We start from the raw sequence: 144,179 nt of genomic DNA, 5'->3' as shown, positions 1-144,179 counted from the left end.
GTCCAGGGCCAGGGCAAAGCTGCAATCTGCAGCCTGCACACTCTGGGCAGAGGTGCGCAGGAAGCGGATCATAGATTTCATAGATTTCATAGACATTAGGGCTGGAAGGGACCTCGGGAGATCATCGAGTCCAGCCCCCTGCCCAAAGGGCAGGAAGTCAGCTGGGGTCATAGGATCCCAGCAAGATAAGTATCCAATTTACTCTTGAAGGTGTTCAATGTAGGTGCTTGAACCACCTCCGCTGGCAGACTGTTCCAGACCTTGGGGGCTCGGACAGTAAAGAAATTCTTCCTTATGTCCAGCCTGAAACGGTCTTGCAGGAGTTTGTGACCGTTCGACCTCGTCATCCCTTGGGGCGCTCTGGTGAACAGACGTTCCCCCAGATCCTGGTGGTCACCCCTGATAAACTTATAGGTGGCCATCAGATCACCCCTGAGCCTGCGCTTTTCCAGGCTAAAGAGTCCCGTGGCTCTCAGCCTGTCATCGTAAGATCTGTTTTCCTGACCTCTGATCATGCGCGTGGCTCTCCTCTGGACTCTCTCAAGCTTCTCCACATCCTTTTTGAATTGTGGAGACCAAAACTGGACACAGTACTCCAGCTGCGGCCTCACCAAGGCCGAGTACAAGGGGAGAATGACGTCCTGGGATTTGCTCGAGAAGCATCTATGGATGCACGCCAGCATTTTGGTCACTTTACTAGCCGCAGCATCGCATTGGAGGCTCATGTTCATCTTGTGGTCAATGATGACCCCCAAGTCTTTTTCTTCTGTAGTGCTAACCAACGTAGCACTGCTGAGCCTATAAGGGTGCTGCAGGTTTTTCCTCCCAAGGTGGAGAACCTTGCATTTTTCGGTGTTAAACCCCATCAGGTTCTCATCTGCCCATTTGCTGAGCTTGTCCAGGTCAGCCTGGATCACCCGCCTATCTTCTGGCGTGGATGCTTTGCCCCAAAGTTTGGTGTCATCGGCGAACTTGGCCAGTCCACTCCTAACTCCAATGTCCACATCATTAATGAAGATGTTGAACAGTATGGGTCCCAGGACAGAGCCTTGAGGGACACCACTGGTTACAGGGCACCATGATGATTGACTGCCATCAATCACAACCCTCTGGGTCCGACCACGAAGCCAATTTCCCAGCCAGCGGATCGTGGTGGAGCCAAGGCCACAACCAGCCAGTTTGGCCAAGAGGTGATCATGGGATACCAGATCAAAAGCTTTTTTGAAGTCAAGATATATGACATCAATCTCTTCTCCCTTGTCCAGGTGATAGGTCACCTGGTCATAGAAGGAAATGAGATTGGTCAAACAAGACCTACCCGCAACAAACCCGTGCTGGCTGTCCCTTAGAATGTTAGCCTGGGCCAGTCCCTCAAGGATGGCCTCCTTAATAAACTTTTCTAAGATCTTCCCCAGGATAGAAGTCAGGCTAATGGGCCTGTAGTTAGCCGGATCCACTCTCCTCCCTTTCTTGAAGATCGGCACCACACTGGCCTTCTTCCAGTCTTTGGGCACTACACCAGAGTGCCAGGAGTTTTCAAAGACCCATGCCAGGGGCTGGGCTATGACGCTCGCCAGCTCCTTGAGTACCCTGGGGTGCAGGTTGTCAGGGCCAGCTGACTTGAAGGTATCCAGCTTCTCGAGGTGTTCCTTCACGAGGTCAGCATTTATGGTGGGTAGGGGATCCCCCTCACCCAGATTTCCCTGTCCCATAGCAGGCATGGGCATCCCGTGTGACTGATGAAAGACTGACGCAATGTACCTATTTAACAGGTTGGCTTTTTCCTGGGCGTCAGTTGTCAGTTGCCCCATCTGGTTTAGCAGGGGTCCAACATTGCCCTTGCTTTTCCTCTGGCTCCCCACATACCTGAAAAAGGACTTTTTGTTGTCCTTGATGCCTGAAGCTAGTTGGAGTTCAGTTGCAGCCTTGGCTTTCCTGGTTTGGTCCCTGCAGGACCGGACCAGCACGGAGTAATCCTCCTTGGAGGTGAATCCCGTCCTCCATCCTTTGTAGGCTTTCCTTTTTAGCCACAGTAGGTCCGCTAGGTCTCTGGAGAGCCAGGGGGGCTGCTGTGCCTTCTTGCTGCCTTTCCTCCGTGTTGGAATAGATTTAGCTTGTGCACTGAGGATCGCTTCCTTGAGAAGCAACCACTCTTCTTGAACTCCCATCTCCCTGGGGTCATGGTCCCTGAGGGCCTGACCGACTAGCCTCTTGAGCTTGTCAAAGTCGGCTTTTCTGAAGTCAAGGATCACAGTTCTTCCTCTGCTCCGGACCAGGCTGTCACCACTGCAAGGAGCCAGGGCAGAGCCACGATCTGCTGCCTGCACACCCCTGCCTGGAGCGCAAGGCTGGGGTTGCTAAGGCTACAGATTGTGGCTCTGCACTGGTGCCGGAGCAAGCTGCCACCACCACAAGATCGCAGAGGCTCCAGAGCAGCCCCCTGCCCTGCCCTGCTGCATGCCCTACCAGCGCAGCTGGAGCCAGTCTCCATGGCAATACCAGCCTTGCACTATCACAGTGAATCTATGGCTGGGGTCTCCATGGAGACCGGCCCTAGCCAGATGGGCATGGGCTGCTGGGAAATGGAGTCTGGCTGCTGGCCGGATCTGCCATTTTGCTCACCCCTGTGCTAGGGGGTGCTTCTCTGGCTATAGCTAGGGTGTAGTGCTGGGAAGCACTGGTCTAGCCACCATCTTCAGGGGTCTCCCCCACTCCTCTACACCACTGGAGGTCTCTGCTACTCCTCCTCCAGTCTTTTTTTTAGTGCCCAGCTCTTTTATACCCTACCCTCTATCAGACTCCACTTGGCACTGAAACTGAGGGCCACCCCACTGCAGACCCCTGTACAGCTTTTGCTGAGGGCTGAGCTTTTAGTGACCTTTGTACAGTTTGGAATTTACAACATTTTTGTGTCTACAGACTTCATAAACTGGGAGGGGGGGGCTGAGGGGACATAAAATCTGATCCACTCGCCCAGGGGGTATCCAGAGGGGGTGCAGTGGCACGGCCAGACTCCCTTTTCTGACCATGCCACAGGTACAGCGGCTGGGGACTTGAGTCCCAAAGAAGGTAAGAATTGTTTCCCTTCCTCCTCCTCCATGCTTGAAGATGCATCCTCTCCCCTTCCATTCCCTACTCCCCTGTCTACTTCTCATACAGTTCCCACTGTCCTGGGGGTGAGGGGAGCCTACTCCAGGTGGACTGCAAGGGGGTTGGGCTCAGGCCAGGAGCACAGGAGCAGTGGACAGATATATTCCCCCTCGTCCTCTCCCCTGGGTGTTCCCCATCAGCCCGGGAGCAGGCATGGGGAGGGGAATATGCCCACCCGCCACTGCCATGATCCTGGGTGAGCGCAGCCCCTGCATGGCCTGGCTGGAGCGGACAGGATCTCCCTTTACCCCTGGGGCAGCATGTACACTGGCAGCAGCAGGCAGGGGAGGGGAAGGAGTAGGAAGGAGAGGGAACATGCCTTTGAACATGGACAGAAAGATGCGGGGATTCTTACCTTCTTCAGGATTTACGTCACTGGCTGCTGTTTTTGGGGCACAATCTACCTGCCCTGGTGCAGCAGAGAGTGGGAGGAAGCTGGAAGAAGGGGTGCAGCCACCCTTGAAGCACGGACTCTGCAACTGAACCGTGTTTTGTAAAATCCTGGAGCCATTTTGGCACCTGCCCTTTACAACTGCATACTTTTACCACAAACGCTGTAACCCAGCCCCATTAATAGGGAAAGCAGGCATAAGTAGCCCCTCAAATATGCATAATAACGAAGGTATACACATGAAGAATGCATCATAGGCCATAACATTCTGGTAAAAGAACATAATCAGAGTTACACAAGGAAGCTGTCTCTTTGCTAATGTGCCAAATATGTATTTTTGCACATTGTGCTCACCACAACATTTTTTGTGACTTGTGTCATAGAGGAGATGAAAAATACTATGTGAGCTCCAATGAGTGAAATACTGTTTATGTTTAAATATGTGAAATAAAGTAATGGCTTTTTGAACTACATGAAAAACCTAGAAAGGTTTTGAATGATTTTATGAAGATCTCCAAAGTACCCCACAGCTTTGAGGCAGAAAGATCAGATTTACGGTAATTAATATTTAGGCACATAAGTAGTGATCCAGCAAGACATTCGTGCAACTGCTTAATTTCTACTACTTATCTTTAAGGAGGCATTTAAGTGCTGGATAAGGCAAGAATTCTTGTGGGTCAAATCTTTTATTGGACCAACTGCATAATTGGGATCAGGCCATTAAGCTGTATTGTAGTAGCTACGCATTGCTGAAGATTAAAGTAGTTACTTAGGGGCTTTAGTGAGGATCTAAGTTCCTAAATTTAGAAAAGCAACCTTGAGCATTTTGGCTCTGTGTGTTTCTTTCTTACTGTAGACAGTAACAGTCCAATAGCACTTGTCATAGGAGTCAGGTCGTAGCCCAGTGTTTTGGTTGGTGATGGAACTGCATTGGTTTATATCAGCAGAGGATGATGGAGCCAAAGACACCTGCATGAGTTAAAAATGTGGACAAGGAATAACAAAATGAGGGTCAATTTTGGAAAAAATGCAGCCCAAAATGCTTGTGAAATAAAATCTCACATATGAGGAATGTGGACCTTCTGCACTGCACCACAGCCAAGGCCCATCTCATACAACATCCTTTCTCTTACGGAGACTGATAGCAGGGCCTGCAGTGAGAGGTGCAAGACCAAACCAGACAGGAGATGTGAGATATGCTATCCCCCTTTATAGATCACATTCTGGTCTTTTATACTTAGAGACTGGCTTCGGCCATGAAACATAACTTATTCCAGCATTTGCAGTCATATTCAAGTGGCTGGTGTTATATTCAAGGGGTAATTAATCTGGATAGTAGTAAAGAAGGTAGAAACCCACCAGTGATAATGGATGCAAAAATAGGCTCGATCGTGAAATGTGAAGCAGCTGAGGAAACAAACTCTCTCATTTTCCACAGTATTTTTACAACAACACATCATACAACAAAGGATATGATATGTTTATCTCTAGATGCTTTCCTGAATCTAGAATGCTGCGTGGAGCTGTAGACAACTCACTAATACCAGACAGCTGCCAGAAGGGAAGGAATTCAATGAGGAGAAGCAAAGGTAAAATTTTAGCAGGCTTATAAAAAGCAGGCTTGCAATTAAAAGAACTAAATGCACATATTGCTTGGCTAAATGATACCCTGGGGGAAGATTGTCTTCAAATATTTGGAGGGTTTGAACACCCAAGGGTAAGAGGAATCATTCAGGTTGGTGGAAGGGGACCTAAGTAGAAGAAAGAAGATGTGACTGAGCAAATTAAAATTTAGGCTGAGAAACAGGAAAGCCTTCCTTATATATTGAGATCTATCAGACTGTGATATACCCGTCCCAAGGAAGCAGTGAAATCTTGAATTATTTAAGACTAGGCCAAACAAAGCACTCAATAATATACTGTCGGATGTGAATCTGCATTGGTAGCAGATGGGCAAGATGACCTATAGGTCTTTCCCATGTCTGAATTGCTATGACTTTATGAAGTGATCTTTTTTATGAAGTTGGACTATTTGCCTTTCACATATACCACTGCATTTACCGCAATCCATTGATCCCCTGCATTCAGTAGCATTTATGCTTCAGCACTGCCAAACGCAATGCTCTGATGCAGCACATTTTCAGAGCTGAGTCACACCTCACAATGAGCTGACTCCGTGCAGTGATGAGGTGACTTGTCTGCTTTTACTCTGCAATAGGATGTGTCACTTGCTAATTGTATCATATCCTTTCATTTCACACATTCCTGCTGGCATCAATAGCAAGTTGCAATGATCTGCTGGCACATACATACACAGACACCACTGGTTGAAATTGGCCAACTGTATGCATGCAGCATTAGGAGCAGAACTTGTAACCTTCAGCTCTAAAAACGTAGGTCACTACTTGGTGTAAGTATCTACAAGCAAATTTTACATCTGCCATTCAGGGAAGAGCAGCAAGATAAATAATACAGATATTGGCCCACAGCATAATCAGACCTGTTAAGCAAAAGCAATTGTTTTAAGATTTCAGGCAGGGTAGCCAGAAGATAACAAAATAGCTGGTCACTATTCTGTAACAACTCAGGGCCATTACAGGGAAAGTGCTTCTCAACCCATTACATACTGTAATATTCATGGTGTGGTAAATAATGATACTGTACATACATGCTGAGCCAGAAACTGCCAAAGCCTATGCAGACAGCATTTTAAGAGTCTTTCCTAAGCAAATTCAAAAGAATAAATATGTCTGTGACTGCATGCTTCTTGCTATGGAGGCAAACATACTGACCCTGACTCTCTCCTACTCTTCACTTTGTTTTTTAACTGCTCAGGTGGCACAAAATGGCTGAATCTGACCCTAGCTGACTAGCTGAGCTGCACTTCCCTCTCCCACATTATGTCAGCTGGCTATTGAGCACACTGTACAGCCCTCAGTTTGGGACAGGAAAGAGAAAATAGCTTGTCAGAAGCAGAGCAGAGTGTACCTATGGTGAGCCCAGTCACAACTGATATAGGGTCCCACAGAGACCCCAGCCAGTCAACACAAGACAAAACAGCCACTAGGATGCTGTAACTCAAACTAATGGGACGGAGCCAACACAGATCTCTGTGCTCACCATCCCTATGTAAAATGGATCTCGGTGCAGAAGAGAAGCCAGGCTGCTGGCTTTACTTCTTTTTGATCTTTAAATCATTTGCCTACTTATAAATGAAACCTTTTTATGAGACAGGAAGAGACAGGGTGAAAAAGGAAGGAAGGATAGGAAAGACAGTTTGCCTCTGAAAGATGATAATCCCTGTCTGTGTGAGATTTGTTGACGATGTCTACTTTCTCCAGTCTTACAAGAAGATGGTTTTATCATCTGTGTCCACAATGCCCAAGAGCACTCTTTACCAGTAAACTGGATCGTCTTGACTGGCTGAAAAAAAGCGAGCAGCATAAACGTATCAATACAATTCTAGTGATTTGTCAAGCACCTGTAATGCAATAGTCAAGAGGTTAGGGGAGGGGAGGGAGACAACCCTGCCAAGAGTCAGTCAGCTGGAAGGGAACTGCTGCCGGTGCATAATGTTGCATCCTCTTCCATCAGCAGACAGAAGCAATACCTTTTCAAGAGTCATTCAGTAGTGTAGGAGTGCTGGCTCCACATACAGAGAGCTTTGGCTGTGCTCTGCAAAAGGATCCAACCAGTGTTTAAATAGATACAGGATTAAATCTTGGGCTGACAGGTCTTGTTATTGCCTTTCTTCCTCTCCTTGAAGCTCAGTGCTTGGCTGATGGTCTTGAAGATGGCCAGATTGACCTGGTAAGGGTGTAGAGTGGCTTCTCAGCTGCTCCAATGCCTGGAACTAGTATTGGCCCCAAATAGGGCAGATGAGCTTCTTGTCTCTTTCACACACATTAGACAGGTCCTGGCCTCTCTGTCTCCATCATAGGAACTATCAGGGCTGTGGGAGGAGAGAGAGGGCTCTTCTGGGTATCAGTCAGTGCCCTGATAAAATAATTAGGTGAAGAGGGCTGGTGCAGGGGAACACGGGGACAGAGAACACTGAACAACAGCAAAGGGCACTAATTACTGTGATAATGCAATTCTGTGGAGGGGTCCAAGCTCACTTCAAATAATTTAGGATTTCATTTTCCAAAAAACTTCAAATTGCATAGTTAGAACAGTGGGTGCATTTTGTAGCACTTAGACCTCCAAGAAATTTATTTATAGGCTTGCTTGGTTGTGGGGGCAGGGAAAGTTGAACTTTTTTGTTGTTTTCATACATTCTGTTCCTTTCCTTCCCAGTATCGCTCTCTCTCCTATGACAAGTTTACTTTTTGGACTGCCCCCACAGGACTCTGGTAGGTGCAAATGAAAACGCATGTGAATAAATATATTACTTGCCAGTAGAAAAGTGCAAAATGGAAAGACAACATTTCTGAAAACCAGATCCCAAGTTTCTTAAAATGTACAGGGAAATAAACCTAGGATTAGTGCTGGGGAAAGTGTACTTCAGACAAGCTTAGCTTCCTGTTACTGTTAACTCTCTGTGTAACTTATTCAGCAGCCAGATTGGATAAGTGTAGTATTGATTCATTACCTTGGAGTCTTTTTTTTTTTTTTTTGTATTACATAGTCACCATACGAGGTTATCATTAATGCATAAAGGAGCTGAACAAGCAATAGGGCCAAATGGACTTCAAAACACAGTGAACTGTCTCCATACAGCTTAGACTGATTTACGGCAATTACATTTTGGCAGTATCATCAAGACCCATTAAGTCCTGTGCCTGGCTGTAACTTGCCCATTCCTTTGTGCCAGAGCCACAATGACTAATATTAAGCTACTCTTTGAAATGAACTCTTCATGATAGAAGACAAGATGTAAAATAATGTAGGGTGTATTAAGGAAAAATTAATAGACTGTACAACACAAACAGACCCAAACTTTAAGGCAGGACATTGTTTCAAGTGCAGCATTTCTTTGACCAGACCTCTTCCTGGCTATTGGAAAAGAATCACTGACAAAGATCAGAAACATTAAAGTCTACAGTGCATTTTATTACATAGCTACCTTCTGCTCTGTTGCTGGAAGTTGGTTAGTTGTTCAATTGTTAATTTTATTTCCTTTTTTTATTTTTACTACTGAATATGGAGATTTACTTGTTTGATCTTTGTGTCAGCAAGGTGGATATATGCAAGTCAGAAAGAAAGCAAGAGAGAAAAGGCAAGATAGTAAGTCTCATGAAATATTATAATTTGGATAAAGCAACAAGGTTTCAGACAGAAATGAGGCCAAACTTGAAGCTGAGGTCTGATATCTGAAAAAGTTCACTTTCCCCCTACATATGTATCATGAGTCTCACATATTTAGCTATCTGTAATTGGGACCAAAAGTGAAAGTACTGCAATACAAATACTACAGTAACTTGTTTTTTTGTAATGGCTTGCAGAAGGAAATCCTGAAGTTCTCAGGAGAGATCCTTATTTTGTGAGATTTCCAGACTAAAGTGGTTTTGCATATATATTCAGCTATATCTCAGGATGCATGCTCACCAATGGTATCTTTAACCTTAAAGATCATCGAGCTGTTAAAATTTACTCAGTGTTCCAAAACTTTTTTTTATGGGCTGCATAAAATTTACCAGAAAAATGTCAGACATCAGAGATTGTATTAAATGTAAATATTATCAAACTCGCACTCTGCAGTTTTTATCGTAGCTCAATATGTTGCACTGGTTGTACTGTATGTTTGAATGGGATTCTCCAGAGGACCCTCTACTCTTTAAGCAGCTGCTTTTATAGCAGGAGAGACCTTCCTTTCTGGAGATATCATCCTTTCCAGAGTATCAGCTTGTTCACAGTGACACAGGATCTTGCCTTAAAGACAGATGGAGTTGATCGGGGGGGGGGGGGGGGGGAGGGGGGGGGGGGGGGGGGGTGGGGTGGGTGGGGGGAGGGGGGGGGGGGGGGGGGGGGGGGGGGGGGGGGGGGGGGGGGGGGGGGGGGGGGGGGGGGGGGGGGGGGGGGGGGGGGGGGTGGGGGGGGGGGGATGGGGGGGGGGGGGGGGGGGGGGGGGGGGGGGGGGGGGGGTGGGGGGGGGGGGGGGGGGGGGGGGGGGGGGGGGGGGGGGGGGTGGGGGGGGGGGTGGGGGGGGGGGGGGGGGGGGGGGGGGGGGGGGGGGGGGGGGGGGGGGGGGGGGGGGGGGGGGGGGGGGGGGGGGGGGGGGGGGGGGGGGGGGGGGGGGGGGGGGGGGGGGGGGGGGGGGGGGGGGGGGGGGGGGGGGGGGGGGGGGGGGGGGGGGGGGGGGGGGGGGGGGGGGGGGGGGGGGGGGGGGGGGGGGGGGGGGGGGGGGGGGGGGGGGGGGGGGGGGGGGGGGGGGGGGGGGGGGGGGGGGGGGGGGGGGGGGGGGGGGGGGGGGGGGGGGGGGGGGGGGGGGGGGGGGGGGGGGGGGGGGGGGGGGGGGGGAGGCACCACCTTGGTACTGTCCGATCAAGGGGATGTATACCTGGTGGTCATAAGGGAGTGCCTCTGGAGTGTGAGAAAGGAATAGGCTTGGAGGGACATACTGGATGGTAAGAAAGAGGTTTGGGTCAAATGTCACTAACATGTACCAACCCTGCAGCCTCAGAAACTGGCACAAGCAACAAGGGGGAGTTCCCACTTTTATATAGAAAATCATAGGGGATAGGGTCACAAACCAATGGGTCAAATGGAGGGAACAGGTAAAAGGTAAAGAAACATCAACACTATGGTAACATACACTCAGCACCTTAAACTCTACCTCCCCACAGACACCTATGGAGATACCCCCAAGCAAGCTTTTAGTCCCTAGAGCACTCAAACAGCAGCCTGAAGCTGCTCCCAAGTCTCAGTCCAGCTCCTCCAGTCCAGTCCTGGCTGACCGAACCAGGGAGATCTCCAGCTCTGCTGTGCACTCCTCTGTGTAGGGCTGACCAGATTCCAGGTGTGCGCTGCTCTTCCCCTTACTCCAGCCTCAAGCTTTCTCTTCCTTTTTCCCTTGCTTCCCCCAGCCCCTGGAGGTTTCTGGGAGGTATAGTCCAAATTAACAGTCAGCACTGCTCTGCAGACTGCCCCCAGTTGCACACACTGCATTTACATTACACATGTAACTGATGGGTTACATGTCCCTGAGGCTGGGAGAGAGGCTGAACTCATGCCATATGGTGCACATCACTGACTCCGTGAGTCCCCTTTATCTCCATCCCACCTTACAACTGTTGTTTCCTTGCCACCTTCTATACTTCTTCTCTACGTTCTCTGACTCCCCATTGTTACTCAGTGGACTCTCAAGGCATTTTCTTGGCGACTTCTGTTTATAACTAAAAGCAATGAGAATGCTGAAGACCTTGGAGAGCTCCCAGTGGTATGAAACGGAGAGAGAGCACTGACGGCTGCACAGCTACCCACTGTAACTCATGGTGCGTCACAGGAAACCATGAATTATGGCCATCCCCCAGACTCAACAGACATTCGCTGTTGGGTCTGGAGGGTTGGGGAGTGAGCTCCAGTTTGTAGTGGCTGCGTGTCTGCAGCTTCTTTCCCCTACCACTGCCCTACCGCCTCAGCCCTGGTGCTGTCTTCAGGATGGGATGTTACTCAAGCGGACTCTAGACCTCAGTTGCAGTCAGATCTCCATGAGTAACTGAACCCCTCCCTTGGCATTTAGTCAATAAAGTGTTTGCACAAGCACACAAACAAACCTATCAAGCTATTTCTCCTCCTGACTAGTGAGGAGAAAAAGAGACATACAATAAATTGTTATTGCTACTTCTATTTTAAAATACTTGGAGGGAGCTCAAATGTCTGACAGTGATGGAGACCATATAAGTACCTACAGAGACAGAACCATTATATGAGCTTCCTGGGAGAAATCATTTATTTCAAAGCTTTCTTTCTGATTGCTTAGTAAAAGCCAATGAGATTCAGCCCAGACTCTTTGTGATTCTTTGTGACTTTCCACAATAACTTACCACAGGCAAGGTTTAAAAATACATGGCACACTGATGTTCTTAATAGTTCTATTGGACACTTCACCAGCTTAACATTTATTGCTTGTTTTGTCTGGTCAGTGAAACATTTTTTTTTGGTGAGATGTGCAGGATACCATGCTGAATAATACAAATTTATTTCTTTAGCTAGGCCAGTTCAAAGTAAATGAATCAATTTTAGTATACTGCTGGTAGTAGCAGAATCTGAACCAGCATGTTATATTACAAGATCACCTCAGTGTAAATGGCATTTTTACTGTCTTTTTTCCCTGTGCATTACTTTAATGTTTTTAGACAACTGTTGCAGTATAGATGGACCTTGCTTTAAATATTGTTTTACCATCCTTTGAAATATTTCAAATATTTGAAAATATTTTCTTTCAAAGGACATAACTTCTGCCTATGAATGCTATTGAGAAATATGATGAAGTCCAATGCAATGGAACTCTTTCCCTAAAGTATTAACTTCAATAAGTGTGTCATGATGACTGCATCCTTTTCCTTGTACCAGTGAGCTTCCCAAAACAGATGCATGCAAAGATGCAAAATTCCATCTTGCGATATGAGTCAGTCAGACTATGCCTCACTTCTGTGAGCTAGAACAGACTTTACTGTCATCCAAGTGATGCTCAGAAAAGCGTGAAATGCTTTCCTGCTTTTGAAAATATCCAAGAGATTACTTCGAATTCTGATCTTTGAAATTGAATGCCTCATTCTTAAGTAAGAGGAAAGTACACTGTCACCAACAGGAAATGGTTTTGGGAAGGCAATGAACCCTAAATCTAAATTTCAGCATGCTTAGCCTAGCTTAAAAGATCAACCCTATGATTTTTCATGTCTTTTGCAAGCTCAGTAGTATGTTATATTTGGGATTTAGGGATGGGGAAGAGGGTGGTTAGGAGAGGTGAAAGTAGGGTACACTATCCAGAGAGAGTTAAACTGGCCAGTATTCTTCATGGACCTTTGTTGCATACTATGCCCTGAGAACAGAATATCTATGATGCAGTTCAGAGAAACATTTCCCTAAAATCTGCAGTTGAATGAAAACATGCTGTTCTTACAGAAGTCCATGAGGAGTTGTAGCATGCATTTACCTAAGATAATTTATATGTACTCTGAATTTACAAAATATTAAACCACCACCTTACCAACAACTTCCAAAACATGAAACCACTTCTCAGCATCAAACAAGTGATGATGATGGTACCTGTCAAATTCAGCAAGGCTACTAACATGCTTAAAGTTCAGCATGTGCTGGAGTACTTGGCTGAACTGGGACCTTGCAATTTCTAACAGTTAGTTTTGAAAAAATAAAGTGGTGTTTTTCTCTGGAATCTGAGCTGCCCACCTCAAACTTCTTAGAAGTCATTAAAAATTGTTAAAATGAATATACCCCTCCCATGCCTATATATCTATCTGTCTATATATATATGTGTGTGTGTGCGTGTGTGTGTGTGTGTGTGTGTGCGCGCACGTGTATACTGTATAGGTATGTGTGTATGCATGTATACACATATATGTACATACATGCATGTGCACACACACACACACCATGCATTTGTTCCCCCCCCCGCAAAAAAAAAAATTTGCTTCTATCTGAGACTTTTACACAGAAAATTTGAATTCTGGGCTCACTTTTCCATTCAGCATTGTCAATCCTTTCAAACCAGAGATTTACGAAGGGCATACTGAGAGGCCCTTGCTGTGCCAAAGTCCACCTCTCTCCTCTTTATTGAGCAGGAGCGTAGTTTTCCCTGTCTTGTTTGACACTGTAATAAGCACATTCTGCTTCCAATCTGTAAAAGAAAGCTGCTACAGCAATAGTGAGAAGATCTCTTTGGACAGACACAGTTGAAAGGTTAGAAGTGTTTATTGATTTAATAATTCTCACATTCTCTCTCAACAGATTATCTTCCCAGAGGAAGAGCCTACAAGTGCAGAAGAGAATCTCCAGTAAACTGAGAAGACGTTGGGGTGTGGGGAAATAAGATAAGTTGCTCTGGTCCTAGCCTCTTAAGCCAGTGCAAACTAAACGAGGAAGTGGGAAATATACATACCCATTTTCTACAGAGAATGCTTGTAAGAAGTTGATGTACACTGACCTTTCACAGCACCTCATATTGCACATTTGCTAGGCAGTCACCTATACATGCAGTTTGAGCATACAGATTAACAGTTCACCTCCTTCCATGTTTCAGAGCCACAAGTACATTAATAAAGGAGTTCTGTATTCTTTATCAAGTCACAGTCATGTGTATTTTTATAGAGTGCGGAGAAGGCGCTATCAGGGGTGTACTTGGTAGCCGTGTTGGTCTGAGACAAAAAGACATACAAAAAACTAGAACTCTTGGTTCCAAGATGATACCTTTTTTTAGACCAACTGGAAAATGGCAAGACAATTGTCCTTTTCTGCAAGCTTTCAGGACCAAAGTCCCTTCATCAGGCTCTGGGAAAAGTGTAGATGGTACAAGATGGTAAAAAGTCCCTATAAGTAGGAAATAAACTTCATTTTTGCACAGAGGGAGCTGAAGATGGAAGGCTGTCCCTCTGGGTCCATGAGAGTGTCTTTGTGAGCTGTGCTGATCAGGTAGAATTCCTTCCCTGGAGGTGTCAGAGAGGCAGGTGGCAGGGAGCAACTTTCTGTGAAATGGTCCCCTTCACCTACTTTGGTTCTGCCCGTGACTGAATTTCAGATTCAGGGGCTGGGCCGGTCCTCCCTTGCCTCGTTCCACGCTCAGTTCTGTCTATGACTGGCATGTTGAGGTCTTTAATGGACTGCTAATTGCTCTGATTACAACTCAAGACCAGAAAGGAACTGTTGGAATTTCAAACTCTCTGGCAGATAAGAAAATACTAGTGGAACAGTTTCAATGAATAATTCAATGGGCAGAAATGGAAAGTGAGTAAGTCTTCTTTCTACTAAAGTGAAGTTGAAGGCAGACAAGCAACTGAAAATAGCGAAAGGGAAACATGTGTTCTAGGATTTCTGTAAATGCAGTTGTGCTTTGTACAACCAGTGTGGAACGCAGCTCAGAACTGTTGTATATACAGCACACTCAGCTGTGAAACACTTGAAAAAAATCCCTCTGAGTTGGCTACAGCTTCTAGATGAAAGCAGTTATCACCTATGTTACCAGATTCTCACTTGATGTAAATCCATGAAGGCTGCTTAACGTCTGTTCAGTTATGCCAGTAAACACTGCCTTTTCCTACTCTATTTGTAACTGTAGACTTGTCTGCAGAGGGAGATTTTTTGCTCCAAGGGAGTTATAAGTCCTAATGATGATGCACTTTCCCACTATAAAAAAGGGACTTTTGCTCATGTGACTTTCCCCGCTTCCAAACCAAAGTCGCATACACTGCCTTCAAGTCACTTTTCAAGTTGCAAGCAGCCAATGCTGAGCTGAATGCACCTGAGCTTGGAAACTAGCCTATTCTGAGTGTTTCTAGCTTTGGATGGGAGACCACCTTGCAATAGCAGATATCATAGATACAATCCAAGAAGTCATGACTAGGCACTGACCAAATAATAGACTTTAAAAAAATTGAATGAGTGGCAAGATTTCATTCAGACTCATCACTGATGCTAAGCTGACAAGTGGGAATAAAAGAAAGAAGGTGGTGCTGGGTGGAGGTAGGAGTTATACTGCTGCATCTATATAAACGTGCTGCAAAAACTCTCTACAAGATGCAATGATCCCTTTTTTCCCTTTACATTTTAGTATTATTGGCCGCTCTGTAGAAACAGGAGACATTGCAATCTGGTTTCAGCTGATTCTGGATAATGAATTTCAGGCATATTAATCTCTGGTAACATGGGTGCAAAATATTTCATTTGCAGAAGAGAAAGAATCTAAATGTTCACTTTAATGCCCCCCTTTCTCTCCAAGAGGAGGAATAATTGAGGGCAGCCTTAGAAGCTGTCTACACTCACGAGTCTATTGTTAGGAACATGACTGTTAATAGGAAAAGGCTGTCTGAGGCATGAGAATGATGGTTGGTGTAGAAGGTAGTGAATGGGAAGTAATCAACAATATTTGAATTCTTTATCAAAATTAATTAATGTATGGCAGAGATGTTTTCTAAACTCCCTGTCTTCTTGTGAGCTTTCCATGGTCCAGGACTGGTCAAATAAGCAACACAACTACTATTTGTGGGTAACAGATGTGTACTTCTTACTGACCTATCACTGACCATGATAAAAGTCAGGAGTCAGACTAGCAACAACTGCAGCTCAGATATAGATGGTTGGCAGAGCCAGCTTTGAATCTCTTGCTTGATGACCCATTATCTTCTCTCCCAAATGAGACTGATTGCTCATCCATATAGTCCCTTTTGCATTTTGCTTCCTAATTTGTAGCCAAATGCTGACATCAATTTACTTAGGAGATACTGATGCAGTTTCATTCCACCTGCAAGACCTTAATCTGGAATGTAGGTCTTCAATCAAATGTTTAGTATTTTGTTTTCCTAGCAATGAGTGGCTCTTACAAGATTATTATCTGCATTTCAGTGTAGTTCTACTTACAATTGTTCAATAGGCATTTCCTGCCGCTTTAAAGCCCAGCTTTAGAAAAGCAGAGGAACAAAGATGGCTAACGTTAATATGGAGACTGGACAGCTCTCCCTAGTCAGGGTAAGATTATCTTTAGCTGGGAGCTTATGTTGGTGAAATTACATTGTGAAATTCTTGCTCTTACTGTTTCCAAACTTACACATAAGAAAGCAGCCATGCTTGCCACTGAGTCCTTCTTTAACAGAAATAAATGGACGACTCTGATAAGGTGCATTGCAGTAATTATTTCTGTTTTGTGGGGAAAGCTACACTAATCTGCAACCAGGAATTTTGCTGTAGTAGTTGTTAAATGGCCTCATCTAGAGAAGGACCTGCCAGGCACACACACTGTCTCAGGATTTTCTCCATTTTCCCTCCCTAGTATGAGACTGATTAAGTATGTGTAATTTTGTGGGCCCAATTTTGAAAAATTATGGTCCAATTTATGCTCCACTCATAAAGAGTTTTAAGCAAAACTGATGCGCTAGGAAATGTATTTAATTGCTCAGAGGACCCATCTGCCTGACATTTTACATGATTTCGAAACTCATACTAATGAAAAGTTTGTCACAAAGAGGAGCTGACCTCATTGTTGAAGATGACACAAGATTTCCACATCTGTTCCTATTTCTAGTACACAAGCCAGAGCGTCTTGGGTTGGGCAGATATATTATCTATCAGGAAGTCCCCATCATGCCCCTCCTCAGTTTTATAGATTTATCATTGAAGGAATAGGGATTCTTTGAGCTTTCATTCCACAGTCTGATTAGGCACCTGTACTCACATGGCATCACCCCATGGACAAAAGCTATTTCTGAAAGTGCTAACAGTACTGGGGCTCAATTGGATTGCATGCCTCCCTCATTTCATAGCTTGTACTATCCTAATTTGGTTGTTTTGATAGTATTCAAAAGCTTCACTCTGATATGCTAGAGGAACACAAGAAGGACTCACAAAATGCTGTAAACAGAATCCAATTCATGTTAGACACTTGTTGAAATTGTTTTTACTGCAGTGTTCCAGAAGATCTCTCATTGTGCCGAGTCTTTACTTAATGCTTGTAACAGGAACAGGGTTTCTGAGCTTATGGGATTGTCAAGCCACCTAGTCAAGCCTCTTACTAAAAATGAGTATGAACCAAACCCTCAGACCATTGCTTTGGTGGAGGTGGAAGTAAACTTTGGGCAAGAATGACACCAAGTTCACCCTGAAGTCAAACAGTCCACAGGGAAGGGGTGAAGATATAGAGCTATATGGCCAGGGACAGAAATTACACACAAACTGGTGTACGTGATCAGAAACCAGTTCAAATCTGTAATGCAGCAGAAGTTCAGTGTACATGAACCTTTCACAATGGCTGAACCCAGTTTAAGATAAACCTGGATGGAGGTAGTATCAGACTTAACTGATTTAGATTAAATTGGTTTATTGAATTTCTGTCCTAGATTCCCCTCTAGATTCAGGTTAACTCTTAGTCCCTCAGCATCCCAGGATGCTTTGCACCTCCTCTGCAAGCCCTGCCCCCCTTACAGGGTATGCAGGCTAACCTTGGCCCAAGCGTTCTGTTCCAGCTGAGCAGGGAGGCATGCTCTAATGCTCCTCCTGCTTCTGGCTTGGGCCACTGCAGGCATGTGGCTGCATTTCTGGAATAAAAAATGAATGTCTGTTCACTAACTTATTTGTTCAATCTATGCAGTTTAGACTAACCTGCAAAGATTGAATCAATTCAGCCTTGAGCTTTTTGACTATCTGTACTTAGCTTGTGGGACAGAAGTTTTAATACCCCCGGCCTAATTCAGACCTAGTGTAAATTGGTATTTATTAAAGTTGCAGATCTGAATTTAGTCTGAACAAAGAAAAGGATTGATGGAGAAAAGGCAATAGTACAACAAAAATAAATATTAAAGGAAAGGCTTGTGTAAAGGCCAGGGAATGCCAAAGTGTTTGTTGATGCAAATGAACTTGCAAACACAATCTATCTGCTCTGCTTCAATACTTTTCTGACAGTTCAGTGCATTATTTCTTTGGTTAAATATTTTCTGACCTTCCAACAACCTTCCTACCCTTGTTTCTGTGCAAAGAAAAACTTGAGTGATTTCCAAAAGAAATGTAAAAAAATGCATTAAAAAAAAACATGGGCAACAACGTGTTAATAGCTGAAAAGTTCTCTTGAGCATCCCAAGGTGCTGCTCTTCCAGGAATGCAGAAGACGGAAGGAAAGACTCAATAACAGCAGTAAATAATTAATCATTTCAGGGGACTTCCCCCTGGCTCTCCAAGGGATTTTATGTACTAAACCTACCCAGCCACTGTGGACTTGCTTCCTGTCTAATGTTGCACTAAGTAGCAGGATATCCGTTACCTGCCCTACCTTAAAGGAAACATCAGAGCATCACATTTGTTCTTCTTGTCACCACCACAGCTGACTGGCAGTGATAAACACATGCTAAATGCCGGGCATAACTGAATGATGCATGCGATTGTGGGGAAGGCATGGCACTATAGCTGCACTTCACTTTTCAAAGCCAATAGGAAGGGAGAGTCGCTGTTTGAGCAAGAATGTTTGCAGTTTTCGGTTTCAAGAATGTAAAAAGTTTTAAAAAAATCTCACAGCTGTTCCTACTGCTCTTGTATGTGACTCAGAAGGGAGCCTATACGCTATAAATGGAAATGGGTTACTTACAATTTGACTGATAATATGTCTTAGTTTTTGCAAGAAAAATGTCTTTTGAAGAAATATTATAGTTGGGTGGCAAGCTGTACCATATGTTCTTTTCTGCAGCTGACTTTATAATACATTTCAGTTACACTTTAAACTATATAGCACTGATTGCATTGTAGCTGCTGTGTCCTTTGCAGATAAAGTTATGTTAATATACTCCATAATAATTGTACTTCAGAGATCTCCCCCAGCTCAGTCTCTACCATTCCAATCAGCAGGCAACAGAAGAGCACCTGCATCCACAAACTTGCTCCCCTTGCTTGCTACCTCTCAATTTGGAGCAGCAGATTTTCACTTCCTCTATTGACAGGGAGCATCAATGCTGTTTATGCCAGCAGCCAGAGTTTACGGCAGACAGATTTAGGCCTGAGGATGTTGTGATTTTGTTTATATTTACTTAATATAAATGGGCTGAGAGCTTTTGCCCTGACATTGGACAGTGAGGATTCTGTGCATGGAAGCAATGGCAAGCATACGAATGCGTGGCAGTTCAATTCATTCTCACAGATGTTCCTTAGAGATGAAGTCGACTAGAAACTCAGTATGAAGCAGTCATCACAACCCACGCCAGCTGCAGCTCTCACCCATAAGAAAAAGGAGATGCTTTTTGCTTTGTCTTATATTCCCATAGACGAACGTACATCCCTCATAGCAACCTAATACATATCAACCCCTCACCATGGAAATATTGACAGCTCTGTGAAATCTTGACACTGCTAACAAGCCCATTAAAAATAGAAGTCTTGGGATTTTTGTGTGCTGATACATGGAGGGGCCAAGTTAGAGCCTGAACTTCATTACTTGATTCCCTTGGCAAGGAGAGCCTGAAAATTCTGCACAAGGTGGGCTGTGTTCATTGTTGCCCTAGGCAGACCCAAAGGTGGACTCTGTGGCTGGCAGTACAGGTGCAAAGAGGATGTAGGTAGCATAAAATTCCTCTCCAACTTTCTCAGGGAACTGAAGGGAGTCTTTCTACATGGCACAGCCACCACTGCCCAGCCTGTCCCCACAGGAGCCCCTCCTCCAGCCCAGGAGAAGTGGTTCTATGCTAGCTCAGGGAATGGAAGTAGGTGGTGTAACAGGGGCCTTCTCGGGGCCAATTTAACCATGGCCCTCCCACCTGTTTCTGGGCTAACCCCCCACATCCTTTCCTGCCATGCCTTGTTAGTTAGTTAGTTAAAATGATGTAATTAAGTGGGAGGCTGCCTGTTTCCTGCCCCAATACCAGGGAGCGCTATCTGCGGCTCCATTCCTCCCCTACACCACAGCCCAAGCCTCACTGATGGCATCTAGATGTTATCATCATCACTGGCCCCCACACTGGGCCCCAGAATCCTCCTAATTGAACCCCGCCTGGATTCCTCTGCTCAGGCAGTCTCATCTGCCTTCATACTAGGCAGCATAGCTCCCTGAACCATCTCCCCTTCGGGTGTGTCCCCCTGGGACCTTTGGCTCACTAGCCCTGGCCCATGTCCAGGCCAGCTGGAACCCCAGGCCCTCAGCTCTTGGGTGTCCCTCACAGTAGGCCCCCGGCCCTTCGACCCTTCCAGTCCTGGCCCCAGCATTGACCAGTCAGGGGAAGTTCAGACAGGCCTGAGTCTATGGCCTTTTCTCTCTCTCTCTGGGGGTCCACCCTCCAGGCCCTCCAAACAAGGGGTAACCCACCTGGTTGTGGGGGCTAGGGGTTAAGGTGCCCCGATGCACCTTTCACCGGGGTGGTAACTGGCCTGGTATTTCCTGGGGGCTCCTGTGCCACTGAGAGCCCCACCAGGCCACCCACTCTTGGCAGGTGCAGTTTTAGGTCATGCCCAGGACCAGGAGCCTCCTTACTGTCCCCTACAGCTGCTCCCTTATCTCCAGATGACACCAGCAGCCCTCCAGCCAGGCAATGTTGTTGCCTGCCCTCCAGCAGCAGAACTGCCTTGTTCATATGGGCAGCCCTAGGTTCAAACTGGCTGCCCTCATCAGGCACCTGGCAGCTGCCAGCTCTAGGCCCTTAAAGTGACTGGTGCAAACAGCCCTGCCACACTGGTCAGGACAGCTCAGGGAATAGGCTAGCTCAGGGAATGGTGGTAGTCATGACCAGGACAAACCTATGCTGCAGCCATTCTGTTGTCCCATCTCTCCACCAGGGGACAGGACACTAGGGGACATGTGTTAGGGCAGCCTCTGGGGGGCCTTGTTACACGTGGCACTTTGAGCTGCACAAATGTTGATGGGCATTAGTGCAAGCTTGAGTTTGGAGCAGTTGCACGTGTAAGCTAGCAGGGGCCTTGAGGACTGAAAGGTAAGAATCCATGCTCCCTTCTATTCTGGGCTTCCCCCTACCCCAGGGGTCACCCCTCCTGCCCCTCAGTATTCTCCCCAGCTCTTTCCTGTGTCCCCCCAGTCCTTACAGCTCACCCCCCTATGTACCCTGGCTTATTTGTAGTCACCTGCCCAGCCTGGAGTGGCAGTGGTGACAGTGGCTGGGCAAGCAGGTTCCCCTTCCCTGCCTGTTCCCCTGGGACTGCCAGAAGCCAGGGGTAAGCCAGGGTGGGAAGAAGGTTGGGGGAATGGTAAGCAGAGGGGAGTGGGGTACAGTGAGCCCGGTGAGTGGTGGAGGGGCAGCAGGTTGATGAGGGCTGGTGGGAAATGGAGACATATTAAGGAAGGCAGCCCAATGGGGGTGGGGGGAGTAGGCCTGATCTGGACTAGCATGGGATGGGGGCAGCTGGGTTAATTACACTAACATGTAACCCAGAGTGGCTACATGTTAGTGGGACATGAGCTGGGTAATACAGATCAGAGAGAACCTAGCCCAGTTTCATGTGCCCATGTGTAGACAATCCAGGGGTTAAGAGGTCCAGTGCCTAAAATTTGTGTCTTACAAGGGCCTGAGACTATCCTAGTCTGCTCCAGGAGCTAAGCCAGTCCCTAGAAGCCCTACACAGAGGCAAGGCACCCTCTCTCTCCTGTGCCCTGTCTGTGCCATGACCTTAGTGTCTAACTAGGGAGGAAGCCCAGCTCCTGCCCTGACTTTTAAGGAGTGGGATACCTTTGGATCTCAGTCCCTCATATGGCCCTTCAGCAAGCCCTCACAGGTTCCTTCAGGCTTCCCCAGTTAGAAGCCACCAACCCAACTGTATGACTGTGCTTGGTAAAGCACCTTGTATTCATAATGGGAGCTCTCCATGAACTAAAACAAAGTATTAGAACTGTTCAGGGTCTTTGGGTGACGAAACAGAGGGCTGGAGGAGACACAAGCTGAAAAGACACCCTCAAATCCCAAACTCATATTAGAACAATGTTAGGCCAATTGTTAAATCCCTGAATTCTGCTCTACTGTATTTACTGGAACTGCCGGCACAATCTGTAACAGCTGCAGCCTGGCCAACGCCCCCACAATCACTGCTGTATTAAAATTTGATATTGAAAAAGGTTGAAATCATCTGAAGTGCCGCAGCGCTTTCTCCAGTCAATAGCTTGCTGTGGTTTTAGCTAACAGACTTTTGCATCACTCTGTCTGTTGAAAGACAAACTGGCACAATGTCTATCTGCACTTGAAAGGCTCACTATTTATTGAAGGTGGGAATTGGGGGGGAACCTTTCATGTTAAGGCTGGCAGCAGGGATGAGCCTTTATAAGAAACCTTGAGTGTTTTAGTTTCTTTTCTCATGCCTGAGTTTACACTGAGGAGCCAGATTCTGCACTGCTGTGCGTGCTGCATTCTAATTTACAGCTGTGCAGAATGGTTGTCTAATCAGACTGCTAGCCATGGGATTTAGCACCACCCCAATATCAGACTATCCAGTGCTTTCAAGGCATTTATCTCATGGGGTAGAAAATGCCATGGTTTAATTTTACAGGTACGGAACGGTGACCATGTCTACATGGTCCAGCAGTGCCACCTTCAACCATAACATACTGTTGAACTTGGACTGCCACCTAAAGCAGAAACAGTGTTGTCGATCTACAGAGTGTCGCGTGTGAGCTAATTACCAGCAGGTTACTGACAGGCTGGCTAACTGGCCCCTGGCTCTTGGTGATGCTAATTAGTCCACCCAATGTGCAGTGCAGAAGTGGCTGCATAGTTTCCAGCTGAGGAGGTGATCTGCCCAGAGCAGTACAGCATAAACAAGTGCACTACTGCTATCGTGATCAATTTGCTATCTAGACCTAGCTCAAGGCACAGAGAAGGAAAGGGTGCCCGTGAGTCGGCAGGGTACCAGACACCAGGCTCTCACATTAGAAGCTAGAACGCTCTCTGCTAGACTTCTCCATTCATTTACACTTGGCCCATATATGGCTCCCTGAGAGGCAAGGCAGTAGGGAAGCAGGCTCACGGTGAGCAAGGAAAACCCAGTGAAACATTAGAGTATCAGCTCTTTTTCCTTATCCACAGTAAAAATGACACCATCAAAAGGTCTATAAGGAAGCTTCCTATGCTCTGAAGAAAGACCAGTCCACGATGTAGATGGTCCAAGAGGCCAAGGCAGCAAGGAGGATCCAAGGTTCTCCACTATGACCAGCTCAGGGTCATGTTCTGGGTTGTAGGTGAACTTCAGCAGCAGAGCTCAGGCATGTATGCACAAAAAGATGGCTCTTCTGGTCCTGGTGCAGCCTCCCTGCAGGGCCAGTGTCTGTGCTGAGTTAGCACAGCCTGAAGATTGTGCTAGTCAACACCAGCAGAAATCACGAGAAAGGGCTGGACCCATAGCTGCAATGTGTGTCTAAGCTACGCCCCTTTCATTCCTACATTTCCTTTCCACACTGGCAACAGGGGCTGTCAAAGGAGCCCATAGGCTGGCTTAATGTCACCAGAGATTGTCACAATGATCCACTCAGGGCTGGTTATAGTGGCCATAGGGCCAGATGCTGCTGGTCACTGGTGACTGCACCACATCTCTTCCTGCTGTATTGTCCTTCAGGAAATCACTCTGATAAGTTATCATTTCATAGACGCATTGATTATAAATTGTGTTCCAGGATACACAGCTAAGCACTGACAACCAGGAAACAGCTGTGAAATGTGGCAATGTTTATTGCATAAACAATACAGTGTTATACCTCTCATTCATATGTAGCATCCTCAGTGTTCTGTATTATCAAATGCTTTATAGTGAGAGGGGTCCACAGGCTAGGTAGAAGGGAAAATTTAATATGAGATTTAAAGAGTGACTCAGTGACTTTCAGAGATAATTCCAGATATGCTAGATGGATCAGCACAAGACAGAAAGAGAAAAAGAGAGAGAGTGACTCACAGTGGTGGAAAATTGCAGGAAGGAGACTGAGAACGGACCAGGACTGGAAGAGCTAATAGGGTTGAAGGTGGCTTTAAGATCAGGCAGGATGGAGCAAGCCTACTTTAAAAGACAGGAGGACAATTAGGAAATGAATTTGGGGTAGTGAGGATGCCACAGGAGTAGGGGAAGGAGACGAAGGACACAGTCATACCTTCTAGAGTTAGCTGGTTGCAGCATTCAAGACCTCCTGCACATTAGAGAACAAAAATTTAGGGGAAAGACCATGGAAAAAAAAATTGCTGTTGTATAAATTAGCCGATGTCCAGCTCTCTTTGTTAAAAGCTCCCCCTTGTGGTTGAAGGGAAGAAAAAGTGAGATGTCTAGTGAAGCATGATCCTGCAATGGTCTGAACACCATGAGTGAATTGCTGAAGCTTTAAAGGAAGGTTCTTACAAAATCAGATCCCTTCCCCCATCTTGAAACATCAGATGTGTATGGATTATGCAGCAACACACTGTTCAATATGGTGATAATGATATGCTTGTCTCAGTGTTGCATTTAAATCCAGCAACTTGAAGATTAATATACAACCAAGTCTATTGCATAAGGTTGAATTTGAACATGGGGTGACATTTGGGTCCCATCTTGGTTAATTAATCCTTGGCACCTACTCTATTTCTGTTTGCTAGGAGTGCATGATGCAGCCCAAAGAGGGAACACTAGAGCCGTAACTGCACCAGTTATAATCATGAGCTGCTTGAGAAAAATTGTCCAGGAACTGGTAATGGAAAATTCTTTCCTGTCTTTAAGAAGGATGTTTCATGATGCTTCACTACCCAGCAGTTCAGAATTCACTCACTGCTCCTTACATAACTGCCTTGTAAACTCCCACTTTCCTGCCTGTCACTGGAAATGATTTTATGAGAAAAGAGACATAAAAAAGGAAATGCTGGTTAAAGAGACCAATAACATAGACTCTGTAGAGGTTATTCAGTGGGGGGAAAGAGGGGAGGGAAGCAGGTTGATTATACCACAGTAATGGAGCAACTGAGGTGCCACCTACTGGGGAAAGTGAAAATTGATTGATGTGGGCTAATATAAATATGCAAATATCTTTTTAGCTTGGAAGCTCTTTGGGGCCCTTGTCTTGTTGTACACATCTGTGGACAGCACCCAACACATTGTACATGCTACCATGACACACATAATTACTGAGAGCTACAATCAAGAATATATTTATTGTTGGCAAAGCACCAATAATAACCAAGTGCTGCACAGGACATGGATATGAAGGCAATTGCTATTCCATTGCTTAATTCCATTGGTAAGTATAGCAAATTGTCTTATTTTTAAAGTAGCTTTAATGTGCCAGGGCTAAACTGTCTCTGTGTGTCCTGGGGTTAGTAACCAGAACAAAGATGACAGGACAGCTTGGGGAGATGGAAAGAGATGAAGATCCCGAGCCTTAAATACTTTGTTAGATCATGGCCTAAGGCAAGAACAGGATTTTGGACAAGAGCAGAATAAAGATGAGTTCCAGCAATAGCCCAGAGACAGCAATAGGCTGATTTACAGAGAAAAGAGATAAGGGAGGATACATGAAGTTCACATTCAAAGATCCCTGCGAAGATGACTTCTTACCTCTACCACTTCAGTCTTCAAAGCCCTCAGTAGTTGACACAAAAAGAGAACCAGATCAATGTTAGAGATTAAGGCCCTGTGAGTTACATAGTTTGGTGTTGACCACATGGAAGCAATAGGCAAGGTTGAAAGTATTAAGGAGATATCTTAAAAGGAAAACTGTGCTGGAGGTGGTGTAGAAGGCTGGGGATGCAGACTTGTGGCAATCCCATGGCATCAGGCTTCAAACACAGAAGATGGAAAGAGTAATGGGAACTGACCCAAACAGGAGCCAAGTGCCTGTCTCTCTCAATCCTACTGTTTGATGAGAAAGCAAAGAAGCCTTGGTTACAGATAAAAAGGTGTCACTACCAACTGATTGGGGTTTGCAGAAATGGAACCATTAGAAATGTATTGTGAAAGGAAAATACATTAGAATACAAATGTAAATATTTATTGCAAAATGTTTAAATGCTATGGAAAGTCTCTCCTAATACTGAGTGTGAGAGGTTTTAAGAAACTGCTTTCTAGAAGTAGGTAATTCCTGTCATATCCTAGTGTGATTATTATCTGTGATTCACTCTTAATGTAATTTTATTGCAATTTGCCAGTAATTAAGTTCCATTCCTCTCTCTTTTTTGTGGCCAAGTACACACACATCTGTATTAAAATAAGGCTAATGAGCTACAGTAGTAAAATAATATTTATATAGCTCCATTCATCCAAAGTAGTTTCTACAAATGGGTCTTTACACCCCAACTTCATTGGGGACATGGAGATGCAAGGAGATTAAAGATGTCCACACTGGTGGCAGCATGTCTAGCATGCTTCCTGCTCACCAAGCCCAACCAAATGCCAAAGTATGCCAGTGAAAACACACCAGGGTATCCTTCTTCTGCTGCTCTTGAGATACGATTTATAAGGAAAAGCTGAAAGAAATAGGACTGCTTAGTCTGGAGAAGAGAAGTCTGATAAGTGATATGATGACAGTCTCTAATGTTGAAGAGGCAATTATGAAGAGGATGGAGATGGAACGTTTTTCCTGTGGCTCTAGAGGACAGAACCTGGAGCTATGGCCTCGAATTGCAGAAGAAATTTAGGGTCGAGATTAAGGAGAACTTTGTGACTATAAGGCTTGTTCAACACTGGAACAGACTACCCAGACAAGGTGCGCAATCTCCATCCCTGGAAATTTTCAAGAGCAGGTAAGACAGACAGGTGACTGGAATGATTTAATCTGGGGTGCTCCTGCCTTGAGCAGGGGGTGACCTAGATAGCCTCCTGAGGTCCCTTCCAGCCTTACTTTACTATGATCCTATATATCTTGAGTGATCTAAGTGGCCAACAAGTTAAAAGAGCCAAGCTTTCTTCTCTCATATTTTCAGCCCCTAACATACAAAGTCAGTGTTACCAGCTCCTTTGGGGTGAACACATTAATAAATTTGCATTATTTATGAAATGAAAACATTTTCTTTAAACATTTGCACCATAATACATTGCTCATCTGAAAAACAAAAAAGCCAATAGGAAATGGTAGAGATACTGTTGGGTCTCAGCAAGACTAATTTTTCAAATGCAGATTTGGCAAATGCATTTTTCCCCACATTTCTCACTACTCTGCATCTAGGGCCCCATTAGCAATTGTGTCTATGCAGCTAAATATATATTTTTGTCGTTGCCTATGAAACTACAGTGTCAGAAGAAAAAGTAACCCCAGTTAGAGAACTTTGTTATATCTTGTCAATATTAAATTAATCCATCACAAACCTCCATTTGTTTTTTTTTGGTGTGAACAATTTCTTTAGAAAAAGTGTGTTTGTCCCTCTGCACCACCATCATTAAGATATGATTTAATATCAAGACACAAAGGAGTAAAGGCCTCAAAGACAGCAAAAAAAGATTTACAGTACTGCTGCTGTCAGTAGTTTCAGTCTAATTAAACAGCTCCAGCCTCCTTGATACAGTTCCAGTGCAATGGAGCTTGACTTGTTAAACATTAGGGAAGTACTCTGGTCAGTCACTGTCACTAATACCCATGCCCCAACGTGCAGATTATTTGACCAAAATAAGTTATAAAAACACGTTGTTGCTTTTTAACAGCCCTTTTGAAAACACTGTATCGGGAAAGCAATGAATAAAATGAATTTCTGCACTAGGATCAGTCAGGAAAAAGAAAGGATCAATAGGTTTCCTCTGGAACTGGACTGCAATTTCATTTGCCCTGGAGTTGCACCTCATTTAGATCTGCATAAATGACATAAGAAGCAGACACTAAATGGGAGGTGGAAGTATTTGATATTATTATTACCCCAATGGCTAAATTAAAGGAGGAGCTGACTTCTATCTTTCCCAACCTCTACCCTCACCAGGAACCTGAAGTTCAGTTCCTTCCTTTCATTCAAACAAGCCTTCCCCATTATAACTATATAACCTAGTCCTCCAAGAAGAAGATGGAAGGTCTCTTCACCAGAGCAGTCATATTTTAAAACTGCCTCCCATTAGCTCTTAGCCCATTTCCCAGCATGAATCCACTCAAGGTCCTGTGCTGTTTTTCTCAGACTACATCTTGATTGCTCAATAAGTCCCTACCTTCTTTCCATTGACTTCCTGTATTAAAGGAGCAAACAACTGTCAGTGGGAAAGCACTTTGGAAGCAATGGCTAAGACCAAGGTGGGTCTCATCAGGAAATCTAGGTAGGAGACCCAGTCCAACCCCGGGGCTCATCAGCTAGAAATCTCCTCCTCTCTTTGCACAAAGCTGCAGCTTCTAGATGTTCCTCCTATAACATCTCATAATTCACCCTCTGTTCCCAAATAGCTTCCCCATAATCCTTGGGCAAATCCACTTTGCTCTTTCCCCAGTCATTTAAATACTAAGTCATCCATTGTGAATATAATGGCTAATACATTCAGCCCCCTTTTTTCTACTTAGAATCATAGGGAAGTAGGACTGGAAGGGACTTCCACAAGTCACCTAATCCAACTCCCTGCCTGAGACAGGATCACCCCTATCCAAAACATCCTTTACAAGTCTATTGTCTAACCTCTTAGCATAATCACACAGTCAACCCTGACACAACACAAAACAGAACACCCTAACCTCCCACAGGTAAAGCAGGGGAACCACAGCAGCCAACATCCTGCTTCTGTAAAGTTGTTAAGGTGCACTCAAGAGATCCCAGGAAGAGAGCCACACTCCCCCTGCTACAGAGAAAGGCGAACCCCCACCCCGCCAGTCCATACCAATCTCACTATGGAGTAAAATTCCTTCCTGACCCCAAATATCGATTTGAACCTCAGTGGAGGAGCAAGACTCTCCAGCCAGGAACCTCCAAGTTTAAGTCCCAGCAGGAGCACTGGCATACCCCAGTCAAAATCCCTGGCCTTGACTGCAGCCAACATTCAATGCCTCTGAGGAAGACTTTAAAAAAAACCTGACACAAGCAGCAACAGTGGGAGGGGATGGAAACTAGTCCCTCCTAGTTGTGTGTGGCAGCCAGCAAAACCCAGAAGCATGGAAAATACCCATAGTAAAACACAGGCATAGTTATGCCCAGATCATCCCCAATCAGTGGCTGTCCAACCTCTTCTTGGACAGAGATCATCACCTCTTGTGATGAAGAGCCCTCAACTTCCCTTGACAAATCTATTCACCTGCCTCTCTCTTCTAACAGTGAAGCATTTCCTAACAGCCAGTCTAAACCTATTTTGCTGCAAGTTCAAGCCAGTAGTTCATGTCCTACTCTTTACAGCAAGAGAAGAAAGGTATTTTCACTCTTTACGGCAGCCTTTCAAGTATTTCAAGACTGACAACATGTCCCTTCTTATATGCCTTTTCTACAAGCTGAACATGCCTAGCTCCTTTAGCCTCTCCTCATATGAGTTACCTTCCAAGGCTTTTATCTACAAACAGGTGAGAATTTAAATTAATTTGCTAATTACCTCAATTGAGTGGTCCGTGAGAACAACACTTTTCTATGGCTTAACAGACTGATTGCTATTAGTGGTCAGTATTCATGTGATATGATTGGTTATTAAGTCACATGCTATTGTTTCTAGTCCCTGGTTGGATATCTTAAATTCTACAAACAAGTCCCTACCTATTTCCTCCCCCTGTTTAGAAATGATACATGAATCTTTGTAACTGCTTGACAGTACTATTGTGAAGGAGCTTTTCAAAATGCCAGTAGAGGAAATCTAGGGTGAATACTACCACAAATATTTACCTGTGGAAGTATTTTGCAACATTTTATTGTGTACCAGATGTAATTACGGCATTTATCCAATAGCTATGATTACTTTTGTTAATGAATTCAAATTTAAATAAATCATTTCCAAAAACACCTATCAAAATTTAAAAAACCCCAAATTCCAGCAAAATAAATACCTACAGTTCTGGAAATCGTTGCAACTAATTATAGCTCCATGACACTTAGACACAGCAAAAATGGGTGGTTCAGAACTACCCTAGAAGAGAATAAACCACTACAAAATGGTCTTTAATAGAATAATTAATAATTTAATAGAAATTTGCTGCTTCAGTAATTTGATGGCACAAAGGAGGACAGAGAGAATGACTTTATGGCTTGGAACCTGAATGTTTCAAAAAGCAGAATAGGAAGCAATGATGAAATATCTTTAAAATGTGCTGTTTTCAAGACTGGTGTTTGATCTGGATATTTTTGTCTGAAGTCACTTCTTTTTGCCATGTAATCAAATGCTCCAGAGCTACAACCAAACCGTCACAAAACAGTTTAAAACTTTCAGCCAAAGAGGTGATCTGAAATATGCTGCTTCAAAACCCCTGCCCAAGGAATGGTGCTTTTTGGAAAGCCTAGATCTCTGAGGTGCTGAGCAGGCTCCAATAATCAGCAAACTCGATGTTGCAGATACTCAGAACCTTTTTGGATCAGACCCTGAAACACAGAAGAAGAGAATGTAAATACTGGACTGGAATGGATAGTTTCATAGTTTCATAGTAGCTAGAGTCGGAAGGGACCTAGGTAGATCATCTAGTCCGACCCCCTGCCTTAGCAGGAAAGAGCACCGGGGTCAGATGACCCCGGCAAGGTGCTCATCTAACTTCCTTTTAAAAATCCCCAGGCTCGGAGCCTGCACCACTTCCCCTGGAAGCTGGTTCCAGGCCCTAGCCACCCTGACTGTGAAGTAGCGCCTCCTAATATCTAATCTAAACTTACCCTCCGCCAGTTTGTGACCGTTATTCCTGGTCACTCCTGGCAGCGCACGGGGGAACAGGGACTCCCCCAATACCTGCTGATCCCCCCTGACCAGTTTGTAGCAGGCCACAAGGTCCCCCCTTAGCCTTCTCTTGTGGAGGCTAAACAGGTTCAGGTCCCGTAGCCTATCCTCATAAGGCCTGCCCTGCTGACCCCTGATCATACGAGTGGCCCTCCTCTGAACTCTTTCCATATTGTCCACGTCCCTCTTGAAGTGTGGCGCCCAGAACTGGACGCAGTACTCCAGCTGCGGCCTGACCAGTGCCGCATAGAGGGGGAGGATCACCTCCCTGGACCTGCTCGAGATGCATCTGTGGATGCATGATAGGGTACGATTGGCCTTCTTGACTGCCTCCCCACACTGCCGGCCCATGTTCATCGTGGAGTCAATGACGACTCCAAGATCCTTTTCCGTCTCCGTGCTGGCAAGAGGAGAGTTCCCCAACCTGTAAGTGTGGTGCCGGTTCTTCCTCCCCATGTGCAACACCTTGCACTTATCAGTGTTAAACCCCATCCTATTCTCATCCGCCCACCGTTGCAACCTGTCAAGGTCAGCTTGTAGCCTATTGCACCCTTCTAGTGCACCCACATCCCCCCACATCTTAGTGTCATCAGCAAACTTGAACAGGGTGCTTTCTACCCCCTCATCCAAGTCACTGATGAAGATGTTGAACAGTGCAGGCCCGAGGACCGAGCCCTGCGGAACCCCACTGCCCACATCCTTCCAGGTCGAGAAGAACCCATCCACTACCACCCTCTGGGTACGGCCCTCCAACCAGTTGGCGACCCATTTGACCGTGTGGGCATCGACACCACAGTCTCTCAGCTTTTTGATGAGGACAGGGTGAGAGACAGTGTCGAAAGCCTTCCGGAAGTCCAAAAAGACTACATCCACAGCAACCCCTGCGTCTAATGATTTGGTGACCTGATCGTAAAAGGCCACCAGGTTGGTCTGACAAGACCTGCCACTGATAAACCCATGTTGGTTGCCCCTGAGCATGCATTCCCCCGCAAGGCCCTCCTGGATGTGTGCCAGGATAATTTTTTCAAAGAGCTTACCCGGGATTGAGGTCAGACTAACTGGCCTGTAATTTCCCGGGTCCTCTTTTTTTCCCTTTTTGAAGATAGGGACCACATTGGCCCTCTTCCAGTCCTCCGGCACCTCGCCAGAGCACCACGAGTGCTCATAGAGCCGTGCCAGGGGTCCCGCAATGATCCCAGGACTTCAAATCTAATCCTCCAGCATCACAGACAGCTCTATTATTTCATCTCATATGCAAACCCATCTAGTGCCATTTAAAGCCTATCAGATTTGTTCGCTAAAAATCTATTCCTGACCTTTACTACTGAGAAGGTGGCAATGCAATCTTGCAAGCACATGTCCCCTCCTCCTTCCCTCTCTCCGCAAAATGTTGTTGTGTGATTAGTCCCACCGAAGTCAATGACTTAAGCCAAGGAGGGCCAGCCTGCAGCACAAATGGCACATGGCAGATTGGAAAAGGGACAGGCAGCACAACGGCAGATCAGGCAGGAAGCAGAAAGACCATCAGATCAGGTAAGGAGCACAGGGCAGGAACCAGAAAGAGGAGCAGCAAAGTGGGCAGGGAGCAGATAGCAGAGCAGCAGATTAGACAGGGGAAAGGAATCAGAGTGGCACTTGAAGGTGCAGGGCTAATTTGTGGCGCTTGTGCCAAAAAGGTGGTCCCCACTGACTTATGTGATCAAAGATAAGTGCATAAGTATGAGTTGGTAGGACTAGGCCTTAAGGGACCACTGAAATCATTTTTATGACTGACATCAGTCTGACCAGGACTGGGCACTAACTACCTTCCGAGTACCTCCTCTGAGACTGAAACCAATGTTCAGAACTGCACAACACAGGGCCTGAGAAGCACTGTTAGGCTCTGCATGGAGAAATCAGACCAGTGAGAGAACAGCACCTGTGTGGTTTGGAAGGTCACTGTGTGATCGCTTCTTCTCAAATGTGTGTGCTGCTCTTCCCTTGGAAGTATACAATGGCTTCATCAGTAATGAAAAAGGCCTTTTCTTTCAGCTCTGTAGTCTTTTTTGCACCAAATTAACTCTTTTCTTTTCATGCATTTAGGGATTTTTTGTTGTTTAAAGTTGCCTTGAGCATTTGGAAGAAGACAGACCTTTTGATCTTCTAGATAATGTAAAATGAACGTGATTAATTGCTTTATGTTTAAAAATGGATGCACCTGGAAAAGTGAAGGAAAAATAAAATGTTACAACATCTCACATTTGCCATCCACAGCATGAGAACTGCTATGCTTCCCTCAAACCAAACTAGGATTACTCCAGTCTATAATACCCAGAGGTTGGCATAGGCACTTATTGATTTTTCATGACTGAAATAAATTAGGTCCTCTCCCAGTGCAACCACTTCTACACTAATCCTATTCTAAGGCCAGAATCTTAATGTAATCTGGTCCCTTTGCACCATTCAGTGAGGCAAATACAGCAGGATCCAGCAGTAACTAGCCATCTATGGATTTGCCATACTTATGAGAGGTCTTGGAGGGAAGTCCAGGACTCTGTCAATCATCTTTACATTTAGGCTTCTCTAGCTTGTATTAGACTTAGTTCAGGACTACAGCAACACTCAGAACTGGGGAGTTGTACATGCTCTATTGTGCTATACCAAGTAGGACCATAAGAGAAAGTGTGGCCCTATGTATTTTCTGTTCCTATCTCGAGCAGAATTAGAGGAGGAGGAAGTTTTCCTTCTCTGGCTACTTTCCTTGAGATGGGAGCTACAAGAAAACGCTTGGTTTCTAGATAATTGGAGAAAGACACTGAGTTCTAATACACTCAGGGGAGTGTATATACTGCAGCAGCCACATTTTCTTTTGTTAGAAGGTTCCTAAAAAAGAAGCTCCCAAAAGCCCAATAGACTAAGTCCACCTCCTCTCTCTTGTCCTGCTTCCTGGAAGTTAAAGGTTTGATCCAGCTCCCATTTAAATAATTTGAAAGACTCCCATTGGTTGCCTCTAGGGAACCAGGCTGGAAACCACTAAGCTATAAGCTATGTGCTGCGGAAATCCCTCAAGAGCTATGAGAACTGTGATAGCCTAATGAAGAAATAAGCAACTCCAGGGACATCAGTACAGCCTAGTTTAGATGGGTGGATAGGGAAGTAGAATCAGAGGAAGGGGACATCTCCAAAATTGCCTTCAGAATGGTTGAATAGAACTAAAATCAGAAATGCTTCTGTGCTGTAGAATTACTCGTATGCATACCCATCTAGCACCATCTTAAAGCCTGTCAGATTTATTTGCTAAAAAGCTATTCCTGACCTTTACTACTGAGGTGGGAATGCAATGCAATCTCGCAAGCACATGTGCCTTCCTTCCCTCTCTGAGCAAGTCTGAATATTCTTTGCTCATCTGCTAAACATGCATGCACATTTTTCAGAGTCGTGTTTTGATGCATGGATTTGCCTGGAATGTTTTAGTCAGGGATGATCCTGCCTTGAGCAGGTGGCTGGACTAGGTGACCTTGTGAGGTCTCTTCCAGCCCTACTTTCCTGTGATGCTGTGATTTTCTGAATATGCAATGCCTATATGCATTCCTGGGTGAAAGTTAACTAAAGATTCTTGGACTGACTGATCCTCCTTAACTGGTTTTGAAATGCCAGAATTCTCAAAGCAAAAATTTTCCTCTGGCTGTCTGTGCATGAAGTTGATTTATGACTAGTTTTCTGTTCGAACCACTGTAATTTTGTGAAATGATAGCAGTATTGATTCTAGAAAGAGTTTCACTTTACTGAAACTACCAGGGCAGAGGGACTAAATGGAAGCTTGGAGTGAATAATACAACTTTCTACTTTATCAATTTCATATGTTTTGCTCCCCATCTTTGCTTAACAACCAATGTTTCTTCTTTTCCTTCTCCTTCCTTCTCTCAGACTCTGGTTTTTGCTATGGTTCACAGATATAAATTACAGGGCAGATTTCTTACCTGTGAACTTTGAGCAGCAATTCTATTCATATACATTATTTTAAAATAGAATCAGAGCAGGAAACAGGCTGCCCAAGATCTCAGAACTGTTCATGCTTTAGTACCCTCTAAAGGAGTTGGTTATGCTTAATCCTGACTCTGAGACACTGATTTGTGAAACTGATAGTCTATTTCCTACAGAATTATTAGAAAGTGTGTGTGTCTGCGTGCGCGCACACACACATACACAGAGATGTTTGATTTAGTTCACATAAAATGCATATGAATGCTCATGGTTACATAGGGAGAGTACAAGATTCTTTTCCGTTATGGGTTATATTATGCTGTTAGTTATGTTAGTATGAATTAAGATTAATTTAAAGGCAATGAATTTAAATTATAGGGTAAAACTGCTTTGAAGTTTTTAAACAGATGGGCAAAGCTAGGAAGAATCAAATACAGCTTTGTTCATGTGAAAAAAACCCTAAATAGGTTGGTTATATTTCTGGCCTACTAGTCTTGACAGTGTCCTTTTAAGGAGTTAGAAAAATCAAATATTGAATAGGAAACCTACAGTAACATAATGTGATGTTTTCAAATTAGGATAAAAGAAATCAGGGCCTGCAAATTTGATACTAAAGCTGTGTGTGCATAAACTATATTACCTTGTCCTTTTATAGACTTAACCAGGACTGAAAGTGCTGTTTGGGCATTTGACTGCCTAACATGGGTGTATTTTTAAAGACAAAAATTAGACGACAAATGGAATGATATACTATCAGGTTGCACCATTGTGATTTGTGCTGTGTCATAGATCTCAAACATGTACCAAAACCTAACAAGAAGTCAAGCAGTTACACAAGGGTTTCACCAAGTGTATGCAAAGTGAACATTTCAATTATGTTGCTTTTTAAAAAAAGTCTCTTACCAACCTTCCAAGTGGCTCTTCCATCTTGAGGACTACGTAGCCACATTAGACGTTTGAAGATTTGGCCTCAGATTTTCAAAAGGCAACTTCTCCTTCTCTTGACAAAATTTGTGTCTGTCTTGTTCCATATGTACAACAAAATTATTAGTCAAACCAATTGATTCAGAAAGCAGATCCTACCATGCAGAGAGCTAAGTAAGAGATCTGCATGTGCTCTAGGGATTTTTGCTTATAATTAAGGATGGCTCATAAAATATGGTCAAAATTATAGTAGGCAGAAATTGCACTTCCCTTAAGACAAGGAAGGATAGAAATCCCATAAAAATCCAATTTGATAGATTCACTAGCTCTTTAGATAGACATCTGTTTGTTAAAAAGTCTTATGATTTTTTACTATCATGTAACATTTTATTTGATTTATTTTTCCTCTCTGCATACTTAGCACAAATGACAGGATACATTTTATTTCAAACTTTCCTTTCCAAACAAATCCTCTTATAGCTGACACCAAGCATGGAAAGTTTAAAGCCAAAGGAGACTTTTCAAGAAAGTTAGGGAAATGATAAAATAAAAGGCAATCATAACATTTGAGTTACAAACATTAGCTCCATATTTGCTGTCTGGAGGACGTAATGGAGCATTTTGAATGTATGAATGGTAGGATGTGAACTCTTCTTAGATGACTGGGAGGTGAATGTCACACCATTTATCATTGCAAAGATAATTTTCCCCTTCATCTGCTGGAAGGCCTGAGATTTGGCCTATAACTTCTGTATCAAGAAGAGTTAACAATATTCATACAGGTAGTGTGCAGAGAAACCATTGTCCCAAAATGATGAGTTCTCTTTAATATGCTTGACTTTCATGGTCTCTGAGGTCACTTGGCACCTCACAGGATGAGGCCCAAACACCTTTATTTTAGTTGTGCTAGGTCTGTATTAATTTACCATATTAAGCTCAGCAGTACCACACATTTTAAACTCCTTGTATACACTGAATATATCTGTTCCATGGATGAGTGGCTCTATTAGTGACAAGCAGTGTATTAAAATGCTGACAGGGAGCTGTACTGGCCAGTGCTCAGCATTTACAAACAGTGATTCTGGAGGGTGGAAAGAAACATTAATGGCTTGCAGTTTGTTTTTTTTCCAAGTGTATACCAACATCTGGCAAATGTAGGGAATTCTACCTATGAGAAAGCTACTACCTCCTTCCTCAAAAACCAGTTCCACTCTTAAAAGGATCTGCAAGTACATAGCGTGAGATTTCATGTTTATAATCTTGCTAATTTTTCCATAACAGGGAAAGGCCTGTTTATAAGTAAGGAGGGTTTTTTTTCCTATCACCTGCCAGTTCTGCAAACTCAGCTGGGATCTGTAGGCCCTGCTGGGTTCTCTCTTTTCTGAACACCTTCACCAGTTACAGAAGTTCTCAAGTCAAATGGTCCAAATGTTTTTGTGCTATCCCACTATCTCCAAACCATGCCCTCAGTTACAGCTCTGCAACCTTGTGACTTCAGCTTCTGCCACCGGTGGATCCAGGGGCTATGACAGTATGTCCCTCCTATGGTTGTGCTGAGCATGCACAGTGAAGTCTAAGCTCACCAGTTGATCAATGTGAACACTAGCTGGAGCCAGTGGTTTTGTGCACCTCCAAAGCCTGGGGAGGAAGGGGGGAGTGCTGCCACTGTTTGTTCTCTCTCCTTGCCTTCCCCTGAGCTGCTAAATTCAGTAGCAGGGGAGACAGCAGTGGTGCTCACCACCTGGGCTCTAGAGCCTCATCAAAAGGGTGCCTCCAGCAAGAGTTTGTGTCAATCATTGAGCTAATGGAGGGGATATGGCTGCACCTGCACCACCCCTCTTCACCCCACTTGTGGATCCCCTGTTGCTGGCATCTCCAACTGAAGGAACCTCATCTTGATTCAGGACACAGAAGGGTTTGTCTAGAAACCAAGCCAGGCATGAAATGAAGTGTTTTCTTTCTTTCAAATAAAAATCTGTATCAGGAAGAAAATGTAAATTCATAACTTGGAAACAGGCTCTGAATCTCCTTGCAGGGACTGGAACACCCCACCTGCTTAGCACCAAATAAGCTAACACAGTGGCCTGGTTTACCCCATTAAAATGTTGTCCTGGCTGTAGAATTTTTGCTACCGTTTTGTAAAACTGAGTGAAATGACATTTTGCCAAATGTAGTGACCTGCGCAGGGAATCACAGCATGCACACATGATCAAACCATGTTGCCACTTGTCCAAACATAGTAATATTCTCCTGGGTCTTGTGCTCCCAGTTCACTTAGGAAAATTCCACTCCATAGCACAGACTAGGCCTACAGAGCTCTTCAGCAGTTGCATAATTAGAGCAGGGTATCAGCCCCAGGAACTAGCTTTCAAGGGGGCACTGGATTCACTCCCTGCCCCTGGGAATCCTTGCCACAGCACACGCAGCCCCACAGTGCCCCTGCCCAGCTGTAGGAGCCAGGCACAACTTATCTGAAGGGCAGGGGGCAAGTTGAATGGTGCTTCCCCCACCCCCAGAGAGTCTTTGCCACAGCAGACACAATGCCGTGCCCAGGAACCTTTGCTCTCCTGAGGGCAGTGGCAGATAAGACTTCACTCCACCTCCCTTCCTCCTTGCTCTCCAGTGGTTGGCATGCCCTGTGCCTCCCCCCCGCCCCAGGTGCTGAAAAAGCTTGTTACACCTCTGCTCTTAAAAGCCAAAGAAAGGAGCTACACTCCTGAATTGCAGCAATCTGAACATTGTTTGAGAGTCAATCGGATGCTGAGACACAATGCTTCCACGGGTGGTTTCACTTTACAAGTACTTTTTCCCCAGACAAAGCACAGTAATAATATACAAGTGTGTAACAACTCATCCATAAATTTCCATGACTCTACCCCACACACATTTTTAATTCATTTTTTTTCTTTAAACATGCAATTCCTCTAAGTTTGAGTTGCATCTTTTATACTTAATTGATGAGTTTAGGGTGGATAGAACATGGGCTGCATAATCGCACTATGATTGAAGCCTCCTGTATTCACTGCTCCAGGGAGGGTGCCAAGAAAGGCTGACAAGGAAGGGTGCTGATCCTCTACCTTGTCAAGTCATTGCCAAGTAAGTGTACAATGCTGCCATTCCCGTTACATTTTTCAGCCTGTAAATGACCACCCCCAAAAAAGTCGGAAGGCAGTGGAGAATCAAGCCCATGATACCTAGTTGTAAAACTGGTACAAGGTAGGCAGAAGATCTGCAGGCTATATTTCTCTGTCTTCCATAACTGGCCTGTGGAGATCATACCTAGTTTTAAAAATGCCCTTGCCTGTTGCTTCCTTCTGGAAAATATCCCCAGTGTAGGGGAGATTTCTCAGGATCTGTGCAATCTGTGCAATGACCTTCACCATCAAATCCAGCAGAGGAATTGGCTGGGATTGCAGTCAGGGTATGCTGTACTCCAACTTTTCTGGGGACTGCTTTAGTCAGGAAACCCTAGAACACCACAATCTTAGAGAAATGAGCATGAATGCTATAAATTCAACTTGCCTGCTTATGTTGATCTATAATGACCTCAGATTAGCTGCAACACAGAATTGTTAAGACCTAGATACTGTTCAGACTCAGAAACCAAAATCTCTCCTTGGTGTAACTCCACAGATTTCAGAGGTGTAACAGTAGGTTAAATTTGGCCTATTTTGATTGTGTCTGTCATGAGATTGCAAAATCTCACATTGCAAAATGTGAGCAATGCACCATTACTGGCACCTAGGGAGTTTCCATCATTATGAGCCTGGGCTGGACATGAACCAGGGAGCTAGATGCAAAAGGCTGCATCCCATTATCAATACCACAGAGCCATTCAGTCTCCCACCTTACTCTGACCAGCACATTATGTACCCATAATGTCAGAGCAGCAGAGTCATTGCTTTACAAATGACTCTCCTTCATGGACAAATTGTGAACAGCTCGCCTGAAAAATGATTGTATCTGAAGAGACCTTACAAAACAGTGGAGAGAGAGAGAAAAAAAAGAAACGAATGATGATAATTTCAGGAACCACAAAGCCTATGGTTGGAAGCCATCAACATCTTGCCTGATTGAAGAGAAAGTTAAAAAAAAACACAAAACCCCCCCACACCTCAGCTGGCACCATAGTGTCAGTGCTGGTCAGTGATACTCAGTCGAAACTTTACTTTAATAAAATTGCCCATTTTTTCTCCCAGATTAAAATCTTCATGGAAAGGTTCTACAAATATGAAATGTCTCTTTTTTGAAAAACAAATTTAAGTCCAATTTTCCCCCTCTTTTTGTATTTTTCCTGGTAAGTACTTGCCTTCTTCCCTTGAGCACTGTGTGTTATGTACTGCATATTTTAACTCCATGCTTCACAGCAAGACATAGTAATCCAGCATCTAACCTCCAGCACATTATTGATGCTCTTTACGGGATGCTCTTGACTATTTTTGTCATGGATAACAGGAAGTTGAAACAAAGTAAAAAAAGCAGAGCTCTGACAAACAGCTATGCTGTATTCCACTCTTTTAATGATGAGTGAACAGGAATCCCCTTCTATCTGAAATGGGTCTATGTATGTTATTGCTGTAGTCATCAAGAAGCAGCTTGTCTTTTCGTACATTAGTGTTCAGGTACTGGTCTTCTAGTTTATTCTTTTTTATCCAGGTCAGATAAATGCCACGAGTGTTTATGTCCCAACTTTGTTCACTATAAAGATTATACAAAAGGAAGCAACAATGACTGCTCTTAGGAACAAACAATCCTGTCTTCCCAGTTTTGAAAAATTACAATATGCTTATTGTTACACTGCAGAAGACATAAAAGTAATATTAGGAAAGCATGCAAAACTTTCATGCACAAATGAAAAACCTAGGTAAAACTTGAATACATTCTCCCTTTCTAAATGCTTGTTCTCTGGAAACACACTTAAGGCTTGTCTTTACATACTCATATTCTTCCTAGCTGCATTGTTTTCATCTGAAACTATGCCCACTGGGGCTGGTACTCAGATGCAGCTGCCACACATTTACTGTAGCTTCTTTGTGATCTAATTAAGTTTCTGAGGTTTGGTATATTAAATCCATATTAAAGCACCACTGGATTTGGAAAAGTGATCAAGTACATATGATAGCATTTTACTCAGCAAGGCTGCTCCTTCTATCAACCCTGAATCTAATTTGCTTATTTAAAATGACAAGATTTTATTTTTCCACTCCTGTCAGAGGCAATACAGCTAAAAGAGCAAGAGCTTGGTTTTAGTTTGCCTTGAGCACAAACAAGACAATTGTCTGCTAAGCTCCAATCACCTATATCTGTGCCCAACCCATAGGATAGGGATAGACATTACACATAAACTGGTTTAAGTGATCAGAAACTGGTTTCAACCCGTAACAGAACAGATGTTCAGTGCACATAAACCAGTCTGAGAATGGCTGAAACTGGTTGAATGTAGTATCAGACTTAACTGATCTGGCTCAAAGCTGTTTATTCAATGTCTGTCCCAGACCCCTTGCTGGTTTAAGATAAATCAGATTCCCCCAGCATCCCAACACGCTCTTGGGTTGCGGGCTCTCTGCTCCACAGCAGGGCTGGCCCCTTCCCTGTGCTCTCTAGCCAGAGCAGGGGAAGGGTGTGGCCAGACACTGGCCTGCCATGGCCCCTGTGGCAAATTTCTCCCTCCATCCCCTCTCCTGCTCCCTGCGCCCCTGCTTTGCTGGCAAACCCTGGGGACTGCAGCTGCTGCTTGCCAGACCCTGCCGTACCTCCATGGTTTCCCTGCAAACAGGCAGGGACAGAGTTAATCACTCCCTCTGTCACCTCTCCTCCAGAACAGGGCTTTGGCTGCTGTCTGTGTGGCTTGCACAGGAGTCCCGGAGCAGGGGAGAGAAGCGACCAGATCTGTGTGCAGATCCGAGCCCTGCTGCAACTCTGATCCCAGAGCTAAGACTTGCAGGACCAGACTGAGAGGTACAAAATGTTGGCAAAGACCTGACAATCATTCATCAGTGATCACACATGTTGGAGATTTAATTAAGACAAGTTGCACCAAAGAATGCAGAGAGCTACATTTACATTATAAAGCCGAACATGTAAACAAAGCCTTGCTGAATGCCTGGCTGTAAGGAGGCACTCTGCCCTCAGGATTAGTAAAATTAACTCTTGTCTTTCTGGTTACATATTAAGTTAGACTAAGTTGTGTATGCTGTGTTTTACTGTGCTGTATGCTGGCTTAGGCAAAGATTTTTGGTAGTTCCCTCTTGTATGCTTTGCAAGTTGCTGTGTTCAATACCTTGCTTCAGAGAAAGGACTTTTTCCCCATCCCCTGTGTTATAGCCCCGGCTAGTGCTTGGCCACACTCCCTCCATTCCGGCAGGGAGGGGTCTCGCTTCCCTCCCCTTTGGCAGTGGCTGGCGGGCATGCTCTAGTGCCCCCTGGGCTTCTGACTTGAGTCACTGCAGGCATGTGCCTGCATTTCCTGGTTTGACAGAGCATGTCTATCCAGCTATTAATTAGTTTAAGCTGCCCAGCTTAGACTAACCTGCAAAGAGTGAATCAATTCAGGCTTGGGCTCTTTGAACATCTGTCCTTAGCTGTAAAGGCGATGGTATTGCAGAGGTAGCATAGTATACACTTGAAGGTGTGAAGGTTCCTGCTCCTGATTTTCAAAACCAACCAATGATTTTGGGCTGAGACACCTTAAAAGTTCCCGTCTTCTGGAAAACCTGGCCTCTTTGAAATATCTTAGCTGGGACACTCAGTGCCCTTTTGAAAACCTAAGCCAACTCTGCTTGCGCTCAGTCTCTTTACATTTAAGTCCTTCTAACAGCCCTTGGGTTTTGATGCTGCCTCCCTCACTACCTCACCCCATCCTGTTCAATGAATTCAACATTTCATGGATGCTCTTTGTTTTCTGAAAAAACAGACAGACAAATTCCTCTTGATTGTTGAGGTGCTGATGACAGCAAAGCTCATCAGTGATGGGCTTCCCCACTGAAGCACTTAATCAACAAACCACTTCTGCTTCTAGCAGTCTGACTCCCACCTCAAAGGAGCAAATGCCAACTGAGACCACATCATGACATAGGCTAATTACTGACAAATGAGACTGATGATAGCACAGTAGGTGCTGAACAGAGGCCTTATATGAATAAAAGTGCTTGAGTTTCTTAAGCTTCTGCAACTGCAATAGCTTCCTTTCCAGTGTTAACCCATGGGCTGCTTTTAACACAGTCATAAGGCCCCACACCATAAAACCCAAGGCTAGAATCACTGCTGTGAACAAACATAACTTCGCTGGCTTGTGACTCATTTATTTATTTACAACAGCACTCGGTTCGTGCCACGTACTTTCCAGACATTCAGTAGAGAGGTTTCTGCTCTAGGAACTCCACAGTCCAAGGACAGACAGACAGACAGAGGTTGGGGAAGAGGAATGAAAGTAAGCAATTTATAATACAAGTCAACTTTATTCTGAACATCAGCAGTTTCACCTGTGAGATGTGAATGTATTGAATAAGCACGTAGGAATCTAAACTTATTTTCTGTTGAATTTGCTGATGGCAGCTTTTGCATAGCTCACAATGTATTGCATGCTGGCAAGCCTGGTAGCAATCGTACCCACACTTGTGACTGGAGTCATCTATATTTCTGAATGACCTCGAAAAAAACACAACAGCACCCACTTTTGCCTGTGGTGAAAATAACCTTAGAACCATTATGCCAATTTGCTCTTCTGGCAATTCAGTTGTTTTACCAATTCATTTACGTACTGCCCCATCTTCCCAGAAAAATGTAGACTTTTTTCAAATGCATTTATTTGAATCATGATTCTAATATTTTCCCCTTGACTTCACCAACCTGACTACACTGTCTTTCTCACCACTAACAGTTTACTACGCTGAACACTACTACAGTGATGATGTGGCTATCCTCCCAACATTACTCCAGGTTGGATGATTACAATCCCTGTCTCCTCTGGATAAATTGTCTTTAGTTGCTCAGCAACCTACATGCCAGGATTAAATTAACTTTGATTACAATTACAGATGGCATAAATCTTAGGCCTGCACCTTCAGAAGAAAGCAGAGAGCATGCTGTTTTCCTGCTGGATTTTTTTTCCAACATGCTGCTGAGGAAGAGGATTCTCTGAGGAAATGGCATCTTTTCCCTAGGTGCAAATGCACTCTTGTACATTCCCTTAGGCTATGTACAGACATTCAAAAACCCTGAGGTGGAACTGATCTACGTTGTATGGTTTTCTGTAAGCAGCATAGTTTAGATTCCTAGCAAACAGAACGCAGATTTGCCTGGGGGGTACAAATCTTAGACCAGGTTCCACCATTTTTAAACCAATCTCTGTGTGCTGAACTTCTGTTCTGTTACAGGTATAGACCAGCTTCCAATCACTTATACCTGTAAAAAAGTGTAATGTCTGTATCTAGCCTTTGTGTGCTGTAGTGAGCACAGATGCATGGTGGTCACACAGCCATTAAAGGGCAAGTAATTAACCAAAACCAAAAAAGGAAATCTACAACCTTTCAGGCCTTCTTCATATATTAAAAGAAACAAATAGAAAAAAGACCAATAGTCTGATTTCTTTTCCTCTTTAGGTCACCTTTAAAACCAGCATATCCAACCTTTCCTCATCTCAACAGTCCTAGAATTGCTCTTATCGGCTACAGGGTTAGAATCTGTTCTTGTATTTTACAGCCTTTTTTTTCTAAGGAATCATCTTATTTTTCCTTTTTTTTCAGAAGTGTGTGTCCATGTCATGCATTTTTTTTCAGGCAGATAAATCCGACTTTCAGAATATGAAGGACTTTAGTTCCATTTAAATGTTTATTCGCTAACACAAAGGCAAGTGCCCCCATAATTTAATATTCCTCTGGAAGTAATTGGATAGAAGTCCTTTGTTTCTTTTCTTCCTGTCAGATTCCATTTGTTTAATTTGACTGTCATGACCCAAAGTGACAGGTTCCATGTTCCTTTTTTTTACAGATAGCAAAATTCTAGGATTCTATTTTATACATTGTTATAAATTTATGTATTCTCCCCATTCACTCATACATCACTATTGTGTCAGATGACTGACCCCCTTAAGAATAAATGCATTTTAATACAGCTGACCCAGAAACCTCCCAGAAGAGAGATAAAGTGTAGTTCAGAGAGCCAGCTGAATTTGCTGTAGCTTAAAAAGGAATAGGAGAAGGGTCCAAAGTTTCCAGTGACTCAAAGCCATAGCTATTTCCTGCTAACAGGAGCCTCCCTGAATGTCAGTACTTCCTGTTCCTTAAAACATCCAAATATTAGGGATCTATCAACTCTTCCCAGGAGAATAAGAAATAGGAAAATGTTAGGAGGGTCCTTATACAGCTTTCCTTAAGTCAAGGCTGTCCAGTTTCTAAGCAGGTCGAAGTCAAATGCCCAATGAGAGCCACATGTATGTGGGCACACCAGAGGAAGCCATGGGTCACATGCTATGTGGGCTCTCCCTCACCACTGCACGGTGCGGAGGTTGGGGCTAGACAGCAAAAGCCATAGGATGGAAAGGGAGCCTAGAGACTCTGGGTGTCGTAGCAACAGAGCTGTACAAGGAGATCTAAGTCAGATCAAGGAGTACATCCACTAAATGCCAGGTAGGTCTAATGCAAGGCACTGCTTTCTTGCTGATTCTGGGCCTCGTTACCTCAAAGATAGACTCTCTGGTAGAGCCACAGCATTAGAGCACCATTGCCAAGAATTACTTTGAGTGTCAATGCCCTAGCACACCTCTTGAGAGAGACATAGGGAAGCAGCACAACAGTTAAATCCCTTGGGAAAAGCACTGTGGAATCAAATAGAAATTATAGCCTTTCTTCAGGTTTTTGGGCCTTGCTGGAAAAAAAAAGATAATTTGCCTATTTAGCCAACTAGATGACTCAGGTGAATAGTAATGAACTACACTACAGAATGTCATCTCCAGTCACCACTTTGATTCAAACATGGGTCAAGTTGGTGCAAGTGATCAAAAGTCATTCTTTTTTGGTGGCTGGTAAGTAGTCTTTGGTGATCCAATGAATGGGTGGTCAGTTTGGTTTCTAAGAAGTGGATGCCCATCTCACAAAATACACTAACATACACTTTTGATGTTTTGTCTGCTGTTGACAAGGACAAAGGCTGAATGGGCTTGGAAACTATAGGCCAGATCCTCTTCTACCTATTAGATGTCCAGGTTTAATTAGGCATCCAGGGGTCTATCGTTAGTCCTGGGTCCAAGCGCCTAAGTGCAAACCACTAACATAAAAGGTGGAATAAAAACTAAGGGTTTGTCTGTACCTTGTCAGCGGTTGGTCCTGAGGAAGACAGGACTGAAGCATGGGCTATCCACAGACACACTCCAGAAATGGAAGTACATATAAGGCCTTTTCTGATTGTCTCAAGTGCCTGCTCTCAGGCCTGCTTGAGACCAAGGGCTCAAGAGTGGGCACTATGGAGCAGCCTTGTTGGTGAACTTCTAACTCTGGACTTAGATGGTTGGGGGCATACTCAGTCCCTTGTTACTGGGACATACTCCTGGTATAGAAAAGGCCTTAGACATTTAAATACCACTTAGATGCCTAATAAGGTGGAATAGGATCTAGCCCCATGCCACCATCTTGCCCAGAGAAGTAGTGCATCTTGGTTAGGACTGGGGGAAACTGGTGAGGAACTGTGGGAAAATTTGTGCTGTGGTAACTATGACAAGTAGATGAATTTAATGAAGGAACTTATAGTGATAAAGTTTAACCTAACCTGCAACCTGTGTGTTGAGGTTTATCCTCATGCAAATTATAATGGACTTCAGTGGGCTTTAATGACTCTTGTAATGGCCCTTGTCCCATAAGTACAGTGTATATTCATGGTCACCACTATTTTAACAATGTGTCTTCCTTTTGGTTACCATTGCTTCAGGCCATTTCAGGCCCTTCTATGTGGCTTGTATGGCTGCATGCACCTCAAGGACAGTGCTTCTTACTGTTGAGTTTTCTATGCAGCATCACTGAACTCCTTTAGGAAAAGGCTTCCCTTGATAACATCAGATATAACGATGCTGCTGTGCCACAGCATTTATGACTCCAGTGAGTGCAGGCAGCCAGATGCCATTTAGTCTAAATCACACAGAGCTCATCTAACAGCAGTGGTAACCTACATGAATGCTCTCTAACTCTCTCTATCAACTACTTTTAGCACATTGACTCATCAATATTGAGTCCAGCCATTCAGTACATAAAGGCACTTCCAGCAAATAATTAGAGTATGAGAGTAGGAGAGAGAGGAAAAGGAACAATTTATCAGATTAACTGAACAATTTTAACCATGACTGTGACTGTGTTTGGGGGCATGGGTAAGAGCTGAGACCTAGCAAACTTTGGCCTTTGGATTTTCAAATATCTTGTAGATAGTAAGTTGTTAGTGAATGGTCAGAACTGATGTCATGAAGATGTTGGGGGAGAGAAAGGACAGAGGTGCTTGAAGCTTTCATATGAAGTTTTATACAGATCTAAAATGCAATTTTATGCCTAAGCCAAATACATCTAACATGGAAGAAGCGTTTATCCATTTTCTAATGCTCACATAGGTCATTCTTAAAAGAAGGAAGACTGATTCTAAACCTTCCAGCACCGGGAGTTCAGTCTGATTGGTCTCGATTGTCTGGCATTTGAGAACATTAGAATTGTCTGTCTATAAATGGGATGAATAAAGAGGAGCCCTGAATGTGAGCCCCAGTGCAGCTCTCAGGCTCTCCTGAGACAGACAGACAGAGCAGGACCCTTGGGCTATCTGCTCAAATCTGCATAAGCCCTATATGCTGCTGACTTTGTGGGCTAGGTCCACACAGGTGAGGACATGCTTCTTGGTATCACCAGGGAGACAGCACAGACTCATCATAAGAGCACACAGTGTTTACATAAAAAGTGAAGAGTAGCTGTTTGCTGTAAATTCATCTTCAACCTGTGTAGTTAATCGCTGACTTGTTAGTCAAGTGTCCATGGCAGGGGCTAAATCTCCTCTCTGCTACACTGCTATCCCTTATTTCAAGACAATGGGATTGAATTGATGCAAAGTTGGTGTGGGGTTTGCCCTGCAGCATCTCTAGTATTAGTGATGAATATAAACACAGGTGAAAAATTTACATTGTCTGAATTCTGGATCCCAGCTTAAATTTGTAGGACTGGTAACAAGAAAGAAGTATCATCCTTTAATTTGGAGACTAAGACCATCGGCTCTGGAAGTCATTGCAAGAAAACAAAGAAGGAACCATATGAGGTCATTTTCAAGGTCAGTTTTCTGAGCAGAACTGCACTTTACACAGTTACTGATATCTGGATAATGTTGGTCCTGCATGTGAATAATACAAAAGTATGCACTGCATAGAAGATTATGAAATGATCATGGTAATATTATGGAATAATTAAGGATTTGTAGAAAAAAATGGTTATTAAGAAAGACTTATTTCTGAGGTTTCTCTCTCTCACACACACAGACCCTGGCAGTATTTAGATCTAGGCTCCATTAAACAATCTGGCTTTAAGACTCACAAAGATATTAATCTGGCTCTGTAACTATATGTGCTCGAGGACACCTTGGGAATTATATTTGAAGTTACCAAGTGTTTCCAAGATGAGTTACCACATAACTTCCAGTTTTAACTGGGAAGGAGGTAGAGGAAAGGTTAACGGGTCCCGTTAGTAGACCAGAAGCATAGGATTATTACCTTGTGATTATACATTAGGTGTGATATACTTAAAATATTGACAGTTGCCACAAATTTACAGACTTTTTGCAAGATGGATATGTGCTCTTTGAAATACTGTTGTACCTGACTAATTCCTCCTGATGACTTGGAATTTCCTGCTCAGATGGATGAGCCATAGTCCATATTTGTTTTCAGTGGATTTGTCTAAAAAGTAGCCAGTGTTATCAGAGATTCTGAACTTGGACACCTGCCACCGAAGTCAACTGATGCTCATCCCCCATCTGTTGCAGTGCCTATATATGGATTGAAATGCCTAACTGCAGGGTGCCAAATTTGAAAACGTTGATTTTAGGTTTGAATAGCTCTCCCAGGTCATTTTAAAATAAAAGCCTATTTTCACAAGTGAAAACATTTAATGTCTTCCAAGTACAAGTAAAGTGTAAAGTACAAGGCCACTGTTTGTTAACCCATTACAGCTGAGTTTAATTAGAAACAGTGGGAAGTATCTCTTTACATGTGAAAAAAAATTCTTAGCATGTTTTAAAAACAAAATTACTAAAATCCTTGCACCTCAGCTTTGTCTATACTCCACCCCTTGTTGCCAGAATGAAACTGAATTTCAGGCCCTGAGATTTTTTGTAGCCTCTTGCATCATTAGATAAAGATCAGATAAATATTTGATATATTCTCTTTTGGGAAATTCTATCTTTCCCCTGGGTGGTTGACTCAATGATTTACTTGGTCTTTAACATCTTTATCTTCTCTATGCACCCATACCCAAGTCAGCACCAAGTTTAAATAAATAAAAACCATACATATATACAGGTAGGCTGGGATTTTCAGAGAGGACTGATGGAGATAAGCACCCAATTGGCATTAGGCACCTTTGAAAACACCAGGCAGATGCCTTGTGCCTAAAAAATCTTAGGAGAAAAAGGGCAAATAAAAATGCACATTAACTGATAAAAAATAGTCATAGTGCACAATAGATCATGACTGCAAAAATAAAGATAGAGCTTTGTATCACTGTCAGGAATTGCTAAAATCTCTGAAATAAGCTAACCTCTCTTGTAGAATCCACTTATGTTATCCATTTTGCATGAATAAAACAGCTTGGGGCTAAGGGCTAATCCAATACCCACTGTAGCCATTGAATTTCAGTGGATTTTGGATCAGGTCCTCAATGATGGTACTTACACCATTTACATCAGTGGGGGCTCACCATTGACTTTAGGATTAGGCTAGAACTTACACATTTCATCTGGCCCGGGTCAGATGTTGGCTTGGTGAGGCCACATGCCATACGAGAACTCTGAATGTGACTCTTGCTCTCTGGACCTTGTGCTGGCAGAAGCAATGCACACTCACCCCTGTTGTGGGGATGAAGGGAGGACTGTGCAGCTTTGGGGGGAGGAAGGGCGTACAGGTAATACTGAGGTCAGAACATGGACAACTACCTCCTCAGATAGAAACAATACCCTCATTCACAGAAAACATCCTTGATGTAACTCCTCTGAATTTATCAGTGTTACACCAGGGATGAATCTATTTATCATTGTTACACCAGGGATGAATCAATGTTAAATAGTGGAGATTGTAAAGTCTCTGCAGCAGTTAACCTTCCCAGTAAACACCTAATTAGAGAAATAATTGACTGCAGCAATATAAAAAAGGCAAAAGATTAAGAAACCCAATGTAACTGGAGAAATGCACCTACAGCAGAGTCATTATGGGGTGGGGGGAGCATTTTTGGCCTGCCCTCATGTTTAAGACCCCAGTGTAAGTAGAAAAACCTTACATGAAACTGCAAAGGGCAGGGCAACAACTTCCTTGACTGTAGCTCTAGCAGTTGGGAGGCGCCCATCAGCACAGCTACCCTCATCAATTCTGCATCTTCCTGAAAATGTACTTTTAAGCACCTTAATTGCATTTCAGAGATAACCCTGCAGGCAAAGTGACAGGAAGAGAAACCATATAGAGCAGTTTGGCGGTCAGGCTCTTTGTTTTAAATCAATCAAACATCTGCGGCTAATGCAGCTTTGGGCTGCTCCTCAGGAAGCATTAGCCCTATTAGTCTGTGCTGGCAGGAACGCAAAATAATATATTTATGGACAGTGCACATGTTCCTTACTGCTGAAGAGCAAATGAAGAAGGAGAAGAAAAACTGTGGTCAGCACTTTTACCTTATCAGGGGTCAGCTCCAGAATTCAAAGAGCAGGTACAGAATGATCATCTTGATAACGCCCTCCCCTTCTCCCCCCAGCACTGCAGCCAGAGGTATCACCTTCTTAGAAGACACTTCCTTCCCTTGAACCTGTTATCCTTAACCAGGATAACAGGTGCAGGATAACAGGTTTTGCCTCCCTAAAAGGACAAAAGATACCCATAAAGAAACAGTGCTTTTATTTTCTTAAGGCAAATGAAGTTCAACTGGTGACAGCATGACACAATTTGTCACTCATCACTGCCCCCAATGCGAATATAAACTCAGAATAAGCAGAGCAGGAAGTGCATCCTCGAAGGGAAGACAAGGGGCAGGGAGTACCTGTTGCCTCAGTCTGAGACAAGCACAGAGATGTCGATGTAGATCAGTAAATATAGCCCCGTAATTGTTCCAATTTGTTGAAAGATCAAAGCAAGGGACCTCTAATCAGAGAAGGCAGAATGCTACTGTACAGTACTGAAATAAAAGCTTCCTTGCACTTAGCAAAAACAGGGCAAACAGAGCTTCACACACAATTTCATTTTAAATATGGACAGAGGTGGTTAGCCATGTTTATTGGAATCAGGCACAAGGTAGGGTAAGGTGGCACCTTAAAGATTGCCTGGTTGATTAGCTAGATGAAAAATGACAGAATAACTAACTATTGCTATTCTTCTCATCTGTCAGTTTTATACCTCCGCTCAGATGGGGATCACAGGTTCAAAGAAGAAATAAGAAGTGCTACACAAGATAGTTTTACTTATGTGCATGTGCACATTCCTCCCCAAAACACACAAGTGTGCACAGGTGAAGGACACCCCGCCCCTGCTCCCCCCCCCCAAAAAAAACCAAACAAAAAGCCAGGCTGCAGCTTGCCAGCGTATCTTCAATGCATCCAAATATTGGCAGACAGGGTTCTTTGTGTGAATCTGATATCTTTCATCAGACCAACTTAAATAGTTGGAAAATAATTATTAAGGAAGCTTTTGGGTTCAAAAACCCTTCGTCAGGCTAAGGAAGTTTCTGCAGTTGGCGTGTGCTCTTCCTGGATGGAATGAAGAGTAAAGAAGCCAGAGCCTGGGCTGGTATGCGTGCGAGACAGGTAGTCAGTGAAGATGTAGATTGAGGAGTCAATGGGTGAGGAACAGGCCAAGTGGGTGGGGAGAGAAGGGGGATGAATAGTGGAGAGATACCCCGGGGAGTCAGATGTATGTAAGGCAGGTTATAATGTGTCATAAATCCAATGTTTATATTTAGTCCATGATTTTTAGTATCCAGGAGGTTGATGAAGTGGAGTTCATAGGCTCGTCTCTGGGAAGCCTGTAAGTTTCCTTTGAGGATCAGGACTGAGAGATTGGAGACAGAGTGGTTTTCTTGTGAGAAATGTGCCCCCACAGGTAATTGGGTATTCCTGTCTTGGATAGATTTTCGGTGTGCATTCATTCTTGTGCGCAGTTGTTGTTTGGTCTCTCCTACGTATTTTCCATCGGGGCATTTGGTGCATTGGATGAGATATATTACATTTCTGGAGGTGCAGCTATAAGATCTGGGACTGCTGATGGCTCTGTTGTGGGGTGCAGTAATTATGGGGCTGGTGGAGATGTGTTGGCAGGTTTTGCATTTCTTGTCATGGCATGGTCTGGATCCATTTGGTATGTTCTGGGCTTGAGGAAGTTTGCTTCTGGTGATGAGGTTAGCAAGGTTCGGTGCTTGTTTGAAGACTAGGATGGGTGGCTCTGGGAAGATCTTTCTAGTATGGGTTGCAATTGTTTGAGGATTTTCCGTACAGGTTTGAGGGAGGGGTGATACGTCATAGCCAGTAATGTGCAATTTGTGGGGGGTTTTCTTCTGTACTGCAGCAATTCTTCACGTGGTATCCAGGTGGCTCTTTCAAACGTGCAATCTCTCTCTCTGGAGGAGTGTCCTTGTTGGGTGAAAGCCGTTTTCTGATTGGTGAGGTGGCAATCCTGGGTGTTCTCTTCAGTGCAAATTCGGTGGTATCTGAGGGCTTGGTTGTATATCACAGCTTTTTTGGTGTGTTTAGGGTGATTGCTGGTTCTGTGCAGATATGTATGTTGATCTGTGGGTTTCTTGTATAACATGGTCTGTATTTTATCATTCTGGATACTGATCATCATGTCTAAAAAGGAGATGTTGGTGCTGGAATATTTTAGAGAAAGTTGGATGGAGGGAGGGTGGTTGTTGAATTTCTGATGGAACTCAATCAGAGATTGCAGGTTTTCAGTCCCAATGATGAAGATGTCATTGATATATCTTAAGTATAACAAGGGTTTGATGGTGCAGTTCTTGAGGAAGTCTTCTTCCAGGTGGCTCATAAAAAGGTTGGCATACTGTGGGGCCATTTTGGTGCCCATGGCTGTTCCAATCATCTGGAGGAAGTGTTGATTATTAAAAATGAAATTGTTGTGTGTGAGGATGAAGTGTATAAGGTCAGTAATATCTTTGAATATTGGAGAAGATTCTCAGGAACTGGAATGACAAATTGTCACTACCAGCAGCGTAGCAGTGCACTGGGGTGGTGGCAACTTCAGCTGCTGTTACACCACTGACATGACTGTAAGGCTGCTATCTCCCCCTCCAAGCTGATGCTTAAAGTGGTTGGCATAACTGAAGTGGGGTGACCACAGCACCGATACTTATTTAGGAAACTCAGATAACTGTGGAATTATGTGGTACCATGCAGATAACTCATTCCATAATCTCAGTTTCGTGGTTCTTTTTTTCCTAAATCCTGGACAACAGCTCCATGAAGGTGTCAGGGTTGTGACTGCAGATCAGTAATCTGGGATCAAATACATTATAAATATTATGATTATCCTAAAACCAAATGTTATCAGTAGAAATCAATACAGGTTTAAGACTGAATGTCTAGTTAGAACACCCAGCAACCTCTGCTATGTAGCCACATACTGCAATATGGCTACAAGTAAGACATTGTAATTAGGCTTGTAGCTCAGATTAGACTAACTAGATTTCTAAAGATAAATTAGGGGTTTTTTTTCCTCTTTTTTTGCCCTTTGTAGTGTCAGTACTAGGTAGAGTTAAGACTTTTTAAGGTGCCCTGGTTGCACATTTACATAATTTCTAAAAATTAATCTTAACTCTACATCTCCTGGGTTTATAATGCTTAGTTCTGGAGAAGGTGCAACATGCATGTAATTGCTGGTGTGAACTCTCAAACTGAACTCCTTAAAGCTGTTTCTTTGTTTTTTGCTCCCCCATTAGAACTGTCATAACTGAAGAGTGAACAGGAAACCAAAGAGACTATTCCCATACAATGTTCTTACCAATTCAGAGATGGGCAGCATCAACTGTAAATCATTTTTCACTTTTTAACTTTTATGGCCATATTCATTAACATGCTCTGGCTGTTTTATGCCACTTTGGAGCAGCACAAAGCAGTTAAGCTGCATTTAAAGGGGAAAGCAGCTGAAGTGTATGCTATACTTTAGTCCTTACCCAGCACTCCAGATTTCCTCTGCCCCCTATACACTCGCCTCCCTAATCCCCCTTGCCCACTCCACACACCCCGGGGCACATGCACACAGCAACACTCTCACCAGTTTCTCTCTACATTCCTAGCCTTTATATCTGAGCTTTTCTGTTTGAGTTTTCTGTTGCTTTTTTTGCCATTTTGAAAGTTTATGTGTCTATAGAAGCTGATGCATGAAAATATCCTTCAAAAAAAGCCCACGGAAATTGTGCTGCTTTTTCAAAATGTCTGCCATTTGCTACCACTCTCAAAGGTACTTACACCACAGCTGCCCAAATTTTAATGTTCCCTCTTCAAGAAAGCCAGGTGAATGAGATAAATGCCCTTCTCTAAGTGGTCATCTAATTGTAAGGAAATTAAAACCACTGTCCTATTAAGAACAATGGTAGAAGTTAGCTATTTTGAAACAGGGAAGCCCTGTGAAATTCTCTGTATTCTCTTACTGTCGATACCTGGTGAGAAGGCTGGCTATGAAAAATAAAGGAGGGAAATGGCCAACAATCCTAAAAAGATCCATTATTTCAGAGAGATTTCAGAAGTTTGAAGTATCTGCACTAAGAAATTTTAAAAAAGAGGAAGTCTGACAACAGGTATTCAGTTTCTTAAGGGACCCATTTTTAATCAAATTTAAATGCAAATATCTTAACCAATTTATTAATGCATGATTATACAACGCACACATAACAAACTAGTTGAGTGCCTTCTGTAAATGCAAAACTATTTCATTTAGTCAGAGAACTATGACGAGTGCTTGTAAAATGTAAAGAATAACTTGCGTTCAAAAGCTTGTCTAACTTCATCTCAATTACATAGTTGGTTCAATAAAAGATATCACCCTAAGAACTCCTTGCTTCTTGTATAATGGAAGGCACTTCCAACAATAAAATCCAAGGAGTCACCATATTAATTTAGGACAACAGTAAATTTAGGACTAACATGAGGAAGGTTTGCAACGTACAGCCGTGGGACAAGGGAGAGTATCAAACATTGTACTTTCTATTTTTTGTTTGATAGCTACTTGGGATGGCACAAAGGCAAAATAGAGAACCCGCGTGACTGGGAACAAAGATAAACGCAAGTTTATTTAAAAAATCATGCTTATAGTGGACTCTGAATATTTACGGCGTCCTGCAAAGAATGTTAAGAGCAACTTTAACTAGCCTATTCTACGGCAGCCATAATGTATAACAAGGAAAAAAAAAACACTTTTATTTTTGAGCTGTGCTCTGTGGAACGGTTTTATTGCAGTGAAAACAGTTAGAAACAATGACATCCACCCCTCCTTATAAAACTGCTTCTGGATCTCAGTGAGCTTGTGATCCAAGGAGGAACATATTGCTAAAATGGAATCATCAGAGGAGATTGCAAGTTGTAGTTCAACAGCTATGTACTGTAGACATGCCTCTCAAGTAGACCATTTGGGATCAGTGTCCAAAGTGAAACACTAAAGAAAAATAATTTTGCAAGAAACTTTAAAAGATATGAAATCTGTACTTAATTTAAGTAACACCTGTCTTGCTACAGTTTCATGATTGTGGTGCTCGTGACTTGCAATAAAAAGGCAGATGGTGCCAGCAAATATGCATGGGGTGCAGATACATTTGGGTCTGCTGACAAATGTCTTACAAAGGTATGCTAATCCCAATCCAGATTAAATAGGTTTGGATCAGGCCTACAACGAAAGGCAACTAGCAGCACAGTTATTGGCTGCTGGGGAAGCCTAAACTGGATTTTTCAAATTTAGAGCATAGGACAGACCAGTACAAGTGAAATGAGTTGAGAGCCTGATTCCAAGCTTATTGAAGCTCCTGGGAGTTTTCCAGTTGACTTCAATAGTTTTTGGATGCAGCCTATACAATATGTACATGCGTTCCTTCTCCTTACTTCCAATAGTTTATACTTCTCTCCACACTTCTAATAAGATAGGGCCAGCGGAGAGAAACTGAGGTACAAAGTGCAGACTTTCTAAACTGTGTAACAAAGGATAACTGGAGGTCTCAAAGAAATGGGAAGCATATGAAAAGCCACAGTTCAATTATTCTGGCAAGGTGATGAAAGCAAATGACAATTGGACTTTTAAGAGGAAACAAAAGTCCCTTATATATGTGGAGCCCAAACTGAGTCTGCTTAATGAGGTAAGGATCTTTGTTCTTTGGCTACGAGTGCATCTCACGTCAGAGAAGTGCTATGTATGAATCAGAGCCTGGTGCAGAATACAAATGACAGTAAACAGGCTGCATGTCTCACAGCCTTTTACAGTAGCCAGACTGAAAGGAAAACCCCAATGCATGGTTCTGCCACCTGATGATAGGGCACTTTCTGAATGGCCGAGGTTAATCCTACCCAAAAAGTGCGTAGCTTTTATCAGTAAGCGTAACAAGTTCTTAGGGGCAAAGGCATAATGGAGGTTCCCAAGGGGGTTCTATTTGTTCTATACATTCTGTTGTACTGGGATGTACGGGATAATAGATATAGCCAGTAATCCAGCAAGGCTCTCTGCATAACCTCCACCCCCACAGCTACAGGCAGCTCTTGCAAGGGAGACTGATCTTGCTGCAGTACTTACAGCCTTGATTATGTAGCATTTACAGATGACCAGGGCACAGATATATTAATACCTCCTTTCTTTTCAGGAAGTGTTTCTGCGACCATCGGGCTTACATTTTCTGCTTGAGGTTTTATCTTGATCTTTCACTGAACCTGATCAGTCAGCCAGCCAGAGTGCTGAACAGCCCTGTATACTGTAGGAGCTATATTTGTGGAATAGCACGATACATACCGGCTTATTTCTCAGGTATAAGTAGGACTTCCCACTATAATACCTAGGCAATACAGTCTTTTCTATGCTTACACGACTGCCAAAAGCTCTGCCACTACCACCCAAGTGTCTGAGCACTTATGTGCTTATGCCCTTCTGCAGCTCCACATAGCCCTGTTCAGCAGCTGTGGGAGGGCACAGGTGTGGAAGAGACCTTTACGACCACCTTGGGGTGCAGGATTATCTGCATCTATGGACTGCCAGGTTCTGGACAGCAGCAGTAGCCTCATTGCACTCAGCAGAGTTGAAGTAACTCTGCCAGCACAAAGGAGGGTTGTGCTGCTGCAGAGGAGCTTTGGATGTGGCTGCCCTTCAAGAGTCATAGATTCATAGATTGTAAGGCTAGAAGATCATCAGGTCCAGCCTCCTGCACCAAGCAGGAAAAATAAGTTAAAAGATTTCCAGGGTAGGTGATTGCACCACCGCTGGAGGGACCTTATTCCACAGTCTGGACACCATGGCTGTGAAGCAGTTTTTCCTAATGTTGAGCCTGAATTGATCTTCCAGGAGTTTGTGGCCATTGCTCCTGATTTTCCCTTCAGGTGCCCTGTGAACAGTTGCTTACCAAGCCCTTGATGGACTCCCCTAGTGTAGTGGTAAGCTGCTACCAGGTCCCCTCTCAGCCTTTTTTTCCTCAGGCTGAAGAGTCCAAGATCCCTCAGCCTTTACTTGCATAGCTTGCCTTTTAAGACTCTGATCATATGAGTGGCTCTTCTTTGGACTCTCTCAACCTTGTCAACGCCCTTGTTAAAGTGTGGTACCCAGAACTGGATGCAGTACTCGAGCTGTGGTCTCACCAGTGCTGAGTAGAGCGGAAGAATCACCTGCTTGGTTTTGCTGGAGATGCATCGATTGATGCATACCAGAGTATTATTTGCCCTACTGGGTACTGTGGTCAATTATTACCCCCAGGTCCATTTCATACGTAGTGCTAGTCAATTTGGTTCTGCTAAACTTGGGGTTGGGGGTTACTTGTCCCAAGGTGGAGCACTTTACACTTCTTGATGCTGAACTTCATCAGATTACGATCTGCCCAACCTGTCTAGGTCTGCTTGTATCTGTAGCCTATCTTCGAGCGTGACTATGCTCTCCCATAACTTGGTGGCATCTGCAAACTTGGCCAGTGAGTTCTTTACCCCCATACCCAAATCAGTAATATAGATGTTGAAAAGTACTGGACCGAGCACTGACCCCTACGGGACACTACTGCCTACTTCTTGCCAGGATGAGACAGATCCTTTCACCACGACTCTCTGGGTCCTATCCTGCAGCCAGTTTCTCACCTACCTGACTGTCTTCGAGTTAAGCCCTCAATCCTCCAATTTTCTAGTGAGGACATTGTATACTTTGACTTCTAAAAGGCCTTTGATCTAGTATCCCACAATGTCAGCCTGCTCTTTCATGTCTAGGTGGCAAGTTACCTGGTCATAAAAAGGAGATGAGGTTGGTAAGGCAAGATCTGCCCATGACAAAGCTATGCTGACTGTCCTTCAGAATCTTACCTTCTGCAAGCTTATTGCAGATAGGCTCCTTGATGAACTTTTCTAGAATTTTTGTTAGGACAGAAGTTAGGCTGATTGGCCTATAGTTACCCGAGTCTTCCATCCTGCCCTTCCTGTGGATGAGCACAACACTGGCCCTCTTCCAGTCCTCAGGGACTTCTCCAGAGCGCCACGAGTGGTGGAAGAGTTTCGCCAAGGGTTCCGCAATGACTTTGGCCAGCTCCTTCAGCACTCTCAGATGAAGATCATCCAGTCCTGCTGACTTGTATACATCTAATTTTTTAAATTGGTTATACACCAACTCTATGGCAATAGTAGGAAGGTAATTATTCCTACCATGCTCATCCTGTACTTTACCTGCCACGGTTTTCCCCTTGGTTCAGTGAAAGACCCAGGCAAATTAGTCATTCAGGCATTCGGCTTTCTCCTGGGTGCTGGTAACCAGCTCTCCTGAGTCACTGAGCAATGGCCCCACACTCCCATTTGTTTTCCTCCTGTTCCCTGTGTACCTAAATAAGGACTTCTTGTTGTCCTTGATTCCCATTTCTAATCTAAGTTCAGTTGGTGCTTTAGTCTGTCTTATCTGTTCCCTGCAAATGTGAGCTGTTGTGGAATAGTCCTCCTTGGGGCCCTCCCCGAGCTTCCACCTCTTTCTTCTTTCTTAAGTGGCGCATGATTTCCCCATTTAGCCAAGAGGGCTTCCCAGCTCTTCTGTTACCTTTTCTCCACATGGGAATGGATTTCCTTTGTGCTTCAAGGATTGCGTCCTTAAGGAACTGCATGCACACCTGTTGCTTTCGGTCCCTGGTCCTGCAGCGCTTGCCCTGCTGGAGTTCTGTGGACAGGGGTTTTCTGGAGTACTACCAGCAAAACTTTGCAGTGTTCAACTAGGCCTTTGGCTGGTGCTTGCAAAGATAACACTGACGTGTCACTAGGAATTGGGTGCCTAATTCCTTTGTGCTCCTTGGATCAGCCTGTTTCCATCTGTATTCCACACACTCCCTCTTAGAGGCTGCCCTTATGTGTAATGTTTTGAAATAAATGAAATTGCAAAGTGGGAAAAGCTTGAAGGTGTGTATGTGAGAAGAGACTAAAAATTGAAAATGAAATGGTGAAACAGCAAGAGGTTCTTCTGATACAAAGGGACTATTGTCAGTTTTGTAGCTTGGATCTCCAAGCTTGGCCTAGTGTAATTTGCCAGTCAACTTCCATATTCATTAGACTGTCCGTATGCTAACTTGGCACAACTTAGTGCTCTTTACTCTAGGGGCTGCCAGATAAGATTAACTGATTGAGGGCTTTTTGCATCTTCACCCCTCCAACATATCACTTTGGGTGGCTTCTTTGAGTTTTGTGAAACTCATTGTCTAGCAGCAGGAAGAATGTCCTTAACCTTCCACCTTCTTTAAGAATAAAAATTAAATAGTGCTTGTTTTCCTTGGCTTTCAACAGATTTTCACTAATTATTAACTGTGCAGAATGGATTAGCATTTAATGGGAATGTTATTGTAATGGCACTGCACTAGGATAAGCTACTCTAAACATTACAGCAAAGTTTGTTTGTTTCTCAGAGTTCTTCTAAGATAAGAAAGACAATAAACAATGGGAAGCCAATGATCCTCCTTTTCTCTTCTGACCATTAATTTGATTCATTGTGCTTTTTGTTTGCCACTCATGAGTAATGAGCTATTTCATCTTCACCCAAGATCTACTGTAGGAATGTTAGATACATATCATGCAATGTAAATGAGGTATACATTTAACTATTTTATCCCTGTATTAAACTACAATGTACTGAATATTATATTTGCCTTGAAAGTCATGCTGCAGTGGGAACGACTTGAGGGATTTCTTCAGTCTATCTTTGATTGAAGACGGACAGACATTTTCAGAATTACAGAATGCCAGAAGTGCAGTATTAAACAGGTTCTCATCGTCTAAACCAGCAGCTACATGGCAGGTATCCCAATGTCAGCTCAGTTTTCTCTTTCAAGGTTATTCCATTATATGAAATTGCACTGTCCAAGGACAGGATTAAGAAGGCAAAAAGAAGCGCAAAGCATGAAGCATTCTGCAGAGCAATGATATTTAGAACTGTTCATTTTAATGTTTCTTTTTTCAGGTGTGGATTTGTTTTTCATTTTATAGAATGATTTGCATTCCCACTATCAAAACTAGAAGGTAAAAGCTAAGCTAAGCTAGATCAGACCAGTGATTCAGCTCATCCAGCTGCCTGGACAGGATGATCAGCATAGCTTAGCACCATTTGGAGCCAAGTAGAATAGGTTGCTGTAATTCAAGAAAGCCTCTCCCAGAAAGTGGGAAAAGTTCTATTTCCAGCTGCAGTAACACCCCCTCCTCCACAGCTGCAATCCACCACCTCTCTCATGCACTCCTGAGTCACCAGAGAGTGTGAATATGTGTGGTGAATAATAATGGCATTGAGATAGTGACCATCTGGATTTTATCCATAGCCCTGCAGAGCTTTCACTGACTCACAGGACAGTGCTGAGATGAACCTGGGATGACAGGAGTTTAGGAGTACAGGGAAAAATCTGTATCCCCATCAGTTATCTATTTATTTTGTGAATGTTTTTCTCCTCTTGTTGGCAAAGGGAGCTGTTTATACATTTTGGTGATACATGGGAAATGACAACTGATCTTCATTGACCAAAGCTTCCTACCAAAGGTAGGGCCTCTGTAGAAGGTGTAATATGTGCTAAATGTAAAAAATGTAAGCAGGAAATTACATTGGTAGTTTCACTTGCCTTTAATTGGGCAAAATATATGGTGCTGAGTAACAAAATTAAAATGGAATCCACTTATGAAAGATATTTTTCCCTGAGATGGAAAATTATAGAGAGGTTTCTCTTTTCCCCTAATGGAAAAATGTTCCTGTGGAAACTTTCTGACTAGGTCAGTAATGGTTTATTTTAGGGTGTGTGTGTATGTGCGTGTGTGTGCACGCACGCACAGTGCAATTGCATATAATGAAATAATCTTGGAAGAGAAATCTGAGCTGAGACTGGGATACCTGCCATGTAGCAGTGGGTTTAGACTATGAGAACCTGTTTAACACTGAATTTCTGGCATTGTGTAACTCTGAAAATGTCTGTCCCTCTCTAATCTATCTATCTATCTATCTATAAAAAGGATATATCTATATCTATCTATCTATCTATCTATCTATCTAGAGAGAGAGAGAGAGAGAGAGAGAGAGATATGGCTAAGCAACTCTATATAACGGCTCAGGTGTTCTCCTACCAGGAGAAGTATCAAGAAACTTTCAGTTGATGAAGAAATTCACCTGAAACTGAAAGTCCCAGGCAACTCAGGCCAGGACTGAGGGGTATTGATGGGAAATGCCCAGGTGACATAATTTCCACGTCTAGAAAATCAGCATCTGTCACCAGACTACAAAAGGCATGCATGTAGCAATGCAATTTGTTATGATTTCATTCTCAGTATAACGTAGCTTTAAAATCCTAGGCCTGTGCTATGTTTTGGAGACGGCTGTGGCCAGGTGGGGTGCATATTTCTACAGAGGAGATGTACCTTTCACTAGGATTTTACTTCTGTACAGTCTTGTCGTCTCCCTTCATCTCAAATGCACTGTTAGTAGAACTTGCCAGCAAGTTTTCATCTGAACGTTTTTCTCCATCAGGAAACTCTGATCTGTTGAAATTAAAACATTCCACAGGTACGAGTCAAATTCAACAAAACTTTCACTGGAAACCAGACCTAGTTTCTTCTTCCTTCCAGCTTACCTGATTCCTAGTTCTTTGTCTCCTTGTCTTCCAGAGCTACCAGGGGATGGGTAGATGGGCTAGCAGCTTCCTCAGCTCCTGCCTAGCCCATTTCCTGGCCTACCTGAGATCCCTTGCATACCTGGATCCATGGTTTCCTGGTTCCAAGGCAGTCATCTTGTTGGACCCAATTATTTTTTTTCAAAACATTTGAAATTTTTCACAGGACAGAAAAATGGGTTTGAAGCCAGCTCTAATCATTGGTCTGAGAGAAATACAAGTACACAGCTGCTTTAGTATATGGAAAGCATTACAAACACTGCCATAATTGCCATTTTAGTTGTAAGTCTTAGAGACAACTGAAAGACAGGTTAAACTTGGAAGCAGAGCTACTCTTATGCCAAAACAGGTGGTCTGTCCACAACAAGTTTACAGCACAGTTATAAGGATATTATTCATCTTGCAAATACGTGGAAAATTTCTTTTTCCCAGATTGGTGGCCTCACAAAATCTGGAGGCCTCTTCATCAGCCCCCGCTGGCACAATCTGAGCTTGCTAACTGCCAGTCTTAATCAGGAGGAGGAAGCAGAACAGAGGTGGGCTAGCAAATGGGGAAGATGGTTGTCTGTGACTGTGGGGATAGTTTTTCCTTCTTTGGTCTTTTTGTATTCCTTTTTGCAGTAGGTGGCATAGTTTTTGATTTCTACTTGTTGTCCCCTTTGAGCTCCTCTGCTTTGATTTTCAGAGGTATAGATATGCTTTGGTAGAGGTAGACAAAAACTAGAAGCATATGTGAAGCCTTCTCCACAAAATGTATGTCCTATAGGGAGAGGTACCCTGCCTTGTGGGGCATACTTGGGGGGCACAGTGCACTGTGGAGAGGTTCTTCTTCTGTGGAGGAGTGTCTCTGCTCTTAAGAAAATGGTGGTCCCTAACAGGAGACTGTGGGAGTTGGGAAATAGGAGATGGTCCCTAAGGCAGTGTGTTGTTCTTCTCATTCACTGTATGCCTGTATTTATTGAACCTGATGATCGCTGCACAGACCACATTAAAGAAGCAGTGCTTTTTCTCCTTTGATCACATTGCTGCTCTTGAAACTGGAAGAAGAGATGGTTGATATGGGCTAATGAGCAGTGCTGGGCGACAATGCCAATTAGTCCGCCCCAAGCCAATTAGTTTACCTATATAGCTGTGTGGATGAAGCTACATTGCTTCCAGTGTTTTTAGGCATCTCACCGGAAGCAGTATAGTGTGCCTGAGGGCACTGCTGCAGAGAAGGGTAAGTTTACTGTGTAGATACAGCTGCAGCAGTGCTCTGCTTCTTGTGCTGCTTTTCTTTTTCACTTATGCTTGCCCATGCAGCAAGCTGTTGGTCTGGTCTGGATTGGCCCTAACTCTACTTTACGTGACTCTGGGTGTGTCTACATGTGCATTAATGTGCTTCTCCTAATGCACATTAACTTTGGAACCTCCAGTATGATACTAAATAAATGTGCATTAGGTTGTGCTAATGCACAGTGGCACAAGCACATGCTTTTTAGCCCATTCTACTGCGCATTAGCGTATTGCACTTTTTTTTACACACCGCTTTAATGAGCAGTAGAATAGGCTACTGTGCATCAGTGCACATGAGTAGACACGCCCTCTGACACTCTAATGTAGTCATAAAGCAAGGTTCTAAACTGTATTAATCCCTCTTGAAGCCCTCTTTTTTTCGGTGGGACTGAGGCTCAGCACCTTCATTACCCAGGGCTGGTTCTTTCTAAAGAGTTCTTGCTACTTTCTGCTCAGGTTACTCAAGCACTGGGATTGATTGCAACTAAGCATTAAAGAGCCCAAATGGGTAATATGACAGGGCAAAATGTTGAGCAGCCAAAGGTTGAAGAAACTGAACCCTGAGAATACAGACTGTCCCTGGAGGGGAGGCATGCTCTGGCTTGCAGCATCAGCTCAGCTATCCAAAGTATTTGAAGAGGTGGGGGAGAAGAGACACAGGAAAGAGTCTTTCTTCAAACTGGCTGCTACCCAGAAAGGGAATAACTAGCAGGGAAGAAAAAGACAACAATGTGCAGCCATTAACTGCAGCAGGTGCCCTTGGCTGCCCAGCCAGCACCAGGGAAGTTCTCCTCTGGTCTAAGGAGACTTGTGGCAGCATCACTGTTTCCATTACCAGGGAGGCTGTTGCTATGGACACCTGGCCAGTGCAAATGATACATGAAGGATGAGGGCCAAAAAAGGAGGAAGGAAAAAGAAACCTGAAGATAAGTGTGTTTTGAAATCTTGCCAGGAAGCTTTTCCTTAAAAAAAAAAAAAAAAAGAAAAAAGAAAAAGAAAAAAAAGAAGATATTTTAATAGCTTTTTATTTTTATTCATCATGCCAGTTAGCTTGAGTTTATGCTGCGGCACTTTCATTAGAAATTCCCAGAGACTTCAAATCCTCCACCTTGCATCCTGGAAGAATGACTTGCAGCTTTTTGTAAAATTGGCAAGCAGCCTCATGGCTTTAATATGGGAGTGACTTTAACCTCTTCTTTCTCCTTCGCACTCTCTCTTTCCATTTCACCCCCTTCTTCCCCCAAATAAATTATACTGCTGATTTACTTGGGAACTGAATAATAGGAGGCGAAAAGAAGGAAATAAAATTAATGACATTTACTTTCACAGCTCTGTGACTCAGGATAACTGGAAAAGGGCTTTGTACTGGCAGACTGAAGTCACATCAGTTTGATGTCACCAGATCAAGTCACTCGCACGTAAGTTTTGGAAGGGTAATTACCAAGTTAGTTTTTAACAATTTAGGAAACAATTTAGCTTTATGTTTTCCACATTTCAGGGGTGACCTGGAAAAATATTGAAAAGTGCAAATATTTTGAAATTTATTATTTTCCAGCTGTAGATTGAGAGGAAGGAGGGGGCAGGTTGACCTAGGAAGGTTGCATGGGAGTTAGGAATCCTGGGTTCTTTTCCTGGCTCTGGCACTGCTTTTCTGTGACAGGGTGATGAAGCAAAATGTAAGGGGAAGTTTTCAAAAGTCTCTTATTTTTGCAGGTATACTTTGCAGGGGCAAATATGTCACAGCTGTAAATCCAAAAGTCTGCACATCTGTCTTATTTGCATCTTCAACTCATGTGCAAGGACACAAATGAAAGTGTAATGTGCAGCTGCAAAAAAGAAGGCTGCACTAAATGCTCTTTGCTTCCATTAACCATATTTGTAAGATGGATAAGGCAACTTACCTCTCTGAGGGCTGCTGGGAAGTTTCATTAAATCTGGATCTCATTAAGGCAATCCAAGACTCTGGTGCTCTGTGCCCTCAACCCCATGGCTTCTCCCAGTACTGTGGGCTTATCCTCATGGGACATGTCTAGGCTTCCCAGTATTGGATGAGTAGTGACATGGGGTCTCTTTCCTTATAGAAGCAGAAGTAATGATATCAGACCTCTCTCTTCTTCTGGAAAGGCATGGGTCTTTGGAAGGGAGACTCCCCCTGCACCTGCTTCATTCTCCTTCTTTCCTCATACATGCAGTGTCCTCTGCTGGACTGATGTTCACAAGACTTCCTGGAACAGTGGTTCCTCACTGAGGATGCATAGGGGGAATGTGCAGGACCAGAATATGCAGCACTGTTTTCCCTGGGGTAAATTAGAGGATTCCAGGCTGGGGCTCCTTTAATTTATCCCTGGGGCCATGCTGGAACTTTAGCAGTCCAGGCTTAAAGAGGTGGTAGGTGAAGAAAGATGGCATTTTCCACCTCTGGCCCCCACATCCCTTCTCAGGTGTGCTGAGCTCAGGCACAAGGGGTTGGTCCAAGCCCTGCATGCTCTTTGCCCCTAACACATGCATGCAGCATTTCTCAGCAATATTTGCCAATAGGTGTGGCAGTCTTTATGCCCTAACAGCACCTGACTGGTCTCATGGTATCACCCACAGTCCCATAAGTCACCATGCATGGCAAGTTTGAACCGTGTGTGGGTGGTGGTGAGACAAGGATGCTTTTTGTCTGCATCCTTAGAAATGAACTAAAACAAAGGCTGCCTCCTCAGCACTGCAGTCATGAACAAAAAAAATATTGCTAATAATATTACAGGGATGGAGATCTGACTTATCAACGCAGGCACAAATTCCACATGTACAATGGGCTGTGTCCTTAGGGTCTACTCCAGCAATACTGAAGTGGCAGTCTTACCACTAGTTTCAATGACAGCAGGATTAATCGCTTAAAGTTTGCTTCTTTCTGTCCCTGTGTCTCTGATGGCCTCAAACCAGTAGTCCCTCTTCTTCTCTGCTCCCAGCCAAGTCTCTCTCCATCTCCTTCTCCATCTTCTTCCTGTCCCTCTCTCCTTCCCTCCCCCCTATAAAATAGTTGCCTCATTTCCTTTGGCCTTTCTTCACTTCTTTCCCCAACACCAGTGTCTCCCGGTGTTGCTTACTATGTTTCTTCCTGACACTGACATACTCCCTTTCTACACCACAATGGAGATGTCCTCACTGCTTGCTGCAGTGATGGTGGCCAGAGTTCAGCCAGTTTTACTGTGTCATCCTGGACACTGGCTCATCAACATGAAAAAAAGCTGCACAAGGTTTTCCTGACCCCAGAAAATTTAAGGCAATTCAAATTTTCCTTTGGCATACTCCCTCAGCCTTACTCCGTAGGTAATCACTAAATTATGACTCCAGAGATTCATAGTTACACCTCTGCAAGAGTCTAATAAGGAACACAAGCTATTAAGAAATGGAACAAATTACTTAAATGAGAGAGACAAAAGAAACTCTGAGGTAGATGCTTTATTATTATTAATAAATCATTATGCTTCTCTTTTCTCTGTTTCAATCAAATTGATTTTAAAAAGCTGCATGTGTATGGAAGTCATCTAAGTAATACAAAGTGGGAGGCTGGAGTGTAACAGCCTTATATCAGAGAGACTTTAAAATGAAGGGATGTTCTATGCTTTAATAAGCTACTGCAGTAGTTTGAGGTGTCTAAAATAAGTCTTCTTCCTGAGCTGCATTTTCACACCCCGGTGCATTCAGAGTTAATGAATTGCAGCAGTAAATGTTTGATTCTTCCAGGAACCAGCGTCGCAAAACCTGCTGCGTTCACGGAATGTCATTTGGATTCTTTGACGCAGCCGGGCACAACTGTGCTTTGCAGCCATCACTGAACGTGGCTGTATCAGTCTCTTCCTCCTGCAGGTTCATCAGCTCTCTGCAGCTGCTTGTCTGCATATTAAAGATTTCCCCATACTTTCCTATTAAAAAACCCCCAGCAACCTAACCTAGACCAAAGACTGAATGGAACATGTAGGAAGCAGCAGCTAGTGAAGAAAACAAATTACAGATAGCAAAGCCAAACACCACTGATGTGGCAGATTTCTGTTTCCTTTAAAGAGTTTCGCATTTCACCACAGTTACACAAAATGAAACTAAGCTCACATAATCATAATGTTCTAAGTGTCCACTTCCCATTATGGATTCATTGGCTGTTCCTTATCCGCTTTGATAGTAGGAGTTGTAGTAGGGTTATTTATTATTTTGAATATGCTGCCAACAATCCAAACAGAAGAATCACTTGCTGCCCACTAGGAGTTAGGGGTAATTGGACATGGGAAAGAGGACAAGTATATAATGAACATGCTCCATCACTGGCCTGGAAGGGGAGATGGAAAGGGTTGGTGAAAGATGTTTCCCACCTGGTGGCTAGCTTGGGGAGTGCTGGCCACCTTTGCAACTTCACAGGCCTAAAAAGCAAATGACTGTATTTTTAGACAAGATAACTAAAAGCAAGAGGAATAACTTCAGTAATGGAGTCGAAGAAGTTGCTTGTTTCTTGTCTAAAAATATATGGCCCCAAATCAATAAGCCAAGCTTTCTTATTGTTATTTTTAAAGTTTCCTTAAAATAACTCCCATGGTTTTAAGATGTTAGGTTACTGGAAAATGAATTTAAATTGTGGTTGGAAATATTTCTTACACAAAAATATCAGTCTGCAAATCAATTATATATATAAAAATGGGGAGAGAGAGGAGAGAGACTTTTAGACTACCATTTTATATATAGCAAAGCAGAGAGTAGATCATACATATATATTTACAAACCCAGAAAGGTGGGTGAAGAGAAAATGGATGGAAGTGAACAATAAGCAGTTACGGAAGCAGATAATAATACAGGCAGAAATCTCAAAAGTACACACACCAGATTGCTGGGACAATAAGATAACTTAATGCACTGATCCCTGCATCTCATATGATGAGATGACAAGACAGTGTGTGTGTGTGTGTGTGTGTGTGTGTGTGTGTATACAAATATGTACACACACACACACCTATTTCTGTCTCACTAAGCTAAATCCCACACTTAGCAGCTTCATTCACATCAGTGGCAGTTGAACTCGCAGAAAAAAAAGCATCTCAATTCTCTCTTGTGTTGATCTTCCCCAGAGATCCACTGATGACTCCCTGGTTCCTTGCCCAGCTTTGGATTGGTTTCAACCCCTGAACAGTCTGCTGGCTGCTCTCAGTTCTGCAAGATGGTAGTGATACCTCTGGTACTGTGGATAGCCAACACCCAGTGTATGTTAGCCATTCTGACCTCTCACCTTTTTCATTTGTTGTGCTAAAGATGTGGCTGTGGGGAGAAGCAGCAGTCAACAATGGAGTCTGGCCAAGTCTTCATCTATTGGGAATTCATCTACATGCCCAGCTGGGCAGGTATAAAGTAGTGCAACTGAGTGTTGCATATGCAAAAATAGCTGCTGCTGCAATAGAGTCTGGCTGTGCCACCACCACCGGTACTGCAATAGCCAGCACTGCTGTGTGAGCCCTCACTACCCAGGTCATGGAGCTACCCTGCTACACCTCTGCAGGTATGGCTTCTATTCAATTTGTACTGCTCACCTCAAAGAAGCATTCTTTTCTCATATAGCTACTTGCTGAAAAGAGCTCCTGTCCTTTTTTCTCTCCAGAACTGGAGAAAATCGGAGAACTGTATTCCCCCTTGAAACTTTATCCTCACAGAGATTTAAACAGCTGCTAAAGAGACTAGTAGTAGAGTGGAATGTTGAAAGGAGTTTGAAACATTATTTGAATAAACATAGTACACATGGCTACACTTGAGATAGCAAGTGATGCCTTCAGAAGCTGACAATGGTTAGGCTATGGGTGTATTTTGACCTCTGCCTATCATGCTGAGCAAAACTGTCTCCTTATAGTCCCCCATTAGCTTGTACCCATCTGCTGTCTCTTGCCTTAGGTTATAAACTTTCTAGTTTAGAGATCATCATTTTGTTCTGTTTGTACAGCACCTGGCACTGTGAAGTCCTGGTCCAGGAATAGGAGCTATGATAATACAAACAATCAATAATACGTTGGTCCAAAGGGGTGACAAGGAAATCCCATACTTCAAAGCAGATGCTGATCTCTCAGGGCAGTCAAGGGAAAATTGACTGGCCAAACTGAAAAATGTGTAGCTTGTTTTTGTTTGGTCATTTCCTCCTTCAGCAGTTAGCTACTGCTGACATCAATATATACAGCTAAATAAATCATAGCTTGCTGTGATACAATAAATCCTATGATAATACAGTACTGCATTCAACCTTGCTTCACTACAGGTGGACAAATGAAGAAGATTCACCTGTGTTCTATGATATGCAATGTGGCCAACATATTTTAAGATGTGTTGCTATACCATCCACAAGGACAGATTTGTAATTTTCTTGTATTTTTCACATTAAAAAGATAATAAAGAGTAGGTTAAAGCAGGTTATTTTGTTTTTATCAAGCTGCTAAATCTATTTGGTTAGGTAGAAGTATTCTATTGTGAATGAAAAAAAAGGTAACTTAGCACTGCAGGTGCTTCCTGAATGCTGAATTTAAGTCACAAAAAGAAGATAAATGTCCATGCTATGAGCAGCGCTACATCTCAGTATCAAGTATTTCTTTATAATTTCCTCTTTTTAATATCCTGTTGAGACAAACAGCCTCTGCATCTGTGCTAGGCAGGCAGGCCTGCTGAACAGCTGAGAATCCATTGCTGACAGTCAATGTAGCATCTCTATGAAGGCTCAAAGAAAGTGGCAGGAATCTTTATTTTTAGGAACTAACCATTCCCCTAAGCCTAAGGAACAATCACCAAGGAAAGCAGCCCCACCTTTAGTAAGGCTGGCACTCATACCCTATGGCTCAGTCCCTACAATATGAAACACAGCATTTATTCAAGGGAGCCAGCTTGCAGTATGAATGCAACCAGTTATATGCCTTCACTCTGACGGTGTCATGGACACAGAGGAGGGTTCAGTGTTTGCTTTGTGCTATATCACTGGATATCCCCATCACCCACATAGAGCTGGTACCACAGGAAAAAAAAGTTTATTGGCCTGTTTGAAGCCACAGTCTTTGTAGTCTGCCAACTGACAGTGTTTTTGCTTCCTGAACATCCATCTTCACAATACCACCTTTGCTGGGCACAGCCTCAAGGAGGAAGTCATCATTCAAGTGCAGGACTGAAGCATGTGTAAAGGACTTGGTGTGCAGCTAAATATCTTCTGCAGGTTGCCCATTATTAGTGCAGACTGACTGGGCCCAGTCTATCCTTGCTGTATCTCTAATGGAGTCAAGAAGAATTACAGCTGGGTGGAATTTGGCCTGTTTCTATACATCCTCTTTCTCCCGAGGAGGATTCAGTTGGTGTGAGAAGCAATGTCTTAAGAGGAGGAGACTGAAAAATGGCAAACTAAACTACCTGAAGTGGAATTTGGTTCTATACACTGAAGCATCCTTCTCATATAGGGATCCAAGAGTGCTTTGCAAATCAGTGAGTTAGATACTGGCAGTGACTTTGCAAACAATGGTGGGGAGACATATACACAGGAATGGCTCAGCCTCAGTCCTGAACAGCAGCAATTATATTACTGATGAAGGGAATCTTGGTCAAGATACAAGATTGATATAATAAAAGGCCAGGAGATCTTTAGCTTCCACTTGGGCACCAGCCAGAGAAAAGCAGAAGGGAATTCATAGCTAATGTAATAGTGTTATCAGTTTAGGGCCAGCAATCTCTGGCACTTCAGTGTAACTGCTGCAGTATTAGTAAGTAATAATGTAGTGGGGTACGGCTGCCTGTAATTTCACTAGAGATGAGTAAATCAGGCTCTTTATGCAGAGGAAGGATAGCCTAGTTAAGGAAGGTTCACCTGAGCCAATTCCACAGCCTAGCAGGTCCATTTTGAGGCTTGGTAAGCCTTCCCATTAGGATAAACTTTCTGATGATTGCAGCAGAGTGTCAAACAGTAAGTATTTTTGATTTGTTGGTGGGTAAGTGCTGGCTCACTGCCCTCCAAAGTGCTTATCACTGTAATATCTGAGTGCCTGGAGAGTAGCTTGAACACTTGCCCCAATAGGCCATCATCAGCATGACAGGTAAGAAGCTTGTCATGTGGTGTGAGGGAGTGAGACCATTTGAAAACACCTCAGCAATACTGCCGTCTGGGTTTAATAGCCACGCAGACTCTGTCTATGGCTAACTTGGCAGGACTGATAATGCTGATTGCTAAAGATGGATGTTCAGGAAGCAAAAACACTGTCAGTTGGCAGACTACAAAGAATGTGGCTTCAAACAGGCCAACAAACTTCTTTTTCCTGTGGTACCAGCTCTATGTGGGTGATGGGGATATCCAGTGATACAGCGCAAAGCAAACACTGAACCCTCCTCTGTGTCCATGACACCGTCAGAGTGAAGGCATGCAGTATCTCTGCAGCTGCCGAGCAAGGGGGCATCTGCCAGTCTATACACCACAATTTACCCATCAAAACTGATCTCCTTGAAAACCTTATTTAGACTCTTACAGCCTGACAGATCCCCAAATGCTTCACAAACTTAAAGCACTACTAAAATGAACCAGTTGAAACAGGCAGCATGGCAGGCAAGGCAGTAGATGAGGTGGGGCGGGGGTGAAAGAACTGGTTTCTATCTCTGACACTGATCTGCTGGGTGAGCTTGAGAAACTCTTGCCACCTCTCTACACCTCAGTTTCCCCATATGTAAAAACAGGAACAGTGACACTGACCTCCTTTGTAAAGCTCTGAGATGGGGGAAGGGTACCATAGAAGAACCGGCTGTAACTATTATAAAAGCAATCTAGAAACTAAGAACTCCTTAGATCTAACCTTTGCTGTGCCACTGACTGGCTGGCACAGCCAGGGTAATATGTCTGTACCACTACTCTGGTAGTGGTGATGTTAAGAACCAAGCTTGCACTGCCACTTTAGAGATCTTTGTCTCTGGCTCACTTGGAAGTGATGGGGGATACACTCATGGTGGTCCGGTGGCCCTATTACTGTGTTTGGCAGGTGTGGGTAGGTAAGGCATACTTTTTGACACTATTCTCAGGGAAGTATGACAGACGCACCTGCAGCCCTTCTAATACACATCCTACATACAGATTCAGAATCCAACTGAAAGATATAATCTCAAAACAGGAATATCAGTCAGCACAGGAAGAGAATTTGACATGTATACACACGCAAATATTTGTGCCAAAAGTATAGGCATCCTAATTAGCATACAGAAACGATACCCTGGACCATACAGCTGATCAGTGTACCTTGAACAGTGAACCCTGAATAACAAAAAATTATAGGAAATGGATTTAAATCAATTATAAAAGATTAAACAAAATAATCAGTGTTTTCTATAATGAATGCATCTGAGGAAATCAGAATGCTTGTTTACATGTTGCAAACTGAAGACAAGTTAAACTCAAAACAAATCCTTTGCTGCAAGTTATTCAGTTTTACTTATTGGGAACACAGAATTTTTTGTTTATTTCTGAAATACTGACAGGACCTGCAGGCAGCAATGTTGAATGGAAAATACCTATACATCAGGAAAGTGACTGCAATTGAACTGCATGTTTTGTTTCCTAAGACTGCCCATTTATCTCTGTCATGTTACCAGTTTCATGTGTTTTGTTGTACTGTCTTGTGATGAAACTAGAGTCTAAGAAATGGTCCTTTCATCATATACAATTTGGTTGCTTGATCCCACATCTAAGGGGAAAGGAAACCTTCTGCTTACATGTTCAGGTTAACATTGAACTTTTCAGGTGGGATCAGGAAGGATTTTTTACCAGGTGACACTGGTAGACAGTTTGGGAGCCTTTTCTCCTGCAGTAAGGGATATGGATCACCCCTTGGGATCACCTGGGCAGAGGCATAGGGAGCTTTTTGAGCACCTAGGTAAGGGAGGGGATGGGGAATGTGGGAGTCTGTCAACCACGGTAGAGGAAGATGGTATATGGGAAGGATTACCTTCCTTGGCTACTGCTGCCACTACCGCTACTGTAGCAGCATCAGCTCCATTTCGATGGCAGCAGCCCTGTGCCTACGCACCCTGGTAGCTGACTCTGGTCCCTTCCTCCACCCCTGATGCAACATATTGGATGCAAACGCTCCCCAGAGGAGGCAAGGGAGAAATATTTCACTTGCTCCACTTACCCCCTGCCCCAAGATACGCTGCTTGGTGCAATGCTCTGCCTAGCTCCTATGGCTGGGCAGGGCAGCATAGGCTGCCTCTGCTGTGGCAGATTCCCAGGGAGTTTCTGGTGCCCCCTCCTAGTTGGCGCTTGGGTCTTGTGCCCAGCTCACCCTGCCCTAGTTAAGCTACTAACCTGGTCATATTTTACCTAATCAAGACCTTGCTGTCCCAGATACTTTGGTCCCAGCTATTGCTCTCCCCTCTTCTACCCACAGCATGCAGGTTAGGCCATATATATCTACATGGTAAATTTACTGTGGGTAGAGGCATCTTCAAGCAGACTACAGTGTGCTAGGAGGGCTGCCTCTTAAATTTGAATCACTGTAGCTACTGTGTTGCAGTGCTCTCAGTGTCCCAATTAGCATGGCTGAGTGACAGTGCCAGTTAGTTAGCCCCCAAGCAAATTAGTTTGGAAGACAAAAAACATGTTTGGTTTCTAGCACTCAAAAATTCTAGAAAGACAGAACTTCTTCAGCTGAGCACCTCACTGCCTCACCAAGAGGTTTTATCAATCTAGTGCTCCCTCCAAGGTCAATAAAATGTCAGAATTTTTTAAAGCAATATACATACACTGGGCACATATGAACACCAACCACATTCACAAATGAAAATATGTATATATACAGAAGAACACAAAAGACTAAATTCTTAAACACTTGTGTCTACTGACTACACAAATTCCTATGGGCTTTAATAAATTATTTTAAAGAAAACAAAAATAAGAACCACTTTCTACCAGTGGTCCACCACACAGTGCACACAGAGGCATTCCACAATGCAAAACCATACACTCCTACTTGGTTTTCAGCATAGTTTATAAAAAACACCTGCACAGTCTAACCTAGTTTGAAAGAGAGAACTTTTTTTACTTTTCTGTCCACAAACACTCAACAAAAATATTCACTTTGTTAAGTTAAACTGTGATTGTTCAGAGTTAAAGGCATCCATATGGAATGTAGGAATATAGAATTATTAAAATGATTAAGTTTGAATTTTCATACATAAAATAAAAGCAATCAATGGTGTATTAAAGTAACATACATTTAGTATTTGGGAGGTAGAAAAATCATCATTTTAGCATCTGATACATATTCAGTTCCCTTGCATATTAGGAAAATACAACCATTAAAAGTCACAAAATATTTAGACATAAACAGCTCAAAAATGAAAAAAGTAATTAAAAAGTATGAATGAGGATAATAATCCTTTTTCTTTTGATTTTATGGAAACTTTGATAAATATCTGAAATCTTTGTATAAAGAAGCAGTTTTGTATCCATTATTTAACATCATGTATTAGCAAGGATGCGTGCTTGTCATACAGAAAATATCCTAACCACATGAAGCACCATGTTTCCCCACTTTTTTTTCCAGTTTTTCTAATCACTTCTTAATGCTGTGGCTGGAATAATAAATAGCATTTACAAAAGCTTTGAGATGATTGGGCACATGTATTATGACAAAACTGTAAACTTGTTCCTTACAAGGATGAAAGATGTTTTGCCATAACTAAAATGGTTCCTTGTTTTTACATGTTTAGTTCTGTTTTATTAAATACAAAAGCAACAATTTTTGCTTGTTAGTAACCCAGTACATATAGTGGACCCTGAATGAAGATCAGGTACTCACCATGAAGGTTAAAATTATAAAAGGTCCAAAGCCATCAGCAACTCTGTACAACCACATCTGGTCAAAATGCCCAGCCCAGAATTTTTTAATGATGAAAATGTCCTATGATGTAATAAATCTGCATCATATCTTTACATTATGGTGACAATTTAAGGAGCTACCTGCAAAAGAATCATTTTCCCCATTTAATTTTAATTATCATCAGAATGAAGTGGCTGTAAAGAATTAATTTTCCTGTGCTTATATTAAGCTTTATATGTCCTGGTGTCTTTGATACAAATGATAAAAGGTAAACTATTCCAGAAACACCTCCACACATACCTACTCCATATATTCTCCAAAGGAGCAAGTACCTCTTTTTCAGATAAACAGTAGCCTACCAACCTGTATAAGGTATAAAGGAAACAAAACTAAGTGCAGGTATCAAAATTCTCCCTCCATCCTTTTTGACAACAATCTTTATGCACTAATGCTTCAATCAAAAAGCCTTTCTTAGCTAGGAACTGAAGTCATCAGACTTTTGAAATGCAGTCCCTAACCATTGGGTGAGAAAGTACCATGCACCTCCCACTTGAAAGTTTGCTATCTGCTCAAAAGACCTAATGATTAAAAATGGGAATGGTTACAGTTCTTGGAATCCAGCCTTAACACAACCCCTAGTCAAACAGATCATAGCTAGCTGGTATACAGCCAGAGTGGTGGAATCCTAAGAAACAAATATACATTTGACACAACCAGAGCTTGAGACACCAGACCTAAGCCCTGCAACTTTGGTAATTGATGAAGACCATAATTGCAAAGAGATATTAAAGAGTACCAGGAAGCACCATTTGCTTGCCTAAGTTTTGTATGAGGTTTCAGAACTAGGGGATTCAATGAGTTTAATGGCAAAGAGTATAGAGGTACAGAGGCTGATCCTCTGGCTACAGCATTTTGCTTCCCACCAAAATATTCACTGGATGCATCTACAGTGCCTATTTAAGGCATATTAGCCATTTTTAAGGTGAATTAAGGGCATGGGTCTACATGTGCATGCCCTGAATGTGCCTTAAAAATGGTGATTTTAGGCTATTTGCTTTTGCAGGTATCAAATTTAGGCATGAATACCTAAAGTGTCTTAATGCATGTGTAGATGTGCTAAGACACATTAACACTGTGTATGTCAACTGATTTGGGACTAACTTTAGTACCCTTAGCGTGTGCACATGTAAATGCACATTTAAATTGCCTTAATATGCATTAAGCAAATGCGCATTAAATTTAGGCACATGTAAAAGCATGTGTAGATATGCCCACTGAGAAAAATTCATGGCTTTAAAAAGAGTTGGTGGGGAAGATGCCTCAAAAAAGTTAAGGTTTTAATGTGTGGTGTGAAAAATGAAATAGTACCTTATGTGCATTTCTTATTATAAAGCTGCCAACAGCTGTCTTATCTTCATAGCTCTCCTATCACAGTCCTTATGCTTAGTGCATCTTTCCTCATATCAGCACCAGTTCTATTTTATGGGGTTGTGTTTGAGGGTGCCTGGCATGTAAGAGTAAGAGATGGTTCATATTTTATTTACAAAATGTCTCTCCCTGATCAGTGCCCAGGATGCAGTATGATTTCAGTTTTCCCTGTTGAACCATGAATCATGCCCTGTTGCTGTAATGTATTCTTCTTTAACTGACACTTCATCCATCATGTGGTCTGTTGCCTATTTTAAGACAAAAATCCCAGTCCAGTGCAGAGAGGCAGTGAAAATATCAGGAAGTCAGGCCTCTCTAATGTAGGAAGGATCAAGACCACTGCCACTAAGAAGCAGCAACAGGTGGGGGTTGTTGGAGACTCCCTTCCTTGGGGGACGGAGGGATCTATCTGCTGACTTGACCTGTTGTCTTGGGAAATTTGCTTCTTGCCCGGAGCCCATATCTAAGATGTCACAGAGGGATTACTGAAACTCATTTGGCTGTCTGATTACTACCCCATGCTGCTTATCCATGTGAGCATCAATGAAACTGCCAGGGGAGACCCTGAGCAGATCAAAAGTGACTATAGGGCTCTGGGTGCAAGGGTGAGGGGGGCGGGGGCTAAGGTGGTGTTCTCTTTGATCCTTCTGGTCAAGGGAAAGAGCCCTGGCAGGAGCAGGCGCATCTTGCAAATCAATGCCTTGCTATGCAGGTGGTGTCGCCAGCAGGACTTTGGCTTCTTTGACCATGGGATGAAGTTCCAAAAAGGATTGCTGGGAAGAGATGGTATCCACCTGGTGAAGAGAGGGAAGACCATCTTCACAGAGTGGCTTGCTAACCTAGTGAGAAAGGCTTTAAACTAGTTTCACTGTGGGATGGAGATCAAAGCCCTAATGTAAGTGGGGAAGTGAGTGACCTGGAAGAAGAATGTGCAGCAGGGAGGGACAGGGAAGGTGTTCTCATTCTTCCTGAGAAATCAGGGCAAGCAACTAGTATTTTAGGTGCATGTACACGAATTCACAGAGCCTGGGAAACAAGTAGGAAGAACTGGAAGTCCTTACACAATTGCAGGACTATGACATGATTGGAATAACAGAGACTTGGTAGGATAGTTTGCATGACTGGAGTACTGTCATGGATGGATACAAACTGTTCAGGAAGGACCAATAGGGGAGAAGAGGAGAAGGAGGTGCACTTTATGTAAAAGAGCCATAAAATTACTCAGAGCTCCAGTATGAAGCTGGAGATAGGACTGTTGAGAGTCTCTGGGTTAGGGTCAGAGGGGAGAGCAATAAGGGTAATGCTGTGGTGGAGATTAGCCTCATCCACCACTTCCTCCTTATCTAGTGGTCTATAGCATTCTTCAAACAGCTAGTGGAAGTTTCCCAGTCACAGGGCCTGGTTCTCATGGGGGCAGGGTGCAATACAGCAAGGCACAGACAATCCAGGAACTTTTTGGAGAGTGTTGGGAACAACTTCCTGGTGCCAGCGCTGGAGCGGCCAATTAGGGGCCATGCTCTTATTTCACCTGCTGCTCACAAACAGGGAAGAATTGGTGGGGAACATAGTAGTGGATGGCAACTTGGGTAGTAGTGACCAGATGATTGAGTTCAGGATCCTGAGGAAAGGAAGGATGGAGTGCAGCAGAGTAAGGGCCCTGGTCTTCAGAAAAGCAGACTTCAACTCATTCAGGGAACTCATGGAGAAGAACCTCTGGGAAGCCAGTCAGAGGGGGAGAGGAGTCCAGGAAAGCTGGCTGTACTTTAAAGAAGCCTTACTGAGAGTGCAGGAACAAACCATCCCAATGTGCAAGAAGACTAGCAAGTATAGCAGGTGACCATCTTGGCTTAGCAGGGAAATCTTCAGTAAACTAAATCACAAAAAAGAAGCTTATAAGAAGTGGCAACTTGGACAAACAGCTAGGGAGGAGTATAAAAGCATTGCTCAGGCATGCAGGGGTGAAGTCAGGAGTTGCAGCTAGCAAGGGATGTGAAGGGCAACATGAAGGGTTTCTACAAGTATGTCATTAACAAGGTGAAGATCAGGGAAAGTGTGTGTCCCTTACTGAATGGGGAGGCAACCTAGTGACAGAGGATACAGAAAAGGTTGAAGTACTCAGCCTTTTTAACCTCAGTCTTCACAGGCAAGGTCATCTTGCAATTTACAGCACCTGACAGCATGGTTTGGGGAGGAGGTGAACAGCCAATCAGGCCAAAAGAACAGGTTAGGGACTATTTAGAAAAGTTGGACATATACAAGTCTATGGGGATGGATGGGATGCACGCTGAGGGAATTGGCTTATGTAACTACAGAGCCACTGGACATCATGTTTGAAAACTAATTGTGATTGGGAGAGGTCCTGGATGACTGGAAAAGAGCAAACATAGTGCCCATATTTAAGAAAGGGAGAAAAAAGAGGATACGGGGAACTACAGACTGACCAGCCTCACCTCAGTTCCTGGAAAAATCATGGAGCAGGTCCTCAAAGAATCCATTTCTAAGCACTTGGAGGAGAAGAAGGTGACTAGGAACAGTCAGCATGGATTCACCAAGGGCAAGTCATGCCTGACCAACCTGATTGCCTTCTATGATGAGATAGCTGGCTCTGTGGATGCGGGGAAAGTAGTGGATATAATAAACCTTGACTGTAGCAAAGCTTTTGATACCATCTCCCACAGCACTCTTGCAAGCAATCTGAGGAAGTACAGGTTGGATGAATAGACTGTAAGGTGGATAGAAAACTGGCTGAAGCATTGGTCTCAGGTGGTAGTAATCAATGGCTCAATCTCTAGTTTGAAACTGGTATCAAGCGGAGCGCCCCAGGGGTCAGTCCTGGAGCCAGTTTTGTTCAACATCTTCATCAGTGACCTGGAAAATGGCACAGAGTGCACCCTCAGCAAATTTGCAAATGACATCAAGCTGAGGGGTGTACTTAGATATGCTGTAGGGTAAGGCTAGGATTCAGAATGACCTAGACAAATTGGAGGATTGGACCAAAAGAAATCTCATGAAGTCCAACAAGGACAAATGCAAAGTCCTGGACTTAGGACAGAACAATCCCGTGCACCAGTACAGGCTGGGGGCTGACTGACTGGGCAGCAGCTCTGCAGAAAAGGATCTGGGGTTACAGTGGACAATAAACTGAATATGAGTCAACAGTGTGCATTTGTTGCCAAGAAGGCTAATGGCATATTGGGCTGCATTGGTTGGTGTGTGGCCAGCAGGTCAAGGGAAGTGATTATTCCCCCCTATTCAGCACTGGTGAGGCCACATCTGGAGTACTGTATTCAGTTTTGGGCCCCCCATTACAGTAAGGATGTGGCCAAATTGGAGAGAGTCCAGTGGAGGGCAACAAAAATGGTTTGGGGGTGGGGGCATATGACTTATGAGATGAGACTGAGGGAATCAGTCCTATTTAGTCTAGAGAAGACTGGGGGGGGGGAGGGGGTGGGATTTAATAGCAACCTTCAACTACCTGAAGGGAAGTTAAAAAGAGGATGGAACTAGACTGTACTCAGTGTTGGGAGTTGCATACACCTGTGAGACAACAAAACCCCAGGCTGAAGTGGAGCCATGTGGACTAGCACTGAAGACCTGATGCAAGGGGAGACAATAGGTATTTAATTCTGCCTGTGCTGTAGATCCCATACAAGGAGAAAGTAAAAGATATACTGTCTCTCCTGATGTTGCTGTTCTGTTCACAGTAAGGCACAGAGGGCTTGTAGGTAAACACTTAACAGGACAGCAACTTGAGCCGGAGCCCTGTTTGCAGTCCAGACCCACACCTAATATGGAAGGTGACCTTTAGCTTCTGCTGCCATATCCCAAACACAATAATGCTTCTCTGGCCAGTAAGACCCAGCAGTATTAATCAGGCCAGGTCTCATTACAACGATAGGTGCTAAAATGGGAATGTTAATGTCAGATTAATTTAGGGAGAATGAACTTTTCAGTAGTGAAAACTAACCGAAAATGATACACCATGACTTCACTTACGGTGGAGCAGGCAGCTGGGGACCAAGAGCCAGGAGTAACTGAGTTGTGACCCAACTATTACTGAAGCCTGAAGTGTTTCCCTTACCTACTTCTACAGTTTCCCACTGTAGAACAGGGTTGAGGGTAGTTTTTGTTGTCTTATCTCATACGCATGAGGCAGTGCTTAGTACAGAAAGTGCTGTCTCATTAACCAGTGCTATCTTATGAACACATTCAAGAGTTCATGCAATTAGATTGCTTAGAGCAATTGCTTTAGAGAAAGTGCTAGGACTTCGAACTTACCTAGCTAGCAGGGTTTACTTCCTACCTCTCCTGCAGTGCAGTTAAAAGACTTGTGCCCACCAAATGCAATTTTTAGTCCTCAGTAATTGGTGAGAAATTGTATATTCTGTACTCTGGCAATAAATTCCCTTTACAGGAAGTCACTGCACACTAATTTCATGTGGGCACACTTGTACTTGTCCTATGTTAGCAATCCTTCAGCTGCCCCTGACCCCTCACCAGCTGATCTGGGATTTTAGATCTCAGGACTGGATATCATCTCCTTTAAATGCTGATGTATGGCCAGGCTTGGTTACAGACTCCTGAAGTCAGCATATGGCTAATATCTGACAAGTTATCAGGCAGAGGGCTAGTGGTGGATTGGGTAAGGTGTCTTGTTGCAACTCCAGATACAGGAGTTCAAGCCTCCTCTAAATTTGTACAAAAGGCTACCCCTAGCTATACATGGGCATCTGGGCTGTGGAGTCCAAGGTGGCTGAATGTGATACTAGCCATATCATGCCCTTTGTGGCTTGGTCACAGAAACTCATATGCTTGACTGGACCCTTCATACGATGCTTCATGCACCTACCTGGAGCTGTGCAGAGATCCAGGATCTGCTTTTCCCCTGGGAAAAGGTAAAAGTTTAGGAGGACCTGGAGATAAGACATTGTAGCATGGATATATTTGACACCATCAATAAAGGAATAGCTGCAGGGATGGGTGTGGGTGAGGGTCACAAGTAGGATGCCATACCATTTTATACTGAGGAAAAAAGCAGGGTAAAGAATTAGTGTTAATAAATGGAGTGTATTCAACTCCCTTTAAAGTTAGGCCATTTTGTTCAGCTGCTTAAGTATAATACTTAGACAAGACAGCAGGCGTGGCAATCACCAGCAGCGACTGTAACTCTATTGGGAACTTTACTGCAATACAAATGATTACTCTTTTGTGCAGCTAGTTGATATTTAAATGCTGCTTGCATACCACGTAGCTAATGTCTAGATAGTACCATTTATGCAAATAAACTAATATGTTCCCTAAATCTAAAGTCAGAATGGAGTTTCTTTAAAAGTTTGCCCTTATTAAATAATTATACCATAGTTATTTTCACTTGCTGTTATTCTGTGGGTCAGCTTATCATAGCACAGAATGCTCATTTTTCTATTCCTGTCCCGTCTCTCCCCCCATTTTCTCAAATACAGTCAGTCTTCTTGGGTGTCAATCCTATACTACAAGAAAAAAATTCTAGTAAATAAAACAAAGCCATAGTGTGACATAGTGGTAACCTTTACAGTCCCATGCTATGCTCCCATTTCCCACCTGCACTAACCTCTATTTAAAAAGGGCATTTCAAGTAAATTAAATGCCTGCTTCATCTTCCTCCACGTTTTCCTTCTTGCCTAGACTTATTGTTTTACTTATCAATATATTGTGCCTGGAAAAAGGAATTGCAGTACACAGGTTTTCTAAGAGTCCCCTTCAGAAGCTGAACTATATCAGCATGCATGGTAATTGGGAAAAATGTTTCAGAGCGCTGGTTCTCCCTCTAGTGGGCAGAGCAAGGAATTAAGAAGAAGGTATGTAAAAAGAAAGTGGAGATTAAGTGCAGACTTGCTTTACCATTTCAGGCACACACACAATGTAGAGCTATCAGAGAGGAACACACTGTTCTGTATTTGAGTTGGCTCATGTAAAAGCAGCCATTGGAAAGCTTTTGTCACTATTAAGCTTGTTTATTAAAGATTTGACTTGATAGGAGTTAAGATGCATGGATGCATTTTCAATACTGTTTCAGGATATTGCTGGAAAATAAGAAAGGGCATAACTTTTTGCAAAGCTCTGTAGAGTATAAACCAATTCCACACTAAGATCTCTTGTGAAAATATTATATTTATTCTATAATAATCAGCACAAATACTGCAGAGTGGCTATTTTTAAGTTGCCATTTTTTTACTATAGTACACCATAGGGATTTTTTTGTGATTGGTTATTTTTGTTATAATTGAATAAGAAAATGTATATTTGTAATATCATGGGGAACTCCTGTGTGTCAAGACATAAGTCAAATGTCTGCCTGATCTGAACAGCCCATCAGGCTAGTATGGTTAAGGTATACTGGACAAATCTACACAAGATGTTTATTGCATGGTAGATTTAATAGGTGTGCAGTAAACATTTCACGTCTACCTGTGCACCCCTATTAGGCTGGAGTAAACTAATTTACTCTGTGGCAGGATAGCACTTGTAAATACAAGTAAGTACTATTGTGCTGCAGAGTTTTTTTATTCTGCAGCAGTGCACATGTAGGCACTGCCCTGGCTGGCTGGGGCATGAGGGTGCTTCAGTGTGAGGGCTGCCTGCTGGCTTGCCCCACACTGAAGCACTCTCATGCCCCAACCATCACCTCCACAGCATATTGAGGTGGGGGAAGCAGCCCTGGGCTGGCAGGCTGACCCCCTGGGACTTCCTGCCAGCTAGGTCTGCTCTGACCTGGCTCAATGTGCTGCAGTCCTGGGCACAAATGAAGATGTGGTGCCCAGAAGCAATAGACTCCAGAGCACGGGCGGGCAATTATTTTGGGTGGAGTGCCATTTACTGAGTTTTGGCAAGCCATCGAGGGCCACATGACAGGCAGCCAGGGGCAGATAAATATTAATTTTCTAAATTTTTTAGGGGCCCCACAGCCAGATGGAATGGCCTGGCAGGCCACATCTGGACCACAGGCCGCATTTTGCCCACCCCTGCTCCACAGCAGTAAGCCATGGAGTTTATTCATGAGCATTAATTGCATGTTTAGACATGCCTACCCATTCCCAAAGCCTTTCAGAGGAGTAGTTTAGCTGGCATAATATAATATCTGGCCACGTTTGGCTCCCCACTATGAATGATAAGGTATCCATTTACAGCTAGGTTAACAGGGGTCAGCTTTCAGCACAAGCCCAGAGCAAAGATTGAACTAACATCTCTGGAGTCATGCCAAGATGCCCTAACCTTTCCACCTCTGCACCCCAGAATCTGGCTACGTACAAGTTAAAATACATCAATTCATCAATTCGCTGTATAAAAAACCCCTGCTCAGTATGGACTGATGTAGCTATTCCTTGATGCAGCCCATGTTGCATAGTATACACTAGTGCTGTGCAAAATTTCTCTGGCAGTTTCCTTTCATCACTGTTTTGACTCGTTTTGAGCTCGAAACAGCAAAATTGAAACAAAACAGAGCTTCAAAACAGCCTTGAAATGAACTAGGCAAGTTGAAACATTTCAAAATTTTCGAAACTTTTTTATTTTCGAAGCTCAAGTTGGGCTTGCCTGCAGGGAAACACAAACTAAAGTAAGGAGAAGGAGGGGGAAGGAGTGCTCTCATTATTGACTGTGTAGCTGGCCAGTGACTGTCATCCTTTCCTGAGGTCCCTTCCAATCCCAGTGCTCTGGGGGAGGGATGGAAAAACTGCATAAAAGGCAGCATTGTTTAAACTGCCCTGCTTTCTGCCTTGGTGTCAGTCGAGTGAGGGTGCACCTTAACACACACACACAGTGTCACCCACCCATGTCACAAGTGTTGCCTGTCAGCAGCTAGAGGCGCAGGGCCCCGGAACCCAAACTCCCCCTGCACCTATCTCCTGGACAGCTGGCAGGCTTCATGGCCTCAGCAGGGGCTAGCATGCCTGCAGTTTTGACCCTGCTGTGGCTTAACACATACACGTGACACGAGTTTTGCTTTCAAGAATTTGAGGTGCATTTTCCCTTGAAACTTGGCAGGCTTCATGTCCTCAGAAGGGGCTACCATTCCAGCAAGTTTCATCCAAATCAGGCCAGAAATGACAAAGTTATAGGCTGTTTCAAGCTTCCCCATTATAGCCTATGGGCAAAACAGTGAAACTGTTTCGGCAAAATGAAACAGAACAGCAGTTTCAAATTGAAATGAAATTCGAAATGAAACACTGTTCCATCAAGACATTGAAACGGAACGGTGCCGTTTCATACAGACCTAGTACACACCCAGTCTGAGAGCTGTTACAAGACAATGAAACAGCAGTGACAACAATTAACATACTAAAAAGGTTGGCCAGCCTTGACTGGGAAGAGGGCAATTTCCTAAAGAAAGCAAATGTTACAAGCAGGTGTTACAAAGACATGTGCTGTCTGAGCTAGAAAAACCTGTAGAGTGCCAGCCAAACCAGAGTGAATTAAAGGCAAGCTTTTTGAAGAGGCAAGGAGAGAAACTAAGGGCTGAATAGGAGAAGGTTTTAGGGCTTGAAATGACTAACAAGAACTTTGAAAGCTCCCAAGAGTGTAAAGGACACTGGGAGGAAGGGTATTTGTATATGGGGTATTTCATGTACACATGAATCTCAAAGTCTCTCAGGCAGTGATTCTCAACCGAAGTGCCACGAGACCCTTTTAAGGGTTTCATGAGGTGTTACACAATATTATGCTCATTGGTATGCAAAAACCTGTGCATACTTAACAATATAAACCCAGAGATTTCAAATAGGAATCCTTAGCATCAAAAACATTCATATCTGTTGTAGTTTTTCTGAGTTGTTTGCAACAGTGAGAGCTAAGACCTGGCATTTTCTGGTGCCTTGAGTCTAAAAAGGTTCAAAACCACAGCTCTAAGGCTTTCTCTATGAATAAAGTGAGAATATTCTCCATTATTTTACAAAGTATTTGGGCTTTTTGCTATAACAATCACATAACCCATAAGGTTTAAACTGTATACTGGACTTCTTATAACTATGAAGCTCTTAGAAAGGGTATCCTTAAGCTAGTGGGGAGACTTTAGGGTTCAGCATTGTATCAGCTTGACTGCAGGGTCTCATATCTGAGAAAGGACACTAGATGGGGAGTCTGCACCATAGGCACAAACCTATCAAGCGAGAGGCAGTATACAGGTACATTGCTTAGACTCAGCTGGCTTAGAAGCCCGGGGTGTCCTGAACGGAGAGCCCAGCTAGGTCTGTGACAAGAGTGCTGTGCACAGAAATGATTCTATGACAGATGCAAATAATGCCTTTCCTTCACAGAGTGGCTTGATTGCATCTAGGTAGGTGCTTTTCAGATCTGCACTTGATGTCCTATTTAGTCTAAGTTTTAGATTTGTAACTGCATGATATATACAACATTAAATTAAATCAAACTGAAGAAATGCTTGGAAATTGAAAGGATAGCAAAAAGGCATGTCAATACTGTGCAGCTACAATGAACACTTTGTTTTCAACTTCCTTCGTGTCCAACTCCAGTCAATCACAGGTGCTTTATATACACTGAAGAGAGAGAAAGGTCCAGATGTCTAGCCCTTTACTGAGACACTGATTTCATAAGTGTTTAGAGAACACATCTACTGGTTATTGCAGACTGGTATAACATAACTTTTGTTTTCACCTTCTTTCAACTTTCAATAGCAGCTAAAAGCAAGCATATAGTTCTTTATGAGCATTTCCCTATAAGAAACTGTAAATGTGTTTCTATTATATGCCTGAAGAATGTTTTTACTGTTGGTCTTAGGGTTAGAAACACTTCATTACTTCTACTTTAAATATTAGTGTTTGAGAGCTCCAAAACAGAACCAATTCTGGATGAAACTTGATGGTGGCTTTTAACAGCGCCTATAAAGTTTAGGGTAGGATTTTCACACAATGTAAATATAAATAGAATTTAGCCAAGATTCAGGGATTAATACCTCTTTTCATACAGAGGGTGGCACAGGATCTTTAAGGACCAGGCTGGGTCAGGACCTTGGTTTGTTCATCTTAGCTTGGAAAGCCCACTGCCCTCCCATCACCACAGTGGGGCAATAAATCACAACCAACTCGAAGGAAAAACAACAAATCATCCCTTACTGTCTTCTGTAGTGTTATTTTGAATGGGTTCATTGTGAATTGGTGCAGTGATACATGCAGACACGAAGCATTGTGGGACACTGGTCTGGTCAGCCCTCTAAGTATCCCACTCTGCATTGCACTGCTACCACCTCTGTGAAAACACACACATGCAACTGGCATGTTTGGTATGTGGTCAGGGCTTCACAGCCCCCTTTTTTCCTTCTGAAGGCACTTATCAATGAGCTTTCTTGTGATGCTTGTTCAATACTCTTTTAAGAAATGTTTGGATGCTTATCTTGCTGGGATCTTTTGACCCTGACTTCATGCCCCTGGGGCAGGAGGCTGAACTCAATGATCTTCTGAGGTCCCTTCCAGCCCTAATATCTATGAAATCTATTAAATAAATCTATCTTTTTAACACCCAGTTGTGTCCTCACTCCCCATTCAACCACAGCCCCTCATTGTGCCATCCCACCCAGCCCAGGGGAAACCAAAAAGCACTCTCTTGCCAAATTAGGCATTCACACTGAAGACTTCAGTCATTTGCAGGCTACTGAAGATTACTGAAATCATATTTAGGAAAGAAGTGAAAGGAGAAAATTGAAAATGCCCCCAGCCACAGGTTTTCCACTCCGCAGCACTTCCAAAGCATGGATGCAAGCACTCCCACCCCATTTGCCCATTATAAGACATGCTGGACTGGGTGCTCCTTCTCACCCCCTAATGCCAGAGCCACAGAATTTCATGATTGTGAACTGACTTCCAATTGAGGACATTATGGAATGGTCTAATTGTGAGTCTGTATCCTCAAATAAGCTTAATGGCAGAGTGCCACTCTGAGGCAGCTACATTGCCTCATTTTTACAGCTTGGTATGCACAGAGCTGGAAAAAAAGGAATAGCTAGTATTTCATAGCAGTGATTTGAGGCATGAGACAGGTATGATGTAGACATCAAATTTCAGTGATGTGGCAGAGAGTGATGTGGCAATTAGACATCGCAGCAGACTCAAAATTGAAAGACACAAGGAAGAAGGGAAGTTTAATTATAACAGAAGGAACTTTGGTTAGAACCTCTGGCCTACTTCAGCCTAGGATTTTATCAATTTAGGTGGGTATACAACAGAGTAAGAGGCTACCTCCCATTCCTGACTGGAATTTCACACCTTCATTGCGGGAGTTCCAGTTTAACTGAAGAAAATGGAAGAGCAAGTGTGTATGGGAGAGCAAGTGTGCATGGGAGAGCAAGTCTGAATTCTGCTGCTATTCATAGATTCATAGATGTTAGGGGCTGGAGGGGACCTTACAAGATCATTGGGTCCAGCCTCCAGCAGTATTCATCCCTGCTCAATCCCTGCCCCCCCTCACATGCCGGGAAGAGCCAGGGCTGTGCTGGGTGGATGGTGGTGGTGGCAGTGCTGGGAGCGGGGGCTGCAGGGAGGCTATGGTAAAATTTGGGGTGGCTGCAGCCCCCTCTGTAGCCCCCCTCCCAGCACTGCTGCTGCCTGCCCTGAGCCCAGCCCCATTGAGAAGAGGCCGGTGCAGCCCTGGCTCCAGCTCGCAGCTGCAGCCTGCCTGCCCCATGCGGATCTGGGTGAACAGACCCGCCCGCGTCCTCCTGAGGTGCGCGCAGCGGCGGGAGCCACCCCCCTTCCCCAACAAGCCACAGCTCCATCCCGTGCCCTGCCTCACTCTGGCTGGGCAGCATCTGCCACTGCCCCTGCCCGTCTCTCCCTCCCTCACCGCAGGTAGAAGGTAGAAACTGTTTTGGAGAACAAGTCTCTAAATCTTAGTTTTATCAGATTAATATTTTGGATCAGTTTTGTATAGCCTGGCTTATGGCATGAAGCCCATGTTGATTTTAATGTTGTAACAGAAGAAAAATGTGTGTGCATTTAACCCTGTGGTTTTTGTCCTGGTTTACAGCACTCCTATTAAATAAAAACCATGATTGCTTTACACTGAGGAACCTCCACTCATTATATTGAAGCAAACTATTTCAAAGTAGTTGAATTTCATCTTTTACAGCTAGACTATAATGAAACTCCTTTAAGATTTTCTAGCTTCCAAACAACCTCAATAAATGGCACTCAAAATCCATATGGCCTCTCTAAAGTTCCTACTGTGATACTTCATTAAGTTATGTTACATTTTGACACTATGGGATAACAATATCCCAATCTGATAACATTTAAAATAATAATATTAACTTTCAGGAGAAGATCTAACATTTTCTTTTAGTTTAAGAGCACTGACAAGCACTTGCTTTGTATGTGCAAACTGAAAGCCTCTAGAATTGTGTCACCTGTAAAGAATTTTTGGGGTGGTATCTTTTATTGGACCTGGCATTTGAAAGCTTGTCTAACTTTATCCCAACCAATGCAGGTGGTCCAATACAATATATCATCCCCAAAAATCCTTGCCTCTTCCATAATTGCTGGACCAAGATGGCTATAACATTACTCGCATGCTACCTGTTAAAACATGCTTAGGTTTCCAGGTCAAGACAAGGTAAAACTAAACAGTGTGGAGAATCAACACTCCTTATAACTTTCCTCATTACATATTTTTGGACGGTTTAAGCTCAATTTGTGTAGTTACTTTTGATTTGCAGACCTTAGTCACATAAGCATTACAACAGAAATACTCTTCACTGGTAATATTCTTAAGCATTAAATCAGACATGAGCATTTAATGAATATTTTTATTGTGCAAAACAAAAGAGTGAGTTTTATTAGTACAATGAACTGAAAGAACAAGGTTTTTTCCATGCTTGACATAAGTTTTTTCTTATTTTACATTGTTCGATGTGGCAATTTGGATAGAATGCTGAATATTAAAAGTGCTAAATGAAAATATTAACATGTTCTACCTTTTAGTAGCTGGAACAAAATGCTGTATTTTGATGTCAACTTTTTGTATGTAACTGCAAATATTCCACCAAGCCAATTAATGCAAATTGCACAGCAACAATAATAGGAAACAGGAAAAAAAATTACTAATCAACAAGAAATTCATTAACCTATCAATCATGCTGCCATTTAACTTACAATCTACATATAAAATAGCTGATGTTCTTAATCTCAAATTGAACTTAAATTTTTAAAAGACTGATTTTGTTTTAAAAATCCAATATTTTCTAATTAACTATGCGATTGAATTTGCTATTTTGATAAAAAATATTTAGATTGTTAGTTATTACTAAGTGCTACCAGTAAAAGCAGTCACAAGGACTGGTTGATATTTTCATAGCACCATGAAAGCAGCATTTCTTTGAGGAGAGATTATATTCAACTGGAACACAGTGTGAATGACACGGATAGCCATGATTTCTTTTTAAACCTTTAGAAGGTGCTAATATTAGGTCATATGCTTTTTTATATAAAAGTATTGAGATACTTTCAGTAGTCATCCTAACATTCAAAAACAAACCAATAAAATCTCATGTAAACTTTTTTCTTTTTTTAAATAAAACCACATAATTTGACATAAAGTGACAAAGTACTTTGTTTAATGAATCTTACTAAGCACCTGAAAAATTAATATCAAACTAGATTTTTATAAAGAACCAGAGACTATTAGCTCTGACTGTGAAATACTGAATTAAAACTAGGCATTTATATAAAGAATTTCCAAAGTATGGAGATATTGTGTTCTAGTGGTAATGTTTAGTCCAGTAAACTCCTTTTTATAAAGATGCTATGCATTAATTGAGAGACAGTAGTCTAATGCATTTCCCAATTAGCTTCAATACTGAAAAATATGCATTTGCCAAAAAAAATAGTAGTAGGCTTAATATCTAAAGAAAACGAGAGAATAAACTCATTATTGAGAGGAATTTTCTGCTATTGATCAAACTTGCTAATTTATCTATCTAAAAATCAAGAGATTCAGGGTGGCAACAGATCTTGCAATGATTATACCAACATAAAAACAGGTTCTGTTAGCTAAATAGGTCAATTCTATATTTCAAGTTATCAAATTCTACAGATTAAATCTATTTATGGAAGCATGCATGTCAGAAATGTCCCTCTGTAACTAACTGAGCTTCCTAGGATGTTAGACACATGAAAAAAAAGATTTTGAGATGAATGTACTAGAACCCAAGAAAGAAATATTTCCCTCCTATAAAGCCTTTCCTCCTTAAACACCAAATACACCTCATTCCCAGTGGTAGATAGTGCTTGCTATTTTGGCTCTGGCCTGCCTCAAAAGCCTACTTTGTAAGTTGTTATCACAAAATACAAGGTACCAAAATATTGTATGTGAAGTCTCAGGATCCAAATGAAAATTTAACACTCATTTCAAATGTTTACTTTGAATGGAAATATGAATGTTTATACATGTGCGTAAAGTAACCAAGCTGCATCTTTATACCAGTAGATTGTTTCTTATATAATGGCTGAATAGAGAAATACTCATCATAGGTGTTGAGTGCAAAATTTAATGTTAGTATTCAAAATGTTGTGAAGTTCAATCATAATTTTAAAAAATCCAGTTTAAAAACAAGGTATTTATATTTTCACATTAGACAATATCCTCTCTAGACATAGAAAGCAAATTCCTGAATCAAACTGTACAAGGTTTTAGTTTAAAAGACTCTTTACCCTAATCAAAAGGCACAAAGTGGTTTAAATGTGCAAGTGATTTCTTGGAAGAAACAGTGCAAAATTGAGCCTGCCTGACTACCTCTGCATTCCTTAGTTTTTGTAATAGTCTCCAAAATATTGCTATGATACTTTCTCTATGACAAGAACTTCAACAGAAGAATCCCAGTCAGTCCACTGAATCACAGATCTCTTTTACTTTCTGATTGAAGTCTTCAGGTTGATCAGCATATACATAATGACCAGCTCCAAGGATAGCCTGGAAGGTGAAAGTGAAGAAATAGGGGTAAAAAACACAAGAACATCACAATGCTTAGTATCTGTTGTGATATGAAAAACATACCTTATCAAAACACCAACAAAACCTTTTTATATACAATCACTAATATGATACAAACTAATTCTGGACAGGAAAAGACTCTGCCTGATTCTGGTCAGCAACTTTCCTTTAGTCACCCTGAATAAAATTACTGTCAGGTCAATGATTTCTCTGAATAGGAGCTTTCAGTTTGTCACCGAAAGAAGACGCTTGATTTGCATGTGTGCTGAAGTCAGTGTTAGATGGTCAGCACTTCTGAATGCATTTTAAACACCTCCCCCCCAACTTACTCACATGTTAAATGTGGACAGAGAAGCACAAATTTAGGTTATTTAAAAAAATACTGGCTCCAGCAACTGTACACTAACCATTGTTAGAAGGTGCTTTGGACAAAAACAGCCATTAGCTGATTACACTCATTCTATCTATGACAATGGCTTCTAGTGGAAGGAGGTATAAAACAACTGACAAGAGGTGTAAATGCAAGGAAAAATAAAGGGAAGTTTCTGCCTTTTGTCAAGTGACCATTATTACATAGAACTAAGCAGGAAAGGGTAAAACTACCCTTGATTCAAGAACCTGCTGTATTTCCTGCTTTAATGGAGGTGAACCACTGAAAAAACCTTAAAAGATTGTGCTGAAGGCTAAGTACATGAAGTCAAAAAGCCCAATGCTGAATCAACTCAATCTTCACAGGTTAATTTAAGCTGTGTAGATTGAACCAATAAGCAAGTAAAAAGACATTCATTTTTGATTCTGGAAATGCAGCCACATGCCTGCAGTGGTTCTGGCTAGATGCCGGGTAGTGCTAGTGCCTGCCTCCCTTCTCGACTGGAACAGACAGCTTGGTCCAAGGCTAGCCTGCCCATGCTGCATGGGGGTTGGGGATGAAGGGTTGCAGGGGAGGTGCAAAGCATCATGGGATACTGGGGGACTGAGCGTTAACTTGAATCTGGAGGGGAACTGGGACAGAAGTTCAATAAACCAATTTAACCTAAATCAATGAAAGTCTGATACTACATCCATCCAGGTTTATCTTAAACTGGTTTTGACCAGTTTCTGATCACTTATATTGGTTTATGTGCAATTTCTGTCCCCTAGCCCTTATGGTTATACCCAACCCACACATCTCTCTCTTCCCAAGCCCCTCAAAATCCAGATCAGTGGATTTTTTGGTAGGCATGCCACAATTTAAGCCCTGCACTCTCCAAGTGCCACTCAGATCCCCTTCCCCTACCTGATCTTTCTGTTCCCTAGCCCCTCCCAGATCTGGCACATGAGCCACAGACTGGCTGCCCCCGACCCAAATAATACTTCTTTGTTTCTAGAAGTGTTTAAATGAAAGAGAATGTCTGAATGTTTTTCCATCTCTTAGAGAAAACATTTTGATTCAAGATTAAGAAGTGAAAACTCAAACTGCTGAGGATTTTCTCAACAGCAGCACCAGTTTATTGGTATTTCATTCCTCAAATTTAACTGCTGTGCTCATCAGGGAAGAGGCAAATTCTGTAGGATGAAAACAAACAAAAAAACCCACTTTTGAACCCCAGCCTGAATACATTATTTCAGTATAAACATGCAAGTAAGTAAGGGTCACTGCACCCACACCTAATATTCCTGTAATTCAGCTATCCCCAGGCCCAAGCTGGTACGAAAATGTCAATTTTATAATATTGTATAAGAGCAGCACATTTACCCTTTGTTTTATACTCAAGCCAGAGTTCACTTACACTTCAGTGAGCAGACCCATGAGCAGCACCTACTCCACCCCCTTCCTTTCTGCTTCTTCTGTCCCTCCCATACTCTCCCCCCTGCCCCAAGCTGCAAGACTGCAGGGCTTCCCATGCACTTTTCTCTGCTTGCTGGTGAATTTGGTTTGTTTGTTGTTTGGGGGTTTTTTTGCAGCAAGCCTGCCAAAATTGCAGAGCTTGCCGCTTGGGGATGGACTGAATCCACGGCTTAATTAACCTGATCAAGCCTGGGGAAGCCATTAATCCAAGCTTAATAACACATGGAATAGTGGCTTCCCCAGGGCTTAATCAAGGTAATTAAGGCATGGTTTCACGCCATGTGGCAATCCATGGGGAGGGGTGGGACTGCTGGGGCCCCTTGGCCAGAGGTGTGGTGGGCCTCTGTCACACTCGGCCTGTGAAAATTTTGGCCTGTACCAGGATCTGCCTGAGAAATCAGCTGGCTGTCTCCTTGAGTTCAGTAGACCCCACCTATGGATGCCATTTAGCATCCCCATATTTTTCCCTATATCCCATTTCTCTTTCATAATCTTCCTCTAGCTGACAAAATGCTTATTTGAATTAGCACAGGACATCAGCTCATACTAGACTGGCAAAACCTGTCCCAATGACTCATGCTTATCCTACTCTTTACTCTTCCCTACCCAGAAGTAATTTTGTTATATTTTGTCTGTTTGTTAAAAGCAGTAGGCACATTCATATTCAGATATTGCAGCTACTGTGCGACACTGTGGGTGCACATACATGTGCTATTAATGCACCTGAGACACCTACACAGTGCTTGAACATGCACTTGGGGGCTGCAGCATGCTGAGCTGGGGCAGAGCTACCCTGGCTGGCAGGGGACCCAGGGACATCAGCCTGCCAGCCCAAAGCTGCTCTGCCTCAGCTCAATGTACTGTGATGGTGATGCTTTACTGTGTTGCTAATTACGGAACTGTACACTAAAGCACACGTGTAGATGCACCCTGTGTAAGCAGTACCATAGTGCATTTAATTTGGTTCATAAAAATACCCAGTGTTTGTGTACTAAATCCTCAAGAACTAAAGTACTACACATGCATCTCAAACAGAAGGCTCTTAAATACAAAAATAGACCATGTTTGCTGCAAAGATAGGCTTCAGATACAGGTGGATCTAGACAGGCTAGCAAGTTGTGCAAGTCAGAACCAGATGAAGTTCAACGTTGAGAAATATAAAGTGCTCCACCTGGGGATGAACAATCCCCTGCACACCTAAAGGCTTGGCAACGCCAACCTAACCAGCACTACAAATGAAAGAGACCTGGGGGTAATAATAGACCACAGCATGAATATGAGCTGGAAGTGCAACTCTGTTGCCAGAAGGACAAATAATAGGGCTGTGCAAGGCTTCAGACAGAGCTTCGGATCCGGAGAAGCTTTGGATGCTTTGGGGTCCAAAGCAGCACATCCGGGTCGAAGTGCTGGCCTCATTCGGCTTCCCGAAGTGGTTCAGAGCTCCTGATGAGCTTTGGAACTGCCTTGGCGATCTGGCCATAGGGTATCATGGGGAAACAATAAAATATCTGTAACTTCGTTGTTTTTTGTCCGATTTGGATGTAATTTTCAGGGGTGGTAGATTCTGCAGATAGGATGAAGCCTGTCAATTTTCAAGAAGATCGGTGCAGGGGTTTGGGGGACCGGCACCCCAAATTCTTGAAAGCAAAACTCCTGTCACGTCTACGCTTTAGAACACAGAGGCGTCAAAAGTGCAGGGGTGGTAGCTCTTATTGAGGCCACAAAGCCTGGCAAGTTTCTGGAGATAGGTGCAGGGGTTTGGGGGGAACTGCCCCTCAAGCTGCGGACAAGCAAAACTGGTGCCATGGGTGCCTGTGGGACTGTCTGTTTTGGGGTGGGGAGTGGAGATACTACTGCAGGCCTGGCTGCTAAGCTACTGTGTTACCAGTTGTCACGGAGTCACGTAAGTGCCCCGTGACTGTGAGGGTGATTGGCAGAGCTGCCAATCACCCAGGCAGCTCAGGTGCCGGTTACCAGGGCGACCAGGCGGGTCACGTGGCCAGAAGGGGGCAGGGCCAGGCCTTTATAAACAGCTTAGGCCGGAGCCTACCTCACAGTTCCCTTCTGGCCGCTGTAGGAGCAGGAGCTCTGCGGCTGAGCTGAGTGGCCCGAGTTAGTGGTTGCAGCTGTACCACACTAACTGGCTGCGATGATGCGGGGAACAAGATCGTCCTGAAGGGAGGTAGGACTGAGAGCCCTGGCGGGGCTTGGAGTTATGGTTAGGTGTACGGAGCCTCTGTGTTTATGTTGCAGCCAGATGGCTTGAGCTTATGTTACAGTTTGCACCGGAGGACCGGGTGAGGCTGTAGGGGAGCGAGGAGGCCTCACGGGGGCTCCCCAGCAGCTTGGGGGTTCCCGGTGCCCAGTAGGGGCACAGTGCCAGCGGGGCACTATTGTCAGTGCCAGAGAGGCATTGTATTGCACCAGGGAGGTGCAGTGGGCGGGGTTGCAGACCCCAGCCCATAAGGGCGGTGTTTTGCCCAGTAGGGGCGCAGTGCCAGCGGGGCACTACTGTCTGTGCCGGAGAGGCACCGTATTGCGCCAGGGAGGCGCGGTGTGCGGGGTTGCAGACCCCAGCCCATAAGGGCAGTGTTTTGCCCAGTCGGGCAGCCGGACCCAGAGAAGGGTCAAGGGGACAGGCACGGCGGCGATTGCCTGTACCCCTAGCGCGAGGCGCGCGGTGTCGGCCCTAGGGAGGGCAAGGCCCCAGAGCGGAGCAGAGACAGAGCGCGAGGCGCGCGGTGTCAGCCCTAGGGAGGGCAAGGCCCCAGAGTGGGGCAGAACGGGCGGCGATAGCGAGCCGGACCCAGGGGGCGCCAGCGATTAGCCGGACGCTGGCAAGAACCCGGCCCAAGGGCGCCGGTATTGGGGCGGCGGTAGCGAGCCGGACCCAGGGAGCGCCCGCGATTATCCGGACGCCGGTCAGAACCCGGCCCAAGGGCGCCGGGATTAGGGTGGCGGTAGCGAGCCAGACCCAAGGGCGCCGGGATTAGGGTGGCGATAACGAGCCAGACCCAGGGGGCGCCAGCGATTAGCCAGACGCCGGCAAGAACCCAGCCCAAAGGCGCCAGTATTGGGGGCGGCAGTGGTAAGCCGGACCCAGGGGGCGCCAGCGATTAGCCGGATGCCAGCGAGAACCCGGCCCAAGGGCGCCGGCATCAGGGCGGCGGTAGCGAGCCAGCCCAAGGGCGCCGGTATTAGGCGGCGGTAGCGAGCCGGACCCAGGGGGCGCCAGCGATTAGCTGAACACCGATGAGACAGGCCCAGGGCGCAGGGAGCGGGCTGGAGATAGGAGCCCGGCCCAAAGGGGTGCCAGGTGGGCGAGGAGCCCAGGGGCCCGAGAGAGAGAACAAGGGCACCCGAGGGGCGAGGGACTATACAAACGTCCCCCAGAACAGCTGCGAGGCTTGGGGCGTGCTGAAGGGGAGGTTTGGAGGCACGCATAGCCCTTAAGGTGGGGCGCATATAGATACCCCATTTAGGAGTAGGGGCAGGAACATCAGTACCGTCAACTGGGGAACAGAAGCAGCCTCCCATACAACTTATTGGTCATCAAAGTTGTGGCGGGCGAGATTCTGAGGGTGCTGAGTCCACCCAAACGTGACAGTAGGGGGCGCTAGGGAATTCACGGCTGCCCCTAGGCCCTGCTCCCTCACACCAGTTACCAATCAATCAATCATGATTCACTCAGGGTCTAGGGACCAGCTCAATACACAGGACCTAGCTACTACATAACAACTTAACAAGCATCAATTAGCACCTACAAAACCAGGCTAAGGAGAAGAAAGCCTCCACACAGACAATCAACTGGCCCAAGACCGACAGTCTTGGCACAAGTTTTGTCCAGTCAGCAGCTAGGGGTGCAGGGCCCCAGAGCCCTCCTGCACCGATGTGTTCGGCAGCTGGCAGGCATCGTGGCCTCAGCAGGGCCCACTACCCCTGCAGCTGTCACCCCACTGCGCCTTAACACACTCAGTGTCACCCATGGCACGAGTTTTGCTTGTCCACAGCTTGAGGGGCAGTTTCCCCCAAACCCCTGCACCGATCTTCTTGAAACTTCGCAAGCTTTGTGGCCTCAGTAAGAGCTACCATTCCTGCCGTTTTGACTGTCCCCCCGCCCCCGTGGTGTAACACACAGCAGTGACAGGAGTTGGGATTTCAAGAATTTGGGGTACAGTTCCCCCCAAACCCCTGCACTGATCTCTTGAAACTTGGCAGGTTTCATGCTCTCAGCAGAGGCTACCATCCCTGCAAGTTTCATCCTAATTGGACAAAAAACAACAAATTTATAGCTATTTCATTGATTCCCCACTATACCCTATGGCCGGATCTCCAAGGTGGCTCCGAAGCTTTGAAGCTGCTTCACCCAGATCGAGGCAGAAACCCAGTCTGGAGCTCCAGATCAGATTGTGGCCATCAGAAGCGGCCGGATCCGAAGCCTGATCGGATCGCTGCTGACTTGAACAGGCCTAGCAAATAATACTCTGGTGTGCATCAATCAATGCACCTCCAGCAAGACCAGAGAGGTGATTCTTTCACTCTACTCGGCACTAGTGAGACCCCAACTGGAGTACTGGGTCCAGTTCTGGGTGCCACACTTTAACAAGGGCATGGTACAACTTGAGAGAGTCCAGAGAAGGGCCACGCATACAATTACAGGCTTGCATGGCAAGCCATACAAGGAAAGGCTGAGGGACCTGTGACTCTACAGCCTGAAAAAGAGAAGGCTGAGAGGGGACTTGGTAGCAGTTTACCGCTACGTCAGGGAAGTACATCAGGGGCTCAGTGAACAACTGTTCACCAAGGCACCCTTGGGGAGATCCAGGAGTAATGGCCACAAACTCTTGGAAGACGGTTTCAGGTACAACATTAGGAAAACCATCTTCACAGTTAGGATGTCCAGACTGTGGAAAAGGCTCCCTCCAGAGGTGGTGCAATCACCTACCCTGGAAATCTTCAAGAGGAGACTGGATAGTCACCTTGCTGGGGTCACCTGACCCCACCTGTCTTTTCCTGCCTGGTGCAGGGAGCTGGACCTGATGATCTTCTGAGGTCCCTTCCAGCCTTTCAATCTATGAATCTATGAAAGGCAAAATTGCATATTTCTACAATGATGCAAATGAGATGACTTCTAAAAAAATTTCAGAAGTAAATGCATTTACCATTTTCTCAATAAAAATAAATGAGACAAAAATGATTGGAACAGTTTGTCATGTGGAAGACTCCCTAAGTAATATGTAAACTTAGACATTTAGGCTATGATTTCTGTTGTTTGTGTTTTAAAAATACAAACACGCTGCACTAGAATCCTGCACAGTTAACATTTTTTGCAAAATGGAAGACAGCCTTATTCATAAGGCATTATAGACTGAGACTTAAGCAGAGATTTAGATCACTTCCTAGGACTATAACAAACTACCCTAAGCGACTCGCCCAAAGTCAAAAGCAATGTCTGTCCACTGCTACTAGAGCTGCTCTCAGGCCCACTCTCACCTCCGCAGCATCTACATTACAAACCTCTAAGTTTGTCCCCTTAAGCATCAATCCAGCTCACCTCCAAAAGTGCTCCTGAATATCATGACTCAAGACTAAGCTTCTTTCCAGCCCCATCCCACACTGGATTTGCAGCTGATCTGGGCCATGCATGGTATAGCACAGGAAACTTGCCATCAGCACTTCTGCTCCCCACACCCTGTCTGTACAGGCCATTAGTAGAGTCAAATTAGTAGAGTCAAAGATACAATTTTGCGGTATGATTTCTAGAAAGGCCCAATCTGCATTTCCTGTTCCTATGTCTAGGAATCAGTTTGTCTACTATTTGTCTCGCCTTCTGTGCTTTCTGTAGGCAAGCTAAAGTTATGGTTATGTAGACAGAAAGGACTAACTCATGTGACTCAGGACAGACATACTCTTACCTTCCCATATCTCAGACCCTCCCAGGTTTAAAAAAGACTGAGCTAACACTTATTTTTTTCAGTACCAGAAATAAGATCAGACTCCCTTATCCAGTTTTTTAAACCACATTACCATCAACTCAGAGGTGACATCAACAAAGGGGCAAATTGGATAAAATCTAAACAAATACACAAAGATAAACCAAATGGCAAAATAATAAATCACTTACTATTGTCTTCACATATGACTTTGGTCGTAGAGACTGGATGGTGCTACCAGAATTGCCATCTATACAAGATCGTGCTCCATAAATCACAGTGATAGGAATATCTTGATCCATGAGAGAAATCCGCTGTAGCATTGGCCTTTTTGCCCATCCATAAGGAATAGTCATGTTCTTGAAAGCAGTTTCACCGCTTCAGGTTAATGGAAAAAATTAAACACAAGGCAAAAATATTCTCCTCCACTGAAACCTCGTATTTTCCCCTCCACTATCAACCATGCCTTGTATTAAAATGAAACTGGAATTTCTATGCTACATAATATTTTGCAATGCATAGATACAGAAGAGCAGGATTTTGAGCCAGTTTGAATGCAATAAATTTGTTTTTGTAACTTGCTTTCATTTTTTTAGATTAAAAAAGAGAAGATTTCTACAGTGCTGATTTGATTATTAAAATATGAAATAGAAGATTCTGTAAGTGTCATTAGAATGCATTTACAAGGTGGCTATAACAATGTCTTTTGGACTTAAACTTAGTTCCCACATTTAATAAGAAAAATAACAAGTTTTTCCGGTTTACGAGGATGTCAAACTAAGGAGCATCTCATATGAGAAAGCTGTCAGAAAATAACTAAAAATGTTGTAATAAAATGTTGACCAAATTTCAAATCACAAAAGTGGGTACTGTTTTTCCTTAAATTTTATTCCATTTGTGGGAGTATGCATTACACACAGGTGTAATTTATACACTGGAAATCACAGAATCATAGAAAATTAGGATTGGAAGGGACCTCAGGAGGTCCTCTAGTCCAGTGCTTTTCAACTGTTGAGCCACAAAGAGCTACCTGGTGTGCCATGAGAATTTTGGAACAATGAAAAAAAGTTCTCCAGCTGCCTAGCACTAATAAATAAGCTCTTGATGAGATATTCACAGGAGACTTGCACATGGGTTGGCTGTGGGCAGGGGAGAGAGAACCAGCGGACTAAAAGGAAATTCATCTACTGCACATGTGTTGGGTCTGGGGGAATGTGCAGTTCATGAACCTCTGAACAGCTGTGACATGTAATTTTGCCGTGGCAACGAGCTACAATGAGCTCTTAAATATGGGGATGGGGAATGCCTTAACAGGCATGCTATGGAAATTTTTATTAATGTAAGTGTGCCTTAGGCTGGAAAAGGTTGGGAAACACCAATGTAGTCCAACCCTCTGTTCAAAGTAGGACCATCCCCAACTATATCATCCCAGTCAAGGCTTTGTCCAGCTGGGTCTTAAAAGCCTCCAAGGATGGAGATTCTGCAATCTTTAACTACAGAGTAACTTGTAATTAAATATGGATATTCAGCTGAAAGAGACACGGTCAAGTTCAGTGAACCTTAAATGAGGGTTATTCTTGATTTATCTCTTTGCAAAAATCAGGGAAGTTAATACCATTTTTCTTTTTTTAATGAACACCCCAAATATCAGCCTAACATACAGCCTTACTACAACATGTCAATATGCATATATTCCTAGAGGCACAAGGAGTGGTAAAAATGGAAGAATTCTTTTCAGACAAATTTTGGCGAGCTAATAATTCTCACCTGGGTGACTGTACATTGCAGTGATAGATATATTCAGCCACAGTGTTATCATCAAACATAGAAGAATACTTTCGCTTGAAGTCTGGTCTTAAACGCTGTACAAGGCTTAAACCTGTTTAAAAAAAAAGGCATGAACAATTTTTTTTCAAAGTAACTCAAATTTCCCTTCCTACCACTTTCATTCTTTAGGACAATTCTGGCATTATGCTAAAATTAGAACTAAACAAAAGCATGAACCAAACATAGGAATAAATAGTCATTGGTCTAAGACCAACAGCAACATCACTACACATTATCTAGGGAGTGTCTGAGTGTTGCCAGAACAATTATAGCAGAAAGCAAGTATGGAGGGCAAGGTAAAAGAGTTTAGTTAGATACCTCTCCCCTCAGCCACCTCTCCAAACCCAGTACATGACCCTAACATTCACCTTCCACCCTGAAAGAATGAGACGGGGCAGATACACCTCAACCTTTGGAGAGGATCAACGGAAAAAATAAACCAGGTTCCTTTTGATGTTGCCCTGATCTCTGCACCTGTAGAAAAGAGTGCAAGATTCACAGGGCCAAAAAGACAGTAGGTAAGAGAAAGCCTGATTCTGTCAATCCAGTAATGAAAGCATTCCCCCTAGGACTCCTGGATTCCAGTCACTGCTCTAGGGACTGTTTATGTACTTTTCATTAAAAGTCATTCAATAAAATGCATAAACTGCCCTGGGAACCAGGACCGGAATCCAGGATCTCCCAGGAAGCCCTCTCATCACAAAGCTACAAAATCATGCTTTCTCTCACTCTCTCTACCTGAAGTTATGAATCTTACATTCTTTGCTCACAATGACAGTTCTGTTCCACACACAGAAACAAAATTTTAGATGGCTCAAGGATTTTACTTGTAAAAACTATAGGGGCTAGGAATTCTTTAGCCCCTAAACATTTAAGTAAGGCTTTTCCAGTTTTTTGGTAGATTGCACTTTGTAGATTTCTGTTAATTTTTGCTTAAGTCACAGTTTAGATTCTAGAGTGCTTTTTGGAATTGACCATAAATCTAAAAAAAATCAAGATATGGAGTTTCTACCTCATAGATGGACTTAATTATTGTCTCCTGAACACAAAAACATACCACTATCTACAACAAGATGTTCAGAGATAAAACAAACTTTTCTCCCTGTTTTATTTTATTTAGTTATTACAAATAAGAAGACAGCTGGTTCATGGAGATTCACAACAGATTAATTTATTTTTACATCTGTGAGACATGACTGCACAAGTTCCATGTCAGAATAGTTCTTCTTTAGCCCAGCAAGATATTTTAAATGAGAAATTTTACAACCTACCAAAAATAAGAAATACTGAACTGAATTAAAGTTAGTGTGTTATGTGTTTGAGTTAATTTCTGATAATCTCTTTGATAATTAAGAAGCCCTGCTAACTACATTAGAACAGATTTAACTCCAAAGAATAATTTTGTGTTTGGTGTAGTAACATAAATTGCTATGTCCAAAATCTAATTAGTTTAATCATGCTTAAACCACCCCGCAAAACTACCCCCCCATATTTTTCATGTCTGCATTCCAAAAAATACATAGTTAAGTAACACAGGTAGTTTAAATGCAAATGAAAGCTTAAAATCCCACTAAGATTTAATTCCCAGTTAAAAGACCATGACAGAGTGATGGTAGCTTGAGAAGTGATAGCCCCAAAACTATTTTTAAGTAGGGAACATCTTAATAAAATATTTGCCTTATATTAATTTTTAAAGTATTAAAAGTAGTACTTTAAAAATATTAACAACACTCACCAAAGGGTCCTGCTAACCGGAGCCCAGCTAATGGATTGAATGGACTCAGCATAGCTCCTAGTGCTTTGATCCAGATTGGAATTGGTCTCTCTTGTTCATTGTCCGGCCTCTCTGGAAAACCCCATGGCTCCACTAAGATAAGGTGTTTTACCCTGTTGGCAAAAGAGGTTCTGAAGTTTAGTGTATGTGAAACCAACCTTGCATAACTAATTATTGAGAATGATCAAGTCTTAGTATCTGTAGATGATGCAACATATGCCATTCATCATCATCTTTATATCCTATGGCTTAGCTTTTGATTCCTCAATAACTGGCATCAGAAAACAAACAAACAGACAAATAAAAAAAGAAAAGCAGCAACAGATGTTTTCAGTATTCTGTCTACAAGCATTCTATTAATCTTTACTAGCTGCATGTAGACATAAACCAGAGCTGTAGTTAATTGGTTCCAAAAGAATACCAATGCTAGAACAACAAAGAAGTTTCATGTGCATATATGCAGGTCTTTTCAACTGCATTCTTTCACACAAAAAGCATGTCTGGTTCTCTGCAATTTCAGCCTGTACAACTTGCCTAGCAATGCTCTACAATTAAAATAATGCTCTGTTCATTCTGGAAAAAGAAATGCACACCAATAATTAGGAGTAAACAATTACAGCAAAAGCATCCGATCACCAAGCCCCCTACATGTTGCCAAATGTTAGTCATGATAAACATTCCCGGCTGGGCTGCTTAGGAAGGGGGAGGGAATAAACAGAGCATCCTGCCAGGGTCGGCCACACCCCACTAAGCTCAGCACTATGGATGGGAAGAAAGGGCTGCTGTAGTGCCCCTCCAGCTTCTAGCCTGACCTACTGCAAGCATGTGTCTGAATTTTTTCAGTCCAGAGGGGATGTCTGTGCAGTTACAAAGTGATTTAGTTTAGCCAGGTTAGACTAACCTGCAAAGATTTAATCAATTCAGGACTCAGGCTTTTTGAATATCTGTCCCTAGCCCATATGGCTTCAGCAAGTTGATTTCCTTTTTTCTTTTGGATGTGCCCCCCTCTTTTAAGCAAGACCAAAGACACTAAGTTTAGATACACTGACCATGCTCAAAAAGGATTCCAGAGGAGATTCGGAAAGCTGAGTCTGGCTATCAGGTGTAAAAAAGAAAACATAACAAACAAAAAAAACACCCCCAGATTTGGAATACAATGATATTTCTTAGCTGTCAGTTCAAACATGATCATACTTGCAAGTGACATAAAACTAGAGAAGTGAGACAGTGCAGTACAGAATTTAAGCAATGGGGGCCATGAATGTGGTACTAATAAAGGAATCAGTGTCCTACAGCCAAGAGGAAAAATAGTATATCTAAAAGCTGTACATAATCAAAACAGCAAAGAACACCAGAGTAAAGGATACTTATTTTTCTTTTGATTCTTAATGCTACCCTTCCTTGGCTATTCCTTTTTTAAAACTAAGCACTAGAGACACCGAAGAGAAGATGACTGATAAGAAACTGCCTTTTTAAAAAGGGGTTCAACATGATGTATAATGTTAAGAATCTCTGTCTTTAAGAGGTCTTTGGATTAAGGCCATTGGGCTCAGACATTACTATGTCCCAGGCACTACGTTGGCACCATGTAGTAAATTTACAATGCAGTCAAAAACAGATATACATTCATAGCAACATAGTTCTCTTTTTATCCACCTGATCCTATATGCTCTTAAAATCTTCCTCCTGGTTGTTCTGATTTGACATTGGGTCCTGGATTTTATCTGAAGAAAGATATAAGGTTTGGGATCAGAGAGCACAAACTAAACAAACAAATCCCAGTTTAAATACAGGGGCCTGAAGATACAGAATTTCATCTTCAATCTAAATCAAAGAAACAAAAGAACTGCAAGGGAGACCTGTGTTCCATCCTGTTACAGTCTCCTATTTCCAACAGTAATTTTTAGAAGATGCTTCAGAGAATAATTATGGAATAACATGCTCCTATGGATTCTTCCCAGCCTGGTGAGTTAAAGATGCATCTTTATACTTCAGCTCGTAAACCAGTATCCCTTCTAAACCAGAACCCTGTATCTCAGTTTCCTGAATGCTGGCTTCTAACTGCTGGTTACATGCTATTACATATGAAAAGAAGAAGCCAAAGCATTTTTGGAGAGGCAGAGACCATGTATTACAAACTATCTGAATTCGTATAATGCAGAAAAAAAGAAAAATAATATATATTACATGGAATAGAGTGAAATAGCAAGGAAAGTATATCAGTGCTTCTCTACTACCTAAGGTAATTATGTCAGTTTTTCTCTTTGGAGGAACACCTGCCATGAGATTTAGAAACCAGAATTTTATTCATTAATTTTAATCCATCTAAATTAAAATGAAGGACAAAAACTGTATTAGAAAACTGAAAAATCTGAAAATGTAATTTCAGAGATTGATGTTTCCTTGGGTTGAAGTGGGGAAGAAGAGAGAAGTATGTTTAACAGGGAAATAACTTTATAAACAACTCCTTTGGCTTTCCTTACAGATCAAGCACAAGCCCACTTGAGAAGCATATCCCAGTTAAACCAACACTCATCCTTGACAAAGCAAGATTTTGGTTGGTAGGACATGCATCCTCTAAGTGGTGCTATGTGAAGGCTACAGCAAAAAAAGTATCGATCAGTCAAAAAAACCCAACCCCCCCCCCCAAACAAGCCCTAACTGTGAAGCATTTTATGTCTGATTAGTGGCAACAGATCAAGCTACAGCACTGCCAAAGACAATTGGTTTTCCAACAAAGAAATCTAAAGTGGTACATTTAAGACTTAAGTCAAACAGTTGCTAAAACTATTATCCAACCATCGTAGTAGCCCTGGCTGTCTTCCAGCCTATGGATACAAGTTAACTAGGAGGATTGAGGTCAGAAATGGACCTTGAACTAATGAAAGTTCAATATTATAATGGCAAATATAATGCTTTTCTTTGATATTTATTTAGTCACAAGGACCTATCAGTTAATTGTGGGGCACGGCCCATTGTTTTGTTACCAGAACCATGACTTGATCCCTGACTTTGGCCTAAGTATTACTGCAATGAACAATTACTCCAGTACACAGTGTTCTGAACAAGTGCCTCTGAATGAATTAGTTGCTATAAGGTGCCACTCTGCTCTGCCTTCTGCCTAACTTCAGATTAACACAGCTAACTACCGCTAAATACAGTAGTAGGACATCACATATAGAAATGTACTTTTTAAAAAGTTTAAACAAAGTCACCATAGAATAATGCTTAGAGCAAAACAGCTACTTAGAACCAGAGATTTTATATTAGCACAACCCATGATAAATGTTTTAGAACAGTGAGGCCAATCTTTTTGATAACAATGTCACATCCTTCCCAAGTGCCACTCTGATCCCCTTCTCCAGCCCAATGGGCAGCTTTGCTTTCTGTTCCCAGAACTGTGCTCCCTGCCTAATTTGCTGCTCTGCTTCCTGCTGTATCAGCCTCTGTGCTGCATGCCCCCTACTAGATCTGCCACGTGCCACACATGCACGCTGCTTGTGCCACTTGTGGCACTGGTGCCATAGGTTGGCCACCCAATTTAGAATACGCCTTGTTTCAAGACCATTGTAGGAGAAGGTAACATTGTTTTGTTCAATGCAGATTCATAGCCACCTATCAGAAATGACAGCACATCTGGAGTGCATGCAGTTTGATGATCACGCATCTTATTTACCTTCAAGGAAGTCACTTGACAACCCCAAAAGGGAGATCAAAGACACAACAAAAGATCTGCACACAAAAGAACAACCCTTACTCATTCAGAAATACTTCAAGGGAAAAAACCACAAACAGCCTACAGGTCTAGGATAACTTACAGCAGCAATTTTTAAAAATGATATGGGTTCTGCAGCAATGGACTCCTGTATCCCTGTGGGATTTCCCTACATCCATCCTGTATATTTATGCTCCTTATAATAAATTCCTCCATTGGAAGGAGTAAAACAATGTATTGTATTTTTGCTCAGATATCATGAATTAGCTTTTCATACAAAACTGAGCAAAATATTTTTCTTCCATCACTTGGCAGAGAAGAAACCTTAAAATGACAGGGAAAACAGCCATCTTTTCTGTTTGTCTGTTACCTGTCACAAGGGGAGGATACTAAAAACAGAAGTGTAAATTACTTTTAAAAAGATACATTTACCCAAACATAATAATTTGGGTATAATGTTACATTCTAATTGAAACAGTTGAGACATGCAATACACCTATTTACAGAAGAACAGGGGAAATAGAAGACGAGAGTAATGGAGCCTAAATATCAGAAAAATCTCCTAAAGGGACATTAGTTTGTTCATTCTGCTTATTGAGGGAAGCATACCAGTACAGTTTATAGTATGTAAATGCAGCTGTGGCTTTGGAGGTATGAAAACAATCTGTAAATATGTATTGATGTTTTGAAATGTAAAGTACATTACCACAGAATAATCACTCTACAATATGTAATTAATTCTGATTATATACATTTTAAAAACCAGAACAGTGGCTTGACTATTTGGTTCTCATGCAATTTTCTATTTAGGTTCACACCATTGTAAGGGAATATTTAACAAAAGCTCTTAACATGTAAACTTGGAGCTTAACACAATTTGTGTTTTAGAGCTAAAACTAGGTGATGGTTTAAGACTTGATTTAAAGAAGTACTAATTGCTTCAACTTAGTCATATATCTAAATTAATTCATAGAGAGATTAACTAAATAAAAGTACAGATCAACAATTAGTAAACTACAGCCTTTATCTTTGTTTTTACATACCTTGACGGGTACTTCAGCGAGTAAGCAGCAGCCAGGAATCCTCCTAGGTTGTGTCCAAGGAAAATCATTTTGTCTAACCCTACTGCCTGTCTCCATTCTTCTATAGATTCTACAAATTGATTTTCTGCTTCTTCCGCATCAGTGTCAAAGTGTGGTCTACTACTACGCCCAAATCCCAAGAGGTCAATTGCATAAACGGTTCTATTTTCACAAAGGTCTTCAAAATTAAGAGCCCAAAGTCCAACACCTCCTCCAAATCCATGAAGGAGAATAAGTGGAGTTTTAAGTGAAAGGTCCTGAGAGAATGTGAGCGTCCATATTTTATTTCCATTGGATATGTAGACATATTGTTTACTGTATGTGCTGGTGATACCTGAAAAAAGAGAAACGCTATTTTGATACTTTATATTTCATTAGTCACCTCTAACCTATGAAAACCTAAGGCTGGAACACCAAATACCTATCAGAGCAAAATCAAAGGTCCCAAGAAGGAACTTACTGAGAATTCCATATTTATTTCATTTGACGCAAAAAAATAGTTAAAAAAAATAAACCAAAATCCCCAAGTGATTGTTCTGGATAGAACTTTAAATCAAAAGTATATGTACTTCTTCATATGCTTCACTATAATGTATACAGAATAAAAACAAATACAAACAAGGAAAAAAACCTTACGCTTCAGTATTTTCTCTTCTGCGTCTTTAAGATGTGGCAAGGATGTGGGACACCATGCAGGAAGCCAACTGGACAGCCATCCTGACCTAGAATGACAGTAATAAAAATAAATGTTCCTTTGAGCAAGATGACTTATTTTCCTGCATTACGTGAAGTTGGTGTGCATATAAATTAAGACAAATTAACACTTAAGCAAATGCCTTTAAAGCATTTCAAAGGAGCAGCTGGACACATACAGGACCTTTAAAATGTTCTGAAAGTGGCAGAAAAACTCCAAATTCATACCTCTTTAAATTCAGTAATATTTTGGAGTGTTTCACTGTTTGTGAACCCAGAAGCACAATGAAGGAAGACTGGGGCTGATGCTGGACCTGGGCTTAATGACTTATTAGAAGCCTAGGGCCCCACTGACACTGAACAGCCTTCCACCCTCAATTCCCACTAAGGGGGAGGGGAAATGTTCATGGGACTTGAGAATGCTATTTGCTCTGCTCTCAGTTCTCCCTGCTCTTATCCTTCCTGTCCCTAGTTAAGAGCAGAGCAGCAGGTTGTTGCAGTCTGCTCTGGTCCCCCTGGCAGGCACTAGAGGAGGCTGCAACAATGAAATAGTCCAGCCAGAACCCCACAGGGCCACACCTGTGCCCACTGGCCAAAATGTTTACTGTTTGAATCATTTTCAAGTGCATTTCACTTGGAAACATTTAAATTGTTACATCTGTCCACACCACAAGCATGTGTTCTATTGGGGTAACACGTAAACTGCTAGCTGACACCAGCCTGGACATAGTGGGGATAACTGAAACTTGGTAGGACTCAACGCATGACTGGGTGGTGAATGTCAAGGGCTATAGGCTGTACAGGAGGGACAGGATAGGAAGGAGAGGTGGGGGCGTCGCACTCTATATTAAGGAGGAATACACATCCTCGTCAATTAGCAAGGAGTCAGGGGAGGGGCACTCTAAAGTGCTTTGGGTTAGAGTACAAGGCAGTCGAGGGGAGAGAGACTTAACGGTGGGGGTCTATTACAGACCTCCCAACCAGGGGGAAGAGTTTGACCAGAAATTCTTAGGTCAGCTTCACAGAGGTAGTGAAGTCTAAGGATGTGGTAGTCATGGGGGACCTGAACTTCCCAGACATCTCCTGGGAAGAGCAGTCAGCCAGGTCTGACCACTCACGTAGGTTCTTAGACAGAGTGCAGGACATCCATCTAACCCAGGAGGTGCACAGCCCCACCAGGGGAGACACCTTGTTGAACCTAGTGCTGGCCACAGGTGATGACCTGGTGAGGGGGCTGCAGGTGCTCGACCACCTGGGTGACAGTGATCATCACCTGCTGGAATTCACCATCCAGCGCAAGGTGGCAAAGGCCTACAGTAAGGCAGCGGCCCTAGATTTCAGGAAGGCAAACTTCAACGAGCTAAGGAGGACAGTTGGGGAAGCGCTGAGGTCCCAGAGGGGAGGGGAGCCAGGTGTCCAAGGAGAGTGGTCGCTCCTTAAGGAGATGATCCTCCAAGCCCAAAGGAAGGTAATCCCAATGAGGATCAAAGGGAGCAGGAGGGCATACAAGCCTCCATGGCTCACCAAAAGCATCCGGGAATGTCTCCTTGCTAAAAGGGAGGTGTACACCCATTGGAAAGAAGGGTACATCACCAGGGATGACTATACTGCAGTCGCTCGGGGACGTAGGGGGGCAGTCAGGAAGGCCAAGGCAGAGATGGAATTAGGACTAGCTTCTCAGATGAAGGACAATAAGAAGTCCTTCTTCAAATACATAGGGGGGAAAAAGAAGGTTCCGGGTAATGTGGGGCCCCTGCAGGACACGTTGGGAAATTTGGTCATCACACCAGACGACTAAGCTAACATGGTTTAACGATTTCCTTGCCTCCGTCTTCCTAAGTAGGGACCAGAATAGTCACCTCCCTGCTGGGCCCCCCTTGGGCCCCAGGGAGGCACACCAGGGCCAAGGGTTAGTGAGGAACTAGTTAGGGAACTTCTGGAGGGGCTGGACGTATTCAAGTCAGCCGGTCCGGACAATCTCCACCCTAGAGTTCTAAAGGAATTGGCCGAGGTCATTGCAGGACCCCTGGCACGGCTTTACAAGCACTCGTGGTGCTCTGGTGTAGTGCCGGAGGACTGGAAGAGGGCCAATGTGGTTCCCATCTTCAAAAAGGGGAAGAAGGAGGACCCAGGAAACTATAGGCCGGTTAGTCTTACCTCGATCCTAGGCAAGCTGTTTGAGAAAATTATTCTGGCACACATCCATGAGGGGCCATCAGGGGACTGCAAGCTTAGGGGCAACAACACGGGTTCATCAGTGGCAGGTCCTGTCAGACCAACCTGGTGGCCTTTTACAATCAGATCACCAGATCATTAGATGCAGGGGTAGCAGTGGACATAGTCTTCCTGGACTTCCAGAAGGCTTTCGACACTGTCTCTCACCCCGTTCTCATTAAGAAACTGGGGGACAGTGGTGTTGACACCCACACAGTCAAATGGGTTGCCAACTGGCTGGAGGGCTGCACCCAGAGGGTGGTAGTGGATGGGTCCTTCTCAACCTGGAAGGACGTGGGCAGTGGGGTTCCGCAGGGCTCGGTCCTCGGGCCCGCACTGTTCAACATCTTCATCGGTGATTTGGACGAGAGGGTAAAAAGCACCCTGTTCAAATTTGCTGATGACACTAAGATGTGGGGGGACGTGGGCACACTGGAAGGATGCAACAGGCTACAATCGGACCTAGACAGGTTACAAGGGTGGGCAGATGAAAATAGGATGGGTTTCAACACTGACAAGTGCAAGGTGATGCACCATGGGAGGAACAACTGGCACCATACCTACAGGTTAGGGAACTCCCCTCTTGTCAGCACAGAGGCAGAAAAGGATCTTGGAGTCATCACTGACTCCAAGATGAACATGGACTGGCAGTGTGGAGAGGCAGTCAGGAAGGCCAACTGTACCTTGTCATGCATCCACAGATGCATCTTGAGCAGGTCCAAAGAGGTGATCCTCCCCCTCTATGCGACAGTGGTCAGGCTGCAGTTGGAGTACTGCATCCAGTTCTGGGCGCCGCACTTCAAAAGGGATGTAGACAGCATGGAGAGGGTCCAGAGGAGGGCCACTCGCATGCTCAAGGTACAGCAGGGCAGGCCCTATGAGGAGAGGCTACGGGACCTGAACCTGTTCAGCCTCCAAAAGAGAAGGCTGAAGGGGGATCTAGTGGCCTGTTATAAACTAGTCAGAGGGGATCAGCAGGCATTGGGGGAGTCCCTGTTCCCCCGAGCACTGACAGGAGTGACCAGGAATAACGGTCACAAGCTGGCAGAGGGTAGATTTAGGCTAGATATCAGGAGGCGCTACTTCACGGTCAGGGCAGCTAGGATCTGGAACCAACTTCCAAGAGAAGTGGTGCAGACTCCTACCCTGGGGGTTTTTAAGAGGAGGTTAGATGAACACCTTGCTGGGGTCGTTTGACCCCAGTACTCTTTCCTGCCATGGCGCGGGGTCGGACTAGATGATCCACTCAGGTCCCTTCTGACCCTAGAAACTATGAAACTATAAACCACATACATTAAAAAATATAACAATATACACTTTTCTGGCATATATCCATACAGTCTTAGGCCTGAAGGCGCTTAGCCTCTTCCAGGTATCTGAGAATAGTTTTTAATCAAAGCTGTTCTACAAGTGTATCTATACAAAATTTAAGTTGCTATTGAACAATATATATTGGCACCAGCACAAACCAATTTAGCTATTATTCCATTAATTTGCACAGCAAAGTTCAGGTAGTTTTCAAAATATTTTTTCACTTGATATATCAACTTTATTTTAGTGAATGATGGTCTTGAAAACTAAGTAAACAATACCTTGGTATCAACAGTACTCTTATGTTAAGTAATCTACGAATATACTCAGAAGAAAAAAAGTGAATGCACAACTGAAGAACCCAACAGCTTAACACACAAATATTCTTCCTATGCCCTCAAGCAAGAAACTATACATTCCTAAGCCATGTGTAAAAGTCACACAGGGTAAACTAGAAACAAAAATACTGATATGACCAGGTTGATGCACCATGAAAAAAGTCCATCGTTCAGTCATTACATTTTATTTCTTACCCTCACTAATACATATACCTGAAACTGAGAATAAATATTCAGTAATCTAGTTATGTTGTGTACTTATAGCTACACACTCTCTCATCAATTAGATTTTAATTAGGGCTGTGCAAAACTTTGGGTGGTGATTCGATTCGAAGGAGATTTGGCCCGATTCAGTGGCTGAATCTCTAAATCTGAATCGAATCTTGGGACTAATCAAAAGGTCCAAAGCAATTCCAAGTTCTCTGAATCTTCAGAAAAGATTCGGAGAGCTTCAATGATTCGGATAGTCCCCAGTGGCTGCAGCACAGAGCTACAGCTGGACTCACGACCTGGCAAGTAGGGGGCAGGGGAGGCGGGGCCTGGAGGAGGGGTGAGGGGACCATAGGGAGACCCCTGTCAGGCCCCATCTCCTACCTGCTCCCCCCACCCGCTCCCTCAGCCCCCTCATGGCTGCCCCACCTGCCCCAGCTCCTGGTGCTTTAAAAAAAAAAAAAGGCCTCACCTACCAGGTGCTGCCAGGCGGCGGGGGGGGCAATCCCCGCTGGCCCCCCACTGCCCCATGCTGTGTAGGGGGCTCTGCCCTGAGCCCCCCAACCTCCCCATCACTCCCTCAGTCCCCCCATGACTGCCCCCACCGTCCCAGCTCTGGCCCTTTAAGAAAAAAAAACAACAACGAGAAAACCCCCAGGATTCATCGCTCCTGCAGCAGCCTCCCCACCTACAGCAATGATGAGTCCAGGGAGTTTTTCTCTTTTTTTTTTTTTTTTCTTAAAGGGCCGGAGCCACAGTGGGCAGGGCAGCCATGGCGGAGGACTAGGGGAGCAGGGGAGAATCCAGAGGGGTCATGCAGAGCCCCCCCATGCAGCATGGGGCAGTGGGGGGCAGCGGGGATCACCCTCCCCCACCCAGCAGCACCCACTGAGGTGGGGCTTTTTTCCCCCAAAGTGCCAGGAGCTGGGTCAGGTAGGGCAGCCATTCCTGGGGCTGGGAGAGTGGGTGAGGGATAGGCCTGTCTGATTTAGACATTCAGCAGCAATCAGATTTGGCCAGATTGTTTTGGGACAGTGATCTGAATCACTCAATTTAATCACTGTCCCCCCAATTGGCCGAATCCAAAGTGAATACTAGCCGCTTCACACAGGCCTAATTCTAATGTCACTTCCAAAATAGCATTAGTCATTCTGAAAAATTATAATGCTTCACTCATTAGGCACCTCTGTACTTTAAGGAAGAATTCAACTTGCTCTAAAATGCCAATAGAAACAATTATGGACAGACACTTTGTACCTGCTGTCCAAGACACTTTGTACCTGCTGCCCAAAAGGCATGTGTGAAAAAGACAATTTGCTGAAATAAAATTACATGAAGAATTTTAAGAAAAATAGAATTACTTAAATTCAGGTTTATTTCTTCATCCTAATATTGGCAATTTATCAGATTGGTCACTGTATACTGCATGAGGAAGAACAACCAGCAACTTGATAGTAACCTCTGGTACTTATATACTTCCTTGAGATAGGCAAACTTTCTTCCTTCTTCAGAAGGCAGAGTTCCTTTTGTTTCTCTGTGCTAAGTCTGTGTTTTAAATGAAAGCAAGAGGCTTCATTTTAATGGTTTATCATTTTCAAGTCTGTGAAACATCTAGGGTAGAACAGGCTCTGTAAAACTGGAAAGAACAAGTAAATCTGCTTCTTCCAGTAGGAAAATGAAGTATGAAAGAAAATGTAAGGTTTGCAGTTAAAGAATTTCTTCATTTCAGATCTTCAATATCCCAATTTTAGACAGATGAAATAGTAGCGCTTATATTTTGAGAGATAATAATTTCTTAATATAACCAGCAGCGAAACCCAAGACAGAACATATCAAGCAGATAAAGTAGTAGCAATGGCCAAAGCAATTATTAGTTTCATACTGAGCCATTCATGTCCTACTGTCAGAACATCACACAACTGACCTGTTTAGAGGTCCACTGATATCCCATCCTTCTACAATGTCTTTGGTCTCTAACTTAGTTTTTGCAATGATAGCGGAAAGATAACAACTACGCTACCAATATTGTCCTCAGGTCTGTGCAGGACATGCCCATACAAATGCCTCACTGAATTTATCCTTTTTGAGAAGTTTAAATGGAATCTGGGGAATGCAAAGGATATTGATAGCAGCCATTTTAAGATCTACAGTTACTCTTCCAATAGTGGCAAATACTGATGGTGGCTACTTGCAGTGCAGGGTCCTTGTGTACACAATCCTTTTTTTTAGAAGGATTCTTCTGTTTAACACCAATGCAGCTCCACTGCACTAAAAGTAGTTACAATTCTAAAGGAGACAAGGTTCTGCTGGCCACCAATATTTTTTACAGAGTTTTTATGCAACTGTATTCAGAGGAGGTCCTCTCATCTATGTAACAATGTTAACAAGATCAGAATAGTAAACTAGTTTTCACAAACATTTGCATGCTGCTGTCAAGATTTCCACAGAACTACACTATGGCTTTATAACACTCAAATAACCTTTACAGCCTTTACATACGATCTACAACAAAAGATTATTTCCCTTATTTTTAAAGTTGCAGAAGTCAGTCATTCTTTAACCAGAAACACTACACAAGCTTGTGTGTTTGGTGAGGAAAGGAGACAATTAATAACTACCCTTTTTTAAAACAGCAGTAGAGTTGTAGGTAGGCAGGATATAATTACCTACAATGGGGGAACTGGCCCTGACATGAGGGGTTACCATGCCTACTCTTGTGAAAAAAATTACCACAGTAGCTGGCCTTGATGACCTAGATATCCACTATTTATTAATCCTAATGTCACAATCAATTTCAAAGCTGTGTAGAATTATTTGACAAGGGCTAGTTTTGAAGAGTTCATTTACTCCAATTCACACACTGAAACATTAATTTCCCTGTCAGCCCTTGGCAGATGAACAAAACAACTCTGCTGTTACTCCCCCTATGACTGGATGTATGTATTGGCTGCCACTCCTCAGTTGCATACAACAGCCATAAACCTAATAAGACAGGAGGACCTGGAGCAACTGAAAAATTTGGGGAAATCCAGTTTGACAAACACACAGAGATGATCACTTCACCGCCCTGTACAATCTGGAAATAGAATCCATTACCCTAATCCAAATTATTTGCACAAGACTGGGAAAATGAAACTTAGATGTGCAGGCAGACTTGCAACTTCAGAGCATGATTCAAAATAAAAGTCAACAGGCTTGATCACCTATACACGTGTAGCAAGGCTGCTTGGACACGCAGCAATTACAGTGTGTCAGAGCAGACTTGATTTGAGTCTGTTGGAGCGTGGCAATTGTCACGCTCCTGCAGCCTCCAGTGTCCACACGCTAAAAATGGCGGCTGCGGCGCATCAACCAAAACTTGTTCAATGAGCTTCAGTTAAGCCTCCCTCCACTCCCCCGCCACACACTTTTCAGCATGGGGAAGTTGATACACGTGATGTTCTGGGCGCTTTAATCTAATTAAAGCACCCCCCCACTCCCAGAGCACCTGTATAAACTCCCCTTGTACCTGATTCATTGATATCATTACCTGTTTCTTCTGAGGGCTTAGTCACAAGACACAGGGCACGCAATCCTGACTGGCAGAAAGAGATGGCACATTCTTCTCTATTTTTAGAAGTATTTTTCATTCATCATTTGCTGTGTTAACTTCATCCCACAAACAGCAACAGAAACTGACTTTACAGGAAAAAACAGACAAGCTCACTAGGCTAAATGGTAGCAAATACATTAAGTAAAAGGATGTCTCTGTGACCTACCAATTGTATTCGTTTTAGATGCTGCTTGTTACACAGTAGGGAAAATAAGTTCAGTGAAGCATGACTAAGTTGGTCACATCTCTTTAATGAGCTTTGTCTTTATAGAAAGCAATTAACCCATTTTGTAAGGAAGTTAAAGTTTACCAGCAGATTTAAAGAAATCAGAAGTCTCAATTGGCCTAGAAGGCAGGAGAGCTTTTTAAGTAAAATTAACCAAAGGAAACTTAACTGGGCTGCTTAAAAGAAACACATTAAGAAAGAAACCTACTAACCAAAATCCTATTCAAAGTCTTATTCAGGAGACTACTTGCCTGAACTTTGAGGAACCCCAAACTCCTCCCTTTTCTAGTTCATTTCTAAGAAAAATTTCCTGGCAGGGCCACTCCTGGCTTACTATCTTTCCTGGAATAAATGCCAGGAAGCTCTTCAATCTATCCAATAAGACACAGAGGCGAAGCCACCTGAGAACAGAGCAGGGTTAAAAAAAATTCCCCAGGCGCGTCCAGACAAGAGTGCATGAGGTATGCAGCAGCACAGACTTGTCTGAGGCACCACACATGCAGGCCTCCCTGCACTTCAAAATGGCAGCAGGGATTATTTAACCAAACCTCATCAAATGAGCTTTAGTTAAAGCAGCCCTGCTGCCATTTTGAGTGCAGGGATGCTGATAGAGAAGACATGAAGGTTGAATGGAGTGTGCTAATTAGCACACAACAGACTCAATTAATTAACTGAGACTGCTCCAAAGCACTATAATTACACTGTATCGCAGCAGCTTCTCTGCATACCTACAGGCATCCTTGGTGGCCCCCTACATGAAACCTGATACTGCATCTTATTTTTTTGGCAACATAGTATTGAAAGACTAAGCTTTTCAAAATCCAAAAATGAGGAACAATCCTAAAGAACAGTTCCAATATTGGATGCCTTTGGCATCTCTAAACCTATAATGGTGGCTGCCAGGGAGCGTACTAAATAGGGGATAGATTAATGCTCTCCCTGTATCTATAGCACCACCCCGACACTGTCAGAGATGGAATACTGGGATAGACAGACAACTCGTCTGACCCAGTATGGCACTTCTTATGTTCTAATTTCAAGCAAGCTGTTCTGTGCAATTACTTTGTTGTAACTGAATTACCCAAGTGTTTCACAACCTTTAAAGCATGGCAAAATATTTTGAAAACTACTGCACAATATTTCTAGGAAGCATACAGCCCTCCCAATTTCATCAAAAGGACATTAGTAGCTGATTCCAGAATATTGCTGCATTAGGTCAGAAGTAAAAAACAACACTTTCCTCATGTATTTAATGCATCTTGAACTTTGTATTCAGAACAGTTAGCTCCTATATATCAAAGTAAAAATACAGGCAGTCCTCGACTTACAACATTTTGAGTTATGTTTTACACTTACAATGTTTATATATCAACACCCTCCGTCAATTTTACAAAGCCAGTTTCGACTTACAACGCTTGATCCGATGCAATGCCACACCAGTGAAAAAGTTCACTGTGTCACTTATCTTCCTGGAGAACATCTGTCCAAACTTCCTTGGACACTTTCTCCGAGAAAGCAAACAAGACTCCAGAAAAACCCGCAGCCAAGACTCCTGACAAGACTCCAGCCAAGAACCCTTCAAAAAGTCCAACCAAGAGCCTTTCAAAAAGTCCAGCAAAGTCATGTCAAAGAAGTCCTTCTAAAACAATATGATTGCTATTTACAATATAAATATATTAATGTAGCTATATTACTCATCTATAATTGATCAACTACAAAATTTTGGGGTATTTTTGGTGAAAATAGGGTATCGGGCCTTGGTTCAAGAACCAATCCGCCATTTATAACACTGTTTCTTATGAGAAAATTAGTTCTGAATTACATTTCAACTTAAGACGCAGTTTTCAGGAACCAATTGTGTCGTAAGTCCAAGGACTGCCTGTAATTCAGAAACCATGGATTTTGCTAGTTGAAGTTTCCTTTATATGAATGTTACTGATTTGCTAGTAACAACACTAAAAAAATTAAAAAGATGGGATGTTCACAATGACTCTACTCTGATTAATTAAAGTGATACTCAAGTCCACTATATTAGGAATGATGGCAAGAAGCTACATATTCATGCAAGAAAGACTACTACAGTTGTATATTTCCCCAGCTGTTAGTTAAGGTCCCCATCTGAAATGGAACAGCTGATGGACACTATTCCTACTTCCCAAACCTTTTTCTGTCCATCTTTTTTTCTGCTTCTAACACTATCTTTTTCCCCGTGTATGTTTTTTGGTTCTCAGTTTTTTTTTTTATTATTTCTAATGCCTTCCTTTGGGATTTTCTCCTTTCCCGCTTTCCAAGATATGTGAGAAGGCATTCCCTGATGGATCTGGAATCAAGCAGCCTGCTTTCAGTTACAAGGAGTATCATGAGAAAAATGGTAACACCAGCTTTCTGTAGTCCTCCCTGCCTGCTTACAAACCAGACTGTATTAGAGGCTAATATAGGAGCAAAGATGGGAGGCCACCAAGCAAATCCACAGCAGTGAGGGAGCCGCATAAGTGCTCAGCCAGATTTTCCTGACTTCTACAATTCTCCAGTGGCACATGCTCCAAATCCCCAAACAAATCTGGTGTCCCATTCCTATCCCTATCCTGAAAGCTTATAAAACACTGCTCCATTGCTTATGAAACACATACTTCATCTAGAGGGTCTACAAGTACCATAAAGACTCTTAGAATTCATTCTAGCAAGTTTAGAAAACAGTCCCTTATCTAATCCAATTCTAAAAACGACTTAGAAAAAATGCAAGGCTCATACTTTACAAGACCCAGTACAGAATAGCAAAAACAATGATGTAAGGTGTTTTGTATTTTCCTCTCTTCGTGACTAAGCAGGACTTCTACTGTACTTTTATTTAAACCTGTAAATCTAACCAGGTACCTAAAAATATTAGCGGGGGAGGGGCTGGGGTTGGGATGGGAATCTAGCTACTAGAGACAAGAGAAGGACTATTTATTTACTATAGCAAACTGAACGTGACAGAATGCATCCCTGGAAATATCATATGTAGACTATTCTTGCAATGTCAAGCCCTAAAACACTTTTCTAATGGCTTTGCATGTCACTAGGATCTTTATGAAAGAACCTGTACCTAAAACAAAGAAATGCTCATTTCAATTAATCAAAACTTTGTTTGCAGATTGCTAAGTTATGGAGCTTTATGATTGAATATACCTTCCAACTCTCTCTCAAGTCCAGTAACATTATCACCTCTAGTAGTGTTGGGACGATGTAGCTATGATGGACTAGGAAATATGCAAAAGGTAAGGAGTTTTTTGTGTGGTATCTTTTATTAGACCAATAGCATGGTTGGGATAGGCTTAGACAATATTTTGAATGCAATGCCTTCTTCCAGTTCTAGCCAGTTTTCAGGAGAACCACCAAAAGAATTTCTAATGTTGTCATAAATTCAGTAAAGTCATAAAAATATCTGAAAACACAGCCATTCATGCATTTAAGCATGCAAGACATTTAAGTTGAGCAAGAGCCTTGCACTTCTTTGTTTCCTAAATTCAAAGATTGAGTTTAGAATCACTGACCTTCTTCAACCAAGTTATCTTATTTAAAGGATAAAGCACAGAGATAGTTAATAAAATACAGAATCTGATTAAGTTAAGCCTCCTGCTTATGAAAGCATGCATCTCTGATTTAATTAGTTTGCAAGGTGCAAATCTACCCTGCCTTCTAACTGACTTCAGGCAAACATGGGTAACAACTACTATTTAACACACAGCCCTTTAATCTTCAACATAACTGAGACAGATATTACTTCAACTTCATAGACGCCAAAGCTGAGACACAGATGTTATGAGACTTAAACCTGAACAGCAGGATTAGAACTAAACATCAGGGCTACGAACTCCTATTCCAGGTTTAGTTTATCAGACGCACTGCTTCTTCATTTTTCATAATATTTAATACCTATTAAATGTTCAGCTGATGTTCGGTGCTATCAAAGCAATTTAAAAATCGGTGCCATTCAGTTAATGCAGCTGTTTCCTTTCAGCGCATGCTGTAATCTTAAAAGTGCACAGCTTCTACAAGCTTGAGATGTGACATGGGTTTAGGTCTAAAGAGAAATTAATGAAAGTCAAACAACCTCAAATGACTTTAAATGTTTGGCTTTACACCTGGTTAAACTGTTACTTGAAAAGTTAGAATTTCTCCCTACCTTCTCTGCATCCTACCCCAGCTTCTCCTGTGAAAAGCCCTGCATAGTTTCAACCCTGCTTTACCTTTCCTCCCTAATTTCTCATCTGGATACTTTAGACCACTGATTCTCAACCAGGGTATAATGAGATCTTTTTAAGGGTGATAGAGGGTACTATGCAATATTAGTGCCGTTACATGTGCAGATACTTACACAATTCACAAGATAAACCCAGCGATTTCACACAGGATCCATAGTGACAAAAACATTCTGACTTGTTTTGGTCTCTGCAAGCTCTTTCCAACAGAAGAATTGGTCTGTGGTTTTTCTACAGTCAAAACATGAGTGAAAGATAAGAGCTGGCATTTTCTGAGGGGCGCCTGCAGTCTAAAAAGGTCAAGAACGACTGCTTTAGGCAGTCACTGTTGCTGTGCCACTTCCTCCACCATGGCTTTGAAATTTCTTGTGGTACACTTTAGGTATCACACAATTTCAGCCTCACAAATGCTACATAAAAATTCATTCTTGTGAGTTCCAGCACCAACCACGTGCTGGCCCTCTCTGCAGAAAGTATCCTTGGATTATGTCAAATTCAGAAGTCCACAAAAGTCCTAAAAAGATGCCAGCTAAGATATAAGTAGTATATCATATGATCCTTCAGTATTAATCTTGTTCATGCAAACTACTCTTTACCTATTCTTTATCATTTCCTTTGCAATGCTGTGTCTGATTTTAATAGCAAGTCCCACAAGATAGGGACATGTAGTACTTGTTTCTCAATGAAGAACCATGAGCCAATACCATATAAAAAGTTAATGTAAAGCACATAATATTTCACTTAACTCCCACATGTATTGTATGGGGACCACATCTAATCCTTTAGCATGTTGTGTGGATACATGCTATGAAGCCACATCTGCTTTACTGCACACACATCCAGTAGTTCCCGAATGGTGGTCTCTATTGTAACACCACTTCTTTTCCACATGCCATTTCAAATACAGGGTTTACTGCTTTGAACTCCTGAGTCTAGTATTAATGAGAATTCTCTAAGGAGAAGGATCAATCTAGCGTCTACATAAAAAGGTACTACACATCACGCACCCTCATTTCTAAGTATTTTAGGTTACGTGAAAAGAGAGTAAAACAACTGAAAGAATCTGGAGCATGGGTAAATGGGTCATTGCTAGACCACTTCATTAACAAGCACTGGATTAATGGAAATATATAATATATGGCCAGTTAACAAGTCTTTCAACAAGTCTTAAGATTCATGTACAGTACTTAGTAAACCCAATCAAGACATTCCAAAAATAAACTAGCACCAATTTAGTCCCAACCATTTTTTGGCACAAAAGTCCTCTCTTCTCCCCCACCCCGCCCCTCGGCCTCCTGACCACACATAAAATATGATGGACTTTATAAACTGCAGTAACAGAACTGGTATTTTTGTGTCTTTACTTAAGGCAACTTAATTTTAAAATGAATGGCAATCTGAAATGTTACACATGTAAGCAGTCAACTCAGAAGTATAAAAGAAATAAAATGTGATGGGGCAGGCTCACGCTATCCAGATTTTCCTACTTTTATTCCTTCGGTGGTTTCTATTCTGCCCTTCCTCACAGGTATCACTTGAAAGTTTGTTCTTAAATTCCTCCTCTTTTTTCTTTCTACACCTTAGCCCAGAATCACCCCATTGCTTTACAGAACTTCTGTGATTCAAAAATCTTGCTCTTCCTCAGACCCATTTTCTGCTGTTCTGTCTCTCACCTGCATCTTTCCAGCTCAAACCAAATCTGGTAAAAAATACCATATTTACCCGAATCCAAGATGACTCTGAATGTCACGTACCTCCAACAATAATTAGACTCTATCCATGGAAAATTTATAAATTTGTTATAATTTTCCATGGATAGAATCCAGTTACCGGAGGGTCATCTTAAATTCATACCCACTACTGCTGCATAGAAGAGGTAGTGGCATGGGGGCATGTACAAGAGGATTCAATGTGACTGCCTCCTGCCCCCACCAAACACCTTGCCCCTTGCCACCTATCCACCCAACCTGCCCTCCATGCCTGCACCCCAACTACAACCTCAATCTCTCCCCCCAGTCCTACTGTCACTTACCTTCTGGCTCTGGCCCATGACATGGAGCACGTGGTTGCTCTGGCTCCAGCCCAGCCAGTCACACAAGTTCTTGCAGCAGCAGCAGCAGCTCCAGCTAGGCCTTAGAGCCAAAGGCAGGGTTCAAGCAGCCACTGCCACCTTGTACTCAAATCTTAAATGAGGGGCTCCCCATCCCATGATACATGGGGGTGGGGACTTTGTCTTGGATACAAGTAATTATAGTACTTGTCTTCCTTCCTACACCACCTTTTTCTATCTGTTAATATAAAATAAAGGAGAAACCTACACTAAATGAATGTACAGACTGCAAAATCAACAATTAAAAGTCAAGAAATACTAGTATTAGAATTACCCAAGTAGTAGCAGATAAGTGACAACTTATTTTCTTAAATGGGAAAGATCCTCAGGGGCTCTTCCAATATGTACCCTTTATTTCTCCCAAAGACCCTGTATTGCAGTGATCTTCTTAAGCTCAGAAGGGCTAGATGATGTTCTTCCCAGTGATAATGGGAGAAGAACAAGGAGATAGGGTCAGTTTACTGCACTACACAAAAGGGTCTAAACCTAGGGGCAGAATTTCTCCCGGCACAGCTGCAAGCTGCAAAGATGGACTACCGAGCCCAGAGTGAATCTAAATGTATTTAGAACTGGTGTGCTGGACTGAGGGTAGACAACCCCCCAGCACAGGTGCCAGAATGTGGCACACAAAAGCATTTTGCTTGGCATGTGCACCTCAGGGTGGGCAGCAGGGAAGTGGCCAGGGCTGCACTGCCACAACAAGGATTAGGCCCCTTGTAGTTCCCCTACCGTCTACCTCAGCACACCAACAACTTACAAGTCAAAGTTGTGGGTGTTATGCCCAAAAAGATTCTGCCCAAAAACACTACCAACCCCTGTGCTCGGCTATCAGTCTGGGGGATGGAAGTCTTTCATTTTTCCAGCTTACTGGCAGCAACAGATTTTGAAACACTGCTTTCCTGACATGCAGTACTTCCATAAAAGCTTGAATTGAAATTTAAAAGAGTTACAGGCTAACTACTACTATCTCCCCTCCAATACCTTTTACTAAGGTAGAAGGAATTTGAGTCCTGATCTCTTTTTCCCAGTTCAGGAGGCAGCCCATGCAGAGCACTGTGGCATGCTAGAGGGCACCACAACCTGACACAGGAATTTCTCTGCATAGGAGTAGTTTACACAGACTGGTGGAGAGTTTTTGTCTCAGTTTGACAGTCCTCAGTCCATTAACCAATGAAGAGAGAGCATGATCCTCCACTTGAAGTTACAGGAAGCCAAGAACAGGATTTGAAAACAACATGTCATCTGACAACATACTCTGTATTTACATGTTCCTATGATAGTGACCTAGAGCACCCAGTGTGCAGCAATGCAGCATGTTCAATTATTAAAAACACCTGAAATTTGGATTTATTTTAAACCATAAAATTTAAGTATAAATTAGATGCATGGTTTTTATCTTCTTTCAGAAAGTCTTTTTTTTTTTCACTTGTGTCTTGGGGTTTGCATGAATCCCAGGAAGTAGGCTTTACCAGTAGGCCTGACCATAACAGCAGGAGGGATCTACCTGGACACTGCTCAGCCTCAGACTCATTGCTCAGTTCTCCAGTGTTTTCTTCCAGTCCTGTGTAAACTTCCACTGCTCAGTTCCTCTTCCTCATTCCTTTCATTACAGAATTACTGAAACTATACTTAATGCCTCCTAATTCCTGCAACCTGTGGAGAGGTCTGGGGGCTGCCCTTCCTCCTACCCTTTAATCCAGTGGTTCTCAACTGGATATCCTCAAGGCACCCCTCCTTGATGCCAGCTCTTAGCTTTCATTCCTTTTCCAATTATGGAAAATGGAGGAATTCTTCTGTTGCAAAGAATTTAAAACACTACAATAAGTCAGAATATTTTTGACGCTATGGATTCCTATTTGAAATCTCTGAGTTTATTTTATGAATCACGAGCAGGTGTTTTCACACCCAACAGTGCTAATACTGCACTGCAGCTTTAAAAGGATCTCACAGCATCCCAAGCTATTGCTGCACCCTGACTGAAAATAACTGCTAAAGACAAATTATTGGAATTTAGAAGAGAGGGAACAGAAAGTCGTTAGCCTAGGGGTGTTCTGCTTGAGGCCCTCAAACATTTAAATTATGAGACTCTTAAGGCAAATGGTGTTAAGAAAAAAAACCCAATAGTTCCTGATAGACAGAAATGAACTATGCCCTGCAATTTCCAAACTGAGGGGTATGAAATAGTCTGTCCTGCTGTGACAGGGAGAAGGTTCAAGGGATTTCCTCCCACTGTTTCCCTACAGCTCCAGGAGCTGCTTTAAAATGAGCCTGAAGTGCTCAGGGCACTTCATTGTGGCTCTACCCATGAGTGAGAGAAAAACAAAGGAGAGGCCACAGTACTTCCTTTCCTAGATTATATAAGGGTAGGTGTAACAGTGAAAACTGAAAAAAACCCAGTTTGTATGTGAGCTTTCCAGACAGCATGGCAATGCAATGCAGGTACATTAAGTTAGTGAAAGTGTTCACTGACACCAAAATATGAAAGGCTACAGGGAACCCTATCACTGCAAAAGCTAAAACAGGAAAAGAAGAGGGAAATTTCCTTTACTCTAAACAACAGAGAATGGACCTTAAAGTGTATAAGCACATCCCAGTGCATCTGCCAAGTTTCATCAAGCCTTTTAAATTGGAAACTGTAGGTAATGTTGCTGCCATCAGTCATATTACCACAGAAAATTGCATATATGACTTCTGGCTTCTTAGAAAAAGGAACAGGCAAGGGATATCTGGTAGGGATCTGATAGGGAATCTGTTGCAAATACAGTTCAGAACTAATGCTCCAAACAAGCACCCAAAGAGAAGTTAAAGCAGAGGTATTATAAGGTTCATGGCAACCCTCAGTCCTCTGGATCATGATGTATAACAAGTCTAGTCAGGTTCTGTGATGAATGAGCTTGTAGGTGATGAGTCCAATTTGAAAGTAACACAGTTTGTTACAAGTTTCAGAAATCCATACATTGTCTGAGTTGAAGTTCAAAGATACTTACTGGTAAATCATCAACAGGAGGCTTTTCTGATGACATGCATTTTATGAATGTGAATGTGAATGAAGAGAGGAAGGTCATTTGACACGCAAACAAGGAAGGAAAGGCACTTTCAAACAGAAGCTGCACAGCAGAAGTTGTAAAAATGACAGGAAAACAGTAGTTTTAAAGTTAGTTAGGGACAGAAGGATTAAGAGCAGAAATATAGGCTGGGCCACATAGCTAAGTGTTTTGAATGTGAGATGTTTGAAGCATACGTGGAAAGCAAGAAGAGGTCAGTAGAAGGATGTGAAGGAACAACAACAGCTTGGGAAAAGGTGGAAGGTTCAGATTTTCCCAAGCTGAGTTTCAATTGGGAGTTACAAAATGAAATGTCATAACTGATAGAGGGGGATCTGAACAGACAGAGACCAAGGATGCAGATATCTGAGATTTAAAACCATAGTGATCTCAGAGATGACGATATGCAAAAGAAATACAAACCTATCTGTAGCCAGTCATACATGAAGTGCATTTTAATGTTAATTAAATATTTAGAGAATCAACTGCATTTATCATACACCAAAGCAGAATTTTCTGAAAATCTTAAGAAAACAATGGAACAAATTGTAACTGTCAAGTAGCTCTCCTATGTAAAAAAGTGAAAGCAGCAGCTTTCAGACTATAGAGAGCTGCTTAACAGACAAGTGTGCAAAGCTGCAGTGTGAGAAATATCTTAGTAAAAGTTTAGAGACATTTGGGGCTCCCAGGAGAAGTAGTAAGGGAGAAAAAGCACACATTTTGGTAAGACAGGAAGTATGCAAGACAGGAAGTATGCAAGATATGTACACTTGGAAAACAGGCTTATATACTTGCCCCATTTCTTCTATCACTGAGTACATGTACATGTGTGGCAAGATACATTATAAGAGACAGGGAACAGGTATAGATGCATGTGTTATGAAGGTAGAATTACTGAGGTGGAACGGAGCAGCATAATTTTGGAATGATTCCTGGAAGATCAAAGAAATTTTCATGTGTAGCGGGAGGGAATAGACTGGGAGATGGTGGAGCAGCACATGGTCAGGGAGCTGTTTGTTACAGCCGAATAGAAAGATCAGGTATACAGTAGAGATGGGTGATACAGGACAAACAAGAGAAGGCAAAATGGGGTGCGGATGAAGGATAGAGGTGGGAAGCAGGCCAGTAAAAGAGGAGAGGAATACACACCGGCAGACAAAATGCAGCATCTGCCAATGGGAAATATGTGGGGGGAAAGCATGGATTAAAGGGGTTATTCTGGATATTAGGGTGTGCACACAGGGAGCAGAAGCTGATGAAGAATGATCAGAGGACACAGCCGCGGATATGCCAGATGCAATAATTCTTCTGAGTTGTATCTTTTAAATGATCAGAGGACACAGCAGCCTATACGAGAGAGGCAAGACGTCTTCTAGGTTGTATCTTTTTACTGCTCCAACTGCCCGGTCGGGGTCAAGCCGGACGAACTTCTCAACACAAGCCAGGCCCGAGACCTCGTCCGCCTTCGCTCCGAGCCCTGCCCGTGACAGGGATTCCCCGGCTTCCCCACAACCCCTGCGCTATCACCACCGCAACACCGCTGTCCGCGACAGAGCGAACCCTCCAGTGCTGCCGCTCTACGAGGGCCACGGGGTGAAGGGGAAGGGGGGGCAGCGCCCCCGGGCACTGCACGCGGCCCCGCGCATGCGCAAGCGGCGGGGGGGGTCACAGTTCCACAGGAGCCTGGAGCCGCAGGAGTGTGGGGGGGGGGCACCTCGCGCACCAACTGCCGGGGCGCCCTGGCTGCCTGCCCGCTGAGGGCTCCGGCCTGGCCGCACTCACCCTTCGCTGGCGGTCTCGCTGTCAGACATGTCGCACGCGTGGCGGCCGCCGGCAGCGGGTGACTGGGACGCAGCCGGGAGCACAGCAAGTGACAGCGCGAACGCCGCGGCCCCGGCCATCACTGGGCCCTCCCTCCTTCCCCACGAGCTGCCCCCGCCGCGTGACGTCAGTCCTCGGAGCCGCCCACCGCCACCATCACCGAGTGACGGGGCAGGGTTGGCTAGACAGGCGTCAGGCGGGACCGCTCGTGCGTTTACACCCACGCCGTCAGTGCCGGGTGGAGAGGTAGAAAGTTAGGCGGCCCGTAGCGCCTGAGTCCCGCTGTGAAGATACAGACAGACAGGGTTCTCTGGGTAGATGTGGGCTCTTCTATTACACCGACTCAATAGTTGGAAAAATTGTTCTTTGCAAGGGCCTGAAAGCTTGCAAAGAACAAGTTTTCCAACTATTGAGTTGCTCTAATAAAAGAGACCACATCTACCCAAACAGCCCTGTCTGTGCACTCTGTCAGGCCACCTGGAGCCAGTGAGTCTCGCCCTGTTGACACTGGAGGAGCCCCTTGGAAAGTGCCGGCTCTTTGTGTTCTCTCTTTCGGTGTTTTTCGCCTCCAGAAAATATAATAGAGGGATTTTTTTGTTACTAGGCATCGCCATTGGAAATCTCTGGGTTTATTTTGGGAATCACGTTTGCAGCTCCTCATGGGGCTAAGGTGGCAAGGCACCCTTGAAAGGGTCTTGAGGCAATCCCCGGGTACTGTAGCATAATAGGGTGCCATGAGATCCTTTCAAGGGTGCCACACAGTTGTAGCAGTGTGAGACAGACGAATGCTCAGGTGTGATTCCCAGGACAAAACATGGAGATTTCAAACAGAAATCTAGGGCCTCCAAACCATTCTGCCCTGCTGAGGTCTTTCTGAGTTCCTTATAGCAGAAAATTGCTCATTTTTTTCTTGTTTCCCTAGTCAGAAAATGAGTGACAGCCAAGAGCTGGCTGTCCTGAGTCTTAACAAGGTTGAGAACCACTCACTTAGAGCAAACCTTTTTTTCCAAACCTCTTCAAAACCAAGCAGATATCTCTGGCAGCATGTGCCAAGGGGAGATGGGGAAGTGGGGAGGTAGGGAGGAATGTCACTGCCCTGTATAATAAATCTAGCTCAAGAGCCCATACTAACCATGGCTATGAAAATAAGAGAGAGAGCTTATTTACTATAGGCTTTACTATAGGCAAACAGTAGTTCCATTATAGTTAAGATTGAGAATCCTTTTCTATTTGAAGGCTGACTTTCCAAAGTACTCTAAAATCTGTAGGCCTATCTGGAGTGCCTTGAAACCTGCTGTTTCTCTTTCTTCCTGTGCTCCTATGATAATCATTCAAATGTTGGGTAACTGAAACAAGAATTGCTAAGCTATTGGTAGAAAACAGTATTTAAGGTTGACAGATTCTTCAGACAGTTTTGGACACATTTGTGGATCAAGCTCTGGCTTTGGTCATGTCCCAAATGGTCTCAGTTGCACATTTGCCCTATCTAGTTCATGGCATCCTCCACCCCTCTGGGAAAACAAAATTGCAAACAGTGGTTGAGAAAACCAGGCTGTCTCAATACACCCATGGCTAATGCTTATGTGGCAACTTAATTACACTTTGCATACAAGAACAAAGAGGTTCTGGTAGAAATTGCAGGGGAGGGGAGGAAATTATAGGCATATTGCTACAACCTGTCTCTGTTAAGGTTTTATTTTATTTTGGGGAAATATCTGAGTACAGCAAAAAAGATTCAGAATTTACTCCATTTTAAAAAAGAAAGAAATTAAAGAAATTAACTCATAGGCATGAAAGGAGGAAGATTAGGGAATGAAAAAGATGAAGGAATACAAGGAAAAGGGCTTGGCACTGGGGCAAGGGCAGAAGGAAAGATGAGAGGGCTAACTGAAGGTGAGGGGAAGAAAGATTGAGAGACTCAGGCCAAGATGGGGTGGAAATCAGGTGTACTGGGAAAGAATGGAGGGGAGATAATAGGTTATAGGGTCACCTGTCAGCTTTACATCTCCCTTCCTCCATATGTGTTGGGATCTGGGCTGTAGGAGTCTTAGTTTCTCTCCCCCTTGCAGGTAACTTGGGATCTGAAGAGCCTTTGGGGGTTCTGGATCTAAGGAGTGGCTTAGAGTTAAGGCATATTTAAACCTTTGAAAACCAGGAAACATAAAGTTAAAGTACATGACATCAGGTGTAGGATGGAGGATCTGCTTGGGGTGGGGAAAAGGGAAACAAAAAGGAACCCAAGTAGGCAAGCTGGAGGCCTGACCAAGAAGGCCTGGCAGAGGCAGGGGTCAGGAGCTTGAGGGATGGGGCAGAGGCTGGTATGATGTACAGCTTGGTCTAACCTCGGAAGTGTTCAGCTTTCCAATGAATTGCTGCCTGTGATATGTATCCAGGAGCAGTGAAAAGCAGACAGTTAGGCGAAACCTTTTACACCAATGGCTTCATGGAGTGGGGAAGGATTCATGAGATAGAAATGGTGACAGAGTGGTTCTATGTTGTTAGGGAAGAAAGTTGAAGGAGACAGACACACTAGTCTTCTCTCATGTGTTTAAAAGTACCTTAACCACCATGTCATAAAATTGTCAAGATTTTGAGGCATAGACCATGTTGTGATTGTTCTCATTGGCCCTCTTAGCAACTGGACACTTCAAATATTTCAAAGAATGGCCATAATTCCATTCTACTATAATAAACTATAGAGGATAGAGGTGTCCTTAAGCTTCACAAATTGCCTTTATCTAGCCACAGCAGTACCTCAAGTGAAAACCTACATAAATACAATAGCCTAAATAATCCCTAACTCCTATACAAAAATCCATTTGTCTTTCATTAAAAGTTATCAAAAATTATGAGAAGACTTAATTTAGCACATAGTTATGGTGCTTCAAAAATCTTGAGTTCAATAAAACCTAAAGCAAAAACAAAGAGAGCTTAAGTTCAAGTTTACTTAAAACAACAAATACAGAGTTAAACTGCATGTTGACATAATGTTAATTCTGCCCTACCTGTGTGATGGCCCAATATGTCCATAACACCCACAGTCACTGTCATTCAGTTTTTATGGTCTACTGTTTACCAAATACAGTAATGTTAAAAAGGGACTAACTTGGGGCAGCAGCTCAGGGTGCTGCCTTTGGGGAGGAGTGTAGGGGGCATAAAAATAGCTGCCATTGCTGGCAGAGGAATGGACAGTGTTCCCCCACGTGTCACTGTTGCCATGGCACAGGGTTGCCCCAATATAGTGTTCAACCACCATTTCTTGACTTGTAACTGTGTGCTTACAGTTCCAATGTGATCTCCCATCCAAGTCCTAAACAAGGCTAGAACTGCTTAATTTCAAATATCAGATGGGAATAAGTACATTTAGTTCTGCAGAAAAACAGCACTGCATAGCTACGTTTCACATGATATTTATGCTTAAATTCACAAACTGCCCAAATGCCCTACCTAAGCCTGACAATCCTCATGTCAAATCACTGTGTCATGCTGCTGGCACAGCCTATAAGCACTTAGCATAAAATTAAGGCTTTTTGATTTCTTAATGTACATGTGTGATAAATCTCTTCTTGGATCACACGCAAGAAGATCAAGCAGAAGGGCTCATTCCCCCTCACCTTGAAAATGCCTGGCACTACAATCAAACCATTGCCAGGCTGCTCCAGCTAATGCCTCTACCCTTCAATACAGATGTACCTGACACAGGTGAGTGCTGCAGGTGTATATGGAGATAATTCTTATTGGCTGTTGCTGATTTTGTGGGGGGGGAGATGATTTAAGGCTATGTGGAAATGTAATGCTGTATTTTCTGATTTCCGGAAGTTTGAATTTCATGGAAATCAGTGTTCTAGAGGGACATGACATGACATGGAATGATACGGAGTAACCTTCCTTCTCTGTTAATTATTCAAGTCTGTCAGTCATTAAACAAGTCATGCACATCCCCAGAGACCAGTGCACAGACAGTACAAATATTCTGGAACATTGTGGTTGTGTGTATTCATCAAAATGTCCTGCTCACTAGAAAGCAGCTAGAACAGGGATGGGCAAAATATGGCCCTTGAGCCAGTCCAGCCTGCCAAATGATTCTATTTAGCCCATGGCAGGTCCTTGGGCTCTACCCAGTCTAGGCACAGGAGGCAGCCCGGGTGGTGGTGTGTGCAGCAGGTGGTGTGTACGGCAGGAAGTATCTCCTGGTATGGAATGCAGCCCACCCTATCCCTGCATGCAGCTCACAGGCATGCCAGGAGCTGTAGTCCATGGGGCTGGGTGGTGGGGCAGGGGTGGCACAATGGGCAGACTTGGTTTCCCAGCATACCCTGAGGCAAATACTAGCTCTCACCCTCACACTGACTGCCGCTGCCAGTGTCTTTGCCACTGCCACCAGACCCAGCCCTGCTGCCTGGCCACCCTGGCCTGTCCACCCTGCACCCTGTGCTAGGGTTGCTGGATGGAGCTGGCAGATGGGATCTCCATGGAGACTGGTCTGGGACAACCGCGGGCAGGGCATGGTCAGCCAGGCAGATGGGATGGGGCCATGGGTGGGTGGGGAATGGTGTCCAGGAGCAGGACAGGTGGGCAGGACTGGGGCTGAGATTGTGGGAAGTGACAGCACAGACCCAGGGCCTGGGACAGAGACATGATCTGCTCCCTGCACATTCCTGTGATGGGTACTGGTTCTGGCACTGGACAGAGTGGACAGGGCTGGATAGGATCAACTGGCTTCTCCCCTCTCTCCTCCCCATCGTGCTGGGCAGTGTAACAGCCATGACTTGGTGGGGAGGAAGGGGGCAAGACCAAATCAGCAATGCCCCTTTTCCCCACCCCTGGCCCACAACAGCTCACCAAAACTCTTTAAGAGGTCCTCCAGCCCAAATAATTACCCAACCCTGAGCTAGAATCTATACCAGCTTCAGTCTTGGAATGATTTGAAAATGTATCCTTGTGGAAAGCATGTTGCCAGAGTCTAATCTTGACAAGGGGAATGATAACAGTTAAAATATCTGCGTTTATAGAAAAATGATGTAGCCTCTTAGGTAGGCACAGATAGCAAAAACCTGACCAGGTTATTGCTTTAAACTGACCAGCCCACACAAAGTGGGATGAATGTCCCCTGAGTTACAAATGCTGGTAAGTAATTATAGATGCCTTCTGCCAGTATGCATAAAAATATAATTTATGCCTTGCCTATTTATGTAAGTCAAATAAAGAAAAATCAAAAGCAGAGAGAACAGGATATTAAAATTTTCTTGCACATATACAAACCCAAAGGTAAACCAAATGAAACTACAGTACCACAGCAAAGGCTTAGCTTTTTCCCATACAGATCATTCTTCAGTGTGTTTAGCAAGGGTTGAAAAAGGCAGCAGGACCAGTTTAGCAGCCTAAAACTACATATTGTAGATTGCTTGTTTTGATTTGTAACTAAAAACAAGTCAAATAACACTGTGGGTGAAACTGGAATAGGATTGAACTTGGCTTATCACAATAATGATAAATTATTAATTAGCATGTCTTGTGCTTTGCATTTTCAAAATGCTGTACAATAGGGAGAACAATAGGGAGTTTAAGGTGTGTGAGGCCAGTCATGTAGGCAGAGGGAGCAGATTTCCCTCTCCCTCCTAACTTTAGCCACCATGCAAATATTAATCTCCTGCGAGGATGTAAGTAATTGGGTAAAGCAAGAGCCATGTAGCGGCAGGATTTAATTTAAAAAAACCGGACAGGTTGCCTGTAACATTAAACTATTTTTTATTAAACTATGAACAAAGCTGAAGGAAGGCAGCTTGAATTTGTGAATTGAAGCATTGGTGAGAACCCTGAAGTGCTAGCTTTCTAAATTTTGCTACTGATGGGCAGTATGAGCTGGGACAAGTCTTTCTATGCACTACACTTTTTATAGTGATAGTGACATAACATTCACAAAGGTACCATCCATTGATCTTGTAGGAAGAAGCCTGGCTAATTCAGAGCCTCTTTCCCTAAGGGCACATCGACGCATGATGCTATATTGCCATAGCAATGCGCTACGGCAATATAGCATCTGCAGGCATCTACATGTGACCAGCAGCTATTTCACTGTAACAACGTGCTCCCCTGGCATGGCAGGCTGCTATGGCAAAGTAGCTGCTAAAAAAACCATGCACCATGTGTATGGCACAGTACGGGCTGTCACTATGCCATGATTTAGTACTTTATTTTGGGAGTACTAAATCAAGGCACAGTAACAATGTCGCCATAGCAACACATGTAGAAGTGCCTTAAAGAAATGAACATTAGGGCTGTGTCCATATAAGCATGGATGTTTGGTTCCCTGGGAACAAGTAGCAGTGGTGCACTGTGCACCACCACTCCTTGTCTCTGGGGAACGCTCGTGCCATGCATGCTTTGGCATACGGCAAGTTACCCTGGAGGGGGTAGGGGGGGCTGGGGCCAGCACTGGGCTGGCGCCAGCAGCTTTACCTGGGGACCTGGGGTCCTCCCAGAGCTGCAGCAATGGTGATTCTGCCACATAGAGCATGGCCAGTAGCCACAGGCTCTGGGTGGTCTGGCTCCACTTTTGAACAGTGTGCGCTGCCTACGTGTGTGCTGCTCCACTTTTTTTTTCATGGGTTTTTTTGACCTCTGGATATCGAAGGGTCAAAAAAACCTGAAGAAAAAAAGGTAGAGCGGGAGTGGTGTGCACACAGGCAATGTTCCCTTGCAGCATGGAGAACGTTTGAATGGGGGAGTTTGTTTGTTTTTTTGTTTTTTAAGTAAAATTTTTCGTGTTCCAAGCCAAATCAGCCAAATCAATTCCAAATCCATGAGTTATTCAAGAACAGTATGTGGCCCTACTGCAGGCAAACACCCTCCACCCCCACCTGGGGCTTCAGATCTGTCCAAATCATTTGACAGGTATCCTACATACAGGCCCTAACCCAGAGGCTTAGGGTTCGGATGCCCCCCAAATTTCACTCGTGCTCACCAATATGGCTGCAGGAGCAAGCTAGGGAGGAATCTAATGTGAGGTATGTGACACCGCAGACATGTTTGGGGCACCACATGCTGTGCGGCCACACTTGTCTGGACACAGCCTACTAGTGCTACTGGTACCATTGAGAGAAAGTCCTATGCTGCTAGCAAAATATATTCTTACCAGAGGAGCATCCCACTGAAGGCTACTGTCAAAATGTGGATGTCCCTGTCCATGCCTTTAGAAGATGGAATTTGGTCAATTTAGTAAACTTTATTAAGTCTAGTGTTTCCTGTTCTATTTTCTCTTCCTTCAGATCTGTAATGATAGGTATTTTGCTCAACAGGCATAGCCAGTGTTGTGATTTTATCTAGGATAAACTCTACTTTTACAAGTCAGAAATCCTTTTACCACACATTACACATGCTAAAGATGAAATCTATTTGACCCAATTATGATAGTTAATTCATATTTATACTTAGCATTCTAAAATACTTGCACAAAAGGTGCTGTAACAATACAAACATAATATTCACTTGGCAGCAAAAATAGTAGTTCAGGTTGTGAATAGTTTCAGCCAAGATAGGAACTGGGCTGTGTTTATAGTGGCTTGGCAAGCTAATACTGTTCTTTGAAGAAAATATGGAAGCTTTTATTTTAAAAAAAAGTATCTAGCCTCTGTTGTTGTGAAGATACATGAATGGAATATAAATGCATGCTGGAATGTCTTCCAGAATCTACAGAGACTCTGGAACAATAGCTCTGTGTGCTGTAGATTGTTCCTTTTAATTTAAGTGGGATATTAAGTCTAAAGCGTAAGGATCACAGTTCAGACCCCAATCCTGCAATACATGCATGTTTAAAGCTAAATACATCACCATTTTATTTACTTCAATCAAATATCTTCAGAGAAGCATTTGTCTGCACACTAGGCCCATGTGAAGTGGCTAGTATTCGCTTCAGATTCAGATTCGGCCAATTTGGGGGAGAGTGATTCTATTCAGTGATTCGAATCACTGTCCCGAACCAATTTGGCTGAATCTGATTTGGAGATTTGGCTGCTACCAAATAAGCCAAATCACACAGGTCCCATCCCCCGTCCACTCTCCCAGGCCCGGCAATGGTTGCCCTGCCCAGCCCAGCTCCCAACACTTTGAAAAAAAAAGGGCTGGGAGCTGGGGCAGGCAGGGCAGCCATGTTGGGCCTGGGACAGCAGGCAGGGGTTGGGGGGCACTCGGGAAGGGCTGAAGGAATGGGCAGGGGATGGGGCCTGGCAGGGGTCCCCCCATGGTCCCCTCCCTCCTTCTCCAGCCTTCCCTCCTCTGCCCTCCACTTACCAGCTCCAAGTCCAGCTCCAGCTCCCTGCTGCAGCAGGCAAGGACTGCCCAAATCATCCCCCTAGTGGGGTCTCTGGCATGCCAGATGGAGAAGCTCCAGGCCACAGTCCAGAGACTGCGTGCCATCAGGGACTGTGAGCAGGAGATAGAGTCCTACTGCCAGGCCCTTCTCCCCCGGGAAGTGGAGGGTAGACCACAGTCTCACTCCAGGACAAGGGAGGACCTGGAGACCACCCCTTCTGTCCAGCCATGGGGTTGGACCAAGGTAGTCAAGAGCCCCAGGGCCCGCCGCACCAAGGCCCCTGCAGGCAACACAGAGGACATTGTAGCTACCGTCCCCACTCTCCCCAAGACTAAACGCAAAGTGTTTGTCATGGGAGACTCCATCCTGAGGGGGCAATCTGCCACCTCGACCCCTTAGCCCAGAAAGTTTGTTGATTCCCAGGGACCTGCATCCGTGACATTGCGGAGAAGATCCCTAAACTCCTTCAGCCCACAGACCACTATCCCATGCTCCTCATCCATGTGGGCACTAATGACATGGCTTGGAGTGCTCCTAGCCAGATTGTGAGGCACTTCAGGGATTTGGGTGCAGGGCTAAAAGGTCTGGGGGTGCAGGTGGTGTTTGCTTCAATCCTGCCAGTCTCGGGCTATGGGCTGAGGAGGGAGAGGAGGATCCAGGTAGTCAACCAAAGACTGTGGTGCTGGTGTCATTGGGAAGGCTTTGGCTTCCATGACCACAGCCCGCTTTTTGGAGAGAGAGGCAGCGAGCTGTTGGGAAGGGATGGCGTCCACCTCTCGCCGTTGGGGAGGAGGCTCTTCTCAGCTAGACCGGCTGACCTGCTCCACCGGGCTTTAAATTAAGCCTGCCAGGGGATGGGAGGACTACTGCCACTGCTGGCCCACTGAGTGGCCCTTGCAAAGCCAGCAGGCTGAGGCACATAAGGGAAACCACTCCAGGCCCAGCCCTGGAACAAAATGTAGGCAAGGCCAGGGCCCCTAAAGGGACACTTGCGTGTCTATACACAAATGCCAGGAGCCTGGGGAATAAACAGGAGGAACTTGTTCTCCTGCAAAATGCAAATAACTATGATGTCATTGGGATAATGGAGACCTGGTGGTACTCCACCCATGACTGGACCATGGGTATAGATGGCTATACCCTGTACAGGAGGGATCGAGTGGACAAAAGGGGCGGGGGCATAGCTCTCTATGTCAAGGAAAGCTACATGTCCCTGCAAGCTGATGTTTGCACCCATGGTGGATGACTTGAGACCCTCTGGGTTAAAATCTGTGGGGAACATGGCGCAGGGGATACTATGGTGGGGGTCTACTACAGACCCCCTACCCAGAGTCAAGACCTTGACCAGGAGTTCACCAGGGAATTGGCTGAGGCTGCACAATCCTGGTGTATGGTTGTCATGGGAGACTTTAACTACCCAGACATCTTGTGGGAGGAGCGCTTGGCCAAATCTGAGTGGTCGCAAAGCTTTCTCTCACGTATGGACAACCTCTATCTGACGCAGGAAGTCTACGGGCTGACAAGAGGTAAAGTGCTGCTCAACCTTGTACTGGCAACCGGGGATGACCTAATTGGCAACCTAACAATCGAAGGGAAGCTGGGTGACAGTGATCATGAACTGATCACCTTCACCATCTGCCGTAAAGCTGGCAAGTCAGTCAGTAATACAGAAGTTCTTGACTTCAGGAAAGCTGACTTTGACAAGCTAAGGAGGCTTGTCAGAGAGGCCCTAAAAGGCCACAACCCAATGGAGAGAGGAGTTCAGGATGAGTGTTTGCTCGTCAAGGGAGCAATCCTGGATGTGCAAGCAAAGTCCATCCCATCTTGGATGAAAGACAGCAAAAGGGCACAGCAGCCCCCTTGGCTCTCCAGGGAACTGGTGGACCTCCTGAGTCTTAAAAGGAAGACCTACAAAGGATGGAGGACTGGAACCACCACCAAGGAGGAATACTCTACTTTAGTCCAGACTTGAAGAGGGTAAATCAGGAAAGCCAAGGCTGCGATGGAACTCCAGCTAGCCACAAATATTAAGGACAATAAAAAGTCCTTTTTTAGATATGTGGATAGCCGGAGGAAAAGCAAGGGCAACACTGGACCCCTGCTAAACCAGATAGGGCAACTGACAGCTGACGCCCAGGAAAAAGCAAACTTGCTAAATGGGTACTTTGCATCAGTTTTTCACCAGTTCCATGGGACAGCCCTGCCCACTATGGGTCATGGAGGCCCAGGTGAGGGAGTTTCCTTGCCCTCTATCTGACTTTGTGAAGCTGACCTCATGAAGGAACACCTCAACAGGCAGGATACCTTTAAGTCTGCCGGCCCTGGTGGGTTACACGCAAGGGTACTCAGGGACTGGTGAGCATCATAGCTCAGCCCCTGGTACGGATCTTTGAGAGTTCTTGGCACTCTGGTGAAGTGCCCGATGATTGGAAGAGGGCCTATGTCATGCCCATCTTCAAAAAAGGGAGGAAAGTAGATCTGACAAACTATAGGCCCATCAGCCTGACCTCTATCCTGGGGAAGGTCTTGGAAAAGATTATCAAGGAGGCCATCCTTGACAGACTAGCAGAAGGCACTATCCTGAGGGATACCCAGCATGGGTTTGTTGCAGGTAGGTCTTGCTTGACCAATCTCATTTCTTTTTATGACCAGGTGACTTATCACCTGGACAAGGGGGAAGAGATTAACGTCATATACCTCGACTTTAAAAAGCCTTCGATCTGGTATCCCACGATCATCTCTTGGTTAAACTGGCTAACTGTGGCGTTGACGTCACCACGATCCGCTGGCTGGGGAACTGGCCCTGTGGTAGTACCCAGAGGGTGGTGGTCGACGGGAGCCAATCGTCTTGGTGTGCTGTGACTAGTGGGGTCCCACAAGGCTCTGTCTTAGGGCCTATACTATTTAACATCTTCATCAGTGATGGTGTCAGAAGCAGACTGGCCAAGTTGGCTGACAACACCAAACTCTGGGGTAAAGCATCCACACCTGAGGATAGGAGGGTGATCCAGGTGGATCTGGACAGACTCATGAAATGGGTGGACGAGAACCTGATGGTGTTCAACACCCAAAAATGCAAGGTTCTCTACCTTGGGAGGAAAAACTTGCACCATGCTTATAGGCTCGGTAGTGCTGTGCTGGTTAGCACTACAGGTGAAAGGGACTTGGGGGTTATGGTTGACCACAAGATGAACATGAGCCTGCAGTGTGATGCTGCAGCTAGTAAAGTGAGCAAAACACTGGCTTGCATCCATAGATGCTTCTCAAGCAGATCCAGGGATGTCATTCTCCCGCTGTACTCAGCCTGATGAGGCTGTAGCTGAAGTACTTTGTCCAGTTTTGGGCTTCACAGTTCAAAAAGGATGTGGAGAAGCTTGAGAAGGTGTAGAGGAGAGCCACACGCATGATCAGAGGTCAGGAAAACAGACCTTATGATGAGAGGCTGAGAGCAAGGGGGCTATTCAGCCTGGAAAAGTGCAGGCGCAGGGGTGATTTTGTGGCCACCTATAAGTTTATCGGGGTGCTCATCAGGATCTGGGGGAATGTCTGTCCACCAGAGCCCCCCAAGGGATGACAAAATCAAACGGTCACAAACTCTATTGTGACCAATTCAGGCTGGACATAAGAAAGAACTTCTTTGCTGTCCGAGCCCCCAAGGTTTGGAATAGACTGCCACTGGAGGCAGTTCAAGCACCCACTTTGAACACCTTCAAGACACATTTGGATGCTTATCTTGCCGGGATCGTATGATCCCTGCTGACTTCCTGCCCCTGGGGCAGGGGGCTGTACTCAATGATCCTCCGGGGTCCCTTCCAGCCCAAATGTCTATGAAATCTATTAAAACTTTTCTGAATTGATTCGGAGAGCTTCACATCGATTCGGACCTTTTTATTGGTCCCCTGATTCACTTCGAATTTGGAGATTCGGCCACTGAATCGGGCCAAATCTCCTCTGAATCAACTCATCACCCAAAGCTTTGGACAGCCCTAATGCACACCCACAGACATACCCATCCAAACACATGCATAGGAGCATCTTTAGATAGACTATGTCTATCAAAAGTTAAAAGTGAGTAAATGTTCAGCTGCCTTCTATACTCAGTGAATAGTTTCTCTCACATTTAATTTCTTCCCAGCCTTTAAAAGAAATAGTTAGATTAGTTTACAGTTTTGTTTAGTTGGTTATTTTTACAATCATGTTTGTGTGCATGACTGAAAGAGTTTGTTCTGCTTCTGTCTGTAAAAAAAATATTGAGGTAAAGCAAAGTAAACAAGAAAGAGAAGGAAAAAATTGACTGAAGTTACTACATGGAAGAAAGAGGAGGGACAAACATGTCACAAAGATTTGCACTAATGGCTGAGGATGTCTTATTTTGGTGTCTCAGTGGATATAATTCAGGACAAAACTCCCCTACGCCTGGTCAACCTCTGACTTCAGTAATAAAGTTTAACATTGACTTCAGTGGGATCATCATTTGGCTGTCTCCATTTAATCTTACTTTGTGTAACTTGCTTCTTTGTCTGTGTAATAAAATGTTTGACACCAAGTAATAAAATGTTTGACAACCAGAAGCATTTGCAAAAGATAAAATTTTATTTCTAGGCCCAACTCGTCCAGTGTAGGTCAGGGTTACAAAAAGAATATTCTTCTCCCAGGATGACAAGAGGTTACCACAATAGCCTCTCTTACTGTATTTTTTTTGTTCAATACTCAACATTTTTTATCTTTTATTTCTTGTCCTGATAACTTATTTCTTATCTTTTCTTGGCTGTGAAAAGCAGAAAGACCTTGAGAGGTCTTAAAACTCTCTCTTTTGAATTGGATTGGCTGACATCGCTGCCTGCATTGAACATTAGCTCCTGGGTACTGAGATAAGAATCAAGTTTCCATGCTAGTTAGAGATCCTATATGTCACAGGAACATAAAACTGGAAGGGTCATTGAATCCAGTCCTTGCATTCATAAGAAACCATTATTCCAGAAGGATTCCCAAGAACATTCAAGTCAGTCCACATGCACACTATAGCCACAGGGTATCCAGTAAAAAAGAACCAATAGTGTGCTATAGGAGGAGTATAGAAGCAATGTCAGGGCACTATCAAAGACTTTGGGATTCTGCCATATTATGGAATTTTTTTGATAAAATATGGTCAGATAGGAAGTGGGTTGTGCCCCACATTCCAGTCCATACCAACCTGAGCTGGTAAACAATTTCTTTCTGGTTCCAAATATGATCATTGGCTTGACCTTAAGCATGTGAGCAAGACCCAGTCTTTCACCAACTCAAGACTCACAACTAGCCAATGCCCAAAGCCCAATGCTTCAGAGAAAGCGGTGGAAAAACATACTGAGCTGTACTAACAGGAGTGTTGCTTGCAAGTCCAGAGAGTTACTTAGCTGTGTTAATCTGAAGTTGGGTGAAGGGAGCAGGGTGGTATCTTTTAAAGACTAACTGGTTCAGAGAGGCATAAGCTTTTGTAGGCAACAGCCTACTTCATCAAATGCTGATCAAGTAGGCTGTAGGTACAAAAGACTATGCCTCTCTGAACTGGTTAGTCTTGAAGGTGCTACCCTGCCCTGCTTCTGCTCTGTTACTTCAAGAGAAGTAATTCTTCCATTCTGTTCAACATTAGTTAGGCCCCACCTGGAGTACTACGTCCAGTGATAAGCACTACACTTCAAGAAAGACATAGACTGATTGGAAAGAGTCCAGAAGAGACTTGTGAAAATGATTAGAGGTCTAGGAAACATGACTTACAATCAAAGGTTGACAGAACTGAGATTATTTAGTCTAGAGAAAAGGTGGGAGGGGAGGGGGATTTGATAAAAGTCTTCATATACCAGAAGGGTGGTTATAAAGAGAATGGAGACAGAGTACTTTCTGTGCCCACAGGGGACAGCATAAGGAATAATGGTCCCAAACAGCCAAATGGTCCCTTGCAGGAAGGGAAAATTAAGTTGGCTATCACAAAAAATGTTCTCACTATGAGTTGCTTAAATGTTTCAGCAGATTACCTAGAGGGGTCTTGGAAGTTTTTAGAAATAGATTAGAGAAACACTTGTCTATGATGGTTTAGACAAGGTTGATTTTGCCTTTAATCAGACTAGATGACCTCTTGAGGTCCCTTCCAGCCCTACTTTCTATAACGAAAAAAACACCAACCCATAAACCACATAATAGAGACAAAAAGTAGAGAAAAACAGTCTCACCATGGCCATTTTTCTCACTCTTAACTTAGAACAGTGGGGAAGGGGAACTGCCATTCTGACATGCCCTCTACTTGGGCACCCAAGGCTGCTGCTCTGCTTGCCTTCCCGCCCCCTCTTCCTCCCCAGCGAGGGAGAGCAGGGGGGCGGGATCGCCAGTAGGCACTTCCGGTAAGTCCGGAGTGCCTGATTGGCGGATAGAAAGGAGGCAGGAAATTCAAACTGCAGCCTTTAAAAGCTGCGGTTTGACGTTGCTTCCGGCACTCAGGAGCTAGGAGCAGCCGGGAGAGGAAGGACATAGGCACACGTGTGTCTTACACACACGTGTGCCCCCTTACCTGACCTGGAGCGGAGGCGAGAGCAGCAGAGGCGAACGGAGCAGCAGCGGGGGCAGCAGCAGCTGATCCCCCTAAGATAAGTGGGGCAGAGGGGCCGATGCAGCTGAGCCGGATCCGGAGGGGAAGCCCCCCGGATCCCTCTTACCTGAGCCGGTAGGGAGCCGTGCAAACAGAGTGCGCAAACAGGCGCGGTCTGTAAGAGCGCGCCGGTGTTTGCACCGGCGTTCACGCCAGAGGGGGAGCAGGAAGGGACCAGAGGCCGACTCGTGTTAGTGCGGGCCAGAGGACCCAAACTCAGCAAGAAACTCCTATGATGCTGTTGACACGGAGTGCTGCCAGGGCCCCTGCCCGGGGGGCGCGGCCTTCCCGGGGCTTGTCTGAGGCCTCCACCCAGACGAAGCCCATGGGGGGGCTAGCATCCGCCAACCCCCTGGCCTGCGGAAGCTGCCCAGCAAGGCCTGAGGGGGCAGGGACTGGAGACCCCCACACCTGTCCTGCAGGCACCCACCTTAGGGCCCTGGAGGTGCAGGTGAGGGAGCTCCAGGAGGAGGTTAGCAGGCTGAGGGGAATCAGGGAGGCAGAGGAAGAAATTGACAGCTATTTTCTTTCCCTGCAGGGTTGTACGACCAAGGAGGATGCACCTCAAGATGAGCCCTCCACTTCTAAGTGACAGACGGTCACCTCCCGTGCCAGGGCTGCTGAAGACACGGCAGCACCAGTTCCTACAGTCCGGCTGGAGAATGAGTACGAAGCTCTGGCAGCCCTGGAGGAGGAGGACGGAGAGGACGAAACCGGGGAGGAGGCAACTCCACGCACACCGCGTCCTGTACAAGCTGAAGGAGGCAAGAAGGCCAGGAGGAAGAAGCGTCGCGTGATCGTCATTGGTAACTCCATCCTGAGAGGTACGGAGGGCCCCATCTGTCACCGGGACCCCTCGGCACGCGAGGTATACTGCCCACCTGGAGCGAGGATTCAGGACGTGAAAGGGATGCTCCAGACCGTAATCCAGCCCACCGATTATTACCCCATGGTCCTAGTCCATGTGGGCACTAACAATGCGGCCAGGAGGAGCCCTGATCGCCTGATGGAGGACTTGCAAGCAACACTCCTGTTAGTACAGCTCAGTATGTTTTTCCACTGCTTTCTCTGAAGCATTGGGCTTTGGACATTGGCAAAAGATAAAATTTTATTTCTAGGCCCAACTCGTCCAGTGTAGGTCAGGGTTACAACTCCAAGACAGCCTTATAGAAAGCGTTACCGTAGAAATAGTTTTGAGGAGGAGACACGGCCCCTTGCCCAAAGACTGTTTGAGACACCTGACCCTGTTCGGGAAGATCCAATGAACAGGCAAATGGAGGAGGCCCAGACCCTCAAAGCAGACATTGAGAATTTGGAAGAGGGTATCTTTGTGCCATGGTTTAAATTTGTCCTCAAGTGTTTGAAAGCACCACATGGGTGTTAGCGTGGGGGGGTGGGTGTTGGGGG

General features: G+C 43.8%; 1 protein-coding gene across 1 annotated transcript; it reads right to left on the bottom strand.

Annotated features, from left to right (window-relative positions):
- Nucleotides 1–89,679: 89,679 nt before the first annotated feature.
- On the bottom strand, nucleotides 89,680–127,957 carry ABHD5 (abhydrolase domain containing 5, lysophosphatidic acid acyltransferase). Its single transcript, XM_090046447.1, has 7 exons — nucleotides 127,801–127,957; nucleotides 108,676–108,761; nucleotides 108,001–108,373; nucleotides 103,204–103,355; nucleotides 101,409–101,520; nucleotides 99,833–100,019; nucleotides 89,680–91,859 (listed from the first exon to the last, which is right to left on the bottom strand). Exons 1-7 carry the CDS (start codon nucleotides 127,917–127,919, stop codon nucleotides 91,770–91,772), a joined length of 1,119 nt encoding a protein of 372 aa, XP_089902573.1. The 5' UTR covers nucleotides 127,920–127,957; the 3' UTR covers nucleotides 89,680–91,769.
- Nucleotides 127,958–144,179: the final 16,222 nt, after the last annotated feature.

This window comes from Crocodylus siamensis, chromosome 5, assembly GCF_052110815.1.
Source record: "Crocodylus siamensis isolate JL-2025a chromosome 5, ASM5211081v1, whole genome shotgun sequence".
NCBI classification, from domain to species: domain Eukaryota; kingdom Metazoa; phylum Chordata; order Crocodylia; family Crocodylidae; genus Crocodylus; species Crocodylus siamensis.
Note: the sequence above shows the minus strand (reverse complement) of the source record. Positions and strands in the feature narration are given on the sequence as shown.

Bases quoted from the DNA above. Each gene is read 5' to 3' on its own strand.
- ABHD5 (XM_090046447.1), bottom strand. From the start codon at position 127,919: ATGGCCGGGGCCGCGGCGTTCGCGCTGTCACTTGCTGTGCTCCCGGCT. The intron at 108,762-127,800 runs GTGAGTGCGGCC...CTGTCATTCTAG, and splicing joins AGCGAGACCGCCAGCGAAGG to GTCAGGATGGCTGTCCAGTT. The intron at 100,020-101,408 runs GTGAGAATTATT...ATTAACCTGAAG, and splicing joins TGCAATGTACAGTCACCCAG to CGGTGAAACTGCTTTCAAGA.